Here is a 144,179-nt window from a genome sequence, read left to right on the forward strand (position 1 = left end):
ATAATTGTGATTTAGAAGATATAGAGGGCATTCCAGTGAAAAAGGAAGTTAAGTTCCTAGGGGTTATGAGTACCAAAAATGTTGTTAATAGAGAACATTCTAATTTTAACTCTAAAATAGATAATATGAAGAAATCCTTAAATCATTGGTTATCTCGAGACCTATCTTTATTGGGTAGAATCCTCTTGACTAAAATTGAGGGAATATCTAAACTTATCTATTTATCTCATGCTTTGTGCTGCCCCAAAAGTAGTTAGTGAATTCAGTGAACTCAATTTTATTTAAATTTATATGGAGAAATAACACATTATTTACGTAAATTCCACATTGTTAAACATGGAGGTTTGAGAGCCATTGATTTTGAATCTCTTCTTGGTACTTTCAGAATAAAATGGCTGAAAGAGTGTTAAGCAAAGTCACACTCAATATGGTACCATATTCCCAATCACATTTTCAATAATATTGGCGGCCTTGAATTTGTGTTGAGATGTGATCTTGATCTCTGTAAAATTCCTCTGAAGTTATCTAATTTTCATAAACAAGTAGGCCTATTGCTTTTTTGGAAAATGATATTTACCCATAGTTTCTCCCCTCACAACTCCACTCTATGGAACAATAGGGCTACAGTTATTGATAGAAAATCTCTGTTTAAAAGTGATTGGTAGGCTATAGTAAAGGCATTATTTTTATTCATGATTTATTAGATGATAATGGATATTATCTCATAATGATTTCATTAATATATAGAGAGTTAGAATTACAATTAAAGGTTATGATAAGGTATGCAATGCTATACCCACTGGATTGCTAAGAATAATCCAAAGTAGTTTTTCTGATCCTTTATCTAGACCTGTAGTTTCCCTTCCCTCTTTAAAAATATGTAGCCTAATGTAGACCTCTTAGACAGTAAGTGTAATAACAAACTTATTTACAAAGAACTCAAACGTATTATCACTGGTGATTATCAGTGCTATTTTTTGGGAGATGTTGATGGGAGATGTTGGTCAGAATTAAAATGCATGTAGGTAGGGTAGGCGTTATACTGAACTACCAAAAAAGGTCTAATGCAGAATATCCCTGAAACCACTAGATGACACTATTTCCTTAAAATATGAACAAGACCTATGACAACGCAATAACAGTCGAATGTAACTTTTAGAACAACGGCAACGCTCAGATCCACTTTACAGTCGATGTTGCGTTGTTCCCAATATTTTTAATGAAATTAATTTGAAATTTAATATATAGAGCGAGTTTATTCGCGTAAACAATTCCTCATCTTAATGTATTACCAGTTGTCGAAAGCCTTATTTTATGACCATTTTCAGCTCTGTGTGTTTAACACTGCGCGTGCCACACTATGAGCTCGAGGCACGGTGACGTCAGCGCCGAAACACTGAACTAAACAAGCCATTTTCAGCAGCGTGCGCCCCTGTCGGAGTCCTCGGTCTGCCCAAACCACTTCTGATAGTTACCCAGCGTCTGATCCGAGGAGTTGAACACTGTTGTTTTGTTTTGCTTCTCCTTCGTCTGTGTGAAAAGCATCGCACATAGACGAGCGCTCAAAAATGTCTGTGAAGCCGGAGGCAGGTTCGGAGGGAAGCTGGTACGGGGATGATTTTGAGGAGATTGATCGCTTTGGGAGTACCACTGCCGCCCGGTGTGATGACTTGGGAGAGGGGAGGCAGATGAAAGACTGGGAGGACGAGTCAAGTGAAGAGAAACAGTTTTCCAGCCATCCCGAAAGCGACCGGCAACCGCTCCCTGTTGTCATGGAGACTGCTTCCACAGGTAATGGGATTTTGATCTACACCGTCTTTTATGCAATGCTTTTTGGTTGTGCTTAACTTCTCTGTCGACCGGGGCCTTGCTTTCAGGTAACGTTAGCAGATACCTAGGCTTATGGCTCGCTTTGTATGGGGTGGAAGTATGTTTTGCTAAAATGAGGTTGGACATTAAGGAATTTAAGTGTTCTCTATTGTTTTAGCACTTTTGAAGAAGACATATCTGAGAAAATGCCCATTAACTTGGCATTTACAGTCTTCAACAGTAATTATGAGATCATCATTTCAAATTTAAGCAGATTAAATATTACAAATAGGCTAAATAGTAGCTACATTTATTTGTTTTAAAAGGTGTTAGACACAGACAATCTAACAATTGGTTCTTTTCTAATCATATAGCCTAGGCTATTATATAAAATTGCCTACCTAATAAACGAAATATCACGGACTATAATACAATAATGTGTAGGGTCATCATATCTTGTCCAATGGAACAACCAGTCAGTAATTGATTTAAATCTCATGAGCTTTAAATCTCTTGTTTATTTCGAGTGGGTCAAACATGACAAAAGTAATCATTTGCAGATCAGTTTTAGTTGACTGATTCAAGTGTTTTTGATTATAAAAAAACAGTGTTCTGACAATATGCTACCTATAACAACACTAGCCTATATTTTCATAGTGGTAGGTTTGGAGCTTAGTAAAGCCTAACACCATATCGCACTTAATGAACTAATGATGGTATTATTTCTCTGTGAAGATGTGCTACCTATAATTTTTTACACATTTTGTGTTGTTGTACTACATGTGACAGCTTATTTTGTGCCTCACGAAGCATACCACCCATGTTTTAACTTGGAAAAAAAAAAACGTTTTGCACAGGTGGCACTTACTGAGCAGGTAGCACATAGACATGATTTTATATTCTATCCCATAACCCTAATCTTACCCGTAAACTTAACCCTTGCAAAAAAAAAAAAAAAAAACATTCTGCAAAGTCATCATTTAGAATGACTTGTAAGCTGTTTTCCTCAAGGGGAATGGCATTTTGTCCCCATGGCCATGACATCAAACATTTATTCACAAGAACAAAATATACTAGGCCTATATTCATCCAATATCACAAAACCGAGGCTTCTGATTGTCTCCATAAATCTATACCTATAATTGTTTTTAAAATTAAGTCATGAATAATGAGACCTATTTACCTGTGCACCGTGTTTGTGAGGTGCTGTATAACTCTTTTTTCCCTTCAACTATTTTTGTCTGTTGTTATTATTCCATTGTGTCCCAGCTGCTTTCCAGATCAGACACTTTACAGTAACCTTTACAGGTCCTTACAGGACTGCATAGAGATCAATACTTGACATAATTTAAACATCTCACAGGCTTGGATCTGTGAAACTCGAAACTCTATGTTATGCCATTATGCTAGTAGAGAAATAAAGTGAAGACAGAGCAATTCAGATTGTTTTTATTTTACTGAGATAAAATAGATTGTAGCTCCATTTCAATAAAGCCACAGTCTTTAACCAGATGAAAATATAAGACATAAGTAAGGACTATATGAAGTAGGATGTTTCCTTTGCTCCCATTTTCTTAAACCAGATCTTTGTTATGAAACTAAAGATGTTTTTCTTGTGAGGTACTGTATTGGGTAACACACAAATAATCTAATTATGAGCTATAATACAGTCGGCTAATGGGGAAATGGTATTAGGTGGAAAGGGAAAAAATAAATCAAATCGTCAAATAAGCTCCTAATTTGTTTAACCACACGAAAGGACATTTTAAACATTTGTCACTTTGCAATGAATTCAGTGTTCAATAAGGTTTCTTGTGGCCACCATAGGAAATTCTCCCAACCTGTGCATGTAAACACTTATGGACTAAATCACTGATAAATTAACTTAAATTAGTATCTTAAACGTTGTGAGTTTATTTATAGATGCATCATGAGTGAGTCACACAACGTGTCTGAATCACCAGATTGACATTGGCAAGTGGATGAAAATCAGAGTCCTGTGGTAAAATCCTTCTCATCAGACTGAATCTCTCATTAGCTGAATGACAGCCTAACCCAGTGCTTATTGAACCACAATACTGACTCTTAGAGGATGTGATGCTTGCTCTTTTGATAACCATTTAGATCACATTTCGAGCACATTTTTAACCTGTTAAAATGTTGATTTTAACATGAAATGAACCTGACTGTTTGGGTGAGATCACTCCATTACACCTTTGACTTTTGATAAGACCATTTTAGGTTTAGTTTAGCCATGCATTTTTTTCACATTAATAATTTAGTGGACAGACGTGAAACATAAACTTTGACAGAATGCATTTAATGTGAATATATCCTATTCTTGAGTACAGCTAGGTCAGAGGGTTTTTTATACTGTTAATATCTCAAATAAGACTAATTAAAATAAAAAAGACTTGGTTCATACCTAAAAAAATTTCAGGTTTTTCCTCTAGCATTTGCCTGTTGAAACTTTGAAAGATTGAAACTAACTTGTTAAAGTTTGCTTCCTTGCAATGCAATTATTCTTTTGTTTTTCACCAAGAACATATAAAAACCTGATAGTTTGATTCTGTACTCAGTTTTCTCTACAAACAGTTCACCAGTACTGAACCATGGCTACAGTAAGAAGTGAGTGCCTTGCCATGGATGTTTCCTGGGATACTGGCAACACTGTTTGATTTAGGACATATAATTAGCAATTATATCGTGTATAGGTTATGTACTGGAGAGACCCCACTGTGCTTTCAGTGTTACCACAATTATTCTCACTTCAGTGAGTCGTGATTCATTAGGGAAACTTGAATGCAAGTTCACTTTCTACTTCACACTCATACTTCACACACATACAAAAAAGTGTTGTTGGTTGTGGTATATTGCATAAACATCAGAAAGTGCTAAGAACTATAACAAGATAAAAATAATCTAGGATATTTTCCTTTTGTGGTAACACATGTTAGCTCTGCGACTTAGCACTTGCTGTCATGATTTTAAAAGGATTGCATTCTATCATATGTTGATATTCTATCAACCCTCTACGCACACTTTGGCAATAGAATCGCCATTGGCTAGTACATTTTTTAGTTTACTCACCAGACTGATATATATATATATATATATATATATATATATATATATATATATATATATATATATATATATATATATATATATATATATTAGCTAATATATATATATGTATTATATATAGCTAATTTGGTGGAATCATATACAAATAGGCTATATGATTCCACCAAATCAGCTTAAATTTGTAAAATGGCACATATCTGAACATACACTCTTAACATCAGTCAGTCAAGCATTATATTATGATATTATGATAATCAAGCACTATTTAATGATAGAACTTTAGTAATTAGAACTAAAACTTGGTAATCATGTATGAATGCATATTTGTCATTTTAACTAAACTTAGGACTGGTGGTTGTGTTTAAGATAATGTTGGTCATTCAGTGTTTCTGTAAAAAAATAGATAATATTAATAGATAAAAGTAATTATTATTAAAAGATAATAATACTACTACTGATTCTACTACTAATAATAACAATATACATACAATGCACTAAGGATTGATGAGCTGCTGGGTTCATGAATATTAATCATGTTGTCAGCATTCGCTCAAACGGATTTGCTGAAATCAAAACAGAGATGTGCGCCAGCCAATGAGATTGCTCAGTCGCATTAGTTTCCGCCCACTACCGTAGAAACCGGCATATCTTCTGCTTGTTCTTAAAAGCTGAATAATTCTAAATTAACTCTATTATTTTAACAGGAAAATACAACAAAGAATATCGTTTACATGTAGGGCGTCGATTCTGCGTGGTATGTAGCCTAAGGCTCTCTCGTCTCAGAACAAGCTGTTTGCAGATTGTTGCTTTTGTGACATCACAAATGCTTAGGCCCCGCCCAGACTGCTGACAGACTCTGCCCTATTAGCATAGACTCCGCCCTGAGTGAGCTGTACACACTCCGCCATGTTTATCTCCTTGCCAGAGCATTTAACAGCAGCAAGTAAGAAATGTATTCTTATTAAAGCTGCTAAAGTCATTCAATCAAAAGCAGAAATTAGAGATTTTCTGTTTTTCTTTTGTTGTTTGATTCACAGCATATAGCAGTAGGTCCTAGGGGTGGAACTGTACATGTATTCGTATTGAACCAAAACGGTACGGGCGTCACGGTTCGGTGCATGAATATACACAGAGAATAAACAGTATAAAAATAAATAAAACTTGCGTGCAAATTAATTAATGTAAAACTCTGTGGCTATAATGAACCCCTTTACGGTCTGTGTAATGAACAAGCTGCGATGTCAAGATTGCAATGGTGCAATATGTATGTAATATCTGTCGGTGCCATCTTTTGGACATTCATAATATTGCATTGGTTTTCATTTCTTGTCCTCAAACAGAGCACTAATCTGTTTATTTTAAAGTTACACATTCTACATTGATTAAAAAAGGTAATGGTAGTATTATTTTACACAGAAATAAATTATTTATAATTCAGATGAGAATAAAGTTAAGTGTTCATTCAAATTTTAAGGAAAACAAATCTATATTGATCTGAAATATAGCAAATTAATTTTAAATTCATTCAGGTACAATTACCTAACATATCTCAAGGTCTTTTTGTCTTTTTATTAATTTAATTAATAAACTAATTATATAAAACTATTGTCAATGCACTACAAATAAACTGGTTCTATGCCTTTACTTTATTAATAAAACTTAAGACATTTATTTTCCTTTGGTGGTACAGCCTGAGACATGCACAATAAAAAAAAAATTGCCTAATACATTTTTGTTTTGCTTTTCCCTCCATTGTACCGAACTCGTACCGAACCGTGATGTCTGAACCGAGGTATGAACCGAACCGTGACTTCTGTGTACCGTTCCACCCCTAGGTACTGTATATTATGCTGCTTTCACTTTAATACACTGAGCTAATATACACATGCGATTTCTTTACTTGCTGTTTAGAATAGACATAACCGACTGTGTTTATGTGAACTCTGTGTTTTTGACCTTACCATGTGTGTATTTGACAGTTTAAGCGCAATGAGACTTGAAAGAGAACTTAGTTTAATACACACGGGACCCACCGTCTGACATCCAGCTTTCTGTGCACGTGCTTCGGATGAATGTGCTCAGAACCATATATCAAAAACAAAACAAAAACGATTCATCACTACATTTTTTTTAGCCCAGCCATATTGGTAACTGACCACAGTGATGCAGAGAAAAGTAATTGTTAGGCAATGCTTACAATTCTGTCAGAAAATGGTTTAGCTTACTTCTCAGTGGACTTGAGAAGCTGCTGATGTTTCAAACCACTGTTGATGGTCTGGATCACTTTATTTTGCATTACATTTTATGTAATTTACTACATTATTCCTTAAATATAAAGATAGTCCACAAACATTACTATGCTTTGTCCTAAAAAATGTAGGACATGTACATGTACAAAACTTTACTCTAATAATCCCATTATTCCTGCAGACATCAGCAGTTTATTTTCAGATACAAGAGAGGTACCTCCAAAAGATGCCATCATCACAACTATCCTCATCTCTATCTGTTCTGATGTAGAAGTAAATCCAGTCTGTTGATACACTTACACATAGAGTAATTATGTGAAAGTGCCCCTGGAGTGACTTGAAGTTGGCTCCAAATCCTTATCACGTGTCACAAACCTGTCAGTGGCATCCTGATGTAATTGTGGGCATAATAATTATGTTGCTTTGAAACATAACCCCTGTCACACTTTACCTCCCAGTCCCTTTTTGTCACTCTTGTTTATTAACAAAATATTTTGGTGTAGCTTCATCAGTGTCTTCCTGTGAAGATAGACCTAGGACTAAACAGAAATAACTCAGGCTGCAGGAAGGAAGTCCTCACAATGTACTAAGCTTACTTTCTAAGCTAAAACTGTCTGAGCTGCACAGCTCAGGGAAAGAGAAATGCACTTCTTGCCAAATGCCAGTCAGGACAATAGTTCCGCCCCCCACAAACACGTTTTGTTTAACCTGGTATTTAATATTATATATAATTCTAATAATATATATATTTAAAAACTGCTAACGGGTAATTAAATGTAACACATCATGTAAAAATGTATCTTTTATTGGAAAATTGAACAACATCTAATTATTGTATTCAAGGTGCTCTAAGCGATGTTATTCATTTTTTAGGCCAAAACATTTTTTGTCACATCCAGCAAACATCTCACTATCCGCTAGCTGCCTGTCCCCTGAACACACTGTAAAAAACGTGATCTCTGTAGACAGCCCAGGCTCCACAAACGGCAAGAAAAACAAACTGGCCCCACCTTGGCCAAGAAACATAACAAACAGTGTTCCAGCCAATAACCGACAAGAATGATTTGGGGCTGGGGGTTGGGGAGTTAGTGCGCGTGCACATGAAGCGGGGTGTGGGGAGTGGAGGAGAGAGAAGCATGAAGAGGGAAGTTAGCTAGAGGAGAGATGTCCTAACAACAACTAACGTTAAAATTGTATATTCTTGAGAATTTTGATACACGACCAAAGAGACGACGTTCCGATGAACAAATAACAAAGAATAGGGAAAAGGAGAAGGAACGCGAAGTCCCGAATTTACATTGGAAAAGCGTTCAAAAGGTGGCGAGAACTCCGCCGGCAGAAGGGCTTCCAATCCAACATTCAGGTGGCTCTGTTTTTGCTGGACAGGTGGGTAAATCCAGTGTTTTTTCTAAATGGTTCATGATCGTTTCAGGAAGCACGAGGGGGAGGGGACTGGATGAGGAGGACGGAGGGTCGAGCTAGCCTCCGTTTGGTACAATACTTCGAACGTCAACAAGAAGTGACGTCACCCAACATCGCCTAGAGCACCTTTAATCTTTTAAACAACTGAGATAGTGACCAAGCTATACATTTTATAAAAATCACCTGTCAAGATTATAATACATATTACATCAGCATATGAGAGCCAAATTAGATTACTACAGGGACTCATCTCAAGATCACTCATTAGAACAAAGTGAACAGAGAAAACTGCTCTTGACTAAAGATTTTTTGTAGCTTTAATAAGGATTAATCTAAATTTAATTTACAATTTATGCAGTGCAGACTGTTTGATAACTTTATTCAATGTCTGTATATGTCCTAACTGTTAGACAGGTAGGAATGGCACAGGTGAATATGACATTTATTATGGGTTTATGTGAGGATTGTTTTAAGTTCACTTCAATGAAAAGTTGTTTTTTTTGTAGCTTTCAATACACTGTAATGTTAAAAATGGGGGGGGGGTGTCTTACTGTTTGAGATCAACTGGGAAATGATTACATTATAAAATATATTAAACCCATGAAAATGCAGATCCTGTTGTAAATAATAGTGAAAAATAACTTTTTTGTTGTTCCATTATCACCCCTTAGCAGATTTTGACTGTGCACTTTTAGCAGCTAGGAGGAAAAATAAGTACACTTTAGCATACTTGTTAAAAGAGTTATTACTTATTTATTACTGAAATATTCTTCATAATAATAATATACTTTAGTGAGAACTGAATGTAATGTTTAAATGTATATTAAATTCAATTAGCTGAACTTTAAATATAGTCAATAGGACTACAAGTGTATTTACAAAAGTACTGACAAGAATTTATGCTAAACTATAATATATAATGTCATTTCTTTTGAAACTTGTATGTATTTGAACATTTATAGACTATTTCTATAGCTATTTCTGTATTGTATTTCAGTAGTATATTATCTGCAAGTATAGTTTTATAAAAATATACTTTTAAGATTTGAAAAACATTCAGTACAATTAAGTGCAAAGAGGCATAACGTAGTTAAGTAAATTAGCATTAGCTATTTTAAACAACTTGAAATACGTAGTTAAGTAAATTAGCATTAGCTATTTTAAACAACTTGAAATACATAGTTAAGTAAATTAGCATTAGCTATTTTAAACAACTTGAAATACATGCCCATATGATTTTTCCAAGAGTCCTTTACTACAACAAGATTATGTTGCGATCTTAGATATACATATGCCACCAAATGTCAGTAGCCCTGCTCTTAGCATTTATTGACCTGTCTAGCCTACTTTTTCCTTTTTGCTCTAAGTATCCATATATGCAACACTAGGCAGTGAAATGTTATTTGAGCAATGGTGAGTGACTGTTAAGTCCAAAGTTGTATAGTGTTGTATGTACTAGATCTATTCATTAACTGAGGCTGTGGATCCTGCTAATTCCCAAATAAGTTATTTAGGTTTAAACCGAGGACAGGAGTGATTAGCTTTCATGCATTATTGTTAGCGTCATGGCTAATGCCTGACTCTTACCTAACACCTCGTCATAACATGAGCTTTACTCCGAGCTCCAGCACCTGTTCCAGCAATACCACAATGGTCCTTATAAACACACAAATGCACGCACTCATTCACTCACACTTCTTTGAGCCAGGATGCGACCATTTAGGAATTTTGTAATGACCAAGAGAGAAACATATTGTCACATGCTGTGTAGATGATCGACACAAACAAGATGATGAAAAGGAAAGTGTCTTTAATTAATCCACAGTCACAAATCCAAAACAGAGCGAGAAAGCTACTCGCACACACGTAACGTAGATAATACCTGACAATGACCACTAACAGAACCTGAACTTAAGTAGGCCTACACGTGATAAAAAGGTAGATAGTGAGTGCACAGCTGAACATAACGAGTGAGCAAGACAACAAACGACTAACTCAGGCTGAAGGTGGTGAAACACAAAAAGTCCAAACTAACAGAACTGTGACATATTTTTATCTAAATTAATGTCTTGTTCTTGGCTTAGTAAAGACCCCATTAAAATGGCTTAAATGTGGCTTTCTTTTCTAGGTTGACATATTTCCTTCATTAAAGTCATTTATAATGTTCCAAATGTTCTTTTGAACTTTCTAATCATCAAAGAATCCTGAATTATATTACCATGGTTTCCACACAAATATTAATCAGCACAACTGTTTTCAACATTGATGATTATAAAAAATAATAATAACCTTGAGCAGCAAATCAGCATATTAGAATGATTTCTGAAGGATCATGTGACTCTGAAGACTGGAGTAATCATGCTGAAAATTCAGCTTTGACATCACAGGAATAAATAACATTTTAATATATTTAAAAAATAGAAATCAGTTGTATTGTAATATTTCTATATTATTGTTTTTACTGTATCTTTGATCAAATAAATGCAGCTTTTGCAAGCAGTAGACATGAAAAAAAAAAACATGAAAAATATGTTTCTGTCCTACACTTTTGAATGGTAGTGTATCATATAGATGGAGTTCAAGCTAACAGACATGGACAAATGCCACAAAAATCCAATTTTGATTTCATGGAGTGTTTAAAAGAATAATGTCCTCTCTCGTCAGAAGACCACACTAGTAAATGACTAGTTTAGAACAGAGAAACATCTGAATACTTGAGTTTCAGTGTATATATACAGGAGAGAACTGCCAGTGTAATGGGGTTTGTTAAGAGAAACTAATTTTTATGCTGTTTTTCAAAATCCAAGCATTGTCTTTGTGCAGGTGAAACACATTTTAGTAACAGAGACTCTAAATGAAAGATCAGCACTTAAGGCCACTGTGTGTTCTCGCTATCGGCGTGTTTTTGAGAGGATGAGTAATGGCTTGCACACTGTTAAATGTTGGAGGTGAGAGGTGTGGTGTGAACACCGATCGGCCCTCACATACAGAAACATTTCTGTGACATTCCTGTGACAGTTGCTGTGATGATCCTATTGTTATACAGTTGTGGTCAGAATTAATGGCACCCCTGGTAATAAATATGATCAAAAATGGCTGTAAAAATGGGGGGATTAAAATAATCACTCCAAAACACGTTGGCCATGAAAGATCAAAAGGATAAACAATGCAGATTTATTTTTTAAAGCCATTTTGATCATATTTACCAGGGGTGCCATTAATTCTAACCACAACTGTATAGTTTGCTTTGCAGGTTTTAAGGTTACACTGTCAGTTCAGTTGGTGTGTTGCTTAGCAATGTGATACAGAAGGGTGTAAGTTAATATGATTTTTGTTTTTGAAGAATCAGTGGCTCTCTCTGCAATTTTTTTTTAGAGATCTTCACACTTCTTAGCTACTGATGGTTAAAAATAGAGTCCCAATGGAGTCATTTTGCCCAGTGAATGTAGGGCAGTACAGAGACAGAGGCACAGAATCTTTGATGGAGTGGGGTCACGCTAGCATGGGGATTTACACAAGTCATTGAATTATCCTCAGTTACACATCTGTAGTGTGGAGGGAAACACACCTGGGGTGCGTTCTCCGATAACGTTGTCTCTTAGCGCGCTACGAAGACTCAAAAGGTACACCTTAACTACAGGTATACCTTTCCTACGTGTGTTCTCCGAACTATACCTTAGGATGTTGCTTAAGGTAAACCTTCTTAAGTTCGACCTTAGCAGGCGCTGTCCATGGTGGAGGTGTTGAATAGGTTGATATCGATGCCTCGATGATCGATTGTGCGCTCTTTCCTTCACAGCGGTATAGGTAAAGTATTGAGAAAACAATGTTATTTATAAAGAAGCGTTTTAGAAATAGTACAAACTGCATTTATCGGGGCTCATTGAAATATGTACATGCAGAAATAAATATGAGTATGTGTTTATAATTTAGCAAGTGTGTAATCCCAAACCCTCACGGCCATAAGTGTGTTAATGTTCTCCACAACGTATGCTGATTATCCACCAGCCATGTAGTTGACATACACTAACTGGCTCCGCGGACGGCGCCGTCTTTGATTTAAAACAAGTACTCGCTGTCTCTGCCATAGCTATAAAGTTTGTGCAACTAATCTTTCTTTATATAGACTCCTAAGCCTTTTCTGTCAAATGGTTCGCCAGCTGATGTGCCTTAGGATAGTAATTAAAAAAGCTAACAACCATTAGTGTATGGAAACTTTATTAATGAAAACACTTCCATACACTGGGTGTAGGCTATAACAACTTCAGTATTTTATGTGTAAAATTTTTAAGTAAAGTAAAAATGTAATTTTAATTCTAAATCAGATTTTATATTAAATGTTCATATAAAATTGTCTATGTGTAATTAAACTGCGATGTAAAAAAGCTTTTTGCGTAGTGGTGGCCACTAGCGGTATGAACCGTCAGCAGCGATAAGGTATAGCTAAGAGCGCTCCAGACCAACCTTACGAACGTATGACTTACAGAAGGTATACTTAACTAAGAAGGTTTCGGAAAACACGTATTAACGATAAGGTACTTCTTAAGGTACAACTTAAGAACGACGTAGCGTTAAGGTAGTTTCGGAGAACGCACCCCTGATCCTGAAATATTTGATCTAAAATAAAAATGGGTTTTTGAACAAAAAACTGAACTAAAACTAAATTTCAAAGGTAATTTAGGCTAGTTATTGTTATTTAGGTATGATGCTGTTATAATGTGTATTTTCATCACAAGCAGATGGTACAATTTGTGGTTCTGTTATAAGGGAAATTAAAATTACCTTAGTGAAATTTAAGTCATTTTCAAAACTAAAACCTGAATTGATCTGAAATCTAAAAAAAAACAAAAAAACAATTGAAATGTTCAAAATTCAAGCGTAGCGTCAGTTCTGGCATGTCACGTTAGTCAAGCTCGCATCAGCTGACTCTTAGCTGATCCACGTCTACCTATAGGAATATGACGCCTATCACCGTATACGTTCCTTCAGTATTATCAACAGCTATCACGTTTCTCAGGAGCCAATTCCCTCCTCCATCCTAAGCTCCTCCTCTCATCAGTCAGGATTTGGCATTCTGATTAACCCTGAATCAGACAAAAATGTTGTACTTTAAAATATTGAATTAAATATATTTGCATACATTAATGTTGGTTCTGTTCTGTTTATCCCAAAGGGGGGTCATTGCTGTTCTCCCTGCTCTTATCCATGCTAGGCTGCATGAATGCGCAGAGAGTTCTTGCCCAGAACAGAACCATACCGCCAATCCAAACTGAATGCTAATTGTCAATCGTATTTGATGATAGTGGTCCTGACAGAATTGTAATATTACTGACACATACGTACTCATCCATCCATCTTCTCAACTCTCTCCTCCGCTCCATCTGTTCATTCATCCATTCACTTAGCATGATCAGATTCAGGGATAGTGCTGATAATGCACATACTTTGAAAGACAGTAAGATAACTGAACAATATTTTTAACAATTTAATCATTAAAGGGATAGTTCACCCAAAGATGAAAGTTCTGTTATCGTTTACTCGTCCTCAAGTTGAACTAGGTGAACTATCACTTAAAGCTAACCTTCATCAAGTTAACCTTCAAAGTGATATCTATAAACTGTAAATATTAGTGTGTTTTAAATGTGGATTTATTTGGCACCACACCACATGGATTGAAAAAATAATGATTGAAATCAAACGGTTTGGAGCTCCTCTTACCCTATCATGTTAGATTATACAGTTCAGCAATGTATTGATTTTGATCCAATCACTGTTTCTGGTTTTGGAGTTGTTGGAATTGTTTTTAGGGATGATTTTATTAAAATTTTTTAACAAAAGACACTTCTTATTAGCTCAACATTCAACAACAATCATTGTGATCTGCTGAGTCACTAAACCCATAGGCAGCTACATCAGCTATTGTGAATGATAATATTATACATAAGATAAAAATGTTATATAACAGATAAAACATTACAGAGACAGTTCTGCTCACACATCTTAAATATCTGGAACATGTTCATCACTTTCAGTTGCAAAAGTTTTAGTTTTTGCCTCAAGCTTGGATCATTTCTGACCTTTGTCTCTGCACATTACACTGTGACAGGAAGGGTAATATGGTCTATTTTAACATTGAAAAAACAACACTCATCACCTTTAAAGGGAAGTAACTTATTGGAGATTCTCTTTTTTAATATATTAAAAATATTCCTTAATATATTAAAAAGTATATTCCTTCTTGTTTTAGACTGATCCCTAGTTGAAATCTCACAGTGTGTGTGTCCCCACAAAGATGGCAATATCTGAAATTCTTGTCCTTGTGGGGACATTTTTGTTCCTCATGAGGTAAACAGGGTTAGGGGACAGATTCAGAATTTTGTGTGTGTGTGTGTGTGTGTGTGTGTGTGCTTCTTCTGCCCTTATGTGATAGCACTGCAGTCGACCTTCAGATACACATTGAACTGGAAAACTGTCATCTGCCACAAATAGTCACAATAATAGAGAGAAGGACAGAAAGACAGGGAATGTGATGAGCAGGACTTAGAGACAAGGACAATTGGTGTGGAGGGGGGTTTGATGGTGCTGTCACGGACTGCTGATAAGACCTATCACTGCTACACCCCACTAAAGCCTTCTGGAGGACAACAAAATGACTACCTGAAACAGACACACATCCTCTTTCTAACATCGGAATTTCACAAACAACACATGCACACAGTCTAATTCACCCCGAGGTCACTTGATGTAAGAGCTTTGTGAGGCACAATATGCAATAGAGGTCAAACCGCCACTCTGTTGTGCAGTTCTCATCAAGGATTCTGCATTTATTTTACTATATAATAATCAAATTATGTAAACAACAGTACAATAAATTATAAATAAATGAATAATTTTGATAAAAAAATTTTTTTATAAATTCATAAAATGTGAAAATAATCTATTGTTTTTGAGACAATTAATATGCAATACATATGAGGAATTCAATAAAATCAAAAATTAGATAATGTAGGCTAGATAACAAAAATATGAGATGGGAGGAACAAAATACGAAAATACGTTGTAATGCTTTTGCATTCTTTCGCAAACTTTTACGTTCCCCAGAATATTTTTTACTAGATTTGACTGAATAATGACACTAATTTTATAGAATAATCATTGTTTAAACATGGTTTACTCTATGTTAAAATGCGTTATTTAAAAGTCTTGCTCATGCTCCTCTTTTCTCATGCAGATAAATCAGATTCAAACTTCCAGAAGAAATCCACTGATGACGGGGATGACCTGTACACCTTCCTCTTGTCCAATCAAAGCTATGGCTCACATGAAGACACCTCCTACCTTTCTGGCAGCATGGGCAGATCTGGTGACAAACATACATCCCGCACTGATGACTTCATTTCTGGATCCCATTCTCTCACGTTGACCTCGGACTCCGGCATCGAGATAAAATCCAGTGCAGACCCGACTGACAGCTCTCACAAGATACATGACTCTGAGAAAACTTTTGACTCTTCTTACAACTACATGGACATCAGCCGTAAAGAGGACTCCTGTAGCTCACAGCGCCCCCTGGAGGACTGGAGGATGAGCGGCCTCTCAGAGCCCACCCAGTACACTAAACTGGAGAAGAGCCCATCACCGGTAGAAGTGGATGTGGAGGACATTGGCTCTGCAGAAGTTCTGGACTCTCAGACCTTCCCATATGTGGAGGAACCATCTGATGAAGAACTGTCTGATTATCAGCCCTATAGGTCTCCAGGTACCGGCAGCAGTGCCAGTCCAGTAAAGATCACTCTGACAGAAATGCCACCTACATCTGAATCGACCACCACAGTCCAGCACAGCCCCACATTTACAGTGTCAGAGAAGGAGAGTATCCTGAGTCTTGGGCTGGAGGGAGTGCCCACCGTCACCCTCTCAGAGCCAGAGGATGAAAGCCCTGAGTCATCTACACCCCCTACAGGTAAGCATCATCATCCCACACAAGCACTTCACTGCAATGTATCCACCACACCATCGTTAATCCCCTCTGCTAGCTGACCTTATGGTCCTGTGTAGGTGTACTTGTCAATCTGGGAACTTTCATACATTTTATTCAGTTTTTTTTATTTAACTTCGCTTTTATCTAAAGTGATTGACAAATGAGCATCTTTACAACATAAAATCCAAAGGAAACTGTGGTGAGAAACATCAATAATGTTTTCAGAGTAGACTACTGTTCAAAAGACTGGAGAATTTTTATGTTTTTGAAAGTTTCTTATGCTCACCAAGGCTTCAGTTATACTATCCAAGTATAGTACATGTACATTACACATTTTTAACAATATATCACACATTTGCTAACACTGTTGGGTGCCTTGGCAGAGCATATGGCCACAAGACACCTTACCTTTTTAAAAAACACTCGCTCTCCTTTCTCTCTCCCTCTCTTTCTTTATAGAAGACTCTGACTCTCCATCAGAACCAAATATCCTGGCTGGTGAAACTAAAATAATGAGCTCCTTCCAAGACAAGACTCAAACGTCACCCACCTCACCCTCTCAACCTGCTTCCAAGCAAGACAGTTCCCCAATGGAAATGAAGACTTCTCCTCCAAAACCCACCTTGCCTCTTTCCTCCCAGGATGTCGAGGGTAGCAGCGCAGAATCTGGCGACTCTGAGATTGAGATGGTGTCTGAAGAGCCTAGTCCACAAGCTCCCAGCTCTGGCTACATGAGCTTCAGTAAGAGTCCCAGCACCTCTCCATCGACCACAGCTACAGCGCCTGTCCCGTCTTCTACTCCTGCGTTTACCCCAAACCCTACTATGCAGTACAGCATCTTGAGGGAAGAGCGTGAAGCAGAGCTGGACAGTGAACTGGCTCTGGAGTCCTGCGGAGAGGAAAGTCCCAAAAGATTGACCCACAACTCCACAAAGGGCTTCAAGGAGAGCCCACAGCTGGTCAAAAAACCCACAACCCTGACTTCTGCAACTAAAGAACCCATTATGACTCCCACTACACCTCCTCCGACCGTTCCAGCCCCAACCAGCGCTCCTAAAGAGAAAACATCCACCATGGAAGAGAAGCCTAAACCCAGCAGCACAACCCCCAGTCCCAGCCTGCCAGAGCTGAAGGTGGAGCATCCTGCTGGGGAGGTACACCAGAAAGAAAGAAGGCGCTCCAGTCAAGGCCGCAGGGGCTCTGCAAGAATGACCGTACCACCTGTCATCTTCCAGGGTCTATCCAGGGAGAAAGGTAAACACGTTCCCCAATCACTAATGGTCACACAACACACAAGTTCTGACAGTAACTATATTGCATTTAAGTGCACAGTTACTATTGAGCTACAGAGGGTTTTTGCGTAGTTGAACTTCTATCTTCTTCCATCTATCTGAGTATGCATGACACAATGCGTAATCGAATATTTAAAGGATTAAATGCACATCATCACCTCTGTCTTTCGGAGCAAGTGCACAATGTGAAGCCAATTGTAGTCGGATTAATGTGTAAACATGCTGGACGATGCCAACCTACAATTGCAATATCTAGGTCTGTTAGTTCAACTTTGCAAAAACAGACTGGAACAATTTCTGTCAGAATAAATGTATGGTCACATTTATTGTTGTTGTTGCTATTGTTGTTGCTTCGTACATCACTACACTTTTTGAAAATAGATAATGTAAACCTTTTTGTCCGCAAAATTTTGCTAATATGATCACCTTATTACCGCTTATATGACATTGTAAAAAGACTACAGTAAGGACAACTGAAATCTTTTAAAAATGCATCTAGACAAGAATTTGAGTGTTTTCATGGCCTCTTTTAATTTAAAACTGCACAAATTACTCTTTAAATTCAAATGATTTTCAAATTAAAGAAAATTCTGTTATGTATGACTTTTTCTCTTCTGTGGAGCTCAAAAGAAGATATTTTGGTAATCATAGTTGAATTCGTAACCACCTTTCACCCTACTAGCGACAGCCCTGTTTGTACCAAAAAATACTATTTCTCAAAATAGTATTCCACTGAAGAAAGAAAATCATACAGGTTTGGAATGACGTGAGGGTGAGTAAATGATGGCTGAATTTTCATTTTTTGGGTGAACTGTCACTTTAAGGCCAGAAGTCTGTGATACACTGAAATTAAAATAAAAAACTGACTCACACTTATTGGCCTCACCCTGCTAGGAGGAAACTCCCATTGGCTTTAGAAGCAGGAAAAAACACATTTCAATGCCTCAATCCTGGGCATGCACAGGCCAGCTGACAGTTTACAGCTAATATTTTCCTTACATTAAATTAATTGTAGTATTTAACATGCAGGTTCATCAGTTCATTCACATGCACTTTAAAAGTTTAATTTCAGTCAGTCAATAGAACAATAGTTTGTGTATTTAAAATGTCATATAAATGCTTTAGTCCAGCATAAATCGTACAAGTCTAACAGACTAACAGATGTAGATAATGTGATTGTAGCTCAGCGTCACTCAGTATCTGAAGAAGGGAGAGATGTTATTACTAAATTTAGGATAATGTTTTTGTGTGACCCAACAGTTCTGATGTGTCAGAACACTAAAAAAAATACACTGGACTCAGGTTTCATAGAGGCATTTCCTGCTCAACTGTTTACTTCACGTGTCAATTCTGCTTTTTCACCAAGATCCCTCGACATCCAACAGCATCGGTCCAGAGAAATACAACACAGTGTGATATAACATTTCTAATCATCTCCAGACCTCCAGAAGGTCATGCACATGAAATATTATATCAATTTTACAACACACATTTCTCACACAGTCCCCTGTGTCTTTAGTTAGGCGACTAATGTTTTAGATTTTATTTCACACCTGACTGCTCCCTGCATCTGCTGTTGTGTCATCAGGGATCGGCAGAACTCAGTGGAAATATCTTGTGTGAAACTGAAAAATTATTATAGAAGATCTGGCTGACCTACAACAGTCCTACAAACAGATTTATTGAAAACATTTTCATTCTTTTAGTGATTGGATCACATCCCAGTAGTTCACAAGAAATTTGTATTTTCACAAGAAACAAAAAACATTAGAAAATGAATTATTGTTTAAATAATTATTTTGATTTTATATATATATATATATATATATATATATACATTTTTATAAATGTTAAATGATTCATGTTAGTTTTGGCTTAAAATAAATAATTATTTACTTCAGTGTATTAGTGAATGAGTACGTCATTTGTTTTTATATGTTGAAGTCATTACGTCATCAATGCTTTGGGCTGGACTGTTGTTTGAAGAACAGCTTTGTTGTTTCAAAGCCTCCCCATGTGGTTCAGGTTAGTTTCTGTCTGCTACATTTGTGACCAATGAGTGCTGCCGTCTTGTGATTACATAGCCACACTGCAGTGGGATGAGAAGGCATTGCACAGATCTTACAGTGCGATAAAAAGACCTTGATATGCGTTTCATTTGAGGTTCAGACTATCACATGTATCACGGTGGATGACGGACAGCTCTAAATCCTTCTGTAATGCAGTACTAATGTAATTGGAAATTTTATGTTTGTCTTATAATCAATTCTTATCAATGTTTCATATGATGCTTTTCAGTCTATATTCCTCTTTACAACACCCTTAATCAAGGAGAACTGTTTGTAAAAGCAGACTGACTTCACTGTTGTTGCCTGCAGACCATTGTATGTGTGTCTGCAAATTAGTCTGCAAATTAGGTATGGTGCCACAGTCTGTGTCTGACCGCACCCCCTTTCCCCCCTCCTCTCTTGAGCTCAGTGTCTCACAGAAGCCTCTAGAAATGAGATGGCTCTTGTAACCGCATGTGCACAAACTGAGGATGGGTATCACTGCTAATTTCTTCCAGCAGAGGGCTCAGTTTACCATGTGCACAGTCATTGTCTCGCTGAGACTGGAGAGGGGTTGTGCATTTGATAATGCATTATCATAGTGTGTGCTTGTATAAAATATAGATTTTGATCTCTATAACACATCAGAAACCGATGTGTTTTCTGGCCTGTATGTGTTCCTGTGTGCCATTGTGCGTACATTAAGGTTCAAAAGTTTGGGGTCGGTAAGATTCTTTTTTATGCTGTTGAAAGAAGTGTTCACCAAGGCTGCATTTATTTGATCAAAGTACAGTGAAATAGTTATATTGTGAATGAAAGATGATTACAATTTAAAATGGCTGTTTTATATTTGAATATATTTAAAAATATAATTTATTCCTGTGATGGCAAAGCTTAATTTTTAGCAGCCATTACTTCAGTCTTCAGTGTCACATGATCCTTTTGAAATCATTCTGTCCAGTTGAAAACAGTACATCTTTCTTTAAGGTTTCTTTGATGTGTTGCATTCCCTGTTTTCATCTACTGATGCAGTATTTTAACCAGGTTTTGCATTCGTCACATTTTCCTCATGAGGTTATCATTAACAGCAGCTTTCCCCCTTAAATTCTGTAAAAAAAAATTTTAATTATTTGAGCTTTTTCAATGTGTTCAGAGGTTCTGTACCCACTCTAAACTGATCATTAATCATTACATTTAGAATGGCAAAAATAAGCAGTTATTTATATGTGCCTTTCTAGTTTATCTTATGCTTGATTCTGTCTCTATCAATTATTTAACTTTTAAAGGCCCCTGGCATTTAATGTGTGATGTGTTTACTGGAAGCTGAGGCGCAGACATTATACATATGCCAATTTCCTTTGTTTGGTCTTGCATTAAATGCTAAACCTTTGAGTTAAAGATGTCAAAGATAATGCATAATTCACAATGATGTGCTGTTCTTTTGTATGATAAATTAATTAGGTGCAGTTATTGTTATCTCTTACTATGCATGACATATGGGATCATGGTGGATGTTCTCTGTGCATTGAAGTGTCTCATTACAGTCTGCCACTATGACTAGAATCAGAGACCATGATTAAGTGATTTATAGATAAGACTTTATAGTCTGAGATTTAAAAAAAAAACATGGCTCATGGCTAATATTAAAAGGTTTATTCAATTCATGATGTGAAAAATAAGGAGAGGTTTTTGTTATTTATGACTTTCCCAGCCATTTGTCACAATGGTTGTTGCAGCAAGAGAGTAGTTTAGGCAGGATCTAACTATATAGAACAAATATTGTACATTTTCAGGATCATGTGACACTGAGGACTGGAGTAATGATGCTGCAAATTCTGCTTTGCCACCACGGGAATAAATTACATTCAAATAGAAAACAGTTATTTTAAATTGTAATATTTCACAATATTACTGTTTTTACTATATTTAGCGTTGATGCAAAATAGACTTCTTTCAAAAACAAACACAAAAAAAATGCCAAGTCAGTCTTGCCCATCTGAAAATGTCATATGGCAAGTCCATCTCTGACCACGTGAGCTCATCCTGTTTCCTTTAACCGAGAGTGCTGAGTCATTCTCCATATCTCATGAGGCTCCTTCCTCACACACACAAACACACACACACTCTCACTGTTATAGCAGTCTAGAGTGAAATTCATCAAATATGATGCGATGAGTACGGAATGAGCCTTTGCTCTGAACGAGAAAAATAGTTGTGCAGCAATGTTTACCACCAGATTTCACTCTTTTCAAGAGGATTAGTTGGGATTAGTCTCCCATCTAAAAGACTGAAGATGAGAAAGAGAGAGGAAAACAAATATTTCATCCATCTACTTTAGTGTCTGTCTGCAGTCTTAAATAGACAGTGACCCAAAAAAAATGTGCCATTTATTTACCCTCGTGTCATTCCAAACCAGTATGATTTCTTACGTAAAGCACAAAAACAGATGTTTAGCAATATGTTTACGCTGCTTTTTTACATACAATGAAAGCGAATGGTGGCCAGGGACTGTCAAGGTTCTTGATTTCCTTTAAAGGCACTATGAAATCAAAATTTACTATTCTTTTTTATAGATTATAGTTTTTTTTAATCCATGTGCACTCATAAACATAAATCAAAGTAACTTTTCCTCCCTTTTGTTACAAAATCTGTTCTCTTCTCTGATGATGCGTTTACTGGCATGAGGGAGGGAGAACCTGTCACTCACGTGAGATCACAACAGTAGCAAACCACAATGATTCAGTCAATTTCTGATGGACAAATCAAGTCCCATCCTACATTTTTTTTTTTTTTGTGAAGCCGTTTCACTCGGATATACATCAAAATAAGGAAGAAAAGATTGTCAGTAATGATTGTCAATCATGACGCTTTGCCCCTCCCTCAAATATCTGCCTTCAACTAAATCAGTTCCTCCACCAGTGGGCAGCACTATCACCATAAACTCATATTCCTCCCCTCCTCCATCCCTGCATCCCCTCCCCTCTCGGTCCCCTCCTCCTATGGGTCATTCATGCACTGATGTGAACCGCTGAGCGAGAGAGAAGCACAGAGAGAGATAACGACAGATACGGAGCGAGGAGCGGAGAGGCTGTAGCAGTAGCGTTAGCAGAAAGCGATTCGCAGTCCTTCCCCTCACCCAGCCTAGCATGCAGGCCAGCACCATGGCAGCCGCAGACTCGACCAAGACTGAAGGTTTCTGGAGCAACTGGAAGAGCAAGGGTACTGTGAGTGCGTGTGGAGGAAAGGGGGTCCGGGGTGAAGAAGATGCATGCGCATGTCTGGACAAAAAAGGGTTTGATTTATTAGGGCTGCTGGATTTTCTTAGGGGCAGGTGCATGTGGGATTCTGGAAGATGCTCAAGCACTCTTTCGCATTTTTTCCGCATCGAGGCCACCGCCATCATGGGCATACGAGCGGCAGACTGGGGGGGGTGGGAGCTTGAGACAGCTGGGCACACCCTTCTTCTACCCCCTTCTTATTGTACTTAGTGGATCCTTACTGAATTCATATACTCTGGGTGTGTTTGATTAGAATTAATTGCCAATGATGTGCATGACTGCCTCATTTTCAGGTCAGATGGGCATTTAGATGCGGATAGTTCCACAAAGAGCTGTATTTCTTTACATTTCTCTGATTGTTCCTGTGTTGATCATAAAGGCCTTCAGGCTGCATAGGGAGCAGAAAGCGAAATAAAGAAAAGAAGAAAGAGAGAGGTATAGGGTGTGGCTACCTGGATATAGCTCGTGGTGTTTGCCTAAATGTAAGCCCCTCTTTTTGCTTGTTCTGTGAAAGAATGGATTGGATAATGGATACATATGCATGTGTTTTATGTGTATAATAAAAGTGCGTTATTGCTGTCATTTATTTACTATCCACTTGAAGACAACTATGCATCCATCACTTTAATCAATCCAATGCCTAGACTATCACGTTAGAGAGACTCTATCATCAGGAAGAAAACTAGAACAATTTAAGAGGGAGGGTTTCTGGTTGTGGCTATTTATATATTGAGCATTTCGCATTGCTGGCAGTTCAAGGGCTTATAAACATAAATAGGTCTATTTTGATGAATATTTGACTTTTTATATTAGAGTTTCTAAATGTTAATGGCATTCAGTCTTTGTTCCTTTTATATTTCAGATTTTTGGAAACACTTTAACAATGAACACATTTTTACAGCATTTATTAATGTAGTTTAATTTTAATTTATAAAAGTATTTGTACATGTAGAAATGAACATTGACCTGGATTAATATACTCTATCTATCTATCTATCTATCTATCTATCTATCTATCTATCTATCTATCTATCTATCTATCTATCTATCTATCTATCTATCTATCTATCTATCTATCTTATATTTTATTTCCATTGTTCTATAATTTCTATCTTATCTGTCTGTCCTATCTAATTTATCATTATTGCCTGAATTAAGATAAATTGAGCTTTAGTGGGATTTAGTGCCTCTTTAGAGTTGAGAAAACACTGCTCTGTTGGCACTGCAACACGAAGCCATTGCCAAAATTAAAACAGATATGAAGATGTTAAAAACAAACATTTCTCACTATTTTAATGGTTTAAGTTTACTGTTTAATGAAGATGTGCCTGTGTCAGCACTGGGACTTGTGTTCTTTTGCCATCTCCTTCTATAGTCGTGCCTGTTGGCTCAGGATTGTCTGTGTCCTATAGGTATTGATTTAGCGCTATAAAGTCACACCGCAGCAAAGGTGCTGGCTTCTCTTAAGTCAGCAGTTTCTGTTTCTTCTCACAGTCTTCTCTCAAGTATGCAGTTTAGTCAAATCTGTGGCTTGAGGGGCCACATTGGCTGTTACTGTTCTGATGGTCATTTGGTACTAGTCCAAAATGATATCTTCCAGTTCTTCCATTAACTGCAAATCATAAAACAGATTTGATTACTTCACACTGGCAAATGTGTTAGTTCTAGCACTATTCTAATTGATAAAAACTTGGAACCAAAGATTGGACCAGATAATTCTGGATTGATCCAACATACATTCCCAAACTCAAACCTTCTAGTTTTTCATTTCAGATTCTCCCAATAATTGATTTCTGGTTAAGACTGCATAGTCCTACTCTGGAAATATCGAACGTAGAATTCAAGGTGTGGTAAACACTAGTGGTTATTCAATGGAGGATATAAGAGGCATTTGTCAGCCAGGCTTAAAACAGTGTCATATGATCTCACTGATCTTGGATCCATATCAACTTTAATATTGTGATCAGAACATGATGTTGGAGGACATAGCAGCCATTTGTGTTAGTGTTATGTTGGTCAAAGGTCTATTTTTCCATATTCATCCCCCCCAGTTTTTCTTGGTAAAATGACAAGACGAATCAATGTGTGGTACTTACATTTGTGAAAGATGGTTATTGTTGACTCTTCAGATGTTTGTAGTAGTCATTGCTGTGGGTCAGAATATCCCATAATAATATAGAAGCTCATTGTTCAAGATACATGTGTGGTGCTTTGTCTCTCAGCAACACTGCTTAAAGTGATCACTCAAAAATGAGAATTATGTCATCATTTACTCACATGCCATTTCTAAACCCCTGTATGACTATATTCGTATATATAGGACATTTTCAAAATATCTTATTTTATGTTCTGCAGAAGAAAGAAAGTCCTGGTTTGGAAATGACATAAGGGTGTATAAATGATAATCATTTAAATTTGTATTCCTTTGAATTAAAAAATTTGCTGCGAGAGGGAGGGAAAGTTATTTTGATTAAAGATTATGAGGGTACATGAATTTAAAAAAAAAATTATGATGTGCATGGATAAATCATTTATAATAACTATTCAATTCAATTCACATTTATTTGTATAGCGCTTTTCACAGTACATATCATTTCAAAGCAAATTTGACATTTTAGGTTTCAGAAGGAGCTCAAGAGCCTCAAATGTGCACTTTCTGAGGTAGGCTCTGCTACCAAATAACCTATACAGCATTAAATGAGTAAAGTGGATTTGGAGGAGGACCACAAGGACTTAGAGCTCTATTTGGGACAGGATCTTATACAGCAGTGTTTTATCATGCTAGCCAGCAGATGCTTAAGCAAGAATATATATATTACATCTCTAAGTTTGCCTAATATCTCAAGTCTAACCTGTATTACAATTGTAAGAGCATACATGTATGCCCAATAGACGTATGTCCCATATAGGGCAGTAAGATGAACCAGTCTAGAGGAGTGATTAAACAGAGCCATTAATTACTGCTGACTTTTGAGTTTCTTTCTGTCTCATTGTGGCATCGGTGATGTTTTCTTCACTGTATTACCAGGCCGAGTCGTTTTTACGTTTATCTGGAGGCTGTTTGGGATCACACCCAAAGAGCGTTCATTATTGATAGCAGAGAAATGTTGTTCGCTGGTGCCTTACTGCATCTCTCTGTCCCATGCCAAGATTGTTGTCATCCAGATTAGTGTCTAGTGTGTAATAATGTTAGGGCTGTCATGGGCTGTCTGAAGTGATCTCTTTGTTTTAAGAGTTTGATCCACTGATGTCAGAAGCAGGCTGTGTGTCTACAATGGAGCATGACCCTAAAATAACTATCCAATCTGAATTTAGGCTTGCGATATATAACCACAGAAGCCTAAAGCAACCACATAAATTGTTTGTGTTAAACAGCATTCTCTTGTGTGTAGTCCTATTTATGACGAGGATGGTTTGTTAGACCATGTGTTTTTATTTGGATCCCACCTTGGTTGGATTTAGATCACTGTTCTGCTACATCTCAAACTTAATTTTAGGGGATGAAGGTCACATTTTTCTTAAAAAGTTCCTGTAAGTGTTTTTTCAACCATATCCACACTGCACAAAATAAAATATCTGTCAATATCCTGTATTTAATATCTAAACATCCTTAAACAAGATTAATGTACTTAACCCTCTGGTACTGTTTGCGGTCAAAAATGACAGATTCTTTTTATTATTATTTCAATTAAATTATTGAACTATATTTTAGTTTTATTATATTTTTATATATCCATTTATTCACTTTTTGACCTGAAAATGAAATTTCCAACTTAAACTGTCATATATCTCGAATAGTTTGGAGCACAGACTTAAGTTTGTTTGGTCTCTTTTTAAAAACAACTCTTGGCAGATTATTGCTGAAGTGAAAAAAGTTTTTAAAAAAGTGAACTTATTGTTATGAAAAATGCACAAAAATAAAATGTTTAGATGACATAGGCTATATATTTTCAAAAAAAAAACCGTTTTACTCTAAAACTGAGAAAATCAAATCCATAAATCTAAGCAAGCTGTGTTCCAAATGTTAAGTTGATATCTCAAAAAATTTGCTTTCAGTAAGAATTTGTTTGTACGCAGTAAAAAAGTTTCCAATAGATGAAATTCCTCTCCCATTCATTTCCAATGTGGCCATTGTTGACCCCAAACAATATAAGTGTGACTATTTTTTCCAGGACCATTTAACCTTTTCGAATCATGTCCATTATTTTGTGTGTGTGTGTGTGTGTGTGTGTGTATTCACACAGAAAGTGCTAAAACCAGGTTAAGAAGCAAAATATAATATACTCAAAACATTTAGATTTCTTCTAATGTTTTTTTATATATTTGTTTTGATTTTATTTGTCTTTTCTCAGTAAAATACCAAAACATAAGACTTGAGAACTTGAGACTTGAGAACACTTGAGAAGCAAAATCGTGTAAGATATTAACTTAATGTAATTTAATTTATTTACCACATTGTAAATTAAAACAAGATAAATTTACTTGAAAAGCAAAACTAAGATATTAAGATTTAAGCTCAAACATGCTTAAAACAACAACAAAAAAGCCAATTTGCCAATACTGTATGCTGTATACTGGATATAGGCCTATTCTCTGAAAACAAGTCTTAGTACACACTTTTAGCTACTTCTCAAGTATAGACAGCAAGAATGAAAAAATGAAAATCATAAAAAAATAAAAGATTTTCATTGCAGTCACACAGCGATAGCTATATTTAGCCATTCTTGCCCTCAAGGAGCGGACTGTTGTTTGCTGTTGTCCTTTAGCTTGATATAAAGCAAAGGTCTTTCATGAACGAGGGGCATGTAACAGCAATAGGCTGTTTTAGCAAGAGGGTCTTTGCTTGTGTGTCTGTCATACCAGTGTTACCTCCTGTTCCCCTCCCCCATCATTTCATCAGTACCTTATTACTCTGTCTGGCAGGCAGCGCTCTGTGAGGAGGGGGGGGGGGCAGCTCCATCGCTATGGCAACTGCATCCCTGCTCACTCCACTGCACCCATCTCTCTAGTTTCCGTGGCGACCGCGCTCCCTTCATCTCAGAGCTCAACTGCCAACTTCACAGCCCACACATTTTATAAGAAGCTCACCGTAATGACCCCTTAAACAAGCATGTGTCGGTGCATGATGGGAAAGAGTGGGCATAAATGAGCAAGTGTCCTATTGTTTGTTGATTTCTACCTGAATATAAATAGAGTAAAAACACTGCCTTGGTTTAATGAAGACCTATGTTTCTTATTCGCTTCTGATAAATAGAATAGGACTGAATATTGATCATTGACTATAATGAGCTGTACAATTATATGCTTATGAATTATACATGATGCAGGAATCTTTGTATTTTGCAAAAAGGGGTGTCCACCACACCGTAGCGCTAGTTTAGGAGAAGCTCTTACTTAGCACAGCCCAAAATAATGTCACTGAGTATGACAGGCACACATTCAAGGAAATGATCGCAGGACTCTGTCTAGACCACGAAGCTCCATTTAGCTCAGACACATACCTGTGATTAGAGCGAACTTCTGCTATTAGGTTGTAATTTTAATCTAGATAAACTGCCTAATTTTTAATCTCTTGAGTTCAGTCTTGCATCATCTTTAATTGGGTGTAAAACAAAGGCCAGTGAGAAGAGCTTTGGAATGGGTGTGGTAAAACAGTGGATTGATGCTATGTAGAAAATGGGTTAATTACAGAATCCTTTTCCGCACTTGTTTATTGGCATGGCAATTACATATTGCAAATCAATGAAACCACATTTTTTAAATCAATGTATAAATACCAGTGTATATGTACCAATATATATACAGTATATATATATATATGTATATATGTATATATATATATATATATATATATATATATATATATATATATATATATATATATATATATAGTATGATTATATAGTTTTCTGTGATGGGTAGGTTTAAGTGTAGAGTTAGTGGGGGGATAGAATATACAGTTTTTACAGTATAAAACCATTACACCTATGGAGCATTCCCATAAACAGCATATGCCGTGTGTGTGTGTGCGCGCGCGTGTGTGTATGTGTGTGTTTAATGTATTTGTAAACATTTTAAGGAACACTGAATATGAATGCAATTAATGTCCAATAAAGTTTGGTTTAAAGCACTTAATTAATGACATTATCCTTCATTCTTTAACCTAATCTAAAGTGAGAACTATTTACTCCTAATAACCAATCAACAATTCCTTTTACTACGAGTTAATTAAACAATAATAGTTGTGTTCATTACAGTGACAATTAATGAAGAACTCACTATTTGTATATGGCCTAGTATTAATATATTTACAATGTAGAGATGACAATGAATGAACTGAAAACTAATGGTTTGTTAAAGGAATACTCCACCGTCTTTTCATATTAAACTATGTTATTCCCTTAACTAAGATGAGTTGATACATACCTCTCTCGTCTCAGTGCGTGCACTCAATCGCTCTGGCGCGCGGCGAAACTTTGTTCACTCAGTTCATTCAATACGGGCCAAGCAGAGAAGCTACCAAACACCTCCACGGTTTCCCTATTTAAACACAGTTACTCGCGTAGTGTAACTCGACCTAGGACGGTGACACAAAACAAAACGTTGCGCTTTTCTAAGCGTGTAAAATGGATAACTATATTGTATGGCGGAATACCATAGCAAGGGCTTGTAAGCACTTCGTCTTGGCGGAGTAATATCTTCACCAGAGGGAGCGGGGGCCGGTGAGAGGATTTTTCACGAGTGAAGATATTACTCCGCCAAGTCGAAGTGCTCATAAGCACTTGCTATGGTATTCCGCCATACAATATAGTTATCCATTTTACACGCTTAGAAAAGCGCAACGTTTTGTTTTGTGTCACCGTCCTAGGTCGAGTTACACTACGCGAGTAACTGTGTTTAAATAGGGAAACCGTGGAGGTGTTTGGTAGCTTCTCTGCTTGGCCCGTATTGAATGAACTGAGTGAACAAAGTTTCGCCGCGCGCCAGAGCGATTGAGTGCACGCACTGAGACGAGAGAGGTATGTATCAACTCGTCTTAGTTAAGGGAATAACATAGTTTAATATGAAAAGACGGTGGAGTATTCCTTTAAGGATTTGTAAGAACTTTATTATTGCATACTTATTATAAAGTGTTACCCAAAAGACTGATTATGCTCGTTTAAAAAATGACAATGCAAGAAAGTTTTTTGTTTGAGGTCTCAAGGCTTCAAAAACTGAAGAAGTTGACAGAATGCAGGTAAATGTGTTTACATGTAGAGCGAAATTCAAATCTAGCCTATTAGGTTTCAGAAATGTCATTTTTGGGTGAACTTTAATCTCCTCAGCTCCCGTGGCCTTATGGGATAGTGTTCACTTGTTTCACACTTCGGAATCTGAAGCAGATGCAGTATTGTTTGCCAATTAAAGGCTATTCAGACATCCTTCTCATTTGACATGCATCTTTTGGCATATTGTAAAGCAGGGACATACACGTATTCTGTCTCATTCTGCGGACTGAATCCAGGCTTTTTTTTTGTATGTACTCCTCTCTTTTTGTGTAATCATTTCTAATGGTGTTATCACTGACTCAGCGCTGGTGCAGAGTGATTCAATAGTGGTTACATCACCGTAGGTCTTAAATGCTGAATTGAGGATCCTTAAACAATCAATGACTATTAGATTTGTGGCATACTGTAAACCAACACCACCAATCCCAAATGTGCATGACTTTGACCCTACCTGATCTTCTCTCTCTCTCTCTCTCTCTCTCTCTCTCTCTCTCTCTCTCTCTCTCTCTAGCGATGGAGCTGCTGTACTGGAGGAACCTGAAGCAGAGTGGGCTATTGTTTGGCAGTTTGCTGCTGCTGCTCTTCTCCCTGACTCAGTTCAGCGTGGTCAGCGTTGTGGCCTATCTGGCCCTGGCTGCCCTCTCCGCCACCATCAGCTTCAGAGTCTACAAGTCCGTCCTGCAGGCTGTGCAGAAAACAGACGAGGGACATCCCTTCAAGTAAGACGGCTGTGTGTGTGTGTGTGTGTGTGTGTGTGCGTGCGTGCGCCAGACATTGAGTTACTAACAATGTTTTTATCACCTGGATGCAGAGCTTATCTGGATGTGGAGATGTCACTGTCCCATGATCAGATGCAGAAGTATGCAGAAAACATCCAGTATTATATCAACAGCACACTGAAAGAACTGCGCAGACTGTTCCTGGTGCAGGATCTGGTGGACTCACTAAAGGTGAACATCCGGTCAATTTAATATACACCAGGATTGTAAAGTTATCTTTCAAATGTCAGATTTTGATAGACTTTTGACTTTTTTCTTAAATTGATACTTGATAGGAAAGCATAGAAATTATGGGCGGTGATCAGGAAATTATGTGAACTTATAATTTTTAAGGAAATTATGTGAACTCCAGTTGTCAGTCCGTATGCTACCGTTCAAGATTCAGTCTCTTATCCCTTGTGTTATGTTGGAATTCTGTGCACTCCCCTTATGGTCCGGGTCAAATTGACCCGCATTGGATTCAATACAATTCCTCAAAAATCACACTATGAAAAACAACAAAGATTCAGGTACAAACTGTAAACTTTTAATATCAACATTTGTCAAATATTCCAAAAAATATATATCTGAAGATACATTTTTTAAAACTGTTTTGCTTTGACAAAATTTGAATATATATTATAGTTATATATATTTGAATATACATTTTTTTTTTTTACTTTTTTTTTTTTTTTTTTGCTTAGAACATCATAACTGAACAATTAATCAATTAATCTGAGCTAATTTTTCCTGCAGTCTATGTCGAAGTCTCAAGATATTTCAGATATCCTGAATATATAATGAGAGCTTATTTTACTATCTGTGTCTGCCAAAGATTTTCATTTGTAATTTGAAATTAACTCTGAACACCATGATTTAGCTTTTTTAAGTGTGTTTGGTTTGGGTTAGAGCACTTTTAGATACACTTACACTTTAGAACTGGAGTTGATGCCCAGTTGATACATAAAATAAATGTTTTTATGTTGTGTCTGTACAGTTGCTTTTGAATAGCCTATGGGGGTTAAATTGACCTTGCGAACATCACAAACGTAATAGTAATTTTTTTTGTATATGTCAAAAAAAAAACACCAGCATGTTGAAACTTTGCATGCATGTTCATGAAGATAAATGCAAAAAAAGTCACAAAATATCAAGAAAAAAAAAAGTTTTAATATTATTTCAGGTAGCTTGAAAAAATAAATGATAGGTAATTTTTACCATCTGTGGCTGACAAAATATTTTTCTGTATTGAAATAAGTGTGGAAAACCTAATTTTTTAGCTTCATAAGGTAGTAAAAAAATCAAATAACAAAGTATAACCAAGAAATGTTCTTATTTTGGGTCCGTACAGTTGTCTTAGAGCGTTAAAATATGTGGGTCAAATTGACCCGCGAACATCACGAAAGGAACAGTAATTTTGTTTGTATATGTCAAAAAACACCAGCATGTTGAAACTTTGCATGCATGTTCATGATGATAAATGAGGAAAAAGTCACAAAATATCAAGAAAAAAAACATAGGTTAACCAGTATTTCCAGCAACTATAAAATCTAAACGGGTCCAATTGACCCGCAATATAACACAAGGGTTAAGCTCACTGAGGCTGCATTTTTCATAATAATAAATACAGTAAAAACAGAAATATTGTGAAATATTTGTACAATTTAAAATGTAATTTATTCCCGTGATGGCGAAGCTGAATTTTCAGCATCATTACTCCAGTCTTCAGTGTCACATGATCCTTCGGAAAACCTTCTAATATGCTGAATTGCTGATCTATAAAACATTTATTTTCATTATCAATGTTGAAAACTACGGAGCCCCTAAAAGGACATGGTGATGAAAAAAATATATTATGGGGGGGGGGAGAAATACATTTTTTCATAATACAACTTTTTTGTTCCTCCAAGAAACGTTGCGGTCCCTTGCAAAACTTCCTTGCGAGAGAGCGCAGTTTCTCGTGGGAACGTAAAAGTTTTACGAGCTAACGCATAGTTTCTCAAGGAACGCAAACATGTTGTGAGCGAACGCAAAAGCATTGACATATAATTTTTCTTCTCTACTCATAATTCTTTTCATCACCATGTCCCTTTAGGGGCTCTATTGAAAACAGTTAATATTTTTGTGGAAACCCTGGTGTTTTTTAGGATTCTATGATGAATAGAAAGTTCTAAAGAACAGCATTTTTTTATGTAACTGTATAAATGACTTTACTGTCACTTTTGAACTATTTAATACATCCTTGCTGGATTTTTTTTTTAAACTTAATAATAAAAAAAAAGAGAATCGTACTGACCCCAAACTTTAAACCGGTAATGAATATGAAACAGAAATGTGCATTTCAGGAATATTCATTTTACAATTTAGAGTTAGCATCGATTTGTTAAAAGGAAATCAAGAGTTAGTATACAGAAAATTAGAGCAGTTTATCTACCACCTTATTGGTTTATTCTTGCTATATGAGTGTCAGTGCACTTCTATAATGGTTTAGTTACTGCCACAGAAATGCATCATAAACCATGTTATACCTAGTATGTGTTTGTGTGTTAACTGCTAGTTGTTTTTGCTTGCCTCAAGTTTGCAGTGCTGATGTGGTTGCTGACCTATGTGGGAGCCCTCTTCAATGGTCTCACTCTTCTTATTATGGGTGAGCAGTTTATTCAGTTCCATATGTATATGTAATTTGAAACAGTATTGTAACTTTGTTTTAAAAAGTGGGTGAAACAGGAGAGTGTGGGGGGAGTTATTACAATGCTATATCAGATATGTAAAAATTGTAGGAAAAAAAAACGTTACGATGTCTAAAAATTTAGTTTACTCTCGTATAGTTTTATTTTTCCTCATTAAAATCAAAGATGTTAATCAGGGATTATATATCTCCAGCGTGGACACGTTTGTGTGCATTTTGTTTTGTGATTTCACCGTAAAGAACAGAGAGTCTCCACAATGGCATTAAGCGATAGATTAAAGCGCTCGTCTGTGTGAAGACTGGGCACGAGCCAAGAGAGAACGTTCCGCCGCTGTTAACAGTGGCAAGAAAACACTCAGCATGATTTCAAAAACACATTCCAGCGTCAAATTGCCTCTTATTTAAGACAAATTATCCTCAACTTGACATGTTTAATTTGCATTAGGTATATCTGTGCAGTGAGATGTTTCGTCCCATCCACAAATTACACCTATGATTTAACATATAGATAAATGTATGCTTTTTAAATGACAGACTACTGCGTCTTTTAACATTTACCTTGCATCTTGCTTCAGTGGTGGTGTCCATGTTCTCGATGCCGGTGGTCTACGAGAAATACCAGGTCAGAGAGGCACCTTTGTCACCATGACTACAGCATCATGTTTAATTCATATGCACCATGACTACAATGACTCACTTTTTTAATCTTTCTCTCTCTAGGCACAGATTGATCAGTATCTGGACCTAATAAGGACCCAAGTCAACTCTGTGGTAGGAAAGTAAGTACTCCCTTTAAGCGTTATAATATAATATAGTAATTTAGTATATAAATATAGGGTTTTTTTCTATTTAAATATATTTTTAAGTCATTTATTCCTGTGATGGCGAAGCTGAATTTTCAGCATCATTACTCCAGAAATCATTCCAATATGTTGATTTGGTGCTCAAGAAACATTTCTGCTTATTATTGTAACGTGAGGGTTCGGTATGTGGTGGTAGATCACTCTTTATGATCATAAACAGCAGAATGGAGACAGAAGACTTTCTCAAGCGGCACTTTTACTGAACTCCGTCACAACCACAACACTTCCTTAAACAGCCTTTCCGTGACTTCACTAACCAATCAGAAGCAAGAACTTAGACTGAGATAAACGTGAATGAATCAGAGAGGTAGATTAAGCAGAATATCCTTACTGTATTAAATATGTAAACACATAAATATGTAAATAATTAACTGACTAAACATTGTAAATATACTTCTAGTAAATTAACTCAAATATAAATCATATTAGATTCTAAGCATTACAACTTTCCAATATGAAATATGAACTCCACTTCTAAACCTTACATTATTATTATAACAGTTGTGCGGCTTAATATTTCTGTGGAAACAGAGATACTTTTTTTTTCAATATTCTTTGATGAATAGAAAGTTCAAATAGAAATTTGAAATAGAAATGTTTTGTAACATTATACATGTCTTTACTGTCACTTTTGATCAATTTAATGCATCATTTAAATTATAATTGTCTTTAAAAATCACACTGAATATAATATACAGTAATATAATTGTGTTTTTGTTTGTACAGGATCCAGGAGAAGATTCCAGGGGCCAAACGAAAGGCTGAATAGGCCCTTTTGGAGGAGGTTCTGAGCCCCAGACTGACCCATTGCAGGGAGAACTGAATGATGATCAAGGGTTCCTCTTTGTACACACACACACACACACACACAACAGACACAAGTAAACATCACTGGAACATAGTTCTACTTTGTACACATTGTGAAGTCTAGAGCAATGGCAAAGCTGTGCAGGAGAAGTCCCATCCTCATCTTGTAACCATAGAAAAAAACGAATCAAAAAAAGTAAAGCGTGTTGTTTCTCAATTCAGGATCTAGTCAGAAGTACAACTACTTGATGAATTGTAGAAGTAACCATGAAACATATTATTCAAATCCGGTAAAAAGACTAGATGTGATTTTTTTTATTTTATGTGTTGCTCATAAAGTGCATGAAGTCAAGAGTCTTAAGTGCTGATGAATTCTCTTTTTATCTTTGAAGTTTATGTGCTTTCTCAGCTGTGCTGAAAATCTCTGTAGTATGTGAAGGATCTCCAGCTTTATTGCTCTCCAGTGACACTCTCTTCTTGAAAAAAAAACAAGCTTCTTTGTGTCTAGGGCCTTGGGTGGGGGCTTTTCCTCTTCCATCACTATATCTGTAAACATTATTAACACACAGTAATCGTCATTGTCAGCTAGACACGTGGATCTGCTGAGGTTCATGATATCTGGGCACAAACGCAACTATTTAGCAATGTTCTGATTAGATATGGTCAGCTCACTATAGCATTACAGTATGTTTCTTTTTCGTAGGACTCCACTACAGAGATTCATGTTTTTTTGTGCAGTCATTTATCTTTTCTTTTTTTTTTTTTGAAAATCATACAAAACAAAAGAGAGGGAGGAGAAGGAAGCTTCTGTGAGTGATTGCCAGCTAGAATCTGTCAATCTTTGTACTGTTAAGTGTTGTTCATCTTTTAGCCATTGACTCTTAACTATTTGCACTTAAGCTGTACTCAATACTGAATGTGAAAATAAATGTTCTTAAATGTACTTTTCATGTTTCATGGAGCATCTTTCACCTTACAATATTGTCTTAACCAATGATGCCAATGACATTAAATAGATTTTTTTCCATCCAATTTCTGAGAAAAAAAAGAGTGGTTATAGCCATTCAGTATATTTGAAAGCCAACATTTAGCGCTACACTGCAAACTATCAAACCTAAATTGAATCATGTATTAACAACAATTAGCCTAGACTTTAATAAACTTATTTTAACTAAAATTAAATAAACGTATAACAATCATCACATAAACCCATAAATGTCCCATTTAGCTTAGCTTTTATTTAGCCTAAAATAACAATAGATAATAATTCCTTTAAATTAAACTTTGTTGACTTGGTAAATAATAAATAAGTTAATATTGAAGTACTTAAATTGCTAAAATTAATGCAATATGAAATTTAATGGGGGGGGGGGTTGTGCACTGAAATAACGAAAAAATAAAAGCAAATTCAAATTATTAAATATAAAAATAAAAGCTCATTTGAAATATGAATAAATACTATAACAGTATGCCTATATAAATAATACTAAACCAAAAATGGTGAAAACTGTTTATTTTGTCTCTTTTCTATACTATTAAAAATATGGGTATTTTTATAATAGGCTATTCATATATATTGTATGTAGGCCTATATGCATTCACTTATATATTGCTATACAGTTTAGCTGTATGGACGTCCTAATTCGGGTCAGCCCGGGTAAGGTGCAACATTTAAGCCATGGAGACCGGGGATGGTTGTAACATGGGGAAAGTTGTAGCACCATCAATTCCACCAATTAGGGATAAGATACAGTATGAGTCTTGTGTTCACTTCAGTATTTTCCTACTTCCTCTCCGATCCAACATGGTGATTGTCAAGGCTGGAAACAGGCACATGCAGAATATATAGAGAGAAAAATTATTTTGAGGTCAAAAAGTAAAAAAATTGGCCAAGACTATATTTCGTTTAGTATCTGTACTATTGTAGATACAATTGTTTGACTTATATTAGATTAAATAGTAGTTTCTTAGGCAATATGTGATGCATTTTCCCCCTGCTAATTTCAAACCACTATGCTAATACAGCTAGCTAAACATTGGCTGACATGGGTAGGGTGGTTGTAACACTTATTTAAAAAGTGTTACAACCATCCACTTACTAAGAATATAAGTAAGAATTTGCTTGATTTGAATGTTTTTAAAGAATAACTAGGACATGGACAAAAGAAAGACTGACAGAGGTGTATCTGCCAGTGTTTTATATAAAGTGGTTTGCATGAAGCAATTTAACAACTCAAAGCCAAAGAAGGTTTGGGTGAAATGCGCCCTAGGCCCAAGAAAAGCCTGCACTCCAGGGTTACCAGCATCATTCATCTGTCAGAACTGTGACTCTGATTAAGAATATACACACATAGACACACACGTACATTGACAAGTCAAACAGACATAGTCTGTTATTGAGAGATTGAGACATTGTTCTTTTATTTCAATAAATCTGTTTTTGAACAATATCATATGGTATGGCATCCATTTTTACTTATTTTGTCTAATTGACTTACCCCAGCATGTGTTACAACCTACCCCAGTAGTGGGGTAGGTTGTAACAAAGGAACACCATGTATTTGACATCAACTCACGAGGTCTGTGACATTCTTGTAGGGTTGAATTGGTTCCATTTGTAGTAAACAATGTGGGTACTTTGTATAAACGTTTGAGAACTCAAGCTAAAAAATTCAGCGAGTTATAAGGTGCTGAAGCAAAAAGTGTTACAAAAAAGACAACGCTAACAGGAAGTGGAGAAAACATTTGCGTAGCCTCATGAAGTGTGAATATTTAAATATTTACCTGCCAGTGATGTTTGTTGTGTTACATATATGAATAATGAATGCAGACTGGAGATGACTCACTTGAATTAGGACGCTGCCCATCTGTCAGCTGGCACTGCTAGGTGTGCCCAGTGTACCTGTCTATTGTCCAAATGCTACAATTTCGCTCCAGGAACAGGTGGGAAGAACTTGGAAAACAGCGGGATCTGTATCCGCTCAAAATATGGAACACACTGACACACACACACAGTCACTAATGTAATGGATTTTTTAGACAAGAGACTTTCTCTTAAAATTAAAATTAAATCTTCAATGTTTGTCATTATGATGTTTATAATCATTTTCATCATCTGTCTTGAAAGGTTCATTCTGTGCAGACATGATCATCAGGCATCATCTATGCGCGAGCTCGCCTCGCCATCTGCTGGTGACACAGAGAACTGCAGTGTCGTTTCAGAGAAACGGGAGGGTGTGCTGGAAGAAGCATTGTGGAGGGACAGTAGAGAATTGGCTGACAGAGTGGGTGTGGTGGTCAGCATTCGAAGAGCTGGAAATAAAACAGGTTATTATTGCGTGCTTTGTCTGTAAATAGTGTTCAAATTTGATAAAACCTCGAGATTGACACAAGAACCATCAGATAACGATCAGTAAAGATGATTGGCTACTTACGTCTTATACGTTTATAGCCTACGTTATACGTTTATACATTTATACGTTGTCAATTTACTATAGCCTATTCAAACTCAGACCGAAATTTTTGTTATTTACTGAAAATATGCCATGGTCACCATTTAGATTCATTGTAGCCTATATTGTTGTCTTGTTTTCCAGTACAAATATCTAAAATTCTTAAATCGAGACATTTACTATACTTGAGAAACAAGATAATATAAGATATGAAGTTTTGTTTGCTGATAAATTTATTTAAAAAAAAAAAATTAAATGAGTCAATGCTTAAACCAAGAAAGAAAATCTGGCAATGGAGTAAGAAAATAAATCTGTTTTCCTTTTGAAATAGCTGTCGCGTCCCACATTAATACAGCACTCTTTGATGTGGAAACATGGTCAGTACTAGTAAAAGCATGTCAGGAGCCATTTATAAACACGACCTCCAACTCAGTGCTGCTCCAAATGGACCTATAGCTTCACTTTCAGAAGAAAATCTTCATTAATCAGACACGCTGAAGCAAAGAGATTAAAAAAGATCTTATAGATGATTTAGAAGTGAAATGGCTAATAATGAGAAATCTAAATATAGTCTGGCCTTAATTTCTTAAGCCACATTACGTTCAACAGCATGCTTTCAGAGAATTTACCAAATGTCAAGTTGGCAAATTAGAAATTCTGGAAATTCCATTTGGCCTTTGAAGCTAATGTATGTATAATAAGTAAACAAGTAAGTAAGTGTCAGGTCAGTAAACTAAAACAGCATGCACCTCAGCATTCAGATATGGCCGCCTCGGACTCCATATCCCAGAATACACACACACAGGCTGTGTTCAAAATCGCCCCCTGTACCCTCATTCACTATTCCCTACATTACTCCACTAATATAGTTCACTTGAAGGAGTGAATGAAAACGAGTGAGTGAATACAGACTGGAAGGACTGACGCTTTTTCAGTTTGTACTTGCTGTTTAATCATTTGAAACTTAGCAAATTGGCAGCTAGCTAGTAGTAATGAAAACTTGATAACGTCCACTGTGGTTTCGGACACCACTACAAATGGCTGTCCCCTCAAATAGTGCTCTATTTAAGGGTATAGGGGGCGATTTCGGACACAGCCGGTGTCTGGCTTCCGGTGTCATTTACTTCCTGTTATTTTTAGCTGTACAAAACAACTCGTTATGCTGCTTGATATTGCAAACTGGTATTTCTTACCATATTATTTTAATGTAGTGTTTTAATTAAACACGCTGGTTTGTAACTCAAACAGTTTTACAGTTTACTGCACTTTGATATATTCTTATTTTTATTTCCCTATAGCGGCTAATAAATCGGAAGTTTCGCACATTCACACAAAACACCTTACTTCCGTGTTTAAAAATAAGGTGGATGGAGCACTGTCTGTGTGTGTGTGTGTGTGTGTGTGTGTGTGTGTGTGTGTGTGTGTGTGTGTGTGTGTGTGTGTGTATTCTGGGATATGGAGTCTGAGGTGGCCATATTTGAATGCTGAGGTGCATGCTGTGAATTAGTTCACTGACCTGACAGTAAGCTAAATAAATAAATAAAGCATATTTATTTTGCTTTGGAAGCAGATATAGTCAAGCATATGAAACTGTCATCTACTCCTCTGGATCCTATTCCACCCCGGCTTTTTAAAGATGTGTTTGCAACCATAGGCCCTGGTATACCATCTATCGTGAAAGTCCGCGTGAACCGGAAGTTGCAAACGACTTTTCTCCAGTGTTGAGACGTATTTCCCAGTGAAACGGAATATTGAACAGAGGGCAGGGTTTTACTCTAGCGCTTCTCCTCTCCATCTCTGCTCATAGCAGACTGACGGTTTGAGGGGAGTGGTTAAGCGTTTCCCAAACCAAGCCGTCAAACCTACGTCATCAGCCATTCCAGACCGGAAGTAACTTTTCAGACTTTGATTAAAGATTACAACGGCAAACCATTTTTTTCTGTGTATTAACTCGCACGGATTAAATTTTCACCACAAGACTAGTAATATGCGCTAACAAAGCAAATAGGGTCAATTTTGATTTCAGTTGGACTTGAATAGTTCATTATCAAATGGTGTTGTTCCACCCTGTCTCAAACAAGCAGTGGTTACTCCCCAAATCAAAAAGCCAGGCCTTGATTATACTGATCTGAATAATTATCGCCCAATTTCAAAATTACCATTTATATCTAAAATATTAGAGAAGGTTGTTTTACTTCAGATTACTTCAGTTTTATGTGAGAAAGATATCCTGGATAATTTCCCATCTGGATTCAGAGCTGGGCACAGTACAGAGACTGCTCTGGTAAAAGTGCTGAATGACCTGCTAATAGCAACTGATTCTGGGCTGGCAGCTGTTTTAATTACATTGGATCTCAGTGCCGCATTTGACACTGTTGATCATTCGATTCTTTTAGACCAGTTGGAGTGTGAGGTTGGCATTCGTGGAAGAGTGTTAACATGGTTTCACTCATGACATTAAGATCAACGAACCAATTACAGCTGGCGGTCCCTTATTCTAAAAAGAAGTCAAGGGGTGACTGAGCTTTTTCAGTTGTGGAACAGTCTTCCCCCTCATATCCGGCTAGCTCAAACAATAGAAATCTTTAAGTCTCAATTAAAAACGTATCTTTTCAACTTAGCTTTTAGTTAAGGGTATTGTACATTGTAGATATAACATTTAGTTTTATTTCTCTACACTGATCTCATTATACTGTTATGTGAGGGTATGTCTGAGAGTGTACAGTAGTCATGCCTTCATCTGCTAGGCTTGATACATGTATGTTTTACTGTTTTTAGGTAACTGTGAAGCACTTTGGGCAACAACGTTGCTATTAAATGTGCTATAAGTTATTATATTTCAATGTCTCAACAATCTCTAGACCTTTCCTTCACCCTGCTCACACTCAGTGACAGTGGGATCGGATGGCCTTGAGGTGCCTGCCTGTATGTTGGGAACTCGCTGTACCTGAGCAAAGGTCAACTGCGCCCTCATAAACACAAACTGCTAAAGGCCAGACATGACTGACCAATGTCACTTTGTCAAATACACCTCATGTCAGGGGGAAAAAGCAAACAGTGCCCAAAACCATTTCAAAATCTAGCAAAGTCAGACAAATTCGTCTGTAAATGTCAAACAGCTCACAAATGACTGTGTACCACATGAGAGCAAACATTTCTGTTGGTTGATTAGTTTTGATTCAGAACTGCTTTTGACCATGAAGGGGCAAGAGAAAGGTGCTTGAGGTGACATGGAAAATGCAGAGGCAGGTTTTTGAAGAACGTTGGGAATAATGGTTAGTAATCATAAAAGAGCCAGCGGAGGAGATGTCAGAGATAAAACTCTTAATGCACACTCTTACCTCTCTGTTCACCTGAGGACATGCTGCTGTCAGTCAGTAAGACAGACAGGCCTAATGGGTTCGCTCTGTCTCATTCATGCACACACACCCACACTCTCCCTGGCTCTCTTTGTCTGAGCAGACCATTGCCCATTCCAGCTGCAATAAGAATAGATTTTATTTTTTTGTGTCTTTCACAAGCCAAAAGAACTCAAGGGGCATGCGAATAAAATAGAACTGAAGCACTTTAGAAGACCAGTAGAAATGAGTAGAGGTTATTAAGAATCAAGAAATTATAATTTACTATAAAATATACCTGGTGTTTCTTCATTGTTGTCCTTACTTATCCAAATGTTTCACTAATATCCCTTTAACTAACAAAAGCCAGGTCCTTCATGACATCATCCTCCTGGAAGTGACATCATTTTGGCACAGCACAAACATCAGTAAGTAAGCAAGCAATGGATTTGATTAAGTCTGTGATGTTTTGTGGTATTAATTGGTTTGTCTCACTATAAAACATTTCATTACATCACTGATGCTAGAGAGATGGAGGCAGGTTATAGAGGTGGAAAAAGGAAGTTTCGATGATACAGTTATAATTATTCAATCATTCAAATACAGTGTCTTGACTCTTAGAGTGATGGACTTGTGAACAGTGGATGACAGTTTAAACAGATGTCAATCAATGTCTCAACACAGATTAGATTGAGATGAAAGAAGAGACTCAACCTTTTTAGGCTATAAAAGAGCAAAGAAACCTCTTATGCTCATCAAGGCTGCATTTATTTGTTTAAATCAGTAAAATGAATAGTATTATTCACATTTAAAATAGCTGTTTTCTATTTGAATATATTTTAAAATGTAATTTATTCCTGTAATGCAAAGCTGAATTTTCAGCGTCATTCCTCCAGTCTTCAGTGTCACATGATCCTTATGAAATGTGCTGATTTGCTGCTCAAGAAACATTTCTTATTATTATCGATGTTGAAAACAGTTGTGCTGCTTAATATTTTTGTGGAAGCCGTGATTTTTTTGTAACTGTGTAAGTCTTTGCAGTCACATTTATCAATTTAAGTACATCATTACTGAATAAAAGTACATTTAAAGATATATATATATATATATATATATATATATATATATATATATATACTGTATATATATATGAATCAATTATTATTCAGGTTAATTTGTTAGAATGAATATTTTTAGATATAGTGTAAAATATAAAGCAATAAAGCCCATATGTAAGCATGCACACTGCCCTCTGGTGTATGTATGTGTGCACACCAGCCATGTCCCAAATCATCACTATCACAGGCTCCCTGCCAGTGGCAATGACATCACCCACCTCAGAACACAGACTGACACTCACAATTAGCCTCTTTCTGTGTGTGTGTGTGTGTGTGTGTGTGTGTGTGTGTGTGTGTGTGTGTGTGTGTGTGTGTGTGTGTGTGTGTGTGGGTATGTGTGGCAGGACTGCTACATTCACCCCGTCTGACGACTTGAGACTGACTGCAACTATGGCCTGAATCTCCTCTGGGTAGAGGGGTTTTTAGTGAGGGCAGTGAAAGGTCCTGTGTCATTTCCAGTGGATTTCTTTCTCCCTTCGTACAAAAGGTACACAGCTCACAATTAAAGATTAAACGGTGCTGAATAAATGTCTGGAATTATTATTGAGTTTTAAAGCTCATCTCAAAAAGCTATTCCAAAACTTTACCAGCTGAAATACAGTCCCAAGTGTTCAGTAGAGAGATGAAAAAAGTGCAAGACTATAGCAAGACTGTGAGTCCTTAAGCCCCCTGAAAATAATACAACATGACACGGTTGACAGAAATAATTGGACATCAGATGATGTCATGTCTCAAGGTCTGAGTCTGCAATACAGGAATAACTCGACAATGATCTGATATGAAGTGTTTTGCCGCCATGGTCTACCTTTTCATACTTAAGCTGTGAGGGAGAGCTACAAATTGCACTGCAGCTCACACTTGTACGCATCTTTTACATTTTGGGAGTGGGAATGGAAAAATAACACTGACAACACAATATGCAGCGATAGGATGACCTTGAGAATTTGATTTAGGGCCAGTTTTCTCTTCCATATTCCCATGCAAAAAAAATAAAAAAATAAATAATGTATAAATAGAAAATATTTTTCTTTTTTTATAATTATAGCTGACATACATATTATTATTATTATTATTATTATTATTATTATTATTTATGATAATGTTTAGTTATTTTGAAAACTGGAATAACTGCTTATATTGATTTTCAAAGCACTTTTAATATCCCATTTATACAAAATGAGTTCGAATGACTTCCTGCCAGCAAGGTCACCCTAATTTTGCCAAGAATGTTCCTGGATCAACATATTTTTTTGATCCTGGAACAAAATTTCTGTCAGAAAATTTTGTCCTATACCCATAAGTTATCCATAAAGAATGTTATCAGAGTAAAATGATAGGTGAATAACACTGATAGACGCACCTAACCCTGGTTGTTTGCAAGCCTAAAACTTCACATAAACTGTAAACTTGTCCCCCAGATCTTATTGGTTGATCGGAATGTTATTCCAGGTTCAACAAAGATGTTGATCCTTGGTCAAATCACGGTCACCCTGTCGGTCATGGTGCTTATGTTTCTGCAATTATAGTTGTCAATACATTGCACATGTAATCTAAATGCGATTATGGCATATGCACAGGGCAGGTGGTGTAGCCAGCAGTCTAGTGCTTTACCCTGACCTGACCCAGAACCAGAACCAGGCGCTGGGCTGTGATTATGAGTCTCAGAAGACCATCCAGCCTGCAGCCTTCCCAGAGGCCTCCATATGGACACCAACTGCAATCTGTGATGAACGCTTATGTGCACAAATGCTTTTCATCCACATATACCATGGTCATACCAAATGTAGTGAATGCAGTGTAGGTTACTATGCTTGATTTATTTGATATTACAGTATTTGTTTATTATCTTGATGTTGTGTTCCAGTCAAATGTGAAGTGTAAGACACAAAAGCAGTTTTTTTGTTGTTATAAAGGATCTCTAAGAAACTTGTGGGTTATTTTACAGTTAGCATCTCCAAATAAATTCATGTTCGTATTTATTTAATAAACTCATGATTAAACATGACAGAATTGTTATCTTCACCCAAAATTACAGGTTTGTTCATCTGTATGTCACATTGTTGAGCAGACCAGGAACTCTTGTTTTGTTCCCTTGTATACTGACATAATTCCCCTTGGCACTGGGTCACATTACATGCTGACACAGGGCACATTTCTTCCAGATAATTTTACTCAGACTGCCACATTGAATTAACTGTTTTACTGTTGAAAACAAGAAGCCTGGACTGATTTACCCTAGGCCAGTTTTGAGGCATGAAATTCAGGATGAATTTAATACCATGTGTAAGAGTATATTGAATGATGGGAAGCGGGATGCATACTTCAAACAATTTGCTGTTATATGAGCTTAAAATGCTGTGTGTGTGTGTGTGTGTGTGTGTGTGTGTGTGTGTGTGTGTGTGTGTGTGTGTGTGTGTGTGTGTGTGTGTGTGTGTGTGTGTGTGTGTGTGTGTGTGTGTGTGTGTGTGTGTGTGTGTGTCAGAGTGGGCTGGGTTATCAGAGCAGAGAGAGGCGGTGGGCAGGAGAGAGAGTCACTCTCTTCATCTCAACTTTGCCCGGCGCAGTCGTCCACACACTGCTGCATGTCACTGGCACACACTCTCTCTCTCTTCTTTCTGTCTTTGCTTTTCTCCTGATTTTGCTTGTCTGACATTCTTCTTGCACAAGCGCCTTATTTTAGTTTCTCTTACCCTCTTCTGCCAGAATAGTTATTTCTTCAGGTTGCTCTTTTCCTTATTATCTGTCCATCTTTCCCCACTTTTGTCAGTATCCTCTAATTTGATATCTGACAGTCTGGTTTAATTTACTATTCATATTTTATTTACATAACCTGGTGCAATTTGATGGTATCAGATGGAGTCAAGGCATCATGGACCTCAACCTCTAAGATCCACAAGGTAAAAATATCAGTTTAAATGTCATTTATTGTAATTTCCATTCTTTTCTTCGCCTTAACCCATATCCTCTGTGGTGAATCCTTTGGTGGTTATGATCCTTTCCTGTAAATTCAGTTCCATCCATCACCTCTCTGTCGGTCTCCTCCTGTTTCAGTTGTCAACTTTACAATTTTGCCCTGATTTTGCCCATTTGTACCTGTCCATTCGATTCATATCTATCTTCTCAACAGTTCATTGTCTTTTTTCAGAGCTCTGTTTGTATCTATCTATCTATGTTTATTCCAAGATTGTCTTTTCACATCATTTTTTTTGGTCACGCACCCTCTTGTTTTGGAACATTTTAGTTGGTTTAAGCTGGTTGTTAGCTGGTCCAAGCTGATTAACTGGTTCAAGTTGGTGATTAGCTGGTCATTCACTGGTTCAAGCTGGTAGACTTTGCACCAACAAACCAGCTACAGTTGGTTTTCCTTGCTTTTTTTACAAGGTGACTGCTAACCTTAATGAACAGCTTGGACCAGTTATAAACCAGCCATCTTCCAAAACACAGCAAGCAACGTATGACTGCTTAGTTTTTTTCAAATGGGCATATAGTTTGAAATTTACCTGGAAACATCAAGAGCATTGTTAGTACTACGCTAAATTGATGTGCATCTGTGAAGTGCATTTTATGCCTGATCGTCAATAGGCTAGCTTGTTTTTAGCATGGCTTTACAAACTGCCATTCCTTTCTCAACATGACTCAGTTGTTTATCACTGATTATGATGTGTAATTATGTGAATAAGCAATGTTATATATGTTGGTCGACAAAAAATAATAAGATAAACAAACATGACTGTTCTGCAGATGTTGTTAGCATTAGCTTGATGGAGTTAACTGAATGTTGCTGAATTAACTAAACTGCCAGTTGAAGATGTGGACTACAGAGCTTGATGTGATACGGTGTGAAAGACTGTCCACTGAAGACCAAGCTCTTTATGAACGGTCACATCTCATTGGCAGGGGATGATCATAGGAGAAAGTCACTTTGGTATACAGCATTTTATCAGCAACATGCTTTCTTATTGCTTCCACAGCCCAGCCATGCCTTTAGGTTGGCCCCACACAAATGGATGCGTGACACATGGAGGCCCAGGTCGGATGTTGCTGCGTGAGATGCTTTGGCAGCTGGAGCAAAGAGCTCTTCAGGTTCAAAACCAGTACTGCATCTCCCGTGGCATTCTGGGATACCGTCACGCCCCAGCATACCCAAGCCTGCTTGCCCTTATACCTGCTTCTGAACACCGCCAGCTAGAGCGCCTCTGTGGTCGCATCCCACCCACACACACTGCCATTGTACTTTCCAGGTAAAACATGTCCTCTTACTCGTGCCTTGCATGTTAGCTTCCATTTCTTTACATTTTTTCAGCCATTTTTCTAAAATGCTTCTTCAAATGCTCTAAGAAACTGTACAGAATTATTCTCAAGATTTTAAGTAAACAGCAGCTAGTTGCATTTGTCACTTCGCAAGTTTGTGTTTGTGCATTCCAGACAGATGTCTGTCTAAATATCAACACCGATGTGATTACAGTGCTTGTGTGATATTGCTTTAATATTTTAACTTAACGTTTTATTGTGGTCCATCAAGGCTCCATGATCTTTTGGCCAACAATAACATCCCTCCCTGGGAACTGGTGGGTGTCGTCAAGCAAGTTCTCAGGGACTTCCTGAGGAGACAGGAAGACGGCATGCAGAGACGTCCAGTCCCTTCAGCTCCACCGAATATTCTCTCTGCTCCCAGTCCACCTATAGAGAGTAATGATAGAAACCACATGGCTGGAAATGCATCTAATTCTTTGTCAGAGGAGTCAGGGAATCACAGGGAGGAAATTCCTACCATTTCTAGTTATGTGGATAAACATTTGCGTGCCGCTTGCCCCTACTCTATCCACAGAGATTGGAGTTTGCCCTTTTGCCATCCGTTCGCTTATGAGGCCTACAGCACCACATTGTGAGAGACCTAATGGTAGATCCATCCAACACGATCTCATGGCAATAGAGCGGTGCAGGGATGGCGTCAAAACCCAAAAAACTAATTTGCCACTGGTTCCCTCGAGATTTTCCTAAAGTGTTTTATAATGGGGGTTTTCAATTTATGAGTAAAATAAAGCCTGTGGTAAACACAACTTGGCAATACTTTGACGTTTTGTTCTACAACGTAAATCACACACACATACTGAAAAAGCGAATTTTGGAGCAGTTATGTTTATTTTTGAAAACGATTAGTAAGATAATACAGATTGGGGAGTGAGTGCGTGCAGTTTATGTTGTAGAACAAAACGTCAAAGTATCATCAAGTTATGATAATACAGTATTTATTTTACTCATAAATTGAAAACCCCCATTATAAAACCCCATAGGAAAATCTTGGGCTTTGACATCATCCCTGCACCACTCCATTCATAACAATTTTAAGTTTTGGCAAATTAGTGGCTGATTCGTAAGAATTTGTACATTCTCATTCATCCATTTTTGTACGATCTGTTAGGATTATTTTGTACGACTGTTAGGATTAGGGGTGGACCTTCAAGCTTACTTTTTTCATAAATATCATACGAATCACATTGTACGAATTCATGCGAAATCGCCAACTCATAAAATAATTTAGTTTTATCATGAGATTGGGTTTAAAAGTCTGTACGATCATTTTCCATGTCTTTCCTCTTTGCAAGTTCCTTAATTCTCAGACACAGATCTACACTTCCAACATAAAAAAATCGAATCCTGCGCAGCAGTTTAAGTAAATTAGACTGATTAAAAGTGATTAACATGAAAATGATGTGATGTGATGTTTAAACTTGGAAGATGAACCATAAACTTTTTGTAATTGATCAATAAGATGGAAAAAAAGTAGCTACTTTTCAATTTAAAACTTTTTAAAAACTTAAAAAAATCACCACCAACAACTATCATAATAATAATTCAAAATAAATAATTATAAAGAATGTATTATTCTTGTTTTTGTTGTTATTAATAATATAATGTATTTATATAGACTACTTTTTATATGCTTTTATGGTATTTTTAGGAACTTTTTAACAGCCCCTGGTCACTATGAACTTTTTTTTAAAATATATATACAGTATATACAAGAACTGCATAATAATTATTCAAAAAAACTTTATTTTTGTGTTTAATGGACAAAATACAAAATATCAGCATACAGTATGACATGAGAGTGAGTAAATAATGACAAATTTTCTTCCTGATCCTTTAATATTATTAGAACTATTCCTTTAATGCTATTGTCTCACTTTAGAATTGCTTTTGCATTTGTGTCCATTTGTTTTTCTAATTCAAATTACATTTTTTCTTTGTGCTTCAGCTTTCCAGGTTCCATTGCTATAATGACTGATCAAACTGAAAGTAGCACACACTATACACCCAGAGCAGTCAACCCAGATATCCAGTCTAATCTGTCATTTTTTCAGAGTTATATTTCTGGATTACAGAGCAGAGATTAGCCTGAGGGGAGAGGATTGCACCACTGCCTTTGCGCATCAGTGGTCCTGCTTCTTGCATGTACCCATGAACTACCTAGCACTCTCACCTCTCCCATGCATTTCACATCACAGATACAATCTAATATTCTCTGCTTGTTGATTTTTTGTGTAGTGACAGAACTGTGTTTTTCATGTAGCATGGACTGAATGTGGCAAAGAATAGGTTTGGTAATTGTCTACAGTGAGAGGGCTGATCATAAAGCTTATTTACTCTGAACTGCTGAATAACTGTTGGGCCAGACAAAGTTCTCTTAATGGAGTCTGTGATCATCAACACAATAGCCTGCAGATGCAATATTGTCTTTAATCACATTTTTCTCTGCTAATGATTTTGCTGTTGTTGTGATTTTGTGTGAATTGTCTTCAAAATGCAATATGCTTGTTCCGTTTTATTTATTTCCTTCTGAACCCTGCAAGCTTTATTGTTCTCTTCAGTCTGTCCATTGCTGTTAATATGTCTACAATTAAAGTTTACCAAATCTATCTATCTAGAAATTATTTCTGATCTGTTCTACAATTCTGTCAGGACCACTATCGTCAGATACGATTGACAATTAGCATGCAGTCAGGATTGGCTCCCTGTGCATTCATGCAGCCTAGCATGGATAAGAGCAGGGAGAACAGCAAAAATCCCCCTTTGGGTAAACAGAACCGAACCAACATGAATGTATTGCAGATATCATTAATTAATTTTAATGCACAACATAATTAGAGAATTTTAGTCTGATTCAGGGGTAATCAGAATGCCAAATCCTGACTGATGAGAGGAGGAGCTGGGGATGGAGGAGGGTAATTAGCTCCTGAGAAACACGATAACTGTTGATAATACTGAAGGAGCTTATATATGAATACAGTGATAGGCGTCATATTCCTATAGGTAGACGTGGATCAGCTGAGAGTCAGTTGACTTGACTAACGTGACCCGTCAGAACTGACGCTGTGCTTAAAGGGATAGTTCACAAAAAAATGAAAATTCTGTCAGTAATTACTCACCCTCATGTTGATCTAACTCCGTAAGTCCTTCGTTCATCTTCGGAACACAAATTAAGATATTTTTTATTAAATCTGAGCGCTGTCTCACTCCTCCATAGGCTTCTAAGGGACTGAAACTTGCTGGCCCAGAAAAGTTATTAAAGAGATCGTTAATATAGTCCAAGTGACTCTAGTGGCTTAATCTTAAGTTTATCAAGCGACGAGAATACATTTTTGTGCGCTAAAACAAACAAAAATAACGACTTTATTCCACTTTTCATTTCCTTCTCTCTGGGCGTCGAGTCTTTTCGCGTAGTGTAGCGTAGCGCGTCTGTGTTGCACGTCACCACGTGGGCTCACTATTGGCTGACGCTGCTCATGTGTGTGATACGTGGTGACGTGCAACAGATGCGCTACGCTTAAACACTACGCGAAAAGACTCGAGGCCCAGAGAGAAGGAAATAAAAAGTGGAATAAAGTCGTTATTTTTGTTTGTTTTAGCGCACAAAAAGTATTCTCATCGCTTGATAAACTTAAGATTAAGCCACTAGAGTCATTTGGACTATATTAACGATCTCTTTAATAACTTTTCTGGGCCAGCAAGTTTCAGTCCCTTAGAAGCCTATGGAGGAGTGAGACAGCGCTCAGATTTAATAAAAAATATCTTAATTTGTGTTCCGAAGATGAACGAAGGACTTACGGAGTTACAGTAGATCAACATGAGGGTGAGTAATTACTTACAGAATTTTCATTTTTGGGTGAACTATCCCTTTAATATATACAAAGGCTTTTATGCTGTTCTTTTTTTATCAGATAATTACTTTAATCATTTAGATAGGCTACACTATTTAATTTTCTGATTTATTTGTGGACTTTTAAAACAAAGTAAGAGATCATGTGGCCTAATAATATTTTCTAACATCTAACATTTTATTACATCTAATTAAAAATCCAACGTTTTATCTAAAAAAAAGTTTATCTTTAAGAGACTATAAGGAGAACGAGAAATAAATTTAAGTGTTACAAAAATACATTCGTCACATACGGACTTTTATTTTGATTCCGGGGCTTTTAATTACAAAGCGGAAACCTACAGCGATCTTCCGCCACTACATCTCTGTTGAGCTATCGCTGCTGAACAGTGACCTTCTCCGTGTGGTCCAGTGCACTTATATATTAGAGGTGAGTACATTTGCTGATAATAAATGCTATATGATTTCAGTGTGCATAGTTTAAATAATCACTGACCATTTCAAGCAGATTCACTATCGTTTAAGCCATACTTTTTTCGTTTGTTGGACCGTATATGACCAGGCCTTTCTAAGCGCCTTTAATGAATCAACATTGAAAATCAAGACTCTCCGCAAGCTTGACATCTGAATGGCACACTTGAATCGAGGCAAATGTTTTATAGTCTCCAATTTGTCCCAGTATTGGACTGTGAATAGTCCAGTTCTTTTCGCGATTCAAGTTAACTTCATACTGACTTGAAACTCGCCTTATTCTGATAGTGATAAACTGAGAATGTTTTTGCTCTTTTTGTCATGGTCTTTTTGTACTTCAAATTCTCCATATTTTTTATTTAATTTTTTATATTTTTTTTGGCCCTTGAATGTATGTCCTTGAGTGAAAGTACTGCTTGTGTCAGGTTACTCTAATGGTTATTTTTTTATAACACGTATTCGTAATTTGAATGGCACATATAAATAAACATATATGCACATTCAAACATATGTTTGGTAATAGTGCATATTTTTGAAGCCTCCTAGACAAATGTTCATGCATCTTTATGTTTTGATCACTAGATGGCAGGTGGTGCATTTGCTGGCTGGTGGTCTAAGGTGGCCCCCTACTACACCAAGGCATACCAGGAGATGTGGGTTGGTGTAGGAATCATGACTTTCATGTACTACAAACTTTCATATGGAGGTGAGAGGTCAAGTTTATTGAAGAACTCTTTAGTAGTGTATGCACACATCTATGGTTCCATGAAGAACTTTTACCCCTATAATAGAACCTTTCCATTCAACAAAAAATCTTTATAGTGGAAAAATGTTATTTAGATATTATTATTTTTTTACATTTTTTTTTTATATGTTATTCACACTACTTTTTTGGTTATTTTAAGGGACAAACAATACGGGTAACAAAAATGCTTCTTCTATGGCATCACTCTGAAAACACCTTTATTTTTAAGACTGTATACTGTCAACATGGCGTGAACCTGTATTTATTTTGGTACACAATATAATTATGTACTATGTAAACGTTATTTATGCCACAATGTATAATTATATTATGTCTCATGTAACCATCATATGCATAATCGGTTATGATGAACTGGGCCCATGTTGATAGACAATTTGTTACACAATATATTCAGAAATATATTGTGTACAAGGCAAAACATTTTATTTTAAGTGCTTGCAAAAGTTCTTGTTAAAGTATTAATTATAGCATTGCTGTTTTGCAGGAAAGAAGAAAGCAGTGCAGTCAAGTAAGTATTAACTTTTTAATTTACGTTTTCAGTATCATGATTTTTACTCAAACTTTGGTAAAACATGAAAAAGTTTAAACGTTCCTCAAATATTGTAATAGTTTTAACTTAAAAAAAAAAAAAAAAAAAAAAATGGAAAGGGCCTTATTTATGGGGCATATGTAGAAACTTTGGGGATCTAGCATGACTTTCCTTTTCTCACAGAGCCCTCCCACTGATTGGACCACCGGAGTGTCATTCCCCATGTCTTCTCTGTAAATCGTCCCCCGAAGAGCTTCACCTGGATATCTGTATTTTGTTTTTTGGAAACAATAAAATGATTGATTTGGATCACAATATAGAAAACTCACTGCCTTGTTGTCTTTCACTCTGTCTTGCAGGAAATTCATATCGCCAAACATGAAACTGTTTGATTTGTTAACTTATGAAATTAAACTATTAAAAAAAGTCCTGCCAAAAGTTTTTTTGTCAGTCCTTGAAAAACATTTTTGTTGGGCAGACACAAATCAAGTCTCTTCTTTAAGCTGATGTTAAATTCCACCAGAAAATGCCTATTGACAATATTTTGCATGTGAAGGTTTATTGTTTTTGTTAGCAGTTTAGAGTCATATTTTGTCATGTTTTGTAGTTAATATGTAGTTCATGTTATTGATCAGTAGTGGGTGTTAGAGGACTTCTGCATCTTCTGCATACAAATGTGAATTTCTTAACCCTTTCTCAATTATGCATAAAACTCTAAACATACCATTTAAAATTATACACTGCAATATTTGTACTGGAAAAGTAAATGGGTGAAAGTATTGAACGTTTCCAATGAGTATGCCATGTTGCTTTGAATTTAGGCTAGCATTGAATACCTGCAAGTAATGCCACTTTTAAAATAAGCAACTTCTTACCAATTAATGACTCATTGAGAAACTACGGGCGTAGTATACCCTCTTTTTTTAAAGTTTCATCACTTAAAGAGATTTTAATGACTACACATCCAAACATCCATAAGTCACTATGCTCCACATTCCTGTCATTCCAGCTCTGTGCGTGCCATCATTGATTTAACACAACAGCGCGAGCAGCTTATATTCGCCTCAGCCAGTCCGGGCAGTATTGTATTCCTTTTGTTTTCGTTCTTTAAAAGGTATTATGGCAATATCTGACTTCATTTAGATGAATAAGCGTGTTCTGATTTCGTTTCCATTCGCTTCACGTACTGGAGTGTTTTACCTGGCTTCGGCTAGCAGGCTAACTAGTTTAGCTATCTCGCGAGTTAATCGATACCCAGCTGCTCAAGAATACGAGGAACACCTCATGTGTCGTTTCTAAAAGGTTATGGCATATGTGTACTCGTGACACGTGAGTATAATGCAGTTTTAACCACCGCCGATGTGTTTTCTTAATGTTTGTTAACATTTAACGTTACTATACAGCGAGATGTTTTGTGTCAGTGCTAACTGGCTAGCAGATGTGAGGACTGGTAGAATGAACAGGGCGGATAGAGGAAAACTCCTTAAAATAAACGTCTATAAATGTGATAAACATTGATTGAGTTGATTTAAACCATTTGTTTTGAGTTTTAACACACCAATGTATAAATTATTCAGAGTGAGGAGAGAATGAGTTACGGGCTCTCAGTGGGTGTATTAAACACCCAACATCTGCCATTTCTACACACACAACCAGCTGATATTCCAGTTTAGCGAGTTTCTTTTAAAGCTCCTCTTTAATTTTTCTTGCTCAGCTAACGGAGATTAATGTGATTACCTTTGCGTATAACGTCAACGTTTAATCAAAGTAAAATAACACGATGTGCTGAGCCGTGGCCTGTTTGGCCTGTATTTGTTGGTGTTGTGGACATTCATGTGTCAGTGACAGTGCAAGTGAAGTTGTTCTCCTGCTGTACAAAGGGGCTGTGATCTCGGGTTGGACCTTGTGGATGTTGTGAAAGGCAAAGTGAAGCTGAAGACCAGATGTTCCTCTGACACTAGCAAAGATGATGCCTGTAAGTATCCCTTCTCTTATTTGGTCAGAAATGAGTTAAACGAACGCAGTTTGTTTACATAATACAATATGGTTCACGTGGCGAGGCATAAGTGTGATTCTTATAGCAGTGTAGTTAAAAATGTTAGCCCACATCACTACATTTTCTTTGTTTACTGCATAGTATAGTATAATGGAAAGTGCGTACAGTATCTTGGGTCAAAACACTGGCAGTAGTTTGAAGTTTGATTTGTTGAGAAAGGTGTGGGTTTCCTAAAGCCATGCCAGGGGATTCATAATTGGCTACTTTTGAAAAAACTGTTAATGCTAATAGGGTTTAAGATGGGAATATCCTAAGTGCAAGAACATGTGCCTCATGCTGTGCTGTTTTAACTCCACTGATCATTTAGCTTTTCAAAATACAAAACCTCTGTTTGAGATTGAAAACAATGAGTCAAAACAGATCGGTTTGAAATTTATTTTTGTGACAAGGCTTTTGTTCATCCTTTGTGGAGGAACTCCCTTTTCTCTTTTCTTTCCATGTACTAATTGTGGCTATTAGTTTAATGATGTTGATGCGCAGTTGCTCGTTAAGAGAACGTTTTTTTTTCTTTCAGCCTAATGCATCAGTAGTTTCCAGTAATGCAAAGTCATTATTGACGGAGTAGATGGATATAGGCTAGTATAGATATACTGCAATTGATGTTTATTTATTCATGATTTTATTGCTCCTTTTTATTTCCACTTTGAACACAATTCCAATGAAGTATGAAAATCCGTATTATCTTTTAAATATATCCACTTTAAAATGTGAGAATTTGTTTTTAGGCAACATCAGTGTTTCCCTACCATTATATAAGCCCACCCCCCAAAGGTTGGATGTGAGCGCACACTCACATTCAACCTCCCCCCAAAGCTGTAAACCAAGGGGAAACACTGCACATGATTGTTTACAAAGACTTTTAGTATCAGATCATTTTTATTTGTTTCTCGCTTTACATCATCTCATTTGTTTCAAAACTGCTTCACAGAAAATCATTGGGTTGTCACAACCTCTTAGACCTAGCAAGTGAATTACTCTGAGATCACATATTAACTCTAAATGAAGCATTGTATTGTTAAACATTAACTTTGTTGAGCACATTTAACCCACAATGTTTTACGTTTATCAACAAAATAGTATTTTGTGACCTTGATTTTGCCTTTTGCTGCCTCTACAGATGTTGATCATCTGAGTAATTATTAGTTTATCACAGCGCAAGTAATCACTACCAACCACAGGTCCCACCTGTTTGTGTGTTTCTTATTCCACTGACAAATCAAAATGCAATAATTACATGTACCTACTCCTAGTAACCCAAGCATGTGCAGATTATGCACGTTTACGTCTTTCCCCCTGATGTGGCCAGTTCTCAAGCAGAATGTTTTAGCAGAAAGCACAGATTGTTATGATTGCTGTCCTTTGACATCTGGATAAGATCATGTTTTGCTGTAGCATAGAAGGAATTTGATATGTTGCAAGTTGCAATTAAACAAAACAACAGTAAAATGTGATTGTACTGATTATAGAGCGAAAAGATGTGTACCGGCCTGCCTTGTAGATATAAGTAGCCTAGGTATTGATGGTGGGTGGGGAGCCTAATCTCAGTATCCTTGTGCCTGCCTATAAAGTGAAAAAAGCACACATTTGTATTTGAAGGACCTGGCTTTTTCAACAGTACGCAGCAGATAGGAGGACTCTCAAGGCTCAGGTTTACTTTTTTTCATGTTATCACACAGTTGAGCGCACAAGCCTTTCAAAGTGTACTCCGTAATTGACCTTTCTTTTCAAGCGCATCACTTGCACATGCGTTGTTGTCCATGCACAAGTCCACATGGACACGAAAATCAAGCTGCATGTAGTCCACATTAGTGGACTGTAATAGAGCTGCACGATTCTGAATAAATTGTCAATACATTTTGAATAGACAACTAAACAAAATAACATTTAATTTTTTTAGAGGTTCTGACAAAATGTTAATTATTGCAGTCTGTTTAAATGATTTGAAAGAATTATTTAAAAAAAAATGGTTTGAATGAATGATTCAATGACTCGCTCATAAAGACGTCACTTGTTTCATGACTGGATGAATCAGCATTTTTGAATGACTCTCTTGAATGAATGATTCAATGACAAAAACATTTTTATTTATTTCTCAATCTATTTATTTCTGCCAATAGGGGGTCATTTCTCACCGCCTATACTGGTGTAATTGATACAATCTTTATTTGAGGCGTCAAGTTACTTTCAAAAGGTAATTTGGTCTATTATGATCAATTCTGTAGACATCAGCGTTTATATCTGAACTATAAACTTTTATCCCAGTACTTCTGTGATAATTTGAATTATTGTAACAGAAATAATGATACTGTGTGGTTGAAAAGACTGTTTGAAGCTGTTTCATACACGACAACTGCTCTCTCTCTGGGTCTGTGGCAGTTTAAAGGGCACCTATTATGACTCTTTTCACAAGATGTAAAATAAGTCTCTGATGTCCCCAGAGTATGTATGTGAAATTTTAGCTCAAAAAACCCAACAGATCATTATTTACAGCATGTTTAAATTTTAATTTTTTGGGGCTCAGAAAAACGTGCTGTTTTAGTGTGTGCCCTTTAAATGCAAATTAACTGCTGCTGCACGGCACAGGGGGCGGAGCCTCACGAGCTTGCGCTTCAGTCAGGACAATCTCATCTGATAATATCAGAACAGAAACTCTCAGTTGCGGTGTTCATTTCGACTCGGAGTCGGACAATAATGCCCACAGAGCCAGAGAATATATGCTGTATGGACATAGAACAGGTATAGTTTAGTTTAATTATGGTTATAACTTATTTGTCATCTGCTTTTATCCACTAATACAAGCCTGCTGTAGCAAAACCCGTCCGAATGATGACCAAAATATACTGACGAGTTCAGTGAAGTTTATTGTACATCACACAAAAGATGAGCGTTAGTTTTACTCCAGAGAATCTCTGTAAGAGCTGAATAAACATAGTATAAGAAGTGCGCATTAAAGTCTTATCCATAAACTCTCTCTCTCTCTCTCTCCCTTTCATTATCAACAACATACACAGCGAAGTACACAAAACACTCGTTACAACTAACAGTAAACAAATATACACACCTTTTCAGTGGGAGCTAAATAAACTGGTAAACCTTATATCCGTAAAATGACTCGAAGAGCTGTCATAAAGAGCGCGCTCGCACTTTCATTTCTTCCGTGTCCAGTCACGTTAGGCCTGTTGCTCCGGAGAGTGTAAGCTTGATCACAAACAGTACAGATCCATCCTCGAGTAACAACGAGAGTAAATGAAGACTGCTATGTTCATTCTTACAATCCATCAACATCACACCTCAATCGCTTAGGAGACATTCTTGTCTACAGCTGCTCAAGCGTCGAACAATGGCGGACTCTGTGTCCAGCTCACTCAGGGCGGGTCTGGGCTCAAACTGAAGTGTCACCCAACAGTCGTGGGAGGGGCCTGCTCAATTCTACGTCACATTGCGCCGAATCTGAGAACAGCTCATTCTGAGACAGTGCTTATGATTTATTGAGATTGTAAAAAAACCACTGGGTGGATTTATCATTCTAGGGTTTGCTCACACACTGCCAACACACATTTATGTTCAAACACCATGTAAAAGTGAATTTTGCATAATAGGTGCCCTTTAAAAGCAGATTTGAATGGTCCGCTGTGATCTTCAATGTCAAAGGTTGTGTAGACTTTGTTGGTGTTTGTATCGAGATCAATCATGCAACTCTAGACTAATGATAAATTCTGTAGAGACTGTGTGCGAGCTGGAGCAGAACACGAACAAGAGAAGTATACTTTGGGCTCAACTGTGCTTTTGTGAGTGGTACATGATTGTAAGGTTTTTTTAAACAGAAGTTTCATCAACTGTTATGAAAAATACGTCCTGAAGTAAGTTTAGCCGACCCAGAGTGTTCATGGTTTAACACACAAGACATTCTTAACAGAGCGACGAATCGACGAGCCACCATGGAAACAGACGCTAAGAAGAAGTGCGCCATACTACTTACTTTTGTTTAATTGCTATTTACATACTTGGTGCATATCACCACCTGTTTGGTGGTTGTGCAATCATTTTTCAATCTTTTCGTTTAATATTCTTTAATCACTGTTAATCAGAACTATATTGTTTGTTGGATGGTAATTATATTATAAAAAGAAAGACTAATTCAACTAAATAACACTCTGCGCTTGCAAAGATAACATGGCCATAAAAGTTTTTTTTATGTTTTGTCATTTTGCCTCCACATTGCTTAAAAGGTAAGATATATCGGTAACACTTTACAATAATGTTCATTTGTTAAAATTAGTTAACTACCTTGGTCAACATGAACTAATAATGCACAATTTTTCTTCAGCATTTATTAGTCTTAGTTAATATTAATTTCGACATTTACTGATATGTTATTAAAATCAAAGGTTGTATTTGTTAACATTAGTTAAAGGGTAACTAAACCCTAAAACAACTTTTTTTAGTTAATGATCTGTAAGACTGGGGCTTTATTAATGCTGTTCATTGATTCAAGTAATTTTTTTTACTTTTGGGTATAAAGTGTTTTAATTCTACAAATATACATATGGTGTAAAAACGTCTGAGTGCTGCCCTCCTCAAGTTGAATGGTGGCTACTGCAGTTGAATTTTCCTATTGGAAGTTGTGGTGCCCTGTGACGTAAGAGGGCACCAGCTAACCACGCCCTTGCCTACAGAGAGATGCGACTCAGGTGCACGCCCCCCCTCCGCTGGGCTCTGCCCACTTTTCCAGCATTTTTTAAAATTTGCCAGTGGGTGGAGTCAGGCTCTGACCAAGGTTTGAGTTACCCTTTAATGCTTTTTGAAGTGTGAACCAACATGAACAAACAATGAACAGCTGTTTTGTACTTTACAACATTAAGATTAATAAAAACTGTAGCAAATGCATTGCTCATTGTTAGTTAATACATTAACTCTTAATTAATTAACCTTATTGTAAAGTGTTACCGATATATCATATCTTGTGTGTGTGTGTATATATACATATCACACAGAAGTTATTTTCAAAATATTTTCTTTTCTTTCTGTTGGTCAATGCAGCAAATTCATGAAAAATATATATGTTGGGAACATGTTCACCCTCACTTGAAACATCCAATCGCAAGGATTATTGAAATGGCTGAATTTTGAATGCAAATTCTTGTTATGTTTTGTTAAAGTAATGTGGAGTGTCTGCTTTACCTAATTTGACTTTTTACAGGCTATTTGTTAGAATATTTGATTGGTTTGCTTTTAGCTTAATTGCAAAATCGGCTTTTAGGTACCACACCATTCATTTTCTACTTATTGATTTAAACTCTAGCCTCAATTGTTTACTGTTGAAAGCATGATTAGATCCGCAGCTGCTTTCAAACAAAGGATGTTAGGTTCGGTTTCCTGTATGCTGAAGCCCCTACACCTTCTCCCTATGCTGATGTTGGCATTGTTAATGTTAGCTACAGCCGCTAAGCTGCCTGTGCTGCAATTGGCTGACAGCCATGGAAACAGCCAAATGAGGAGTAAACGGCAAACTCACAGCAGGGTGTGGTTGAGTTCAGCATAAGTTTAGAGCTGTACATTAGATTATGGTCCTATATCTTTATGCCTGCTTGACTGTTTGTATGTAAAACCAGGGGCTAAACTGGTGTGAAGAAACCTGCTACACAGAGTGAGTGATGAATAATAGTGTTGTCAAGATACCAAAATGATGTCTTCGATACGATACCTGTCTAAAATATCTTGATGATAATACTGAAATGATACCACGGCAAAAACCTAAAACAACAGGAAAAGTAATTGAAAAATAGTTGACAGAACATGGAACTTAAAATTCTTTGTTTTATTTATTAATTTAAACAAGATAAGAGAGGTGTTCGCAACATTGATACAAGGATCAAGCCAAATTAAAGTTATTAGTGCCCTCAACTGCCTCAAACTCTGATGGTGAAAAAAGTTTACTTGACACAAATCACACTCGTTTGACATCTATTTGACGGCTTGAAAATCATGAAGGATAATTATGTTAACAATCACAATCATTCTGTCGTTGATTTTGTTTACGTTCACTTAAGACACGGAATACTTGCTAATACGGGAATTTTGACATTATCCTGTTGTGTATTTGACCAGTTAAGTGCAATAGAGAACTGAATTCTGGACAGCATGCTATTGTGGCTTTCTGCTGCTTCGAGTGCACTTTGCACGCATCAGGTGTGTTAGACAGCGCTAGCATCGCTTTGAGTTTTTGTCCCGTTTTCTCATTCATCCATTTTTCGATATTGTTCTAAAGTGACAATAACTTGAAGCGGTGCAGTGCCTCATGGATATATTTACATACCAGCTATCTAATATGAGAGGACTAAATGTTTGGCACACCCAGTGTGCCTGGAGGGAGTGGAAGAAGATCACTTATTCTTTGTCTTCTCTAGAATAATATACATCTCCAGTCTACTTAAATTAACTGTGAGAAAGCTGTTTTCCCATAGTCAGCCTCTTAGAAACCGTACAGGACTCTCAAATTAAGACTGTGATGAAGAGCCTACATGCCATTTGGATCGCAAGAGAACATCCTCCATGACCTAGATTGCACTATCATACTGGGAATGCAGATGCATGATGGGAAATGCCTACATATGTACTGCCTAGTGGCTATTTGTATCAAGAGAACTAGAGCAATGTCTAAGCCAATGATCAGAGTAGATGAGATCTAAGAGCATACTTCATCAAACCTCAGTAGAGGTCAAAGATGCACAGACTCATGAGACACGTTCCCAAACGCTACTGTTGTGTATACAATAACCAAGGGTGCAGGGATTTGTATTATTTTGAAGTACCCCCGGACGCCGCCATTGGCTAACGGAACCCCACCTGCAGTTAGCATCCCATTGACTCCCATTCATTTTGGCGTCACTTTGACAGCGAATAACTTCACATCTGAGGCGTTTAAAGACTCCACGTCACATCTACGTCGTCGAGCTCAGTTTGAGTTTGCGCAGTACGCTGGACCCCCAGGAAGTAAGATTTTCTAATTGGCTTCACTTTGTCTCCGTTGAATCCAATGGGGTCGCTGTGTCCATTTCTTTTACTGTCTATGACAATAACGCACTTTAATTGTCTACTGTTTACTGAAGAGCGCCCTATGCTAGCAGTGTGCTGGAAACAGGGTCACTGATGCATTTCAGAACCTGCGCCGGGGTCTCTATGGATTGTCTTAGTGAGCAGGCAGAGTGCTGGTTGTGAAAAGTGATGAGTTTGTTTACTCCCTTTGCCTGCCACACCATTTAATAGCTCCTGTGGGTAAATTTAGCAGCTCTGATACATCGGTGCAATGCTAGATATTAATAAAGCAAAATAGCAAACACACAGCAGCTCTGATGTTTTATTTTGATAGCGAGTTTTAAAGGGAGAGATTACAGATCGGTGGCACCATTTTGCACACTTAATAGTGCCCTTTTTTTATCTTGTCAATTAGGGGTGTGCTAATATATATATCAGGCATTACATTATGACCACCTTCCTAATATTGTGTTGGTCCCCCTTTTGCTGCCAAAACAGCCCTGACCCGTTGTGGCATGGACATCCCACAGATGCTCGATTGGATTGAGATCTGGGGAATTTGGAGGCCAAGTCAACACCTCAAACCCGTTGTTGTGCTCCTCAAACCATTCCTGAACCATTTTTACAAACTGTGATGCTCTGTGTATTCTGACACCTTTCTATCAGAACCAGCATTAACTTCTTGAGCAATTTGAGCTACAGTAGCTCGTTTGTTGGATCGGACCACACAGGTCAGCCTTCGTTCCCCATGTGCATCAATGAGGCTTGGCTTGTCCCTGTCGCCGGGTCACCACTGTTGCTTTCTTGGACCACTTTTGATAGATACTGACCACTGCAGACCGGGAACACCCCACAAGAGCTGCATCACAATTTGGCCCTTGTCAAACTCGCTCAAATCCTTATACTTGCCCATTTTTCCTGCTTCTAACACATCAGCTATAAGGACAAAATGTTAAATTGCTACCTAATACTGTATATATCCCATCCACTAAAAGGTGTCGTGATGAAGAGTCACAATGTTATGCCTGATCGGTGTATACAAACTCTAGAATGTACAAGCTGTCATTGAATGTCACTCATTGCCTGTGAAAATAGTTTCAAACAAAGCAGAGCAGAACCATTGTGCGTCTCAGAGCAACACACAACAGTGTTTCGTTACTTGAATCAGTGTTTTTAAACCGTTTGAGTGAGTTATTCAATGACCCATTCATAAAGACAGGCACTTGTGCTGCGTCTTAGTAAATAGTATTCGAAATGAGAATTATTTTTCCCTAAATCGTAGTATGTTGAAATGAGTATTCCAATCCCGCATGATCTACTTTTTCCAGTAAGAATCCAAAGTATTGTAATCTGCACAGAATATGAAGAATATAAAAAGGATTCAGGTGTGTCATCTGCCCACGACAGGCCTAAATCAGCCACACTCAGCAAAATATCATAAATTTGTTTGTCAATATCATAACACCCCTATTGTCAGTAGCATGTTTGGGTATGGTTGAACTAAGGGAGAGTTTAATTATGTAATGGGTGTGTCTGATAGGAAATGAATCAGTCTGTTATTGAAGCAGAAAGGTGTTTGTCAAGGCTTGCTTTACTTTGGTTAACTACTTTTGTAGTGCTGAGCTTCCCACCAGCATGAGGAATTAACTAACATACAGCAGACTGAGCAGTGTGGATGTCGGCTCCTTATTGCTCAGCCTTTTTTTTTTTTTAAAGGGGGGGTGAATTGCTGTTTCATGCATACTGAGTTTTTTACACTGTTAAAGAGTTGGATTCCCATGCTAAACATGGACAAAGTTTCAAAAGTTAAGTTGTACGTTTGAAGGAGTATTTTTGTTCCAAAAATACTCCTTCCGGTTTGTCACAAGTTTCGGAAAGTTTTTTTCGAGTATGGCTCTGTCTTACGTAAGATAGGACGGAATTTCCTTATATGGGTCCTAAGGGCACTTTTCCGCGGGCGCGCGCGCACTCGTAGACCAGAGAGAGAAGAGAGCGAAAGCAGTACGTTACATCAAAGCGCTATGCTCGGCTTTTAGGGAAGTCAATGTCACCAAAGAAGTGGGTTTTTGGTTGCCAGGGCAAGACAACCCTGCCCAGATTCCCAAAGAACCCAGCGTTAAGGGAACAGTGGATGGAGTTTGTTTTTTCGAAGCATCAACAGAGGTTGTGCAAGACTCTTTGTTCCCTGCATTTCGACGATGATTGTTTTATAAACAAAGCCCAGATCGACGGATTTGCAGATCGTCTAATGCTTAAGGATCGAGCAGTCACAATGATAAAGGTTCGCTGTCGCATGCGGTGAGTAAACTGCTTCCAATGTCTCTCTGTGTTGTTTTTAGCTCGGTTAGCACAGCTATTGCACACCGCCCACACGGCCCGCCCCCAGCCGCTCGTTTTTTTTCCGGAAAGACTCGGTACAGCCTATCTTTCTTTTATAAATATAATAAAACTAAAGACGTTTTGGAGATATGAAGGATGCAATACTACTCTATAGGTACTCAAGATTAACAGGAGATTGAGTGAAAATGAGCATTTCACCCCCCCTTTAATGAGGTTTTTCTAGGGCTGGGCGATATGGCTGAAAACTGTATCACGATATAAGTGTTAAATAAAATATGACTGACTAATGAGTTTATGGTCTGGTATGGAGGAGTTTATGGCCTCTGACTAATGAGTTTATGGTCACTGGATATGTTTTTTCTAAGGTAAATGTGACATTACATGACATTGTTTACAAGCTGTTTTTCACTTTCAGATGCTCATTCATGTTTATTTTGCGCTGTAACTGGTATTATTAAGGCAGAGAGAAGATCATGTGCGCTCAGCGCTGCTGCTTCTCTTGAGCTGAGCTGCGCCAGAGCGATCTCACGCCACAGCGCCAAAACGGTATTTATGTTTTTGAATTTCGCAAGAAAATGCATGTAATTTGAAATCTGAGACTTTGTTTCATATCAGTAGTGACAAAGCACACAAAGGCTAATCGATTCTTGGGATTTAAGAATCGATATTGGTTCGTAAAAATGCGAATCGATTAAAATTGAGAAATCTATATTTTTTTTACCCAGCCCTATTATATAATAATGGGTTATGTAAATATATCTGTTAATGTTATGCAACAGAACACGGGCATCTCAAGACATGTTTTTTAAGTTAAAACTTTTGCTGTCTGAAAACGGTAAGCTCATGAAGCAAGCTTTCATCATGCTAGAGTTTTTATTTTATTTTTTCATTTGAATTGACAGCCTTGTTGTCCACAGACAAACCTCAGCTGAACCCGCTGTGTCTGTTCTGCTAGATAGCATGTCTGTTTGGAGAGAGATTTATAATGTGTCATCTCAGTACTCTGCGCATTATGAGTTCACAGCATTGGACCGATCCACAGTGCCTTGAATCTGCCATTCTGCCTTGTGACTCTCTGCACATGCGTGTATGCACATCCTGGATTCGTGTTTACTGGGAGTAAAAAATGTAAAAAAAAAAGTTTTACTTGGGGCTCATTTGGTGGTTCATCAAGTATGAACGTTGCCACCCAAAACTGTTTTGAAAGCTAGACTAACTTGCGCACATCTGGTTCAACCGGCCCCTGGTATCTTGCAGTTTCCTTGAACAATAATTCATTCTGATGCTATTTGGTATATATTGAAGCTATTTGGACATGAAGACACATTCATGTTTTTATTTCTGGACTCTTCCTTGAGCTGGGCTAACGAGTGCTGATCTTACTGAGGAACTGTTCTCAACAAATAAGCTTTCATGTTATGGTACATGAACGTGTTGTCAGAATTGTGAGGTTACCCTGCATGGCGGGTTGCCCCGCAGCTCTGTAAATGGCATCAGTGTCACAGCCTCAGTCAGCGAGAGAGTGTGCCCTTCTCGTCAAGTCTCATCCTTTCTGTGCGTGTGACTCAGGCAGCCAATGAAGGCCGGTGCAGTGAGCTGCTAGAGCACTGTTGTTGGGGCACTTTGAAGCAGACACAACCTCATCTTCCTCTTCCTCTCTCTCTCTCCCTCTCGTGGCTGTAGCTTTTCAAAGCCAAGTTTGGGCAAGAACATCATTGAATCATGATGTGCTGTATGTTGTTGAAACACAGATATAAATGCTAGAAACTGTGCACTACATTAATGTTATGAATTATGAAATGTCAAATGAGCCTTTCTTTTAAGTTGACTGTGAAAAGCATTTCCGTAATGCTGATTCAGTTTATGCAGTTTTTAATCATGTTATGGAGTAACATCATTTCTTTAAAGAAAAACAGCAGACAAAAATGCTTTTCAATTTCATTCTTTGTAAGATTAATATCCATTTAATTTTTAATTAATTTCTTGAATTGAATTTAAGACATTGTTCTTGGCCTACACCCAATGTCCTCTAATTTATTTATTTTTTCTTATTTTCTTATTTAATCTAATTCAGTCTCTGGTTTCCAGCTCCAGAAATGTCTGTTGTTTCCTCTCATTGGTGGACTGATCCTTCACCTGTTATTACATATTACGTATATATTCTTATTTAGTAATAATTTTTCTGTGTTCTTTTAAGTATTGTTTAATATTATAGTATTTATTATTATTTTAAATTTGCCTTTAGTTTACATTTTAGTCCTTTTATATGCTTTTTTCAATTAAGTTAATTAGTAAAAAAAAAAAAATTGAAACTGAAATAAAAATAAAGTTAAATAGAATATTTTTCTATTTAACTTTATTTTTATTTCAGTTTTAATTTTAGTATTTTCTTGTACCTTTAGTATTTTACACACCGAAATTAACATTCTGAGCCGAAACTGAAAATTCTGGATGCACTTGGCAGAAAACTGAATTATTTTTTATTAGGCTTTAAAAAAAATAAAAAAATTTTTTTAATTAATATTAGACTTTTTAATTCAATTCAATAAATTTATAGAATCTGAATTTACAAAAAAAAATACAAGCCAATAAAATAACCACACATTTATTGAAAAGTAACACTAAATTGGACAGAAAATATATTAGTATCAAGTATATTTCAAGTATATTATAAAAGTCCAATTTTTTTCTGTGATTTGCAGCAATCCATTAGCTTCTCTTTTGTCTATCTTTCGGCAGTCTGTAAAAATATACCTTTTCTTGTCAAATCTATTTATACAGTCAATTGCAAAGCTGTTTCCCGTTTTAGATGTGTTTTGCGTTTTTTTTTTTCTCCGGCATTCATGCTGAAAACCAATGATGCCGCTCAGTCTTTTTGCCACTCAGTGGACGTGACCGCAGTCTCTCTGGCCGACGCTGACTTCACGCGCATACCCTCTATTGTTGCGGTTTCATGTCTTCCCTGTATTTTTTCTCTCTCCCTCTCTACTCCCTCATTTGAGCTCGTTACAAATTCATTCTCTTTGCTTAATGTTACCTACTTAACTGTCATAATTAGAATTTGATGAAGCTTCTCAAATATGAATGGTGACTGTCACAAGAGGTTCGAATCTGGGAGGACTGAGGAGTCTGGGTACTGAATGAGAGATACAGTCCTCTTAAAACCTTTGGAAGAAAAACCTCTGCCACTTATGTGCTTTTAAAAAGTGCTTTTAAAACCGCCTATGATTTATCAAGCACTTTCTCAAGTGAGGCAGACTATTTTTTAAAGCATCCATGAAAGCCATTTCCTCTTTTATTTTTTTATGTTAAGATGTGCACCAGACAATACACTTGCATATATTACATATTTTAAAATAAACTTGAATTATTTAAATAACACTAGACCTACAGCCATGATCTAAGTTATGGTAAGTTATGGAGTTGTGGAAGCCCTTGGTCTTTCACCATTGTGACAGTGGTTTGAAGCATCGTGCTATGTCTTTCAGGAACCTCAGTTGCAGTGAACCATGTCTGGTATATATTTACTGCCACTGGAATCTAAATATTTTTTAATCAGTTTTGGTCCAGTTCAGTCCAATAGTGTTATATCATAAATGTCATAAACTATTAGTCACCTAGATTTTATTCAAGACATGCACTTCACAGCACAACCCTCTCCATAAAGTGTATTATAGCACTCCATTTAGGTCTCGTGTTGAACCGTTTTTTTGTCGTACTTTTATTCAGCAAACATTGTAACTTTGATTGTTATAGCGGGGCATCCCCACACAAAATAAGTATTTTAATGTAAGTTCTACTCATCTAAATGTATTATAACAACTGCAATATAGAGAAGTAATACAGGAAAATAATCAACATTTAGGATTTTACGGCATAACTGTATACCCGTATACCCTGTTCATGGCACCAGGGTTAATGAATGTATGATATGTCATCATACATTATGCAAGTCCACTTTTTTCTTTTGAGGGGGCATTCAGATTACTGAACATTGTAAAGGTCATATTATACATACACGTGCAGACAAATACATTTTTGAATAACCCTCAGAAGTACACTATGTAACTTTCAGCCCTTTTTCGGTAAAAAAAGCTGCATGCATTTTTATGGAAGAATTGTTATGGGTGTTTCGGCTCTGTGTGACTGCGAATGAATATGGTTATCCTACTGCTCATAAACCATTTCATTACTAGGCTTAAGAGAATAACCAGTTTAGATGGAAACAATCTTAAACTGACTAGCTGAAGATGTTAATATTGCTAAACCCATTAATATACAATGTACTTCTTTGAAAATAAATTCCAGCACAGCTCTACAACAACCATAATGAAATGACCCCTCGCAGTAGATCATGATTTACAATGAACTCTGTTAGAGAGCTATGGCAATTTATCTGTTCAATAAAATACCCTACTCATCTGAGTAATAATAACTGCATCTCTGCATCGCTTTTACAACATTTCAAAGCCCTCAGTTCTCGCCATCTCCGAAAAGCCAAGCCAATCTGGATTCCCTTTTTATTACAGAAGCTCCTCTGGACTGCTTTATTTTTCTTTTCTTTCTTTATTGCTCGTTGTAACAACTAACCTATTACACTCCCACACCACACATCAAAGTAGCAACCAGGCATGGACGAGTGACGCAAGTCACTATGCAAAAAAAAAAAAAAAAACTATCCCTTTAAAACAGAATAAAGTTTAATTTATTTTGATGTATGCTTTTCACCAAGTTATCTGCCAGTACTAAATAAAAATAATAAAGCCAATCATTTAGCCTAGCTTTAAGGCTTGTACCAGTGTCTGTCTCTTGAAGGCTTCATATGTCTCAAAAGAGGATAATTCCCGGTTCTAAAATCTACTTTAGCATGTATTATTAAAACTCGACTCTAATTTGATTTCCATTATTTTTAACTCTTTCAACTCTTAGTCTTTTCATGGCCTTTTAACATGGAAGCATCAATAATACAAAACCTTCTACTCTCAAATCTGAAAAAAGATGAATTGGTTTCAGTGTAGCACAGACTAATGGTCCAACTTTACTAAGACTTGAAGTGTGTTGAGGTTTAAACTTGAAGTTGTTGTTAGTATGTGTATATACTTGTAAATTAGTATTTATTGTACTGTGTAATTTAGTCCTTCCAAAACTTTTTTAATTTGGTTAAACTAACTCAAATTCAACTCAAAGTGTGCAATTCTGTAATCTCACAAATACTCCCTGATATGTTTGATAGTAAACCAGTTTAGTCTTGGAATAATTGTGTTCTGAGCTATTTTGTTGGTTTGCAACGTCTCACACTTACAGTTCTTACAGGTCACATTAATACCCTTCAACACTCATCTGATCTTTGTCCCAGCTTTTGCGGCATGCACCCATCAGCCACCTCCGATCTGGGGTGCAGTCTTCTGCTTTCTCGAGGGAGCCTTATTCTGGAGGGGACCTGGTGACGCACCCTTCACAATTCTGATGAGAGAAGCACCCTCCCTCCGTCGTCTTCCTCTGATTTTCATTTTCTCTCACTCACACGCTCGCTTGCTCTCAGCAGTCACACAGCTAGCGTGACTACTGAAGGCTTTCCGCTGCAGGGAACCCTTGCCTGCTACTTTTGCTGAGGGGGTTTGAACAAGACACATTCAAAGGATGTGTTTGATGTAGAGCTACAAGCGATTCATGCGTCATGAAGAAGTTTGTGACTATTGTTCTACGAGGCCTGGTCAGCTTGTCTATCAAACCCGGAGATAAAACCTGGAGCAAGGAGCATGCCCGGCAGCTCAAGAGAGAGGCCAGGAGAAGACGGACTGCATCTAAGTTGGGAAAGGTGATGCAAATAGATGTCCTGCTCGGAGATGAGAGGGGGAGCTTGTTAATACCAACCACTGCCTTTCAAGTACGGTTGGACCGCAAAGTCATTTTGGTGTTTTCATGAAATCTTTGTTGCAAGTAGTTCAGGTAGTAGTAAGTAATGTCAGTGCAAGCAACATTTGACGTTGCATCTATATGTTAATGTAGTGACAATTTTATGGTAATTCAAAAACATATGGGTTACTTTCTATATTAAACCAAAATTGTTGCTGACAGCATTGTATAGAACATATAGTTCTATAAATCTAATTATAGAAATGTAGTCTAGTTTTACTGCCAAAAAGTAACAATCTCTTGCATGGTTTCATACACTGTGCCAAGACAGTCATTGGTTTTGGTTCTCCATCTCTGTCTGCTAGGCTTTGTCATATTGCTAAATGGATCTGATTGGCTATATTAGGATAGTGGCAGGGGAGGGGGTGTTGTGGGGCCTGAAAAGATTTTGGGATCACGTTTGCTGTCAGAAGCAGTCATCATTCATTTTCATTGTTCAGATTAATCAAGTAAGAGTTGACTGTCTGGACATTGAATTATATATGGCTTCTTCCACTCTGCTGAAAGGAAGAATTCAGTTTTTCAAGGTAACATTTATTAACTTTTCAAGAGAACGAGATTATGAACTGTGACGTGCTGGATTGCTGCAATGTTGTGATCTTTTTGACCTGCTTGAGTATTTCAGGTCAAATCAGCTTTGGTATTCAACATTTGAAGACATTTTAAATGGGATTTGAAACCAGTAGGCTGGATGCTTACTTGAGCAGATCTATCCTTTACACACATGCTAAAAGAAGGCTGCTGATGATAATGTTGCAGGACTAGAGCTTAAAAGTTGATGTACTATGCATAACTTTAAAAGAATATGTTGATAATTATTGGTTATCGTTGTCCAGATTGACATTACCAGATGAGTAAAGTTCATTTGAACTATTTGATTTACACAACAAAAGCGGAGAGTGTTCTTTAGATGTTGTCATTTGGCTTCTGCTGGTGAGGAGGCTTTTCTCATGGCAGCCAGACAGACAAAGCAGAGGTTTTAGGGGTGGCGGTGATGGAAGTAAAGCACTGGGAGCTGTTCAGTAAAAGTTACCTTCTAGGACACTATTTATTTTCAGTGAGGGGCGGATGGGTGCATAATTTAGAGTGAATGTAATCCTGTAAAAAAATTACGAGGTCGAGAAGTTGACTTCTTTTTTTCACCTAAGATGAAAAGCAGCAACCTGAGCTGATCTGAGGACAAAATGCTAGAACTCTCTTTTATGTCATACTGTCAACAGCCAAGAACTGATGGTCTTCACACTGACTGAAACGGGGATTTCTGCACGTCTGTTGATCTTACTTGGATAACAGATCCTATCACTTAGCTTGAAAGATTTTGAACTCTGACTCAACTCACATGATTGTTGTTTTCACTGTACAAAACCATGAGACTCCATTTTTCTAATCATGATTTCAGCCCTTCAAGGAATTTTCATGTCGTATTTGTTTTTCAGCTAAATCTAACAGTATTCAGGTAAAGACATTGAATAATCAAATGTAAAATAACACTGCATAGTCTTCACTGTATAAATTAAATATAATTAATTAATTCAATTTATCTTTATTAAAACTACAAAAGTGATTTTCTCATTCTCTTTTGTTGTTTGTTTAACATTGTTGACAAACAGCTGTGGGTATATTAGGCTGCTGTCACTTTAAGACAAAATGCACGGATCCAATATAACGATACGCATCCATTTTCTAAACGCAGGATATTTGCAGAGACAGGCATTTTGACATCATTTTGTCCATTTAAGCTCAAAGGAAGAGAAATATAACTGAATTCGGCTCTGGTGCGTGCACAGAAAACAGCGCGCGAATTCCAGTCTTGTTGCGCTTAATGTTTAAACTGACAGTACTTAAAACGCATTCAAATGATAAACTTTAATTCTGTGATGGTTAAACTTTGCAATCAATCCGCGAATCACATGTGTTTCGAACCGGAACCGATCAACTACGATACCTATACTTAAAAAAACATATAAATGCTTTTATTGTGTTTTTCTCTGTTCACAGAAGTGCTGCAGGTGCATGCCATGACGATGTGTGAATCCTCATGCCCTGTTGTTGCTGCTATTTGCGGATGTAAAACTAAACAAATTTTGGTATTTTTAAATGGTCACTGATTCATTCTAATTTAACTTTATTCTAATGTAACATAATATTATAGGTTAACGGTTAATGATCGGTTAACGAGTTCAAAAAATGAAATGAACATCCCTAGAGGGAAATATTGTGGAATTTTAAATGTGTTTCACTGAGCTGTGCATGAGTACTGCACTATTATCTGTATTTTACCAAATATATAAAAAAAAAAATAAGCAGAACATTAGAAATGTAGAACACTGGAAATCATTTTTAATTCTGCATGCTCATATTGTTTACTAAAATCCCTTTCATTCCTCATTGAGACTATCTAGCGCCCTGTGTGCGTAACTTCAGCAGAAGTTGGCTGCGGTTGGTGCCGGTGCTCAGATAAACATGTCATTCTGTTTGATGCAGTGACAGTGCGTACTGTGAATGCAAAAGTGCGGTCATGCGTTGTTTGTCTCTAGTGCTTCTCTGCACTGCTTGAGGCCTTGACATAATGACAAACCTTACGTTATCTGTCAGGCATGGTGAATTTTTAAATGAGCTGAACAAAAGTGTGTTTCTCTCTCTCACACACACACACACACACACACACACACACACACACACACTGTTTGAAAAATCTTTTGTAATGCCATGTCATTGCTGATTGGTGTTTTTTACAGAATTGTTTTTTTGCAGCACCTCTCTTCTTTTGGTCCTAACTAAATACTCCATTTATTTGTTCATACCTTCCTTCGTTCGTTCGTTCATTTTCTTTTTTTTTTTTGACTGGCATCTAATACAACAGTTTAATTGCGACTCAAATATTAATTAATTGCCATTTGTTTGTGAATCAAACTAGACTGGTATGTTAGTTTTTACATGCAGGGAGGACAGTGCAATAGTCATGTATTGTAATGGTACTGATTTTGTACCATTTTTGTGACTTATTTCACATTGAGAATAGAGTTGAAACACTTTGAAATAGAGCCCGACCGATAAAAGATTTTTAAGGCCGATACCGAAACAAATATTTGGTGATTTAAAAATCCGATATTCCGATATATCGGCCGATATATATTTAAAAAAAAAAACGCGTAACAAAACATGAACAGATTTCCCTAACATTAGTTATTTGTCTTTATTTAAGAGTCCTCAGCCTTACTAAAATAATATGATAATGCAGTTTAAAAATAAACTTGTTTGTTTTATTGTCACAACAGAACAGAATATATTACATTTCTGATAAATATAATGTATAAAAATACAAACTTATGTTATGAAACTTAAAGTCCTTTTAACAAAAAAAGTCAACTACTATTATTAATATTGACAGTAATAATTCAATTATGTAATAGTGTGTGTGTGTGTGTGTGTGTGTGTGTGTGTGTGTGTGTGTGTGTGTGTGTGTGTGTGTGTGTGTGTGTGTGTGTGTGTGTGTGTGTGTGTGAAGAATTGATAAGGTTGTAAACGTGTACCTTGAAATGCAATGTAAGTCGCCTTTGATAAAAGCGTCTGCCAAATGTCAATGTTATAAGCTACCTTATAATTACGTCAACTTTCTTATCCCTTTACCTGCACTCTTTTAATTCTATCCATCTATTCCATCAAGCTACAACAAACCATTTTCAATCTTCATTTGCTGCCTGCCTTCTAAAATCTACTACTTAGTGATGCACTAAATACATTATGTGACTCGTTAATGCTGCGGCTAAACGAAGTCAGCAACGCACACTTGGATTTCACACACGTGTAAAAGAAAAGCTAACTTTTATGCACAGGCTATGTTTGATACTTTTTCTCTATGACTAAATGTTCACTCCTCGCGTGCCTAACTTACATTTTACAATGCAGAGACTGGAACTACAGATATGCTAGTTATAAATACAGTAATCATTACTTTATTTAGGCAGAATAATTTCATTGTGATTTCCAAGCTCATTGATGTTAGCGATCTTCCTTGTATAGTGCCCTCTGGTGGACACACTATGCAGCGCCAACACTCATAACATGGTTGAAGGGTGTTTCGTCCGCTTTTATTTTATTTTTTAAATATTCATTTATCGGCCATTATAAATGCCGATACCGATAGTTTGGAAAATGCCTAACATCGGCCGATAATATTGGGCCGCCGATATATCGGTTGGGCTCTACTTTGAAATAAATTTTCTTTTATGCTGTAGATTCTGCAGCGACACAGCATTTATACTGAGTAATGGTGCAAGGAATCATTGTTTATATTAAGTTAATAGACATTTTCTTTTGTACATTTTTTTATTTAAATTAATTTTTTTATTTGTGTTTAAACTCAGTGGCAGTCCTGACTTTGTTTCTTGTAAACCAAATATAATTTTTCAGTGTTTGTTTTTGCAGTTTTTTTTTTTTACATCTTCTTTGAGGGACTTTCCTCCAGGGGTGTAGGAAATATTGATATTGCTATATGTTCGGTGATACTGTATAAATTCTCAAACACTCAGATCCTCAGATTATCCAGTTACTTGGACCCATTTGCACTTGTTTTATTCTCCCTGCAGTTTTAGTTTGCACCTTTTTTATCCTTCTCACACACATTCTTTGTGCACGGCCTACATATTTCCATTCTAGTGTTGCGCCACACAGAATCCATTGTTGAGTAAATACACAAAAGAGTCATTTTGATATTTCAAAAAAACTTGTGTGTGGCCCAAATATTTCTTTCCTAGTGATGTACCAGACAGAGTCCATTGAAACTGACCAAATCCAATTGTTCCTTTCAACTTCATGCACAAAAGAATGTGAGTGGTGTTTCTGCATCTGACAGGTTTTCTTCAGTGCAAGAGCTCTTTCCTCTCCCACATACCTGTGTTTTGAACTGCCCTAAAAGTAATGTAGGGCTTGCCTGCCTGGATGCTTTAGGAAGAGTGGATTTACATGGGTTATCCTCTTTTTAAAATTTTCACCCTGTTGACTTAAATGGGGCAATTTTTAAAATCTGCTTTTAGCCTCTTAACATCCTTGATGTGTCATTACAAGTGCACAGCTAATGTGAGTGATTCCTTCAGAGTGATCACGGGTGAATCTGACTGCAGTAGATGTGAAATATATTAATAAAAATGATGTTATTTCAGCCAGCGCACATACCTGTGTTTACATCCTGTTTTCGGTCGAAGTCCATATTAATCGATTGTCAAGTTCTCACGCATAGGTTTAGTTACCTATGATCACGCGCATGAACTCGATAATCGATTACTATGGACTTCGACCGAAAACAGGAAGAAAATACAGGTATGTGCGCTGGCTGGAATAACATCATTTGTATTAATATCTTTCACATCTACTGCAGTCAGATTCACTCATGATCACTCCGAAGGAATCACTCACATGACCTGTGCACTTGTAATGACACATCAAGGATGTTAAGAGTAGAGGTGGGCGATATATCGTTTAGACGATAATATCCACATTGTTGTCTGGACGATATGCAAAATTGAGATATCGAATATTTCATAATTTGTACAATCCGACCCCCCAAACATGAAAAGAGCTGAAAGAAGTTAAAGAGAAAACAAATAGCGCACACAATAACCTTCTAAACAATTATATGTAGCGATTTTTAATACTGTAGGGCAGTACTATTCGCGGAAGCAACCTCCAAGTGGCCCAGCCCATGGTCCCGCGTCGTCAAAAACGCATAAGTAAATTCGAAATAGTGCGCGCAGAAGCACATGCACAAAACCGTTTTTAAAATGATATATGAATTATTTTTATTTTATCATATGTCATTTTACAAAAGGACATTTTACAAACCGTTTGCGCATGTGCTCCTGCACGCACTTTTTCGGTCAGAACACAGCAATCAGAGGAGGACGCACTGAAAACTGTAATGCTGTTCTCTTCCTTCATAACTCGTATTGAGAAGATTTGAGTTGCAGAGGAATTTGTGACTGTTTCACCTGTTCAACCACATCAAAGTTTCGTAATTAGTAAGTCCGTGCTTTTTCTCTTATTTTTTTCTTATGTGCTGAAGGGACGCTGTGCCTTGGTGAAACGTTACGTGAAGAGCTATTTTCCAAAACGCCATAAACCTAAAAAGCTGCCTCAAAGATCCACCAAAAGTAACGATTATGAATATGTAAAATATTGCAATAAGACATTTTAAATTGTTTATTAATTTCTGTGTCGGCTGCAAAGATGAAGTTGACGATAGGCTATGACTCGCGATCTTCGCAGTAGGCTAGTGAACGCACCGGAGAAATGCACATTTATTAGGCTACATATTTTTATTTAGTTTTGGATGGTTTTGTTTAGAACCAGCTTTCTGTAAAAATATTTCACGTTTTAGCCTGTGAGGCGAGTAGGCTACGGTCCGGTTCATGATGATATAATCTCCAGTTCAAGCACCGGCGCCTTTAATTAATAATTTATATTTAATTTTAATGTATTAAATCCAGGAAATTGGTCAATGAAAAAATTATTAAAATTAAGATACAATTAATACAAAACGAAATTCGTTTTAAAGAAAGGCTTTGTGTTTTTTGTTTTGAGGTCTCTGTGAAAGTTTGAAAGTCTTTAGTCTTTTTGCCGCTTTCAGAGCACTCGCGTCCATAATGGAGAACTGACACGTAATATTGTTTTTTCCTCATAAATGCAAACACGAAAAATAAAAGACAAAAGACTTTTTTTAAAAGACAAACCGTCAATTTTTTTTGGGGGGGGGGGGGGTGTGTGGATTTATAGCGTTTTGGGGAAAAAATGGATAGATTTATAGCGTTTTGAAAATATTTAATAAAATATATTTGAATCCATCATCAACAATATTGTTGTTTGATTTAATAATCACTGTTGCAAAAGGTGCCTAGTTCCGTTTTTTTTTTTTTTTTTGTAAGTGGAAAAAGATAGGGGCTTCCTCAGATTCTGTTTAGTTAGCTCCTTTATTGTTTCTTTTATAGCCTATAGGTAAAATGCAGCAAGTCAAAAGACTAACTGGACCTTCTTTGCCAGTTTGCACACATTTCTTTGAAGGATGGCAAAAATATCGTCTGAATATCGATATCGAGATATTGGAAAAAAATATCGAGATATTCATTTTTGTCAATATCTCCCACCCCTAGTTAAGAGGCTAAAAGCTGGTTTAAAACTAGCCCCATTGAAGTCAACAGGGTGCAAATTTTAAAAAGAGGATAACACGGTGTAGGCAACACCGATTTTTGTCGTTGTTCTCTGTACTGACAGCACTTCTAAATTGACAAAAAAAATAGCTCAATGTTAAAATTGACCGGAGTTCTCCTTTAACAATTTTGGTAGTATATGTAAATGAACAATGTTCTCATATGCTCTCAATTAGAGCTGCACAATTGTGGATAAATTGATTTTTTTGTTTCAAATAGAGATCAAGGTTCTCCCACGGTTCTGAACAGACAAATAAATAAAATGTACTAGGTTGTGACAATGTTAATTGCTGCCATCTATTTAAAAACGTTTAATTTGAATAATTTATTCAAACCGATTAAAAATAATAATAATAATTCAATGACTCACTCATAAATGTTTTACTAATTTCATTACTGGATGAATTAGTGTTTTTGAAAGAATGTCTATAACTAGTGATTAAATGACATGTTTTTAAGTCATCGATTTTAATCGATAAGACTGTTATTTGAAGCAAGTCAAGTTACTTTTCAATAGGTGATTTGCTCTGTTTTGATCGTAGGAATAAGATTGCATGGGTTTTTAAATCGAGATAGCAATCTTTTAAGAGAACGGTTATTTTAAGGGTAAGTTTATCACTGAAAACGTACAATCTTATGGAAAAAATGGAATGCTATGGTAACCGCTTTCTTGCCTGTACATCATGGCTTTTTGTTTCAGCGTTTTGCTTCCAATTTTTCCCCTATGTTTGGCCTAAAACACTGCATTCATGGTCATCCAGTTTGAAATGTTAACTTCAAACAGATTGTCCAGAAACAGAATGAAAACATTTCAGATTGTCCACCTCTGTATTTATGATTCTTTGCAGTCTTTTGCCACTGCCTACAACGCGCTGAATTCTTCACTGGAAACTGAAAGGAACTCACTCCTGCTAAACATTTACTCTTTGAATTCTTGAACCCGGGAACAATACAGGTTGACACCATTATGACTAAAAGTTCACTAGAGTATTTCCTACTAAAGCAAGGTGCTATTTGACTAAGCGTATCCATAGCAGACTGGTGGGAGTGGCCTTGGATGACAACATGCCTTGCCCAGTGCATTATGGGTGCATTACGTTTTCTTACCCATTTGGCAAAAGGGAAAAGACAACATCTTTGTTTCTCTGTTTTCTCTAGTCAGGTAGCACGATTTCAAATTTTTCAAAAATGTTTTGCCTTTCTACTGGGTAGGCAATATATTGAATGCCCATTTTGATACAATTTATTGTTTGTGAAAGTGAACAAAATATTTGTCATTTCCAATCAAACTGTAATTGTCAAATTATGCTAAATATAAAAATAATAGTTAATTGTGTATATGATACATCAAATAGCTATGAAATTAGCCATAAGACGGGTGACAGTTCAGTCCCCAGAATAAGTATAATCTCATTTTTATTTCAGAGTGTTGAGCACAAAACATAATTTGAGAAATGATGGAAATGGTAACCAACTTGACAGAATTATGCTCTGACGTATGTGCTTGTACATACACTTTTGGACCTTGGACGGTGGCAAATGCTATAAAGTAAACTCCTGAAACACTATTTACACTCTCACTGCTTTAAGTCCTCTGGGCCAAAAGTGCCCATAGTTGAAGAAACACCCATTTATCTTGGACATACTCAATCCTCTCTTATGACTCTGCACCACATAAAGGTCAGACTTACTTCTCATTTGGAGTTATGTCAGGTATTGCGATACTTTAGTCTTATATAACCGATATATAAATGTTTCCCCAGCCATGTAAACCTCATACCCTTTTGTCTATCTTGGGAAATGTCATGCGTGTGAGATACTGGCCATATCGCAGACCTCTGTTGTGACCATTCGGGATGTTTGCTTGATGGATGATGTAATGAATCTGTCACCTTCTCTCTGCCAAGCTGCACAGTGTCACGTTTGAAGTATAAAATGGCAGTGCAGTACTATATTGCAGACAGTAGAGTAGTAGATGATCATGACCTCATCTCCACAATTGGGAGGTAATGATGTCTTATATCATCCACTTTCTTGATCTTCCTTTCTGCCTTTCTTGCTTGCTCTCTCTCAATTTTTCAATTTCAAATAAGCTTTATTAGCATGACTGTGTATCATCAAGTCAAATCATTAATATAATATATATAAATGATAATAAAAAAAACATATACAGATCATGTCATGTGTAGCATAGTAAATAAATAAATAAAATCCATCTAAATAAATGAATCTAACGGGTCTCTCTAGACTAGAGTCTCTCTTATTGCACCAAACCATCCACCTGTCACACTTCACTTACAGCAGCACTAATCAGCCCACCACACCTGTCAGTCACTGTCAAGCTAACTGGCCCAGGCGTTTCCCTCTATCAGAGTGAGTTATATAGCTGAGGGGAGGTGCTAGAAATCTCCTTTAACAGACTCTGGACTCAATGTGCTGTATTTTTGTGGTATATCTTCCCATATGCAACTCCTCAAGAGGTAAAGTTCTTAATGACTAATGTTATTTAAGTTGTTTGAGCAATGGCACTGCCCCCTAGTGGTCTTATGGCTCAGTGGGAATCCCTGCCTTTCTCTCTTTGTTATGAAATATTCAAAATATTCTCTTTCTCTTTTTCTCTTCTAGATGATTTTAACGGTGTATTTGAGTGATGGGGAGCAGGCCCTGACGGAGGTGCCCATCACTCCGGAGACAACTTGTCGTGATGTGGTGGAGTTCTGTAAGGAACCGGGAGAAAGCGGCTGCCACCTGGCTGAAGTTTGGCGTGGAAATGGTGAGATTCTTTGAGTCCCTCCCTCTTGTTCTTAGCCGTTTGTAGCAAGTAAATGCAGGGTATTTGTAAGCAATGACTGTTGCAGGATATAAGTTTCTTTCATTGACGTTTCTTAAATTAAATGGTGAAAAATATTGACAATGCGAAGCACTCAGCTTTACTTTAAATCATTTCTACAGACTCCAATAGCCTCTCGTTTTCTCACCTTCCCACCCTAACCATTTCTTTCAGCAAAAAAAGATTTATCCTTTTACTCTCACAAAGACGCACATGCTCAGTATTTTAAAGAATCTGGCAGCAAAGGAAAAACACTTACTTAGTCTTTCAGACATAACTGCTACTTCTGTTCTGACAGCTGTGTGCATGTTTTTTTTCCCTTCATTTTTCCATTTTCTCTTGATGATAGTGATTTGTATAACCAGCTGTTTGGCAGAAATGTTGTCTGTGCTCAGGGAGCCTCCTTTCAAAAGCCCTTCCATCAGCACTGTGTCCTTTCATCTTGAAGTGCATCTGTCATTGAAATCGTGATGAGCCCAGTTATTTTACAGCAGGTGATGGATCGTATATGATGCATCATTACTGTCTGGATACTAAGTGGATATTTTGTAATCTTGTGTTTTTTTGTGTGGATATTAGCAGTCCAGGATTTTCTATAAGGTTTTTATATCTCAAAATAATTATTTTGCAGTATCAGCAGTTATTGATAAGTTGTATTTATTGGAATAATTCATTGATAATTAAAACGATTAAAGGTTTTTTCATGTAAAAAAAAAAATTCTGGGTAACACCTTAGTTTAGGGTCCAATTCTTACTATTAACTAGTTGCTTATTTATTATTATGCATATTACTAGGATATTCTGCATGACCATATTCTACATCCCTAATCCAACCCAATACCTAAACTTAACAACTACCTTACTAACTATTAATAAGCAGCAGTAATTAGGAGTTTGAGTCAAAAGTCGTAGTTAATATTGAGAATTATACCTTTATCTAAAGTGTGACCAAATTCTGTTATGAATTACTCACCCTCATGTCATTCCAAATCCATAAGACTTTTGTTTATCTGAAAGTCCACACAACCAAAACTTTAATGCTTCAAAAAGTTAATAAAGAGACATTGTAAAAGTAATCCATATGATTGAGTGATTTAATTTGTCCTCTGAAGAGAAGATGAACAGATTTAATTTAGGATTTTATTCACATACAACCATTGATTTATGCACTTACATGCAGCTCATCAAATATAACAAACGAAAGATCAACCACATTGTTTTTCACACATTTGTATGGTTGAGCTTCTATATTTGATGTGCTCTATATGATGAACATATTTAATTTAGTCTTTTATTCACATACAAAGTGTCTCTTCAGAAGACTTAAATGAAACCACTTGATTCAAATGGATTGTTTACAATGTCTTTATGAAATATTTTGCATCAGTTTTGGTTACGTGGACATTTGATGGAGGGACAGAAATCTCTCAGGTTTCATTTAAAAAATATGTTGATTTGTGTTTAGAAGTTGAACGAAATTCATTCAGATTTGGAACGACTTCAGGGTGAGTTAACTGACAATTTTCTTTCTTTTTTTCTTAATTTTTTTTTTTTTTTTTGCTGATCTAACCATTTAAATTAATTTTTAAAGTCTGACAATAAACTAAATATTCTTGTTTTATAAGTAGTATTATGATTAAAGAACCCAACCCAAATCCAGGGGCAAAAATATAATGTAGACTTATATGTGACTGGTCTCTTTTGACCTGGACTTTCAAGCAGCCGCCTAGCAACAACCCTAGCAACCACCTAGACCACTGAGTAAGAATAAGCAACTGTTTTGGAAAAACCATGACGCCCACCCGCAGTATCCTAGATGTGACTTTTACATGGGTCAGGACCTTTTTCTTAAAAAAATCTAGTTGTTAAACAGTTCTTGTCCTAAAAAGCTGGTAGTCAAAATGAATAGGCATAATACTTTGCCTGAATGAGGAGTTGTAATGTTCTTGTGATGTTTTTGGTATTTGGTATTTATTTGGTAGGGAAATTGGCCTGCTCTCACTTTTTTTGTGAACGTCCTTGTGTGCTTTTCTTATATTCTCCACTTTCATACTTTCTTCTATTATTGTGTGTAGTTTTATCCCATCCCCCTCTGGGTGGCTGCCAGGCTTCCAGATGTCCCTCCACCTGTTAGCAATGTCCAAAAATGTTGTTTTTCCTCATTTATGTCTCTGTTGCCCACCCAGCCCCGCCACATTCCTCTGGCTGGATGCCACGTTTGATTCAATTTCCTAGTTCTCTTGATCCCACTATGTCTGTTCCTCTGTTCTCCTCTAAGGTGTGGCTTGAAGTGAGTAACACTGGAATAACACTCTCCTCAGCATGAGAGTGTCTCGTTCCTGCTCTCATGTGAACACACTACTCCTTCGTCTTTTTACCAGCTTTTTTCCCCTGAGGAACAAAACATGATATTTCTGACCTTTCTAATAACAGAGTGCATGGTTTGTTGTTTTAATGCGCTGTGTCTTATGTTTTCCCCTCTCCAGAGCGACCCATCCCCTTTGACCACATGATGTATGAGCACTTGCAGAAATGGGGCCCCAGAAAGCAGGAGGTGAAGTTCTACCTGCGCCACGAAGACTCGCCCACAGAAAGCAGCGATCAGGGTGAGAACACTCCCTCTTGACTGGTTATAGGCCACGTCCTGCCCACCACCGCTTTCTTCTCATTGGCTGACAGTGGCAGAATGTTTTTCATTCCCTTTTCAGTGGCCTCTAACATGTGAAAGAAAGAGACAAGCACATCCTGGTCGAACAATGTAGGGATCTGTTTGTGATTCAATTCTGTTGTGCTGTTCACAAAATGAATCAAAGTAGCTTTGAAAGTGTCAGTGCCTTCAAACAACACTGAACAAGGCAAAGTGACTTGGGAAGTCTACCACAATAAAATAATATCAAAGAAATATTGATGAAATGAACTCAAAGCATATCCCAAACTGAGTACGCCACAAAAATACTCAACCTAGGCAGCATAACTGTGTGGTTAAGTAATATATTACTGGTTATATAATCAAGCATCTTGCCTTTACTGGACAGGCGCAAACACACATTCACTGTGTTCAAGCACAGCTTGTTATGGGTGAAATAGAGAAAACTTTGCAAAATGGGCATTTAGAGAATGCTTATTGTGCAATATTTTAAGGACTCAGTTTTAGTACTTGATTCATCTGTAAATTTAGTTCTTTGATTTAGATAAATTACCAAAATAGATGTACGAATGTATACCATGCTGTTTTACATTAAATTATAAATACATTTATACTTTCAAAGTATAGTAATATTTTATTAAAAGAAAATGTCCACAATTTTAAAGCAGAAAGACACATTAAATCACTAAATTATAAATTATAGTAAAAAAAGAGAGAGTTAGAAAGTGCTGGATGAACACAGACATTTAACATAGTAACCTGAATAATTTATTTTCTTGTAAATGTAAGGGACATTTTGTTACATGTTATAATTGCACTGGAGTTACAATTCTTATGAAAATTGCTTGCTGTCAGAGCAAGCATTTTTAACAATGGAAATTATTGTGTGAATTTCGAACGTGCTAATATATATTGCATAGATACACTACCGTTCAAAAGGTTTGGTAAGATGTTTTGTTTTTGAAAGAAGTCTCTTATGCTCGCCAAGGTTGCATTTATTTGATCAGTAATACAGTAAAAGAGTAATATTATGAAATATTATTACAAATAAAAGAAATCCATTAAACTAAAATCATTTTCCATTTGAATATATTTTAAAGTGTTTTATTCCTGTGAAGGCAAAGCTGAATTTTCAGCAGCCATGCATTTCTCCAGTCTTCAGTGTCACATGATCCTTTAGAAATCCTTCCGATACGCTGATTTGGTGCTCAATAAACTTTTTTTTTTTTTTTAGCAATGTTGAAAACAGTTGTTCTGCTTTAATATTTTTCTGGAAACCTATTTTTATAGATTTTTCAGGATTATTTGATGGAAGTAGTTCAAAACAACAGCATTTATTTGAAATATAGATCTTTTGTAACATTTTACATGTAAATACTGTCACTTTTAATCAGTTTAATCCTTGCAGAATAAAAATATTAATTTCTGCATTATTTTCTCACACATTTGAACAGTTGTGTATATTCAGATGTTACATAATCTAAGTGGGAAAAACCTCTGAAGTGATTTTATGAAAAGCTATTTTCACAGATTAGACAGATAAAACTGACTTGTCATCACTTTATAGTACAGTTTTGTATATCAGGATGACCAATGAGATCTCACCATGGACAGACTGGTTGCTCGCATTATCCCTGAACATAGTGTAATGCTTCCACATGTACGTGATCAGTGTTAACAGTGCTAAAGTCTTTCTTTGTCTCTTTCTTTATCCTATCATTTGTTTGTTTTTACTCTTTTTGTTCACATCCCAGTGAGGTTTTTCCTATCACCATAGGCAGGATTAGCTTGTAGTGAGCGTCCACATGGATTACGGCATAAACCTGAAACCCCTGTGTGTGGGAGGGAAAGAGAGGCAGTAATCCACTGAAAGCACAAGCTCTGTTCCCAGTGTCACATGGCAATAACAAACAGGCATTTAAACTTTTCCTCCACAGTCACAGTCTTATTCAGCCAACCATGTTTTGCTTGTTAAAATTCCACAATGTATATTTAGATGCTTTTTTTGTGTTCATTCATGATTGTGTTTCACAATTGAATGTGCTTTTTTTTTTTTTTTTTTTGATGGACTCACTGTATTATATTTCTCCACTCTTAGGGAGCCAGCAGTCTCAGGAGCAGCCCAGCAGGAGAGGAGGAAACAGCTCAGACATGCACAACGAGAATGGGGTTAGTTCATATCACATCCTCATCAAAATGTGTGCCTTTTTTTTCTAATCTTAGCATTGTGGTTATTCCAAATGCATCCTGGGGGGTTGAATTCCACACACTTATAAAATCTTATGCTTTTCTGCTTACTATAATGCAAAGTAGCAGCTGCAAAGTTCTGGCTGAAGTTGACACTCTTCAGTACTGAAGCGTTTCAATCACGTCACGTTATTCAGTCTTTCTCTCTTAACCCGAGCCAAACGCAGCCAGACCTGTCACGTCCCAGATTCACTCAACATTTTCTTTCATATTAGCATTTGTCACATCACTCATTCTTTTTGTGTGCTTCCTGCAAAGAGTGGTCCACTGCGCTCGTCTCCTCCAACCATCTGGCCCAGATTCCAACAGGGGAAAAGCCAGGCTCCAGGAAGTGGAACTAATTCCACCTTTAGGGAGAAAGATAACTGTAGACCACCAGTGTATGGAATGAGAAAACGCAAGCATTTATGGGGGCATGCTTTTTTCCATACAGTCGTCTCGATCTTCAGAGATGGAACGATGGCACAGGTAGTTGGTCGGTGAGGGAGCTGATTAGTGATGCTGTTGCCAACCAGGCATGAAGTCTCACCACTTTGGTGCTTAGCACACACTTTTTTCTGACAGGTGCTGCCTTCCTGTAGGGACTGTTACACAACACCCCTGTCTGCCTGTCTTGTCAGGTACCCATATGACTCTCATTTTCACTCTCTGTTTGTGTTTGAGTGGATTCAAGAGGATTAACTTATATGGAATTTGGCTATCTTGGCCCATGATCCTGCAAGTTCTCTGTATAATTTGATTGAATGGTTTAATTTGCCATCTGTTCAGAAGAAACAGAGGGTGAGGACATAATGAGAATTGCTCTGCCATTATAGTAGTTGACCTGGAAGAGATACATCTCGCACAAGTTTTTGTCAAGTGTGATCTCATTAAACAGTTGGTCGGAAGCAATGGAGTATTTAAATTAGTGTTTTTCTTAATAATTTCACTTCTGAAGACATTGATTCATCAACTTTGGTCGTATGAATTAGTCGTGTTTGCTTTGTGTGGTTTTTGAAGCGTCAACTTTATTGGCACCCTGCATTTACATTGCAAGGACTCACAGAACAGAATTATTTTTTCTAAACATTTTCATTTGTGTTCATCTGAAGAAAAAATCATATACATCTGGGATGGCATGAGTGTGAGTAAATGATTAAATTACCATTTCTTGGCGAAATTTCTGTCATTTCAAAATCGTGTTCATTTTGTCAGCGATGAAAAAGGGGTGTGTTTGTTCGGGTTGATTTCAAATATCAACACTGGCCAACAGATTATTTCAAAAACGACTTACCCCACCTTTAACAGAAAAGCTCTGATTGGGGGATTTTACCTCTTGACATCTGGCAACCTGTTAAGCAGTCTAATGTTTTGTCTAATCGCCCCAAAAATAAAGATTTTGGTAAAGATTTATTTTTGAACTACATTTTAGGCTCGTCTTTTTTCGTCAGCGTGTTGTTATAGTCACAGTTATCGTTTAGTGACCTTGGTGTCGTCTTGTCATAGTCTCATCTTAGTCATGGGAAAAAAAGCTCATTGGCGAACATTTTTCGTCATAGTTTTTAACAACGAAATTAACACTATTACAAAGGCAATCGGCACGGTGAAGAATTTCACCTGATGGACTTCCAGTATTTACTTCCTGTAAATATCCCTATTCGAATTTTGGGTGAAGTTCAAGTTTGGTGAAACATATTGCTTTGGTAGTGACCTCTTTGAGAGCAGAGATTCAAAACTTGGCCATTTTTCATAGTGCATAGTACCTATGATGCACAGCTAACCTCAGATAATTCTCATTGATATCCTGTTGTCCACCCTAGGTCAGAACAGGCACTTGGACTGAGTCTGAGTACAGCTAAGACAAAACTCCTGGCATATTTCACAACAGCTGTTTTTTTTTGAGGGGGGGTCGTTTAATCGGATTTCTCTCCTCGGCCTCATCTTACTTCTAAACATGAACAATCCTAAAGCAGCCCATCCCTGTACTTAAAGTAATATCTCTCCCTGTCCAGGATTCAAGGCAAGTCATCTCTGGTACACAGACACTGTGCTGACTCAGCAGCATGACATTTGTGTGTTATATATAATATAATATAATATAATATAATATAATATAATATAATATAATATAATAATAATAATAATATAATATAATGTATAATACAGCACGTGTGTGTATGTGAGAGTGAAATTCTTTGAAACCTCATAACACGTTCAGCCGTATTGTTATTCTCCAGTTACGTTTTTATTATTTTGTGGATTACACTCGTTTCATGACATAACCGCTTTTAAGAGGATCATCCCCCTGGTTTTACAGCAGGGCTGTTTTCTCTGCTTTGACTTCTGTTTCTCTGAAGATTCTCTGACTTCTGTCTCTCTCTCTCTCTCTCTCTCTCTCTCTCTCTCTCTCTCTCTCTCTCTCTCTCTCTCCTCTCTCCTCTCCCTCTCTCCTCTCTCTCTCTCTCTCTCCTCTCTCCTCTCCCTCTCTCCTCTCTCTCTCTCTCTCTCTCTCTCTCTCTCTCTCTCTCTCTCTCTCTCTCTCTCTCTCTCTCTCTCTCTCTCTCTCTCTCTCTCTCTCTCTCTCTCTCTCTCGTACAACACCACGCCCAGTGTTCACAGTATGGTAAATCCCTGAATGTTTGGCCACATTTTTCCCCTTATGAAATAGTGGGTGGCCCACTCTCTCTCATTTCCTATCGCTGTCACTCCATCTGTTGTCTTTTGCTCTTCCTGAGAGTTTCCTTTCTAACCGTGTGGCGTTTCAGAGGGTCACCGTGGCCCTGTCTACAGTGGAGGGTGTCAGTGCATGCTGGGACTTTCAGTCCTTTTTGTTATTCCTCTCTACTTGTTTAATTGTTTCTTTCATCCCATCACTCCATCCCTGCACACTTCGTTCATCTACACAGCTCGTGACTGACTTTGTGTCCCACGGGGGAGAGTCTAAAAGGTAAGGCTGCCTCTGCTCTCCATGCAGAAAAGACCATCCTACGCACAGTCTCTTTTCAATAATACATTTTTGAACATTCATAGACTTGAAAGGCATAGACTTAATGCCTTTCAATGGTTAAATCAGCTGTTGTCAGTCTGTGTGTGGTCCATTGAACTTGTAAAGTAATAAGAGCTGTCTGTCTTTTTATTGTGTTCTTTGTGATAGATTAAATGGGTAATAGACTGTTCTATGCTATCTAATAGCACTAGAGCCACTGCTTATACAGGAACACCATGCCTGTCCATCACACAAGCAGAGTTATGAGCTCCAGAACGCTGAACTGTGTGGGTAGATCATGTTTTATAAAGTTGAAGCTGTTCTTGCGTGTGTGGGCAGATACTCTCTCCAGGGCTTCACGTGTTCCAGGTTTTGCTGTTTCTTCACTCATTTCCCTCAACACTTCGCTTTTTGTCATGAATATAATTATTTTGAAAATGTCTCTTGATCTTTTATTCTTAGTTTCTACCTTATTCTTCTTCCACTGAAACAGTTATGTGAACTTGCATGCAACTTCATGATTTCAAGTTTATTATGAATAGCTTGTTAGTTGTCTGCTTATTTTCATAAGTGTATGCATATGTTTGTTAGTTTGTGTCAGAATTAACATTTATTTATGTAGCAGATTTTGTATCCAAAGTGGTTATGTTGATTATTTTATATTAAATAGCAGTTTAACTACAAAGTTTGGATACTGTAGCTTTTTTACTAATATTTTTAGAGGGTTCCCAAAATGACATTATAGCTGAAATATACCCTAATATATTAGAATAAAATCGATCTGATTAATAAGGTCAAAGACCTGGTGTTCTAATGTACAGCTTATCATAACATTGCTTGAACATCTTTTACATCCTCTCTAAGATCTGCACAGCTTTCAGGCCAGTGCCAATAAATGAGCGCCGGTCTAAATCTTAGTGTGGAAAGCGGATTATATGTGTGCGTCCTCCATGCCAGGAGTCACAGCTGAACATGCTGTCCGTGTGGGTGCATTCTGTGGAGTGATGAAGGATGGATACGTGTATTGCTCAACTTGTTATAAAACTCCTTGGATGTGCAGCACATCATCAAAATAATATTTCTGTTGGAAGGCGAGCTTAGCTTTTATTTCACCAATGTGCATCCAAAGGTGCTTTGATTGGGAAATGCTGCCCTGCAGAGATGGAGTATTTAATGCCAGAGTTTGTCCTGCAATTTAAGTTTCGGGCATAGGGAGAATATATATTTTTTATATATATCTCAGCAGCAACGCTTGCCAATTAATTTGCACTTTCTGGTTTGCTGACATGTTTTTAAGAAGGTGGATTTTGGACAGATGTGTAGGCTTGCTTTGTTACCGGTTTTACACAGTGTTTGTCTGTACACCATTTACATTAATTGCCCACCATGGCACCGGCCCCTCTGTCATTTTGTATTTTTATTGAAACGAAAGCCATTTAGTTCAGTTGGACAACAGATACTACAGTTATAACTGCTCCATACAGCACGAGCTGCAGTCGTAGCACAGTGCAGCCGTAGTCAGATTATATGTGACGAGAGTAAGGAGAGATGACTGATAAAATGATGGCAGAGCATTTAGTGCGCAACAGATCCTGAGCGTCATTGACAAACATCTTATCTTGTAAAATGTGCGGCCCTGCTCCCATGCACAGAGTATGCATGATTGCGAAAGTGAAAAGCGATTTCAATAACCTGTATATCGATAGCGGCTCAAACCACCGCATTGTGGTTGAAGTTAGCAAAATGTCTGAAATGGCTTTTTACGAAATAGGACTGTCCCATGTATCCATTGTTGCAGAATGTGAAGTCTCTGGAGAAGCATGCTGTAGTTGTTCTGTAGCACATGATCTATAGCACGATGCCCTGGAGTCCAAGTTATTACCCACTGACCTCCTTCCTTTGTCTTGTATTGAATAAATTGCATAACAGAAATTGTTGTTACTTCAAACCTACGAGGCAAGAAAGCAGTGAGCAAGATCTTAGCAGTGAAGTCTTCAGCTTGGCCACAGGAATGATGTAGTCTGCTCTTTAAATAGCTATCGTTTCTTACTTTACCTTAGGCATGATTATTGTTTTAACAAGCGTCGAGTTTCACCCCACAGGTGAATGATCTCTTAGATTTCCCTAGAGATCCACGGCCATGTTTGTACAACTGCATCTGGCAAAAAGGATCATGCCTTGCAGTCTGACTGGAGGGCGGTCGAGAGCTCCCTCCGCAGAAGAGACTGGGGAGTTTTTTCTCTCCAGAACCACTTCAGAAACGGATAATCAAATCAGTCTGTTGTATATCGCTCCTTGCGCCACATTGAAATAGGCTCTTTACAACCAATGTGATGTGGTCATACAGAGTCGCCAGTGTGGGTAAACAGAGCATGACACAATTGGCCCTTAAGCCGTGTATCACTCTCTTGCAAACTGAATTGAATTATTTCAGTTTTAATGAAATAGGGCCATGCAGTTTGTGTTTATGGGAACTGCATGAAAAGCTGCGTCATTTATTGCTCAAATTGTGTTGAGCTATATGTTATGCTTTCTTCTTATGAGGCAAAGTTGCTTCGAAAGTTGATCATTTGAAGTATTGAAATGTTGTTTTTGTGCTGGTGTCTTCAGATACATTTGAACAATAGGCATAACCGGTCTACATAAGTGTATCTGACAAATTGCTTGTTTTATTCTCAAGCAAAGCGGTAGCAGTGGGGGAAAAAGTTCAATCTCTCACTTTGATTTAAAATGACAGTTGATTTGATCCAGACCCGATTGGCCCCTCTGCTCCAAGCCACTTTTTTTTTTTCTTCTTAGAGATCACAAATCATTAGTTGAATGGAAAGGACAGTTTTGTTTTGACACAGAGCATGAGCACAATCTTTCTAAATTTGTAATCAAAGGACGCTTCCAGTGACACAGTAACCTGTTCAAGCTATTTGATAATTGTTTGCTTTTTACTTTGTGAATGAAATGAATAATATTGTGAAGTAGTTTTACAGTTATATAAATTATATTTTAATATTAAAATATTTATAAATGAAATTATATTTTCAGCATCATTACTCCAGTCTTCAATCACTTGTCACATGATCCTTCAGAAATCAGTCTAAAATGTTTATTTGCTGCTCAAGAGACATTTCGTCTTATTATTAATTTTGAAAATAGTTCTTTAAATGGCAAGTTCGAAAAAACATTTATCATCTTTAAAAAGAAAAATCTTACTGACCCAAAACTTAGAACAGTAGTGTACTTTTTAAAGTCATTAAATAATATTTGCATTACTGAACCTTACATGTACATTTGATGTCTATTCATATTTATAATTATTGTTGTTGTCATCCATGTTGTGAAATATTTATTTGTATGTGGTGTCATGTCTATTTTGTTGTAACATGGTTCTTTTGGTTCTAGCCCCTTTGTATGTTGTCAATTGTTACTGTGTTTAAACAGTCTTTTTCCTGGATTTTTTTGCTAACCTCTTATAGCTAAAACCACTTATCTTAATCCATTTTATAATTATATGTTGCTGTAACAATACTGGTGATTTAACCGGCGGTTTTAACACATAGTGATTTAAAGTGACGAAATAAACAAAAACAAGATATTGTGAGACATGAGTATTCAACCATCACATCATAGTGGAAAAAATACTACCCATGAATTATAGTTATAGATCATGGTATTAACTTGGCTAAGAATAGAAGTAGCCATGGGCTATAGGTGACCTGGCAAAACCAAGCCACAAACATCACCATAGTATCTTTCTCATGCTGTGCATATTTGTGCGCTCAGGCAGGTTAATGTTAGTTAAAAGTTTTATAAGTCAAATAAATTAACTTTCTTTTAAAATTCCTATTTATAAGAGTCCGGGGAAAACATTATCACATTTTCCACCAAAGTATTTTGCTGCACAACTGTAAACATTGATAATAATAATAAATGTTTCTTGAGCACCAAATCAGCATTTAGAATGATTTCTGAAGGATCATGTGACTGAAGACTGGAGAAATGATGCTGAAAATTCAGCTTTGACAACACAGGAATAATGTATTTAGATAGAAAAGTTATTTTAAATTCTAATAATATTTCACAATTTTACAATTTTACTGTATTTGTAATTAGATAAATGTAGCCTGGGATAAGAGAAAAAAAAAAAATATATATATAATATTATTATTATTATTATTATTATTATTATTATTTTTTATTATTACAAAAGGTTGCCAAAGAGAAACATTTTCTCTAGTGATCTCAGACTTTTGAACCCCACCATATTGTGGATTGTATTTTTGGCATGATGCAATTAACATATTGGCAAAGTTTATAAACTAATTTGACTCCAACTGATATGCCTGATTGGTCCTAGTCCTTACATAACCTTAATGACCGGCCCAGCTTCAACCTAAAACACTGAGTGCACTTGTATAGCTTTTGCTTAGAACAGCCCAGAGACAAAACAGACTGTTGACTTTTTAGGAAATGGAAGCATTGCTATATTGACACAGACAATAAAAGATGTGAATCTTGAGGGGAATCTTTTGCACAGCCTGAACCAGACTGTTAATGGTGTTCTGCTCTAGGTTTATTTAAGTCGTCCTACACTACACCATGTTCGCATCATGTGCCTTGAATCATATTCAGTTTTGCTTGATTGCTGTAAATGGCAGTCTATCATGGCAATTGCCATCTGTGTATTTTGGTGCCTTTAATCTTTGCTACACAGCGGTTCTGCTCTGCTGCCATGGCGACACCCTGGCGACAGCCACGATGACGGACAATTGCTCTTATCTTCCAGAATGCAGTGACAGAGAGTGGGATTCTGGGATGCATCTCTGGCACAGGCCTGTTTTAGACCCTTTCGGCTAAAAGCGTCGCCATCCCTCTTCACGATGAGCATAGCAGGCCTACGCTAACATAGCGCTCATGCTATAATTAAGCTCATAGTGTTTACTTGGCCACAGGTCATTTCACACCCAAGTTTCACTACAGTGAGCCCTGGTTGTGTCCGTTTCTCACAGTCTTCTCTGTCATTAATGCCTGTAGAATTAAACCAGTCATCTTTGTATTCTTGTTTCTGTGCATATATTTTTTCGCCTGATTGTCCCTCCTTTTTGATTGTCCTCTACCTTAATCACGCTCTCTCTTTTTCTTTCCATCTCTCTCTCTCGCTCTCTCTCTCTCTCTCCCTCCCTCTCTCCCTCTCCCTCTCTCTCTCTGTGTGTAGGTGGGAAACCCTCGTGTGGAGCTCACTCTCTCAGAGCTGCAGGAGATGGCCACTCGTCAGCAGCAGCAAATTGAGGCCCAGCAACAGATGCTTGTCGCTAAGGTAATACGCTCAGATGTGTCTTTTGATGTGCATCTTTTTATAGATCTTTGTTTTCATCTGTGTGGGGACTACACACAAATATTTCCTCCAGTTAGCTTTTTCAAGTAAATCAAACATTGGCATAAATTAATTCACTGACATTAAAATGGCATTTATGACATTAAAATGGGTTCCTATTTTGATTTTATTGATATTGTGAGCATCATTTTCTTTAGACCTGACCATTTATGTTGACTGTTTGATGGCACTGTGTGTGGTGTATTATCATATGCTTTGGCTTTATTTTTCAGGTAGAATTTAGAATTTCCTAGTTTTTAAATGTCTAGGTTGTTCATCAAATGTCAGCAAATTTGTAACTATTATTAATCTTATTATTATAAAGGGTTGCAAAATAGAAGCATTTTCTCTAGTGGTTTCGACTTTTGGACCCCACTCTATTGTGAATTGTATTTTTGGCACGATGTAACTAACATATTGGCAGATTGATTAACTTATTTGACTCCAATTGTAGATGCAAATATTTTATCCATTTAGCATTTGCTATTGAAACAAACATTGCAATTAAGTAAGTCACTGTTTCTATTTTGATTTTATTGATATTGTGGACGTTAAACATCAATTTATCTAGCCCTTAATCAGATTTACCATATATTTTGACTGTTTAGTGGAATTTACCAGAAATTGGCAAATAAATGTAGCCTTTTCTTTATTTATCAATCTATATTTGTCCTAGAACCAAACTTGCAGTTGTGCGATGTCTGAATAGCTAGCAGCTGAATAGTAGCAACATATCTTTTGGAAAGGTGCTTGAGTATCGTGTGTAATCCAATGCTTTGTCTTGATTTGTCAGATAAAATGTAAAATTACCAAGAGTTATTTTTTGCCAAAAATCTTTACACTCAAAAATTAAAGTTGTCATCATTTACTCATCCTCAAGTTATTCCAAACCTGAATGAATTAGTAGGAATAGTAAGAGAAAAATACAATTGAAGTCATTGGGGTCCGTCAACTTTTTACAGACATTCTTTAAATTATCTTCTTTTGAGTTCAGCAGAAGAAAGAAATTCATACAGGTTTGGGAACAACTTGAGGGTGAGTAAATGATGACAATTTTTTCATTTTTGGGTGAATTGTCCCTTTAAGTCAACAACCATTTAAGCCTTTTTTATTTTATTTTTTTAAATTAATTTAAGCCACTGAAGTTAAAGTTCCCACTATTCATTCTGAGAAAAAATAGGAAGAGCTGTTGATTAATGTCTTTTAGTGGTGATTTAATTTACACTGCCGTTTCTGCTTGTTTACTCATATTTGCACTATACATTTTTACGTAGGGTTCTAATATGAATGTGAAAGATTTTTTTCCCACTCTCCATAAACAATCTTTATGTGAAAAAAAAATCTTTAAAGTTTCAAGCGAACTGCCATGTATATTTACGTTATGCTATGCAAATAACTGTAATTAAGACATTAAGTAATTATTCAAAACACAGGTGCTTGTTGGGTAAACCTCTAACTTTTCACAATGATAATAAAGAGCTTAAGCTGCTTCATAAACAGTGTTGTTGTTAGATATTTTAAGTTACTGAGCTCATCTTTGTTTTCCTCAGTGCCATTTATAGGTCATTACAACAGGCTTTTCTGACCATTATAGGGGTGTTAGTCATGGGAACCTCAGGCTGAGGCGGGAAACTGGACGATACCGAAAATGCCAATTATATAGTAAACAACTCTGACATGCTCTGTATGCGGTGGCAGGCATTTCTCATCCACACGAGCGCTAAATAGCTTAGTTTCTACATTCAACAAAGAATGATGTGTGGAATCTAGGACTGGTCACACTTACAGACTGTTCCACGATCAGACCCAACGAGAACACTGATCTCTGAGATTTTTGGATTATTATTGCTGTGAGTCGATGTGCTGTGATGACTATGAGCCTCCAGTCATTGACAGTCCACCATGTGCTATTTTTAGTTTTCTCACTCACTCAGAGACACTGTTTCCATTTTACTGCATCTGTTTGTGTTCCCTGCAGATAGGCAAAGAAAACAACAAAAAAAGAGCCTAGTTGCTTTTATTTTCTGTTAGTTACTCAATAAGTCAGGTTAGTAATCAGCATCTTTTCCCACAGGTACTACTATTGCTCTTAATAGCAAACGTCTTCATGCTTGACGCTGACAGTAAATCACTAGGTTGTCTGTCTGGTTTAAGTGATGTATTGTGATCTAATGACAAGATCGTATGGTGTTGTCCTGAATGCACTTTACTCTGTTAGGGCACTGCAGATGCCCCAGGCTCAAACATTACTTTTCTTTTTCTTTTTGAAAACATAGAGATATTTTCCTTTAGGACGATCATTCAAAATTTGCAAGTGTAGTTGTTCTTGTAGTCTACTACAATAGAGTCTGATTCAGCTCTTGAATTTATCAAGATTACTGGTTGGTTTCGGGAATAGAACAAACTAAACTCCATTCACTAGCGTCTCTGGATACCTAGTATACAAATGACATTTACCATAACAACACCTTGGTAATGTTGGTATTATGCCAAATAATGTTGGTAATATGCCAAAAAATAGGTTTGTATGTCACAACAGTTACGAAAGTTTGACGGACAAATGGCGAATAACAGTTCAGCTTATTAGCGCAAAAAGACAATCAGATCATTGCGCTAATAAGCTTTACTGTCATAAGGTCAATTAAAGCCTATCTATAATGGTTGTAGAGTGGTTCAGTACTTACTTTGATTGCTCTTGACAATTTGTTACTGTTTCATGTATGTTTTCCCTACCTTTTTTCTTTTTTTTGCATGCTCATGTATGTATTGTGTCTGCAGGAGCAGCGGTTGCGCTATCTGAAGCAGCAGGAGCGACGGCAGCAGCAGGCTGTGTCTGAGACCGAAAAACTACAGAGGCTGAAGGAGAGGGTAGAGAGTCAGGAAGCCAAACTCAAGAAGATCCGTGCCATGAGGGGCCAAGTGGACTACAGTAAAGTCATCAATGGCAACCTGTGTATGTACTTGCTTGATCACTGACTTAAGCATTTATCCGAGTGGATAGGTTACTGGAAACTGCTGATTATGTTGTGGTTTTAACCTTTTGTGTGTCTGTGTTAAAGGGTTAGTTCACCCCAAAAAATTCTGTCAGTAATTACTCACCCTCATGTTGTTCCAACCCCATAAGACTTTCGTTCATCTTCGGAACACAAATTAAGATATTTTTGATTAAATCTGAGAGCTGTCTCACTCCTCCATAGGCTTCTATGTTATTGAAACTTGCCGGCCCAGAAAGTTAGTAAAGACAATGTTTAAAATTGTCCAAGTGACTACAGTGGCTCAGCCATAAGTTTATCAAGCAACGAGAATTCATTTTCTTCTGTGTGGGCCTCTGACGTGAGTTCACGTAGTGTAACAGCGCAGCGCTTCTGGGTTGTACGTCAGAACATAGGCTCACTATTGGCCAGCATCACACACATGACCAGCGTCGGGCAATAGTGAGCCTACGTTCTGACGTTGCGCTGCGCTGTTATACTACGTGAACTCACGTCAGAGGCCCACACAGAAGAAAATTAATAGTTGAATAAAGTGGTTATTTTTGGGGGGGTTTTGCGCACAAAAAGTATTCTCGAGCACATAAATACACTTGCTGTGAGGTTAGGATTAGGACTGCGATAGCCTGTGAATTGTAATGAACTCGGATAATGCTAACTCTCCCACACACGCAACTCCAGATGGGATTGTCCACTCTGCTGGAGATAAAATTAGATTTTTGTGGATTATCATCAGTATATCATGGCAGGTTCATGGTGAAGATTTTCTATTTATGAAACTTAGTTTTATCCCTCATTTGAGTGTTTTGTTCATGTTGTGCTAGCATTTACGCTGTTCTAAGTTGTGAAAAAAATAAGTCACTTTTGCTTTATATAATATATCTGTTCAGCCTGCTAGTTTTGCATTTTACATGAGCTCCTGTACAACATGTGCAGCCATACATGATATTTTCATTGAACATTAAATAATAATCCTACAGTAATAGAGAAAGTATGTCGGCTCATGCATGTCTGTGTGTTTGCACGCAAGTTGCCGTGTGTATAACTCTGCTGTGTTCTGTTAGCCGCAGAGATCGAGCACATCAGTGGGCTGTTCCAGGAGAAGCAGGCGGAGCTGCAGTCGGCCGTCTCGAGGGTGGATCAGCTCAGCCAGCAGCTGGAGGACCTGAGGAGAGGCAAACTGAACGGCCTGCAGACCCTCGGCGGTCAGGTCACCGGCAACGCTGCCCTGGAGCTCCGCAAACTCTACCAGGAGCTGCAGGTATGGGCACAGTTTAGCCATTATTGTAATTAAGAGATTTTCCATTTTGGAATATAAGATTTTTGCATTAAAATATCCAAAAACCACTGGAACAGTGTTATATATTTTGTTGACTTGTGTGCTTGCATTATCCCAAATGTTTCCATCTATGTTTAAATCCAGAGAAATCTGCATTTCCTGCATGGCCAGTGAAAGCGCTTAAGTTGATCAGGTTCATTGGTTGTTTGTCAATTTTCTATTGATTGTGTATGAGGTTTGCAACCCTGTTAAAAGAGTTTGGAAATAATGTCTAAATGCAGTTTAAAATTATGTGAGTGTTAATTTCTAGCAATAATCATTCAAATTACATACACAAAATGTATCAAATTAAAAACAAAAAATAGTACAATGTTTTGAATTATCAATTCAGAATTGTTGAATTTGACATTTTCTGTTATAGAAACATGGGCCATAGCCTTAGCTTGATGATTAGTCTGTGTATGTCTATGTTACTAGCATGTGTGCTATTTTCATTTCTGCCAGTGATGATATTGATCTTTTTTTTTTTTTATCCAAACCCCCCAATTCCCCCCATTAGATCCGCAATAAGCTGAATCAGGAACAGAACAGTAAACTTCAGCAGCAGAAAGAGCTGTTGAATAAGAGAAACATGGAGGTGACTCTGATGGACAAGCGTATCAATGAGCTCAGAGATCGACTGTACAAGAGAAAAGCAGAGGCACGTCAAAAAGAAAATCTTCCTGTAAGGCCACGAGAGTGCATCACTCACTCATGCTTCTTAGTTTCATTTGTTTAGCTGGCTTGTTCAGAAACCATTCAGACATCTAGAGAGTTTATCTGGCACTAGAGGAATGTTTGTGAATTTCAACTTGGCTCATTACCTTTTTTGCCCCATTTTTCCTTTTTCCCCTTTCCTCTTCCTGCAGCTGAATAGAGTAAATGGTCCTCCCTCTCCACAGCCTGCTCATGGAAACACCGGCCGTGTGGCTGCCGTGGGACCCTACATCCAGGTCCCAGTGCCAGGCAGGCAGGAGGGTTATGTAGTGCCTCCTGAACCCCTCAAACCTCAGTCGCTGGGCGTCAACACCCCAGCCAACCATGCCCGCTCCAAATCAGGTCAGTCCTTAAACACTGACTTATGCATGATAACGGCAAACATTTATTTGGAATTAAATGGTGCCAAATAAATGGTACCCTTTATGTCTGTTTATCTTTATCCTACATTGTGAATCAGCTTTATAATTTTGTAATACATAAACTCTTTAGTCTCATTGGGTTGAATATGAAACTGCTTTGATCACTTTTGTTCGATGGTAGTCTGCATTTAGGTCTACATTTAGTCTTGCAGATCCAGACTTCTGATTAGCAGCATAAAGTCTAGTCAGCTTATTCCCGCTAAGAGAAGTGCTCACATCACGTTTAAGTTTTGGTAATTGACCAGCAAGCAATGAAGTTAATTCAAATAATGATGCAGCAATCTCTGTGAATGTTGAACAGATAACACCAGAATTTTTTTATTTTTTTTGCACATTTGTCAGACACAATTATTTTAACAGACACAGTTCAGAAAACCAGTTCTCCTCATTAAGGATACTTCACTTCCTACTAAGTGCCTCAAGCAAAACACTTTTTGAAAGATTTGATGCCCCTTTTTCAAACTTTGGCAAATCCACCAACTAGTTCTTCCTAAATTTTATCCACTTGATACCTTGTAAATATGACTTGTTTTGTGACAGACTATGTAACAGCCAGCCAGTCGGTTTTAAAGAGTCGTTTGTGTCTAAAGCCTAAAATTTGGCTGAACGCCTGCCAAATGCATACCCTTTCAAAGTATGCTCCATTTCACCGCTTAAACGCACACACTACTGTAAAACGCTGACCTGGGCTAGTGTTGCCACCTTGTGGACCATCTAATGTGTGGTTAGAAAAATCAATATGCACATACTATGCTGATGATGAAATTTATGTCATGCGCACAGCCGCACACCCTAGCGTACATGCCAAAATATACTATGGGCTTAATAAGATTGGTGTTTGGTCAAGTGCTACAGTATTCCTGTAGCTCACACAGTTGAGTGAAGGTGTTAACAATCCCAAGCTCATGGATCTGATTCCCAGAGACTGCATGAGCTAATGTATACCTTGAATGCAGTGTAATTTGCAATCTGCAAATACGTAAATGTTAATAAAGTGGTTTGGTTCTTCTCTTAAAGATCACGGCATGTATCCCATTGCTTCCTGCTGTGGGTTCGCTTTCTTCAATTACTGTTTTATTATGAAGTTGATTTCTCATTTTCTTCACTTCTAACCTCTTGTGTCCTTTCTGCTCTGTGCTGTGCATATGTGTATGTGTGTCTCTTTTTTTTCTCTTTGCTGTCCCTGTACTTTGATGTTGTGGGATTTGTGCGGGGGGGTTAGATGGAGTGAGAAAGCCTCCCGGCCCCTGGAAGGTCTCTGATTTAGACATCATAGTGGACCCGATTGCTCCGCCCCCTCCAGAGCCCCGCCCAGGCCCGGGGGCTCCACCCCCAGTCACCTGCTCTGCGGCAGGGTCGAACAGCGCTTCTCGTGAGTGGGAAGGTGTCTGATGGAAGGCAGGGGGAACGGCCTATGAACCTTATTCAGTGTAGTGAGCAGGATCAAAGCAGTTGACTAAGTCTCTGTGACTTGTTACATTACCCTATATGGCTCATGAGTCTCAATGCAGAATCAAATACAGATTGTATAAGTAAATTAGTGTCATTGATCATGTGACTCATTTGTACATACGGTATGATTTTTTTGCTTCCATTGAGGCTTAAGATGGTCCTTGGATGGTCCCTGATCATCAAGTTTGACACAGCTCAAGTGCTGCTGTCATTAAAGCAAAAGAGACTAATCAAATACGAAGTCATTCTGAAAATCATGTTCATTTTCAATTTAAAAGATTTACTCTATTGCTGATAATATACACTAGTTTGGGCTGGTTGGATTTTTTTTAATGCTCACCAAGGCTGATATATTTGATTAAAAATACAGTAAAAACAGTTACACTATATTTTGGGAAATATTATTACAATGTAAAATGACTTTTCCATTTTAATATATTTTAAAATGGGATTTATTCATATGAGGGGAGAGCTGAATTTTCAGCATCATTACTCCAGTCTTCAGTGTAACATGATCCTTCAGAAATCACTCTAATTTGCTGATTTGCCGCTCAAGATACATTTCTTATTATCTGTTGAAAAAGATTTTATTTTTATATATTTATGGAAAGTCCTTCAGGATTCTTTAATGAATAGAAAGTTCAATAGAACAGCATTTTTTTAAATAAAAATCTTGTGTAACTTTTTTTTACAAAAGCCACTTTTGATCAAATATGCTCTTGCTAAATTAATCTATTTCTTTCAACAACAACAAACAAATCTTACTGATCCCATAGTTTTAAACAGTAGTGTAATTTGTAATGTCAAAAAATGATTAAATAAAAAATGACAAAATAATAGCATTTTTCTAGTGATCTCAGACTTTTGGACTCCACTATCTTATAAAGATTATTTAACTTTTTTCTACGTAGAAGTAGGTTCTGTTAAAGTTCATATCCACTTAAATCGCAGAGAGACAATTTTCCAAACAGAACGTGGCTTAAGAGAAAAGTCAAAATTATAGGTTTTTCATGAGAAGTTGTACCTTAATGATACACTAGATCCTGCTGCCTGGTTAATTAAATTCACTCTTCTCTTTACTGCAATTCAATATGAGTCAAAAGCTGCTGATCCTGTCTTTTGGGAGTATGTGTGCATATGATTGTGTGTGCAAGAATGTAATTGGATTGTGTGAGGGTGAATGTATGTGTTGGCATGAGAAGCTCTACCCTGATTAGGTTCACTGGGCTTTCTACTTCTTCCTCAGTACATTTAAACTCACTAAATTACTGGTTCCATTTCATCATTCTCTAACATTCAGCTAACTTGTTGACTTCACACAAAATGTACACGCCACACATCAAGCTCTTTCAAGTTCCAAAATCGTCAAGATATCTTGCAGTCAACAATATTCATGCAGGCTTTGCAGATTACCATTATCTTACGATTTATGGTCATCTGAACTGTTCTTGTAGATTTAAGGAAGTAAACTTAATTTCCACATGCAAGATTGTTACACTTCATATCTCCTAACTCAAGAACATGCCTAGACAACTTTAGAAGTCATGTCTAATATATTAGCAGTGCAGTTCGTCATACTGCTGTTATCATAAATGTGCTTGTGAGGGGTTTTGTCATTTCTGATCTTGTTCTAATGCTCCCTTTTTTTCCCCTTTCTAGCTAATGATGCCGGTTGGCCCACCCTCAACAAGAGCAACACATCAGTCAAGCCACCTGACTGGAAGGAGTCTGGAACAGACACGACCAGTAAAACGTCATCACCTGCAGGCACTCCTGCAGATAAGGTACGTCTAACTAACTAACACCAGCATACACAATTGCCCTCTTATTATTTTACCATCATAAAATGTTTTCCTGGTTTATTTTCCCCCTTTAGGTTCAGGATTCCAGTAAAATGGGCTCAGGTCCTCCTCTCAACAAGCCCCAGCCTCCCCCATATGGAGCCCATACCAGCAACCACCCCATCTCATCTGCCAATTCGGGTTCCACCAGCTCCTTGGATCGCCGCAAGGACGTTCCACTCCGGCCAGTGCCCAGCCTACCCAACAACCCCCCGCCGCTGCCGGCCTGGCCCCGTGTCCCCCCTACACCCTCTGGCTCGTCATCTCAGCAGATCCAGCAGCGCATTTCTGTTCCCCCCAGTCCCACCTTCCAGCCCAGTCCACCCTTTTTCCCCCCCGGGGAGAGACCAGACCCTCCTCTAGCTGTTGCGGTAAGGCCGTTCATCCCAGATAAGGGCTCCAGACCGCAGTCACCCAGAAAGGGCCCAGCCACCATGAACTCAAGCTCCATCTACCACATGTACCTACAACAAGCAGCCCCAAAGAACTACCCTCTGAACATCAAGCCTGCAGTCAAAGCAGGTAAACATCAGCAGCTGATTTGATATTCAAGTTCAACAGTTTAATACTTATACTGGTAATTTGTTCTCACCATTAATGCAGTCTTATATAAATATATATAAAAAAAAAAAAATATATATATATATATATATATATATATATATATATATATATATATATATATATTTATATAAGACTGCATTAATGGTGAGAACAAATTACCAGTATAAGTATTAAACTGTTGAACTTTATATATATATATATATATATATATATATATATATATATATATATATATATATATATATATATATATATATATATATATATATATATATATATATATATAGATTATAACTTAATAAAAAATATATAATTCTGTATTAACAAAATATTAATAACTGTGCAGTTCAACTGATAAAATATTACAACCAAAAACCGCTCTACAGATATTAACTGAAGTCAACTGTAAGTTGCATTTTGTGTGTAAACCTATTATATCAATATCTAAAATTATGAAATTTCATGAGCTCTTCATAATAATAAAAACCCATGAAAAAGTATAGTAGAAGTGTCTGAATACCGCTATAATAAAATGTGCATCTATAAATCAATATGCTTAGAATAAAAGATTGCTCTTGGGATTCTATGAATCAGTATAATTAATATGAAAAAATAAAAAATCTGTATTTTTACACAGTCCATGTTCACACAGGATGCGTCTTAGTGTTTTTAAAAACAGATAGATGCGGTGCAACAGAATGCAGGTGTCTTTTTAACTTTACACAAGTGTCCTCAAAAATTCCCCACTGAAAAAAAAGAAGCTAAAAACATCACAGGTGTCAAAGATGTAATTTTAGCACTTCACATAAAAAAAAAAGAAAAAAAAAGTGCAGACTGATTCAAGTGTCCTCTGTGAATTATGTGGTTTATTTCTTTATTATGTGTTTGTGTTTTATTCCTGTACAGTATAATTGAGAGTATTTTGTTCTTTTTGCCTGCAGTATATGGTAAGCCAGTCCTGCCTCCCAGCTCTACACCCCCCTCCCCCTTACTTTTCGGAGGCTCTGGGGCCTTTCCTGCCCTGCAGGGTCCCGGAGGAGACATGTTGGATCTTGAGCTGGACTTCGATGGTCAAATCATAGGTGTTCCTGAGCCGCCCCAACCCAGCGTGGACCACATCCCACGACCTCTCAGCCCCACTAAACTCACACCCATGGTGCACTCCCCGATGCGCTACCAGAGCGATGCTGAACTGGAGGTCTTGCGCAAGAAACTGGCCAATGCTCCACGTCCGCTTAAGAAGCGCAGCTCGATTACAGAGCCAGAGGGCCCCAATGGGCCCAACATCCAGAAACTTCTCTATCAGCGGTTCAACACCCTAGCTGGAGGGATGGAGGGAGGAATGGGAGGTGTGAGTGGAAGTGGAGGAGTGAATCCATTCTACCAGCCCTCCACTGCCACAGGTGAAATGCTGTTTGATGCAGACAATGGGAATCCACCTTCAGAGACGCCTACCACGCCCTCTGAGGGTGCTGTTGTTGAGGACGCTGTCCTGCAAGGTGACGCCAATGATAATGAGCCCCTAGAGCAAGCGGTTGAGCCGCTGACCCCTCCGGCACCAGAACCATCAGAAGACAATAACAACAATCCTGCGGAACCTGTAGCGGTTTTGCCGAGTCCTGTAGTTGAGGCCAGCACCCCCGAAGAAGCAGACGCCTCACCATCATCCCAACCCACGGTTGGTTTACTGATACATATGTTATATATTACTAATAATAACAATAGTCATAATCAATTATTGTATATAAATATTATTTAGATTATAATTATTGTACAGGGTGGGCCATTTATATGGATACACCGTAATAACATGGGAATGGTTGGTGATATTAAAGTCCTGTTTGTGGCACATTAGTATATGTGAGGTGGCAAACTCCTCAAGATGGGTGGTGACCGTGGTGGCCATTTAGAAGTCGGCCATCTTGGATACAACTTTTGTTTTTTCAATAGGAAGAGGGCCATGTGACACATCAAACTTATTGGTAATCTCACAAGAAAAACAATGGTGTGCTTGGTTTCAACGTAACTTTATTCGTTCATGAGTTATTTACAAGTTTCTGACCACTTATAAAATGTGTTCAATGTGCTGCCCATTGTGTTGGATTGTCAATGCAACCCTGTTCTCCCACTCTTCACACACTGAATGGCCCCCAAGGTCTCCCGATCTGACCCCCTTAGACTTTTATCTTTGGGGTCATCTGAAGGCAATTGTCTATGGTGTGAAGATATGAGATGTGCAGCACCTGAAACTACGGATACTGGATGCCTGTGCTGGCATTTCTCCTGCGGTGTTGCTATCAGTGTGTGAAGAGTGGGAGAACAGGGTTGCATTGACAATCCAACACAATGGGCAGCACATTGAACACATTTTATAAGTGGTCAGAAACTTGTAAATAACTCATGAACGAATAAAGTTACGTTGAAACCAAGCACACCATTGTTTTTCTTGTGACATTACCAATAAGTTTGATGTCACATGGCCCTCTTCCTATTGAAAAAACAAAAGTTGTATCCAAGATGGCCGACTTCTAAATGGCCACCATGGTCACCACCCATCTTGAGGAGTTTGCCCCCTCACATATACTAATGTGCCACAAACAGGACTTTAATATCACCAACCATTCCCATGTTATTACGGTGTATCCATATAAATGGCCCACCCTGTATATTACAATACAGTCTAAAAACTTAATATTACCTATTATACAATAATATATTTTTTTGTATTGTATTATAATATGCTATCTAAATAATACATTTGCAATACATTTGCTATAATTATAATAATTAGAACATTATTATTATTATTATTATTATTATTTATTACAACATAAAATGTGCCATTTTTAAAAATAGTCACGTTTTATATCTCCAGTCTGCAGGTAGAACTACATGAAATCCAGCATTTACTATTCCACTTCAAATGAAAAAATCTGAATAAAGTATATGATTAAATTTGCATATTTTAAAATGCATTTTTCAGTCATACTGAATAGTTTTTTTGTTTTTGTCTTTTGGGCATTTTGGCATACACCGTTCAACAGTTTGGGGTCAGTAAACATTTTTTTAAAGAAAATAATTCCTTTATTCAGCAAGGATGCATTAAATGAATCAAAAGTTTATAATATAACAAAAGATTTATATTTTAAATAAATGCAGTTCTTTTAAACTTTATATTCATCAAAGAATCCTGAAAAAAAGTATTAGAGTTTACAACAAAATATTAAATAGCACAACGGTTTTCAACATTGATAGAAATAAGCACCAAATCAGCATATTAGAATGATAGAAAAATCTGTGCAACAACGCTATATGAAACATTATGTCCAAATACACTCAATTAACAGCCATATGAATGTATGAAATCTTATGTTCTCATGTTCCTTGTGAGGTTAGGTGTCATGTCAGACACGAGCAGATGCAAATTTCCTGTTTCCATCCGCTCTTCTCACACTGACAGCTACTCTCAATCGCTGTATATTGGAAAATCTCATCGTGATGACCTTGTTAATGTTTTCACCACTACTATAGCAGCTAAAATAGATGCGCCAGATATTGACTTGGCTGATTTGTACAAACCCATCAGATTAAATCGCTTGCAACAGTACAGACAGTCAGTTCTAAAGATCAGATTTGAAAAACAAATGAGTTTGAGTGCTGTAGAACAAAGCCTAACGGTCCATGTCCTCAACAGGGCAAACGCACTAACCTAAAAAAGCCAGACTCAGAGCGGACGGGTCACGGCCTTAGAGTGAAGTTCAACCCACTCGCCCTGCTGCTGGATGCCTCACTGGAGGGCGAGTTTGACCTCGTACAAAGGATAATCTATGAGGTATGTGTATGCCATGTGGCGTAGTGAACGGATCTTGCTGACACAGATTGATATATTTTTTTTTTATTAACCAATTCCTATTTAATTCTTCACATTTCTTAGGTTGTCAATCCCAGCACCCCTAATGATGAGGGTATCACACCCCTTCACAACTCTGTGTGCGCTGGACACCACCACATCGTCAAGTTCCTGCTGGACTTTGGTGTTAATGTGAATGCAGCAGACAGTGATGGCTGGTGAGGACACATTGTTGGGTCTGTCAGTGTGAAAGAGATTGATAAGTCAATAAAAGCTCTGATGTGCGCGTGTGTGTGTGTGTGTAGGACGCCCTTGCATTGTGCCGCCTCCTGTAACAGCGTGCACCTGTGTAAGCTGCTGGTGGAGTCTGGTGCTGCCATCTTTGCCACCACCATCAGTGATGTGGAGACGGCAGCAGACAAATGTGAGGAGATGGAGGAGGGTTTCATACAGTGCTCACAGTTTCTCTATGGTAAGAGCATCTTTCTTTTCCTCTCCAGAGAATTCCTGTATTTGGCCTTCTCTCACACCATCCGATTTGAGAACTCTTAATTAATTGTATGGGAAAGTAAAGGCAGTTAAGAAAATATATTGTTTTTAATTAACCAAACAACCCATTTGTGCATCTCAGATTGTACAAATTCATCAACAAAATGTTTGGACACTCAAGTCTCACTTAATATATGAAAGTCACTGCATTAGATGACAAAATATTTAAAAAAGTGACTTTTAATTTAAGGCGAGACATTAAAACATCGTTTTTTTTTTTACTGGTCAATTTTGAGATTTTCGGATATTTGTCTTCAATAACTTGTCTTCTTTCAGACTTGTGGTGAAAAAAAGTCAGAAATACACATTAAGGTCTTTATTTTACTACACTGTGTCTGTTTGCGTCTGTAGATTTCTCATAAATTCAACAAAAGTTGTCGTTGTAAATCATCCCGCCGCTCACTGTACAATGCTGTCGGATCCAAATATGGTCATTTCCTTTTTATCAGCAACCAATCGTGAAAGTAAAAGGGCTGAATGTGTAATCTCATTGGCTGATGAAAAATCTTTAAAGCCCGTTTTCTCAAAATGACTTTTCTCTCATACTCCAAGTCCGAAATCTCCACTTCAGTAGCACCTATATACACCAAACTTTCCAGTCTTGTACCTAGTTATATTATGAAGACATTTACCAAGGGATTTGTAAATATATTAGTCCTAGCCTGATTTATATAACATTTTATTCCAAAAAACATGGCGAAAATAATTTTTAAGGCTATTGACAGTATATTCTGATTTACAGGATAACAAAAGTAGATATCCATAAATCCCTCTGTAATTCTTTTCCCATCTAATATGTGAACACAATGAAAAAATAATTTTTAACCTGGCTTTATCCAATACTCAGATTTAGTTTTTTAAAATATATGCAAATTAGCACATATTTAATTAGATATTACCTAATTTGCATATTTAAACATTAAATTACAGAAAACTTGTAATACATTTTTTTCTCATCTTAATGTAGGTAATCAACTGGGAAAGTTTCATGGTTGATATCTGCTAGTAAAAAATGTTACCCTATTCACCTGTACTGTCTCGCCTTAAAGAAATTATCTCATTTTTATTAATCATTTCTCTTTAATATTTAGATTTGTTTTGTTGAACATATTTTTGCTGTATTCTCATTGCATTTACAAGCCTTTAACCAGCAGATGTCCTCAGCTTACAGAGTTTAGAGCGCTTTGAATGAAGTGAACCAATCACTGTACAAAATTATTCACTGTGTTGAAGTTGCCCGTTGTCGGGTTGTTTGGCATGATTGATGTGAGATTGTTCATGTGAACTCACTTATTGTGTGGAGCTGCCACAAAACATACAATTGCAGTAATATTTCGAGACTTTTTTTCAAAAACATCTTACTGACAAACGTTTAAATCAATATTATTACTCAATCCTCACCAATATAGTTAGGTGTAACCTATTTTTTTTTGTGTGGTGCTCAAGTTAATGCTATAATATTGTACTGCATGTGACACTTGCATACCGTATTAAGAGCTTTCTCTCTCTGTGTGTTTACAGGCGTGCAGGAGAAGTTGGGCGTGATGAATAAAGGAGTTGTGTATGCTCTGTGGGACTATGAGGCTCAGAGCGCAGATGAGCTTTCCTTTCAGGAGGGTGATGCCATTACTGTCCTAAGCAGGAAGGACGATACGGAGACAGACTGGTGGTGGAGTAAACTCAACGACAAAGAGGGCTATGTGCCACGTAACCTATTGGGGGTAGGTGCACACTATAATTGTGCTTTACTTTAGTGTGTATTGAGTGTGGCACACCACATTTTAAAGTAATTGCTGAATAAATGTATTAATTTCTTTCCAAACCCCCATTTTTAACAGTAGTGTACAGTATATTATGAAATGACTGGTTATGTGTTTCTTTGTTTCTATAGCTGTACCCCAGAATAAAGCCACGTCAGAGGTCTCTGGCGTAACCCTCTTCTGGGTGACTAACTGGACTGATGTCTCGAGGTGTTGAGCCTCCATCTTTCACCTCTGTGCCACTTGGACAACAGAAGGGGTGAAGCTGCTAAGCCCTGAACCGGGAGACACAATCAACCCCACTACCCACAAACACACTCTCCAGCCAACACCAGGCCAAACAAGCAGCCTCAGGTTTCTCGGTCTGCCCCCGTCAGCTCTGCTTCCAGGCCTCCGTATCTCCCCCTCCACTCCTCTCACGGTTTCTTGTATCCATGTAAAATAGCTGTACATCACACCTTGGGGATCAAGCACTAATCTCTCTGACAAGAGCTTTCCTTTATGTGTAGTTGCTTTCCCATGATGCTTTGCTGAAAGGATCAGGGCAGGAAGTGCTCTTTGTCAAAGTGAGATTTTTGAGTACTTTTAATTGAACTGGATGAATGAGAGCTGATATGTTATATATGTTTAAAACAAAGGACTTGCGCGTGAATTTTATAGCTCATCTACAAAACAAGTGTATAGACCAGAAGAGAGCAGAGAACAAAATATACTTAGTTTGCATAGAACGATTATTCTGATATGACTGAAAAACCCCATATACTGATAGGCATGTGTATGATTCATAAAGGTGCATATGAGTGAGGGTGTATGGGATTTATGTATGCTGTAAGTGAGATTTTTCTTTTTTCACTGCAGTGAGCATCCTACAGAAGTGTGAAGTTCAGAGAAGAGTTTTCCACAGCATTTTGAAGCGTGTGTGAAGTGTGCAGAGAGATTGAGATGAACCATCATTATCAATCAGTATTTAGCCTACAGGTACTGACACTATACGTTCTTGTCAGGATTTGCTGGAGTGCGACAGCTTGCTTGAATTCAGCTGAAAATGTTCTGCGCATTTACATTGATTTCACACATTGATTTTTTTTTAAATGTTGCTTTATATTATACCAGCCCATTCCATTCCACTCCACTCCTGTTTTTAGTCATGTGATTTTTATATTCTGCCGTTGAGGCAGTGAAGAGCTTTATTGTGGAGTTTAACCTTGTAAATACTGTGAGGATGGGAGAGGAGACATGCTTGACTCAATGCTGTTAGACTAAACTGCCCGTGTGGGCTTCTGTGAAATACAGTGACTCGCACCTTGTGTTCTATACATGTGCACAAATAAAAAGAAATGAGTCGTAGCAAGAAATCATGTCACCTTGTGTTATTATGCCCAGTCTCTGTTTTTTAACATCTAGTTTAATGCTTTTTTTAGTGGCCTAAAAAGGCCTATTTTTAGTCATGCCTGGTTGCTAGAAGCAATGTGACACCTGATGGAATGAATATTGCCTTAAGATGAGAGAGTGCTTTGCTTTTAGCTAAAGAACTTCTATCTTTGGGGCACATCAAATGAAGCCCAGCACTCAGCACACTCCATATCTCATAGTATGGGAGTATTAACATGCAGTGGGTTCCTGTACCTTTCATAAAGGTTCACGAGTCAAATACAGAAAATCCTAGAGAAAGTATTTTTAACAATATCAGATATACATTTAGAGCAAAGATTAATTTACTTGCATGACAACCCAAGGGTAGAAATTTTTGTTGTTTTTTCAATAGTACAGATTTGAAACCACGTCACTTAATTCACCTTATCTTGTAGAATTTGATGAACATTTTTAATTCAGCGGGACGGGACTTTGTCTTTAATTAGTCAGGAACATGGGTCGAAATAATTATGCTATTAAAATTCTTCACTGTGTATTTTAAATCGAATAGTTATTCAGATAGTTGTCGTATACGTGACCCTAAATGGGTCATCGTGCGTGTTACTTTTCTCTGCGATGGGGTTGACAAAGATTTTATATTTTATAGCAATTGTTGGGTGGGTTTTTCATGCTTTAAGTGTTAACTACCAAAATGTATCATAATAATGAGATAACTCTGTACAATGAAGGTGTATCTAATACAAAAAAATACATTGTTGGCTAAACACCTGTAGTATTAAGGGAATATATGGTTAACCTAATTAAGATTCAGCACCCAAGGACGACTTCCTGGAAAACAGCCAGGAAAACCAGGACAACATATCACAGCCTCCGATAACACCAGACGCATTATCCCTCTCTCCAGCATCTCCACTTCTGTGCTTCTCAGAGAAAATGGAAGAACTGGTGTATGCTGGAACCAAACCATCCCACTCTTTTGCTGCAATATGGCAAAAGAAATCAAAACTCGTGGACACACTCTCGATTTACTTATCAGTAAGGGTCTAAACATTTCATCGATTGTTATTAAGGATGTAGGATGTATTGATCTCTACTGCCATTGAAGCTAGATCTGTGACTGTCGAGAAGAGATGCTTAAATGAGAACACTAGTGTACTATTCATGAAGGCTATATCTTTAACACCAAGCATATCTGCTGACTCTGTTGATTTTCTCCTTGATTCTTTAAACTCTTAAGTTAAAAGTGTAATTGATGATATTCCTCCTGTTAAAGTCAGGAAGAAGAGTGGCAGACTAAAAGCACCTTGGAGAAACTCAACAGCAGTGCAAAATATGAAAAGACAATGCAGAAAAGCAGAGCGCATGTGGCGGAAGACTAAACTTAAGTTGTAGTCCATTATAACATCTACAAAGACAGCATCCATGCTTTCAATATGGAACTAGGCAAAGCTAGACAAGACTTTCTTCTCGAATATTGGAAACACCAACTTTAACAACACACACACTCTTTTTGCTACCGTAGAGAGACTGACGAACCCCCCAAGCCAGATTCCAAATGAATTGCTCTCAGACAGCAAATGCAGTGAGTTTGCTTCCTTCTTCTCTGAGAAAATCAAAAATATCAGAAAGGTGATCAGCACATCCTTGAGTTGCGCTGGGGTCAGACTGATCAGACCACAACCTAAGAAAGTAGTTAGTTACTATGTCTGATTTCGAAGAAATTGATGGCAAATTTTGGAAGAAATCGTACAGCACCTTAAAAGATCAACCTGCGCCCTTGATGCACTTCCCACATCTTTTTTCAAAAGTGTGTTAAAGGTCCCGTTCTTCGTGATCCCATGTTTCAAACTTTAGTTAGTGTGTAATGTTGCTGCTAGAGTTTAAATAATACCTGTAAAATTATAAAGCTCAAAGTTCAATGCCAAGCGAGATATTTTATTTAACAGAAGTTGACTACATCGAACGGCCCGTTTGGACTACATCCCTCTACTTCCTTCTTTAATGACGTCACTAGAACCGTTTCTTGACTAACCTCCGCCCACAGGAATGCTCCCTCAACTCTACCGAAATTCGTATATGTAGCCTACTTGCGCACTTCTTATAACTTACTGTGTTACTCAGCTCTTACGGTGATTTTCTGAAGTAAAACTGACGCTTCATCTTTTGTGTACAATAAACTTTATTAAACTCATCAGTATGTTTGATCATCATTCAGACAGCAGACTTGTAGGCTATTAATGAATAATGGATACATACAAGCAGATGAAAAATACGTTATAATAACCGTAATTAAACTATACCTGTTTCATCTCTATACAGCACTCTGACTCTGCAGGCATTATTGTCCGACTCGAAATGAACACCGTTACTGAGAGTTTCTTATGGAAGTAAAATAATGTCAAATGTTTTTGAAATAAAAAGCCTGTTGAATTGCACTACTTGAAAAAAAATAGGCATGCATTGCTCTGTCTTCGTCAACAACAAGCGCTTTTGCACCACCTGCTGGTGAGGTCGACTAACAGCAGATGGAGAGTATCTCGGTAGTCTATTGCTTTTCCTGCAGTTCCGTTGAATTTACTGTCGAATTTGAACCACTGAATTTGTGGAAGCGAATTTTGCAAAGCGAAATAAAATGGACCGAAAATTGCCTGTTGAATATTATAGGTTGTATTTTTAAACAGTTTGAATATTTTGGAAGTGAAATATGAAAGGTGAATATGGATTATTGAATTTTTAATAATGAAAATGTGTTTGAAATGTTTTTAATTGAAATATTCACAGCTTAAATATTCAACCATGCTGAATTTCAGCCCATAAAAATGCAAGCCCTAAAAATACAATGCATTAAAATGCAAGCATGATTAATGCAATGCCTATTTTTTTTTTCAAGTAGTGCAATTCAACAGGCTTTTTGTTTCAAAAACATTTGACATTATTTTACTTCCATAGTTTCTGATATTATCATCATTCCGTGAGATGAAATTGTCCTGACTCCTGAGAGAGACTGAGCGCGAGCTCGTGAGGCTCCGCCCCCTGGGTCGTCCAGCAGCAGCAGCTTATTTGCATTTAAAGGGCACACACTAAAACAGCGTGTTTTTCTGAGCCCCAAAAAATGACAATTTAAAAATGCTGTAAAAAATTATCTGTTGGGTATTTTGAGCTGAAACTTCACATACACACTCTGGGAACATCAGAGACTCATTTTACATCTTGTGAAAAGGGGCATAATACAGGACCTTTAAACTGTTTAGAAGCAAATCTCCTAGAAGTGGTAAACTCCTCACTTCTAATAATTGTGGTTCCTGTATTAGGGCAAATCAAAAATGATCTTGTGACATATTTTGTCCCCTTATTGAATGGCCTTCATGCACAGGGATTAAACATTGTGTCCTATATATAGACTGCACACCATGACATCTTTAAAAACTGTAAATACATAAGCATCTTTTAACAGCTAGAAAACCATGTTCAACAGGAAAGTGACCTGATGGTTCCATGAAATTACAGCAAACAAATAATTTAAGCAAGCAATAACATGCACACAAGAAACTCCATGGGCCAAAGAGACTTTATTTCTGGTGTTAAACTCCATCTTCAACATTGCAGGACGTTTGAGATACAAAATCCTTCACACTGATGGAAGACTCGTCTAACTTTAGTGCCACTACCGTTTGGGTGGAGTTTGTGGTTAAGATTATTGGTACTGGAGGAAGGGAGGACTGGTGGAGGCAGGGAAGGAGTTAAGTTAGGAGTCACGAAGTGTTCACTTCTGCTCAGGCATGAGGTCATCGATCGACTGGCCTGCCTCCAGGCGTTTCTCCATCTCTACAAGCAGCTTAACTCCATCCACCACCATCTGAACCAGCTCTACCTCAGAGAAGCCCAAACGGTCAGCGTTGGAGATGTCAAAGACACCACCTACTGCAGCTGTGTCCACACCACCTGTTGAAGAGAGCAGGGTTAGTATTGGAGATGACATTCTGTTTATGTAATACAGGATTGTATGGCTCAGGTGAATATATACCTGTTCCACGCTTTTGGAGCCTCAGTCGCTTGAGGATCTCACCGAATTTTTCATGCTTACTGACGTTGGGAAGTTTGACATGAACGCCACCACGCAACCCTGTGCCCAGGTTGGAGGGGCAGGTTAGGACGTAGCCCAAGTGCTCGTTCCACATGAACTCATGGCCCTTCTCTTTGAACAATTCCTCGATCTGCAAGGCAAGCGGATTAAGATTTAAAAATCTGTCAACATTGGAGCTGCAGAAAGTGTTACTAGAGTGACCAAAACAAAAACAAAAACACACCTTTGTGAGGCCAGTGCAGAAGCGATTGAAGACTTCCTTCATGTTGCCTCCTTTCTGCATGGAGATGACACGAAGATGGTCTTCCTCATTCACCCAGACAAGGAATGTCTTATTGTCATTGTGCCTAAAAGCATTGAGAAAATTAATTATATATAATAAAAATTATACATCACATATTACCCCCCACCCCCCTTTTATTATTTTTTAGATTATTATTATTATGATGATGATCGCACCTACATAGATCCATTTAGTAAGTTGGGACAAAGTCCAAATTGAACCCAAAATTGAGAAGACAATGAACCCAAAAGCCTGTTCACTCACCAGATCCCTCTGCCATCGGGCCAGTCACGGGCCATCCCAGAGGCCAGCAGCAGTGGGGACACAGGCTTATCAAACAGGAAGTGGTCATCGATCAGCTGCTGCTGCTCCTCGTCCGTCATGTCCTTGAGGGCATAATACTTTCCCTTAAGATCGCCATCAAGGACTCCCAAAGCTGTTAAAAAACAAAAAAAAAAAAAAAAAAAAAAACACATCACAACAGGCCTTCGGCATTACAGAGTGGATGCTTGAATCACTTATGTTTCCGCCCACTCCTCTTGAGCGACCAATCGTGAATCAAGTACATCCTATGCAAGCAGACGGCTAGGCGAGCTCACCCTCGACGGACAGACTCTCGATGCCGCGTCTCTCCCCGCGGCTGCAGTGAGGAGGGAGGCAGAAACCACGGATGCTCCTGCCGGTTCGCACTCTGGAGCTCAGAACGTAGTTGAGGTCAAGGTCGTCTCCACCCTATTAAAAACACGACTAAAATTAGCAGCAGACGATTTTGAAGCGTTAAACCCAATTAGATGCGCCAGACGGAGAGACGCAGTGTACCTGGAGGTTGTCTGGGTTCAGGTCAGTCTTGTGTTTGTCTGTGGGTTTATATCCACCATGACGGTCCTCAATGATGGGATCCAGGAGATCTTTGAACACCTCATATGTTTCCTCGTCTCCAGCAACACAGCCCACAGTCATGATGAAAGGATGCCCTGGAACACAACAGATCAGCAGTCAGACAAATCCTGGACTTTAGTCATATGTTGTAGTGACAAAAGAATTGACGGCAAACAGATTGGGCAACAGCTTAATATAGCCACACATCGTGTTTGTTACCGCACGGTTGGCCTTGCAGCAATCATGAGATTAAACAACCCTTTCTTTGTTGGACTTCACATATAACCTTATGTTATCAATTAAGAGTCAAATACATGAAAACACTTATACTGAAGTGCATAACATGCACTAGCCACCAGGATTACAACAGCAAGCAGCACTATGCAAAGGATGCAAATTATGTTTGTACATTACAGATTCCCTGTTCGTTTTGGGCATATCAGGCCCAAGAATGCTTTGAATGGGTCTATCAGGGTCAGTGCACCACCACAACGAAAGGCCAATGTATGCTTTGTAAAAGCAAGGCAGCCCAAGGAGGCTTCCCCAGAGTCCTGGTTACTCAAAGTACAGATATTCAGAAATAATATTCAAGGTCGTTTTTGTACCAATTTGACACAAATGATCAGACTACAACAATAAAAATTAAGTTACTTTTGTCATGTGCTAAATTTTTTGTGATCTTAATGGTCTAAGATCATCTGTGAGGTCTTAATAAGCTAGATAATTATCACCTGAGGATGACTGCTATTTCTATTCATTTATATATAGCAAATAGTGTTTAGGGATCCAACAAATTATTATTATTATTATTATTATTATATCTGCTTTATCTTGCTCAATACCCAAACAATTTCATCCTCAAAAAAAAAAAAACACAACCTCAAGAGCTTAAGATGGTAAGCCTGTGTTGCAGCCATTGAAATGCATTTTGTTTATGTATGAAAAGTTTGTCAAGATATATTTTATTGGTACAATTTTCACTCCTAGTTACGTACTATTGAGTCCATACATTTGCATTTGTTCTTTATTAATATAGATTTATTTATTTATTTATTATTTTGTGATTATATGGCAATTAAAAACAAAACTTGCTAACGTTAGGCTAATTGGCTTCGGGCAGTATTGGGGAAGGACATGCCTCTACTAGAGAACACTTGATTGGATAAAAATAGTGTAGTGCAGGATGAGTCATCAAAATCTTTAGTCACTTCTTCCAGTAACAGGTACAGATAAAAATGTAAGCGCATTTTGCTAAAAGTAACTTACAACTTGACATTCAATTAATAATGTCATTATTCTTGACATTCAGCTCAGCGTATAGACAATTAAAGGAAAACACGGACTAAAAGCCGGGGGATCGCATAAATACTTGAACATGAACACCACCATACACCGGAGCGCCGGTAGAAATACGGGCACTTTTCCATTTTGAAGATAGGCCATTTACCTGGGTTGTCAACTCCGGTTTGAATGACATCATCCAGGGTAAATCCGCTGGGGGTTTGTTTGTCCCGAAGATTTGCGTACATTTCGGGCGTCAGCACCTTCGCCATGTGGTTGTTGTGTTTGCTTTTGTCGGGATACTCCTGCTCGGCGGAGTAGTTCATCTTCAGCTGATTGTGAGTGTTACCGAAAGCCATGGTTGCGTCTACCTGGTGCAAATATTTGGAAACAAGGATGTTAAAGAAGAATTAAAATCGGATTAAAAAACGAGAACAAAGCCAGTCCCTCAGTTGCATTAATAATGACGTAACAGCATTAAATCGCATTTTCTAAAACAGGAGAATTTGTTTATATTCGCTTAAACCGTTACAGCAACAAACGGTCGTGGTATGACGATAATTGTGTTCGGTGATGTGTGTCATGTCACGCGGGCAGTAAATATGATGGAATGTCGAGTATGCGTCCAATAATTGACGCCTCATTATAAAATGAATCTCTCATTCTCTCTGGGAGTTTTCCAAACTCCCTGAAAACTGCAGTTGTCAAGCTCCTCCTGAAAAAGAGCAATCTGGATAAGACCATATTAAGCAACTATAGACCAATCTCAAATCTTCCTTTCATAGGCAAGATCATTGAAAAAGTTGTCTTCAATCAGCTGAACAAATTCTTAAGCTTGAATGGATATTTTGACAATTTTTAATCTGGTTTCCGACCGCATCACAGCACAGAGACAGCGCTCATAAAGATAATAAATTACATTCACTTAAATACTGATTGAGGCAAATTATCAGTGCTGGTACTACTCGACCTCGGTGCTGCATTTGACACTGTCGATCACAACACTTGGCTGGAAAACTGGGTCGGGCTTTCTGGGATAGTCCTAAAATGGTTCAGGTAATTCTTAGAAGGGAGAGGTTATTGTGTGAGTATAGGAGACCATAAGTCTGAGTGGACATTCATGACATGCGGAGTCCCTCAAGGCTCAATTATTGCGCCACTCCTGTTCAACCTGTATGCTCCCAGTGAGCCAAATAATGAGAAAGAACCAAATTGCCTACCACAGCTATGCAGACAACACACAGATCTACTCAGCCCTATCGCCTAACGATTACAGCCCCATTGACTCCCTGTACCAATGCATTGATGAAGTCAACAGTTGGATGTGCCAAAACTTTCTTTAGCTAAACAAAGACAAAACTGAAGTCATTGCGTTTGGAAACAAAGATGGAGTTCTCAAGTTGAACGCATACCTTGACGCTAGGGGTCTAACAACTAAAAATCAAGTCAGGAATCTCAGTGTGATTCTGGAGTCAGACCTTAGCTTCAGTAGTCATGTCAAAGCAATAATAAAATCAGCATACTATCATCTCAAAAATATTGCAATTAGATGCTTGGTTTCCAGACAAGACTTAGAGAATCTTGTTCATGCTTTTATCACCAGCAGGGCGGATTATTGTAATGGACTCTTCACTGGCCTTCCCAAAAAGACCACAAGACAGTTGCAGCTCATACAGAACTCTGCCGCCAGGATTCTGAGCAGAACCAGAAAATATGAACACATCACACCAGTCCTCAGGTCTTTACACTGGCTCCCAGTTACATTTAGGATTGATTTTAAAGTTTTATTACTGGTATATAAATCCATCAATGGCCTTGGACCTCAATACATTGCAGATATAAACCCAACGGATAATTAGGATCACATCACCAAAAATTACCAAGGGTTCACTCTAAGCATGGTGAGTCCGCTTTTAGCTACTATGCCAGCCGCAGCTGGAACCAGCTTCCAGAAGAGATCAGATGTGCTCCTACAGTAGTCACATTCAAATTCAAAGCACATCTGTTTAGCTGTGGATTTAAATGAATGAGCACTGTGCCACTGTGTGTCCGACTGATTACACTGTATTTTATCTCTCATTCTCCTTTTGATTCTAAACTACTGTATTTTTCCTTTTGATTCTAAACTACTGTATTTTTCCTTTTGATTCTAAACTGAACTCAAATGGCACTGATTGATAACCGTTGTTTAGTGAAAGGGTATTGTAGTAGTGGGGGAAACCCCGATGGTCTTGATGACCAAATTTGTGAGCAAGTGCTCAGCTTTCTGTGGTAGAGTTTGAGAGGGAATGACTCATGACGGTCAAGGGAACACTGTGGTGACTAGTACAGATTACTGGTCTGGATTGTACAGATTACTAATCTTATACTGACCGTCATGGGGAAATCTCAGAGTCAAAATAAGATACACCGGTGTTTTGCCAGATGAGAAGTTTATTCTATGTATCATCTTTTTACTATTTTAATTCATTTGACTGTAATTCATTTTATAACTGTATCATTTATCTATTTTAATTCCTTTTATAACGGTTTTAATTTCTCCTGCTTTTATTGTGACAATTTTCTATGCAAAGCTCTATGAATTGCTATAGTGTGATCATTATAATTCCTTTCTATGCAAATCTTTTTGATTATTTTGAGATTATTTTTATTCCTCTCTATGTAAAGCACTTTGAATTGCTATAGTGTATAAAATGTGCTATATAAAAAAAACTTGCCTTGCCTAAATGTCTGTATGGTAAATTACATTCATGGTTTCCAAACAAAAAAAAAAAGTTGTATTAGAACTTGGAATAAAGCACGGATTAAAAGGAGATCAAAACAAAGTGCAACAAAATATTGAAGTTATTTTAGGTGTATGTCCGTATATGGCCACTAGGAGCCAGTATACGACTGGTTTGACAGAAGTATTCATAAACAACCTCTTAAATTGGAATTAAAAAATGCAATAAGAACCAGTCTACTCTTCAAACCACAAATGCTCTTGAGATTGTGGTTCCTGTATTAGGGCAAATCAAAAATTATCTTGTGACATATTCTGTCCCCTTATTTAATGGCCTTCAAGCACAGGGATTCAACATTGTATCCTATATATAGACTGCACACCATGACGGTTTAAAAACTGCAAATACATAAGCATCATTTAACAGCTAGAAAATCCATGTTCAATCCATGTTCAACTGGACAAATGCAAAACAGGAAAGTGAACTGATGGTTCCATGAAATTACAGCAAACATAGTTTAAGCAAGCAATAACATGCACACAAGAAACTCCATGGGCCAAAGAGACTTTATTTCTGGTGTTAAACTCCATCTTCAACATTGCAGGACGTTTGAGATACAAAATCCTTCACACTGATGGAAGACTCGTCTAACTTTAGTGCCACTACCGTTTGGGTGGAGTGTATGTTCCTTGATGTGGTTAAGATTATTGGTACTGGAGGAAGGGAGGACTGGTGGAGGCAGGGAAGGAGTTAAGTTAGGAGTCACGAAGTGTTCACTTCTGCTCAGGCATGAGGTCATCGATCGACTGGCCTGCCTCCAGGCGTTTCTCCATCTCTACAAGCAGCTTAACTCCATCCACCACCATCTGAACCAGCTCTACCTCAGAGAAGCCCAAACGGTCAGCGTTGGAGATGTCAAAGACACCACCTACTGCAGCTGTGTCCACACCACCTGTTGAAGAGAGCAAGGTTAGTATTGGAGATGACATTCTGTACAGGTAATACAGGATTGTATGGCTCAGGTGAATATATACCTGTTCCACGCTTTTGGAGCCTCAGTCGCTTGAGGATCTCACCGAATTTCTCATGCTTACTGACGTTGGGAAGTTTGACATGAACGCCACCACGCAACCCTGTGCCCAGGTTGGAGGGGCAGGTTAGGACGTAGCCCAAGTGCTCGTTCCACATGAACTCATGGCCCTTCTCTTTGAACAATTCCTCGATCTGCAAGGCAAGCGGATTAAGATTTAAAAATCTGCCAACATTGGAGCTGCAGAAAGTGTTACTAGAGTGACCATAACAAAAACAAAAACACACCTTTGTGAGGCCAGTGCAGAAGCGATTGAAGACTTCCTTCATGTTGCCTCCTTTCTGCATGGAGATGACACGAAGATGGTCTTCCTCATTCACCCAGACAAGGAATGTCTTATTGTCATTGTGCCTAAAAGCATTGAGAAAATTAAATTATATATATATATAATAAAAATTATACATCACATATTACCCCCTTTATTATTTTTTAGATTATTATTATTATTATGATGATGATGATGATCGCACCTACATAGATCCATTTAGTAAGTTGGGACAAAGTCCAAATTGAACCCAAAATTGAGAAGACAATGAACCCAAAAGCCTGTTCACTCACCAGATCCCTCTGCCATCGGGCCAGTCACGGGCCATCCCAGAGGCCAGCAGCAGTGGGGACACAGGCTTATCAAACAGGAAGTGGTCATCGATCAGCTGCTGCTGCTCCTCGTCCGTCATGTCCTTGAGGGCATAATACTTTCCCTTAAGATCGCCATCAAGGACTCCCAAAGCTGTGAAAAAAAAACAAAAAACAAAACACATCACAACAGGCCTTCGGCATTACAGAGTGGATGCTAGAATCACTTATGTTTCCGCCCACTCCTCTTGAGCGACCAATCGTGAATCAAGTACATCCTATGCAAGCAGACGGCTAGGCGAGCTCACCCTCGACGGACAGACTCTCGATGCCGCGTCTCTCCCCGCGGCTGCAGTGAGGAGGGAGGCAGAAACCACGGATGCTCCTGCCGGTTCGCACTCTGGAGCTCAGAACGTAGTTGGGGTCAAGGTCGTCTCCACCCTATTAAAAACACGACTAAAATTAGCAGCAGACGATTTTGAAGCGTTAAACCCAATTAGATGCGCCAGACGGGGAGACGCAGTGTACCTGGAGGTTGTCTGGGTTCAGGTCAGTCTTGTGTTTGTCTGTGGGTTTATATCCACCATGACGGTCCTCAATGATGGGATCCAGGAGATCTTTGAACACCTCATATGTTTCCTCGTCTCCAGCAACACAGCCCACAGTCATGATGAAAGGATGCCCTGGAACACAACAGATCAGCAGTCAGACAAATCCTGGACTTTAGTCATATGTTGTAGTGACAAAAGAATTGACGGCAAACATATTGGGCGACAGCTTAATATAGCCACACATCGTGTTTGTTACCGCACGGTTGGCCTTGCAGCAATCATGAGATTAAACAACCCTTTCTTTGTTGGACTTCACATATAACCTTATGTTATCAATTAAGAGTCAAATACATGAAAACACTTATACTGAAGTGCATAACATGCACTAGCCACCAGGATTACAACAGCAAGCAGCACTATGCAAAGGATGCAAATTATGTTTGTACATTACAGATTCCCTGTTCGTTTTGGGCATATCAGGCCCAAGAATGCTTTGAATGGGTCTATCAGGGTCAGTGCACCACCACAACGAAAGGCCGATGTATGCTTTGTAAAAGCGAGACAGCCCAAGGAGGCTTCCCCAGAGTCCTGGTTACTCAAAGTACAGATATTCAGAAATAATATTCAAGGTCGTTTTTGTACCAATTTGACACAAATGATCAGACTACAACAATAAAAATTAATTACTATTGTCATTTGTGCTAAATGTTTTGTGATCTTAATGGTCTAAGATCATCGGTGAGGTCTTAATAAGCTAGATAATTATCACCTGAGGATGACTGCTATTTCTATTCATGTATTCATTCATTCATATTCATTATTATATCTGCTTTATCTTGCTCAATACTCAAACAATTTCATCCTCAAAAAAAACAAAACACAACCTCAAGAACTTAAGATGGTAAGCTTGTGATGCTGCCATTGAAATGCATTTTGTTTATGTATGAAAAGTTTGTCAAGATATATTTTATTGGTACAATTTTCACTCCTACTTGCGTACTATTGAGTCCATACATTTGCATTTGTTCTTTATTCATATAGATTTTTTTGTAATTAAAACCAAAACTTGATAATTGGCTTCGGGCAGCATTGGGGAAGGACATGCCTCTACTACAGAACACTTGATTGGTTAAAAATAGTGTAGTGCAGGATGAGTCATCAAAATCTTTAGTCTCTTCTTCCAGTAACAGGGACAGATAAAAATGTAAGCGCATTTTGCTAAAAGTAACTTACAACTTGACATTCAATTAATAATGTCATTATTCTTGACATTCAGCTCAGCATTGCTAGACAATTAAAGGAAAACACGGACTAAAAGCCGGGGAATCGCATAAATACTTGAACATGAACACCACCATACACCGGAGCGCCGGTAGAAATACGGGCACTTTTCCATTTTGAAGATAGGCCATTTACCTGGGTTGTCAACTCCGGTTTGAATGACGTCATCCAAGGTAAATCCGCTGGGGGTTTGTTTGTCCCGAAGATTTGCGTACATTTCGGGCGTCAGCACCTTCGCCATGTGGTTGTTGTGCTTGCTGAGGTCGGGATACTCCTGCTCGGCGGAGTAGTTCATCTTCAGCTGATTGTGAGTGTTACCGAAAGGCATGGTTGCGTCTACCTGGTGCAAATATTTGGAAACAAGGATGTTAAAGGCGAATTAAAATCGGATTAAAAACGAGAACAAAGCCAGCCCCTCAGCTGCATTAATAATGACGTAACAGCATTAAATCGCATTTTCTAAAACAGGAGAATTTGTTTATTCGCTTAAACCGTTACAGCAACAAACGGTTGTGGTATGACGATAATTGTGTTCGGTGATGTGTGTCATGTCACGCGGGCAGTAAATATGATGGAATGTCGAGTGCGCGTCCAATAATTGACGCCTCATTATAAAATGCATTCAAATGCATGCAATTTTTGAATGTTATGTAATGCCTACTGTGCATTACGAAAGTCTTGAATGGGAAACATGTATTATTATTTAAAGCATACGAATGCGTAATGCGCAACGTCTCCAAAGACCTTGCAGAAAAAGGAGGCTGACTGCAAGGTCGTTGCTGATGTTCGAGACAAAAGCAGCATATCATACGCATATCCGTGTTCTCTTGACCTGACATATAATTTAAAGCGTTTAAAAGCCTTTGTATTGATATTACTGGGCTTCCTACACATTTAAATCCTTTAGGTAGATATAAACGGCGCATTGCAAATTTACAACAGAGCTTGAATGCACGTTTTATGTCTGGATACTGATGCATTCCTGATCATACTTAAATTATTAATATAGCTCACAAATAGATGTTTTTGTAAATTGACTTGGCAGCGGTATCACATCACAACTTCTAATTATTAGAACAATAAAGGCTTGTTTTAATGATTTTAAACGAAAACCATACCTTATACTGATTTTCTTTGGGAAAGCGGAATTAATCCTTCCTAAAGTCCACCAGAACCCACACAAAGACTGATAATGGTGTCCAGAAATAATCGGCTTTGTGGGGTTTTTATATCGAGCTCAAGCTCTCCTCTGATTGGACGCTATTTGAGTCCATTCATTCTATTGGACAGGGCGTCGCATCACCTCCACAACATCCACTATTTGCTTACATTGATCACATGATGTTTTTCCTTGACGGTTCTCCTTGTCATGATTGACAACAAAATTCAACAATGTGGAATTCGTTCACATGCATTCGTCAAGACTCTCATATGTGTTGTTTTGTGCTGGATGGGTAATTTATTCCACACTGCTTTAAAGAAAGAAATCTGTCTGTTCATGTTTGCTTAGCTCTCTAAATATCACGCTAATGCAACATCACCTTGATGTGGATGTGGTTTCTTTATTTTAACTTTGTTAAGCAATTATTACTGGTTTTAATGTTCTCATCCTGTATATTGCAATGTGAAGCATTTCTTATGCAAGTGCTTATTTTTTTCTGTCTCCATTAAACCCTTGCTTTTAAATTAGGTGTTACATGATACATTTATATCATTATCTGTATAAATATGAAAAAACAAAATGCTTTAGTCTCTAAACAAAGTCATCAATCTACTGTGCTTCAGATTTCAGTGAAACTAAACCCTCAATCAAATTTTTTATTAACACAATACAACTTTTTTTTAAATTCACTATGGCCTTTTGTTCCCAGGCATTTAATAGTAATAAAACCTTAAATGTTGAGACTTAATTTATGTACATTCTGGTGTCCAAAAATATGGCAGTTGTATCTCTGCCATCACTTGCCAAGTGAGTGCATTCATTAGTATTTTACGAAAGGCCATTTATGGTGCAAACAAGCCTGTTTTCTTTTGGTAACATATGCATTTAGTGCATTTTTTAGCATTGACATGATAATAATAATAAGAAATGTTTCTTATGCACCAAATCAGCATGATTTCTGTTGGAGCATGTGACACTGACGACTGGAGTAATGATGCTGAAACTTCAGCTTTGCCATCACAGGAATAAATTACATTTTTAAATATATTACAATTGTTATTTTAAATTATAATATTTTACAATATTAATGTTTGATATAATAATTTAGCCTTGATGAGCAAAAGAGACCTTTTTCAAAAACATTAAAAAATCGTACCCAGCCCAAACTTTTGAACGGTATGTTATACAGTCTACCCTATAGCTGTCATATTGTGGAAGGATTTTATATTAATATACTACCAATATTTGGACAGACTTGTTTTAGACAGACCTTACTTCAGTCTTGTCTATATATTACTAATGAGAGCCTTCAGGGTTTCCCTGATTTTAAGGGGCCACCTGGTATAAAGGAAATTATATACTGGTCCTGTAACTGTGAGCTTGTTCCCTTTGTGAGTTATGTTTTGCTAGAGTTAACTATAGTCTCATGTGTACAGTAAGCTCACCTAGGAGCTTAACTGTGGGCTCATGCAGAGACATTCATGCTGAGAAGATAATGACATCTCCTCAGTTCATGACTTCTACTGTAGTTCAGTGCTGTTTGTGCTGTCTCTACCTCTCGCTTTGTCAGAAATCACATACTGCCATTTCTGTCACGCTGACCAGTGACCGCACCCCTTTTTTGTGACTGACTGCCTCACTGAAGGTGCATTTACACATTTAATGATTTGAACTAGCTTTAGCATTAGCATAGCAACTGGTATGCTGGCAAGAAAAGGCAGTTTTCTATATAGCCTATTTAAACTCTTTTACAAAATAAAAATGTTTGATTCGAGAAAGAAAAACGGTCTCAGAATGAAGCCCAAGGCAGCATCTGATGAGTATTCATGGTGGCAGTGTTTTCCCCCTCAACCCTGTGGACTGTTGTTTTTCCTCCCCGGTTCAGGGACTGCAAAGTTGTGTGCAGCAATCACTCTTTGACAGGGTGAGACAAATGCTGAGAGTGTTGAAGTCATAGAGAGTCTACGTCAGAATATGTTGCCTTTAGCTTCCTTGTTTATAAGGTACAATGCCTTTGGCAGAATGTTGGATGAAAACAACACGTTGTGTATACTAAAGCAGGACAAAGGAGCAGCTATTGCAGCACGTCATACATATTGTCACTGAAAGCAGCTCACAAAGCACAAGTAGAATAATGAAGTCCTTTCTCATATTATTTTATCCTACACAGAAAGCTAACAGCCTACAGAGTCTCCCCCTTCACAGCCATGTTGTCTGTCAAGCCCTCCTGACAGGGAGCTGTCAAAATCACCCCTTCCCTCTAATCAAATGTCTAATTTGCATAGCTCTTGAAAGCATTTAATCCTTTCTTTCTCCCCTTCTCCTCAGTCACCTCTCTGAAGCACTGTGGAGAGGCCAGATCAGCACTATTTAGTGATCGCAGACATGAAGCCACAAATTATTCAAATGTATTCAAATCTATTTTATATTCAAAACTCTTCTGGAAGGTGATTTTTAATATAACCGCACATTTCTGCTTAGCTTATATGTACTACCATTCAAAAGTGTGGGGTTGGTAAGAGTTTTTAAAAAGAAATTTATAATTTTAATCAACAAGGACAAATTAAAGACATTTACACTATTACAAAAGATTTCTTTTTCACATAAATGCTGTTATGAATATTCTACTCATCAAAGAATCCTGCAAAAAAGTATCACATTTTCTACTAAAAATTTAAGCAGCACAACTGTTTTCAACATTGATGATAATAAGAAATGAACATAAGATACTTATTTCATAAACATTCAAAAATCTTTTGAACAGTATAGTGTAGGTATGATTGGACTTTGTCATGCAATGTGGAGGTTTTTTATGTTGTATAAAAATGAAATTATTTGGTAAGCTTAATTTAATTTTAAGAGTAACTTAATAAGCATTTCTGGAATGTTGAAGGTGAGGTTTCGTCAAAAACTGTTTTGCATAATGTTTTGCATTTAGGCTACCAGTAAATTCACAGAACTCCCTACAAGTCAACACTGCATATCACCTTCAGTGTTCAGGTTTATTTTTTGTTTTGCCTGTTTCTCCAGAAAGCCCACGAGTGCAGTGACATTGTGCTGAAGGTCAATAGGATTCCTCAGCTTGGCTGTTTTCCTTGATTGTGCCAGACACATCCCAGCCAGGTAGATTAAATATATCTATTGCACCCCATCTGCCTTTAAACACCCCTGACTGACACTTACATTGACCAATCAGCAGCCATCTGTTCTCTACTATCCAATCCAACAGCACTACTCAGATCGTTTTTAAACCAATGAGCATTGTGTCTTGTAAAGTGGTTGACTTAGAGCCATACATTTGGAAGAGTTGCACTAGAAGGCTCATTCATATCACATTTTTAGTCGCATCAATTAGAGTAAAGCACTTTTATAGACTTCTGTCAAGCTGAAATACTTTGAACAATTAAAATACACGTTAAATGGATATGGGGAAAAAAAATGAAGATACAACTAGTGCATGATGTAATGAAAACAAATGTACAACTGGCAGAATGGCCAAATCTTTCAAGCAAAATGGCAGGCGCTATTGTACGCAAACAGCTTGACGCAACCAATTTTCCAGCTCGTCCATTCAATGGACAGTAAAGATTGCCTGCTTTGCCTTTGCTCCTATTGTGGTCACAGGGGCTGGCAATGGTAGAGGCCATTTAAATTTTAACCAGTCAAATGAATTTAGGTCGGCATCGGCTTTCATACGAGCTCAATTATCTTGAATAATAAATCTAGACTGCTGTCCCTCCTGCAGTGGAGAGCCTGCCCTTCAGTCTCTATGCCAAACAACAGTGTATTCAGCTGAGAGACTGAAGCTGTAGAGTTCAGCACTTAACTGTTAATGGGGTTACTGTGAACTGCATCATGGGGTTTGTTTCAAAACTGGAGGTATAGGGTATGGCTATTTAAAGGCTTTGCACGACGGCTAACACATATTTGGTGTGATCTTGAAGGCATATTTATACTAAATACATGATTATATTAAATACAAAATAAGCTATATGGACAGTATTTAAAAGTTAGGAATAGGAGTCTAAACAATTGAAGTTTTTGTGTGTTTTTGTGGAAGCTAATTTCTGCCACATAAGAAAGAAAAATAATGCTTTGGTAAATCATAATTATGACAAAGTTGAAATGTTTTGTCATGACTCTTGTCTCACAATTTCGACATGTCATAAGTATCTCATAATTTTGACTTTTTATCTCAATTATGTTGACTTTTTTATGATTTACCAAAGCATGGGCTTCCAGTGGGCTTCCACAGTTTTTACAAATTGAGGTACAAACTTATTTGGTAATCGACAGTAGATGCGTCACAAAAAAAAGGTAAATGTAATTTTTTTTATGTCTCAATCTGGCAGCCCCCATGTAAAAACCTGTTCCTTGTAAAATAAAACAGCTTTAATTAGCATACTGATATGATTGGAGTCTTCATCTCATATTAGGAATGCACAATATATATCGGTTCCATACCGTTTATCACCCAATATTAGCGATCTTTTAATTTATTGATATAATTGATATTGGATATTTTAATTGTGCACTGTCATTCCCTACATTTTTACATGTAAATTGCCTTTGGCTCCATCTAACACTCACTTCAAGTTAATCTTTAAAAACTCTGATAATGTAATAATAATGTTAAATAATCTTTAGCAAATCTCAAAAAGAATAGAACATTTTCGTACTGTACATTATAATGTTGTGATCCCTTTAGCTTTTAAACGATTGATTTTAGATTTAATGTTTTTTTCCATTATTTATTTCTATAGACAAAATAGTATAGAATTTTAGTCTTGGTCATTTGATAGTTATCGGCCCTAGCATGAAAGTACTTATTGGCTTATCGTATCGCCAGCACTTTAATGTTGGTGCATATTTTAAAAAATACTATTCATTTCTTTAGAGATAAAACTTGTTAATAATAAAAGCTGATGGGACTGATTAAAGCACTATGCCACAACATGCTTTACTGGGTGTTGGTCTCTCGCATGTGAAACCATTAAGCACTCGAAAGAGCCTCTTATAATGGATCTCAAGAGAATCTAGGATGTTCAGACATTTTGTATCATGCTTGAGAGGGATTAAGCTTAGTGCTTGTGAAGAGCTCTGCAGTAATGGATCCCATTCCCGAGTCCATACCATGTACGCTGTTTAGTGCTAAAGAAAGTCATGTTTTGCTTGATGTAGTGAGCAGCACTTCGCTGACTCGCTGAAAAACAGCTCTCGGCTGCAGATGGGATGGAGCAAGCAACAAACGCTCTGCATTACAAAACACTCACATATTGTCTAATTTACTGACATAACACACACACACACTCTTTCTCACTGAGTCACACAGCATGCAACGTCACAGTGATGTGCTGGTGCTATGCAGCAGGAGTGTGTATCAGATTTATACACTGATGAAAGGGAACATCCGCTCTCCCCCAAATCCATATCAATCACACTGATCGTGTTTTGCTGCGAGATGTGAAATATTATCGATGGAGTGGAGTGGGTGTGGTCTGCTGTCTCACTCTCCCTCCCTCTCTCTTCTGCTGGTCATGTGTGAAGGCATTCTTGTGATGCTGCATGACAGCTCAGCTGACTTGCTGCTCGATTGCGTGTAGTTTGTTCTGGCATTACATGCAGCAAAACTCATCTCAAGTCATAATAAGTGGACGTTTTGGAACTATCTACATAAGTAGTAACTGTTTATCACGAAAAATGTGCAGGAGACTCAACACAAGTCATTTCAATAGAGTTTTGGCTATGCTAATGTAACCGGTCCTACTCAACCCGCTCCGAGCAGGATTCAAACCGGCGTCTCCGGAATGGAAGGCGCGCACTAACATTAGTTAATTAACATTAACAAAGATTAATAGGAAATGCTTTAGAAGTATAGGCTATTTTTCGTTGTGAGTTCATGTTAACAAATGGAACCTTATTGTAAAGTGCAACTAATAAATCTTAAAATAAAGACATTACTAATTTAATAACGTAATAAATGTATTTAGCAGATGAATATATTTCATACTGTACATTTTAATGTTGTGATGCCTAAATAGTTTTTTTTTTTAATGATCGATTTTAGTTTTAATTTAATTTTAGTTTTTATTTCATTCGTGCAAAATAGTATGGAATTGTAATATCTGCCATTTATTAGTTATTAGCCATAACATGAAAATAATGATGGATTTATCTGTATTGCTGGCTAATTCTGTTCTGTTCTGTTTCGTTATATTCTTTAATGGCTGTAATGTTTGCATTCTGGCATTTTTCAGTCCCCAGCATGGGGTTTGTGGAGGAGGAAACATGTCTGCCAGTCACCCCTCCTCTATATTTCTCTATCCTTCTCTCTCTCGTCTCTCTCTTTCCCCCTCCTCCAGCTACTGAGGCTTTGTCTGATCTGGAGTGGGTGAAAGGGAAAGGCTCATTTCTCCTTTAATGCATCTTTAAACACTCTCTCTACAGTAGTGTTTATGCATTCAACTCCTGTTCCTCAAAACCACCTATTAGAGAGAACAATGGAGAGGGAAAAACCCAGTCACCTTCATCTGTCTGCGCCTCGTTCAGTCTGCCCTGCGGCTGTGTGGCCTCGTCAAGACTGCAGAGTTATTTTTCCCTCTGTGCTCTGCGCTGAAATTGATTTTTGTGCTGAGAGACCAAATTGGACCTTGTGCCTGTGTCCTACATGTCCTTGTGGTTCTCGAGCTATCATTAGACGAGTGCAGAATAGCGCTCCCTCCCATTTCCACCTGCTGGACGTTCATTCACAGACGCTCATTTGCATATGAACGCCATGGCTACTGTATTAATGAAACATTGCCTCCATTGTTGCCATGAGAACAAAAGTGGCGATTATGTCATGCCGCTCTTTTCACCTCTCAGATTAGCTGAGAGGACGCAGCAGGCTGTGTGGAGTTGGTAATTATGAGTGAAGGCATCGTTCCCAGCCTTTGCACTGACTGGATGCCCACGCAGTCTCCCAGCCAACCGTACAGCATAATGGTGGAAAATGCCACATTTAACCGATTCATTCATGCATGTCATATAGAATCTTTTTGCCTTGGTTGTGTTGATTTGCCCTTCTCGGATGGATTCACTTCTGTTTTGGATGAGTTTCCTTACAGTTGTAAAAGACTGAAATGTTGTTGGTCGTTGCAACTTAATGCAAATGAGAGGCAAGGAGGGATGCACAATACCATGTCGGTGACTGGCTGATATTAGAGATTTATTATTATATATTGGTTATTGGATCAGATATTTATTTGTTCATGGTCATTTCCCTTTTTTTAACTCTGTTAAATATAATCTTTAGGAAATCTCTACCTGTGCTGTGTGTGTCTCTTTAAATGCAAATTAGCTGCTGCCCCCTGCCCCCCTTTCCAGAAGAGGGCTGTGCCTTTACAGCTCATGACTCGGACACTCCAGCTGCAACTAAACAGGAGAAACAGGATTCAACAGAACGCTTTTTTTTTTCATTCCACTGCTCTGCTTTTCCATTATTTTCTATGAAACACGCTAGACGGACATTGAGTTTTTTTCCTCCCATTCAGGGCTATTCAACGCGCACCTTTGTGCATCTTTGTGTCTAAAAAATGCGAGACGGGTAAAGTGGAAAACACAAGGTGTCAAGGCACGTTTTTAAAAGTTAAACTTCTTTTAAAGGAAAACTCTGACTTTTTGGGACTTTAGCTTATTCACAGTATCCCCCAGAGTTAGATAAGTCCATACATACCTTTTTCATTTCTGTGCGTTCTGTAAGTGTTATTTGACGCACCCACCACTAGCCTAGCTTAGCACAAAGACTGGATGTAAATGGATAATGGTCTAATCACTCCGCCCACGTAGCCACTCCGCCCAAGTAGCTGTGCTGCTACGCCTAGTGAGAATATAGTTCCCAGTATTTATACGATTAAAAATGGTCTCTGTCTCATATAGCCTTGTTATTTGTACACGCTGTGACTATACAGATCACAACATGTAAATAGGAAAATGTTTGCATTATTTTGTCACTTATTGGGATTAGTATGCTACCATTATCCATTTACATCCAGTCTTTGTGCTAATCTAGGCTAGCGGTGGGTGCGTCAAATAACACTTACAGAACGCACAGAAATGAAAAGGGTATGTATGGACTTCCAAAAAGTCGGAGTGTTCCTTTAACTTGAGCGCTGTGTTTTTAGAACGCCGTTTTCTGCGTGAGACGCTGTAAAAGATGCGAGACATGAGCGCAACAGTCAAGCGCGTCCGTCTAGCGCATTTACATAGAAAAGCAATGGAAATGTAGCGCAGTGGAAAGGAATTTTTTAGTATTCAGTTGGTATGTTTACATGCACTAATTTGATCCGATTCTGATATTTCTGTTTATAGGAACCTTGCAATCTGATTCACAGTTTTGTTTCCATGTGCATTAATGGATTCAGAACAAAACTTCAGCGCATTCGCAGTGCCTCAGTCAAGGCGTTCAGAACTGGAGAAAGCCACTGCTATAATGTTACTGGAGCTACCGCGAGTATTATTGCCCTTTTTGCCATGATGATTGATGACATACCTAAAAGGAAAGCTGACAAAGCTTTTTTAGCAAATATTTTTTATAGATATATAGATAGTAAAGTAATATATGGACTTTCTTAAGAAGTAAAACGTTTTAGAAGTAACAATTTGGTTAATGTAAAAGTAGCTTTATTTTTAATTTATTTAGACAATAGTAAATGGAATTTTAATATCAGCCAATTATCCGTTACTGACCATAAAATGAATATAATTATAGCTAGAATTTTGATATTGGTGCATTTCTAAAGGCAGAATAATGCAAGACAACAGACCATCCTGAAGACAACCTCACTGGTGGCACATCTCTGGGGTTTTGGGAGGTATCTAGCGGGTTTCTTCACACATCAGTGGACATGCAGTGTAAAGCTTGCCTTTATCTCTTACTCTGTCTTTGTCCCCATTTCTCTCTCTCATCCCATCATGCAGTGAATTTCACATCCATAAGCGTTTTATATAATCATGTTTATTGCCAGTGTCCTTCATCTCTCTACTGAAAGAGCTCAGAGCTCTTTGCCAAACAATCAATCCAGGGAATGCTAAAATGCTAACAGCAAAAAATCTGTTTCAGCATGCAAAAAGCCCCAAAATGTTTATTTTAATCTGTATTTTATGATACACTGTTGAAATGGTCATTTATATGATCATTTATTATGCCATAAGGTGTTTCCCTATCTTTTGGAAGGCAGGACTCACCATCACATCCACCTCCCTTTAATTTAATTACCTTCATGTCTTCAATCTATATCTTCTTGTCTATCAGATTATAGGGCATTTATTACCCAGAAGCACCTTCCTCTTAAAAATCCTCCTATTAAAATACAAGACTTGATTGGCTGTCCTGTGCACCTTCATTTATTTTCACAGCCTGTGTGAATGACATATCCTGTCTCGATTCAAAAAATCTAATTAAAACCTTCACTTTACTTACACTTCGGTTCAAAAGTTTGGGGTTGGTAAGATTTTTTTAATGGTTTTTAAAGAAGTCAGTAAAAAAATGTATTATTTAGAATAACTTTAAAATATATATGTATATTTTAAATGAAACAGAAGTTGCTGTAGTCTCTTTTTCCTTATTGTGATGTATATCCGAGTGAAATGGGTTTCATGGTCACACATGGAACACTTTCATGCCCATATCAACAGGCCGTGTAACAATGCCGTCCTGTGTTCTTCTCGAAGCAAGATGCTCATCAAAGCTCTCTCATCTGACACCTGTGTCTGCCACATAGCCATGGGAAACGCAGAGGATTTCAAAGCGCCATTGAAAAGATCCATTGAAAAAGGCTTGCTAAAGTGTTTCTGTGCTCTCAGGGACATGGGGATCAATTGTCTGCTGACTGTAATTATGATCTTTTATAAGAGTTTGGTCCTGCCTGGTCTCAGCTCTAGATTAAAGGCCATGAGGAGGCAGGGAAGGAACTGGGACAGAGGAGGGGAGGTGACCTGAATGTTTGAATGTTTCAATCTTTCCCACCTACAAGCACTCTCACATCTTAAACTGTGAGCTTTGCTGCATTACATATGCTGTGTACGGACATCATAACACATTTTAATTAGATTGAACTGTTTTTATTCATACTTTTCAGTACTGAAGTACATTTCTTATGTCTCTGTCCGCCGTTTTTTTCCACTGAGCTTGTCACAGTGCTGTCTTAAAATGCTCACTAGGTTTTGGAACGGAGCTAAAGGCTCTCTTTTTCCATTCTGTTTTATGTCTGATAGCTCTATTTGCTGAATGGCTTGATACACTGCAGGACAGGCTTTTTTCTTCAGAGCAAAGATAGAAACAGCAATTAAGCGCAGCCTGCCTTGAGTTATGAATGATTTAACATCTCATCTACTAGTCTGCATATGGGATTTGTACATTAAGAGTGTGTCGCTGTCCACTCATGCCTGTTCCACGTGCCTTTAAAACTCCTCCTTCTGTGATGTTTCCCTGTCCTTGTAAATGCGAGAGGCTGATGCGTTTGTGCGAATCTGTGTGTGTGTGTGTGTGCGTAAGACCCTAGGAGGAGGAGCTACTGCAGTTACCACTGCAGTGCTGCAGTCTCCCATGATGCACCTGGGCATCTCACACTCCTATTATGACTTTTATTCACCTGTCCTCTATCCTCTTCTCCTTTCTTTGAACACTTGTCCTGTCACTCCACACACTGTTCCACTGCAGATGAAGGAAGATGTTGGTTGCTGTAAGGTGTCCTTATTCAACCTTGCCACAGAGCTGGTTAATTTGACATGCTTTGGAAAAATCTTAGAAAATATATGTTCTAATATTTCTCCACAATTCTCAATAGAGAGGAAAGATATAGACAGTGAAAGCCATTTCTAGTCTGAATAGCTCAAGGTCAAAACAACCGTGTAACATTCAAATGAGGCACTGGACGCAAGTCAGCATTAAAGAGGAACAGAGAGGGTGAAAGAGGAGACATGGGGTCAATTTTCATCTGCTCTTCCTTTTCCTGTATTACATCATTTTATCTATCCCATCTCTGATGCGTGTCTGGCACTAAGGCCTTTCACTGCCAGCCATGCCACTCTGATTACATTAAAGTTTAACAGCAATGTGACAAGCAAGAGAAGTACTGCATCCACTATCCCGTTACACTCTACATTTCGCCCCTCCCCCTGTATGCCCTTCTGCTCACGTGATGCAATGCTCTCCATCACCACACATCTGCTCTACGTCTTTTACATTCTCTCCCTATAGCGCACTCAAAAATGAAAGTTCCTCGCATCATTTACTCACCCTCATGTCAGTCTAAACCTGAATGACTTTCTTTCTTCTGTACATCATAAAATATATTTTGAAGAAATATTTTTATTAATATTAAGAATTCTTTTTTGTCAATACAATGGAAGCCAATGGGAACCTAAACTGTTTACGTACCAATATTCTTCAAAATATTTTCCTTTATGCTCCACAGAAGAAAGAAAGTCGTTCAGGTTTGAGGCCAACATGAGGGCGAGTAAATGATGAAAGAATCTTTATTTTTTTAGGTGAACTATCACTTTAAGTGCAGTGCAGATGTGGCATTTTAATTAACTACTCTGTTCGACGATAAAGGTTAGATGCAATTCTATAACAATTCAGCCAGTTCTTAAGGTGATGTTGGAGGGGAGTCAAGTTAGTTAATTGAAATGTATGACCGAATTTATAGGATAACTGAATTGCTGTCAGGCTGCGGCAGGACACTTGAGAGTCATTGCAGCACATTGTGGCCTCACTGCTGAACTGCAAGGCTCATTAATTCACGAGGAACAGGCTCAGCAGCAAAATGGAGGCATGTGGATGGATGGGGAGGGGTGGAGAGAGCTTATGCCTCTGGGGTCACCCGCAGCTCGGAATTATTATCTTGTATAAAAAACTGAACCACAGGAAGGGATTGTACCTGCCCTTGTAAAAACATTGAGGATATTTTGATGTTCTGCTAGTACAGTATTAGAATGCATATATATATATATATATATATATATACTTGTATGTTAAATGCTTTTGCTTTGTTCTCTCCTGCTGACATGTCAGTGTGTGAAGAGAATGCAGGGTCTTGCCAGGTCTCTCGCTACTTCAGGGCCCGTTGCAAAGCAATGTGCAGCCCTTGGCCATGCCTGCTGTCAGTCCCCTTTTCAAAAGCTGCCCTGTTACCTCGGCAATAGGCTCAGTGTCTCAGTCATTGCATCAGGATTTCACAGTCTCTGAAAACTGCGGAAGCAGGTCCCACACCAGCATCATCTCTCATCTTCCAGCCTTTAACACCAGACAGGTTGTGTTGTGTTGAGAGGACTCACAGGCCAATGTTTGTGTGGGTCGTACCGCAGTTAAAGCTGTTTCGTTTCCTCTGCTGTAAGTCTGTTTTGTCCATTTTGTCTTTTCTGCAATTAACTTCCTGTTTTTAAAGCAAAGATATCTGCATATACTTTGCAGTGACTTAGGTATGAAATATGCAATATTTATAACTGTAATAATAATTTGTAAATTTACATAATTTATAAATCCTGTTATCACATAAGACACTGGATTGAGTGTACCTTCTTTCCATCTCTCTTTTTTTTTTTTTTTTTTTTTTTTACGTAAAAGAAGCTGAGTATAACCTCTGTAACACCAAAGTGTGTCCGAATTTGCGTTGTTTTCAAGCAAGTTTCCCAAACACTCCCCCAGCCTGCCATTGGTCAAATAAACAGATAGATAAACGCCTCAAACTCATGCAATTGGTTGACCCCCTGTTGCTATATGTTGGAGTGGTTGGAATTCTTAAACAGAGCAATGTTTTAAAAACAACAGTGCTTACACTTTTTTCATTGAATTATTAGAAAATATTCCACACACAAGGTGGTAATGCGGCTGTAAGGCCCGCTATATTGGTCCAATTGCCGGTTCGCCAATACACGGGGAAGGTATCACGTGTTCTGTCTGGCTGGTTAAATTTGCAATACATTAATCATATGTATTTACTCGTTACTTCATCTGACTCCATAAATGAAAGGTTTTAATAACATCTGTGCCTCACTAAAAGTGAGCGAATGTATGACTATTCCTTTTAACCATTAAATGAACAATGTCAAGAATAATCACGTAACAATTTAATATTTCAGATATCAGAGATCAATTCCACAATCAATTCAAATATCTAGAACATGGTTATACATTGGTTATACCAAATAATCTTACCCAGCTTGTAGCCTACCTGAGATCGAGAGAGACCACCTATTCCATTCCTGTCCAGCAAAGAAGAGCCCAGTGAGCGGGAGCACACCTTCCTTTATTCTCTCTTGATCAGGTGACATGGGGGATGGGGGAGACCACCCTCAAAAGGCAACGGAAATTCAACGAAAGGGGGGTTGCCTTATCTGGCCTTATCTCTAAACCAGTTTTCTCTAAACTTCTCTAAACCTTATTTCCTTTTATTTTATCTATCTGGATATGAGATATCTGTACCACTCACTTTAAGACATTTCAAATAACACCAAAAACATAACAGTCAATGTTAAATATTCACATTAAACCATGTTCTTGTGTGAGTTCCTAGTTGTTTTCCGAGAGGAAGTGAGGCCGCATGGGGGAGGTCCATAGATCGGGCCTCGACCAGTATTTTCAGTCTTACACGGCCAAGACGCGAAATGGATTTATTATTATTATTTGAATCATTATTTTCTAACAATTCAATTCAATTCAAGTCAATTATTCCGTTTATACGGTTACCACACCTCAAGATATTGTTCAAATGTTATATTTCAAGCCATTTGTCAGGCTTTTGTCCTTAAAACGTTCTTATTTACAGTTAGGTATTTTAATGAAAAAGTGCAGGAAAATTTAGAAAACACAATATGTCAGAAAGCCAAGGGACAGATTAAGTGAACACCCTGTCAGTGCTGTACAGCTTGACAGTGTCACAGTCCTCTGGCTGCCCTCCACCTGCCCTCCTTGTCTATAAACCCATCTCACCACGAACAATTTCATAAACATAAAACATAATTAAAAGGCACAAGACACTATTCTGAAATATTCCATATTAATGATCTAATGAAAGGAAATCTGCTTGTAACAGGTTAGGCATATAATCTGCTGTAAAAATATAGCCAAACAGAAAAGGAATAAGTAATTATGCTCTTATGTCATTACTGTAAACACCAGTATGTTCACATCCTCTCATTAAGGCTCCTGCAGTTTTATTTCCAACCTACTCATTTCCTTTAGTCTTTCAAAGTGCTTTGTGAAAGACTTTGATTACTGACTGTTGTGTGTGTGTGTGTGTGTGTGTGTGTGTGTGTGTGTTTTCAACTTAACGTACATTCAGTCATAATAATGATAATCAGTGGCATTGTGACTTTGTCCAAGTTCTAACAGTCATCATGCAACAACATTTCTCATAGAAAAGGACAGACAGCTGATATGATTATATATAGTTGAATGAAATCATAATCATAATATAATAGTGCTCATATCTCTCATATGTATTAACAGTATTTATTAGGCATCATGAGTGTTCATGAGCAGAGTCATCCTCCATACCAGTGGAACAGAAAACCGATCTCATGTTACAGTAATGGGATTAAAGGTTTGGGAATGAATGAGTTACATCTGTTGAGTTCTAGTCTCACTCACCACGTACCTTTTTCACTTCCCTGTCTGCTTGAGAGGCACTTCCTGTCTAAATGACAATGACAAAAATAGATCAGCATCTTAAAGCTGTTTTTCAGAGGTGTGGATTCAGCACCATGCAAAAGCAAAAGTCATATTCTAAATTCTAATGCCATTGCGGAAATGCGCTGATACATGATACAATGATGATACATTTATTGGGATAAATTGAGTAGTTCTTTTTTTAATTAGTATTAATTATTTTATTACATTTATTTTGGTTAACGATAACACTGCCCCCACGAGGAGACGTGATCCATTAAAAATTAAACCCTTTTTATTAAGCTAATGACTGGATTCATCTCATGAGTGTACATTATTTTTAACCATTTAGGAAAAATATTTGTGCTGATTGTACGGATTTGTATTCTGTTTAAAATTGTGATGAGGTAGCAACAGATCTTTTCCTCTGTGTTGTGACACATATCGAAAAAGAAAAAATGTTAGCACTCCTTTCTCTGCATTGGTTATCGATTGGATTTTGAGATGTGGGCATTGCGCTCAATAGCTGAGGCAGATGAACGCGAGCTTGCAGGAATGAGATTTACGTGGACTAAACGACTGGAGACATAACGACATAAAAAACCTCTCAGTCCCACAGCGTGGCTTGCCCACGGATGGCGTGTGGCAAGTTCGGCACACCTGATCTTAGTCACTTTGACATGTGACACGTTAGTGTTCAGGTGAGAGTAAAGTAGATTGGGATGTCTGCTGTGCAGCCAGGAGACAAAACACCGATCCGTCAGCCGCTCACCTTGCCTTATCTTCTTACGTAAAGCCTTGTTCCATCAGTGGACACACAATAAAACAACACAACATACTGTATATAAAAATTGCATATGTTTGAGATGCATGCTGAGTGATTAAATGACCGCTGTCATTATATTCTTGACCTACAATGTGTTTTTGTTTAAGACTGTGTTTTGTCACACATGGTTTGCAAGTGCTTTCGCTGTAATCCATAAGCTGCTTTTGAGGGGGGAGGGGGAGGTACAGGACTAGATTGTTGGCACAAATGTTGCTTGCCATCGGGCACGCGATGAAAGGTGACTCTGCACTCTGCTCGGGTTAATGTATGATCTGAATTATGTAATGACTGGAAACATCATCTTTAATTATGCATTGGTTTTATTCATTTCCCCCCTCCCCCTCCACCTCTCTCCCTCTCTCTGTCTAGCTTTTGTTCTTTCTGCTTAAATACCCTGTGAAATCACTTGATGAGAGCAGTTTTCTCTTGTGATGACATGTTTGGTGCGACATTCCTTATTCAGAGTGTCTATTTACACTAAATGCAAATAGCCCACCTTGTCGGCAGAGGCTATTTACACTAAATCCACCCACCGACGTCTAGTTGAGCCAAACAAAATTATGAAAGACGCTGGATTGTCAACAGTAGCAATAGTGTCAAACTCATTCTACTTCTTTTTCCCATCACATATCAGATTGGAAAGGCATTTATTTTTGATAAAAATGAAGAAACGAAAAGTGAAAATAGTGTTTAATAATAAAGTGTTTATCGGTTAGGGTCAGATGTAGGAAGGGCTTTATTGTCCCGATAAGTGGCATCCATTTAATAATTTTAATAAATATAATCATTTACATTCCATTTAATGTACAACAACACTGATATGCAAATAGTATCTGCCATTTATACGTATAGAAAATACTGCAATTGTTTTATATGGTGTAAATGTTCAAGCTATATTAATATCAAGCTATAAAGGTTATTTGATAGAATAGAATAGAAGTGACACATGTCCTTTCTCCCTTTAAAGACTAAGATTCAGAAAGCTTCCTAGAAAGGGCTTAGTGACAGGACATATTAAAGAGTCATCAGCAATGCACGTTAGCAAGGCAAGCCAGAAATAACTCCCTGGATGAAGCACTGTGAAGCTCGCCTTAGTTTCCAGCCAGCTGAAACAGCACATTCATCCACAGGGAGAGACTCTTCTTTAATGGTACAGATGGATACTACACAAGCTTCTACACAAGTCTGCAAGGGCTTATGCAACATTATAGCTCTCTTCCACATATGAAATGGATATATGTTTAGTTCATCACATGTCTTAGAGTTGGGGAAACAGATTGAAAATGGGCTGTTGCCTTTATGATGGACAGATGGTCGTGTATGTCTAAAGATCGCATTAATACTGCTTTAACACTATGTGGATGTGTGTCAATGATTGCGTGTGCAGATGGACTGGCAGTGGGGGGTGTTATCTATTTGGCATGGCATTTTTCATAAATCATCACACCAGGATGCACTAATGCAGGCATTACCGTGTTCCTCAAAGAGCCATTATTATTTTAGCTTCAGCTAGTCAGTAACCTTTAAAAATGTATATGAACAGAATTTTATTTACCATATTTTTTATGTTTTGCTGTAACATTTAATTTTGTGAAATTTTATCCAAACTCACATGAATTGTGTATAAAATAGCATTTCTTGGAAGTAGCATTGATAAGAAAATAAATGTAAATGAAATGTTCAACTGCGCACTAGCTTTGTATGGTCTGATGGCTGTGTACACATTTAGCACTCATCACATATACTTATCACACAAAGAGAGCATTTTATCACCCTTCTAAAGAGCTCTTATCACTTCTCGTCTATCACTAATACTGTTAGTTGCTGCTTTCACTCCCCATGCTCCTCTAAGATCTTCAGTAGTGAGGTTCTTTTGAGAAAGGAATATACAGTATATATTTTAATTTTATGTTTTGTTTTTTTCTTGCTTCGGAGGACGATAGGGGAGAGGGGTTATTGAGGACACTGGAGAGTTATCTGACTGAGGGTGTGAGGGCCAGTCCTGCTGGGCTCCCTCTGTCCCCATCTGGACTGTGTTTATCAGTCTTAGGGGTCAGTACACAGAGTCACAGTTCTCCTCCAAACACCTTTCCACACTCACAGACTGAGGTGAGACTCAACCACCATCTGAGGCAGAGCCCATAGTCCATTTAGATATCAGAAATATACTGTGTTCTGTACTGAACTTTTTTTTTTCTATACTCAATGTATTAATAACGAGCGAGCGGTCCAGATAGTGAGTTAGGAATTCCAGATCTGAAAACTCCCTTGTATGGTCCTCCAGTGAACAGTCCTTCTGCTCCAGGTCCAAGGCACGCCTTCCAGTGAACGGTCCCAGAGAGGATTTCGAGAGAATTGGCTCCTCCCTCCCTCAGCTCCACCTGTGACCATCGTCCTTACGGCTCCACCGGGCTCCCTGTCCCTCCAGATTCGCCTTGGTCAGATGTCATCCTTCCTACGCTACAGACTTATGGGCCTTCAGCTACACTTCGCCCCTTCATCCCTTCGGCTCCACCATCTCTCTGGCTCCACTTGGTCCTCAGTCCCACCGGCTCCGCCTCAGTCCTCTGGCACCCTGGCTCCACCTCGGATGCTCGTCACTGCGGCATCGCCTTGGTCTCCTAAGCCGTCTGTGTCTTTTGTCTCATCTGCTCGTTGTCTGTGCCCTGGGCTCCACTTCCATTGGCCTCGTTTCCGTCAGTCATCCCCCTGGTGTTGTCACTATGAATTATTAATGCTAAATTTATAATCAGCAAAGTATAGCAGTGCAATAATAATAATAATTATAATAATACTGTATAGATTTACTTACCAATTTAATAATTATTTATACCGCTCAAAGATGTTTTTCAGTGGTTACATAGTATACTGTATCTGAGAATATACGTTTGCATTATGCTAAGGATCTTATTGCAGTGCTTTCCTGAAGTGTCAAACACGCGAACCCTTGAGGCAAGACAGTGAGTCAGACCCAGTTGCATAATATCAGAGGTCAAATATCCCCATATCAGTGCTTCACTCAAACATGTTTACACAAACTCACTCATGATAAAAATACTCATACCTTAACATCCGCTTTGTTCCTTCAGTTCCCTTCCCTTTTTACTCTCCTCGTCTATCTTGCCTAAATGTCTCTGACATTTCTTAATCCCAGTGCAGTGTGGTAAAAAATAAACTACTTATTGTATTAACGCTTTAATGCAATTCTAGGAAACTGTAGTGTAAGACTCTATCTTTGCCTTAAAACTATTAACTTTCTCAATAAATTGTGTTCTTGTGGGTCAGTCTAATGATTTTAGATCAGTGAAGTGGAATAAATGCCTTTCTCTTTTTAAGCTATATTGTAGTAGATGATTAGTTTGTAGAGTGCATTGCTGCAAAACCAGTGCATGTGGTATAAAACTGTACAGAAAGGTGCAGACCATTCTATCCATGAGAATATGTTCCTGATTTGATATCCAGACTGTCTGCTTCACTCCCTCCTGTGGCTCTCACTCCAGACACAAAGGATTTCTCTCACTTTTTCGAACAGCTTTTTGATACCCCCTGCACACGCATGAATAAACTGATGTGAGCTGAAGAACAGATTCTGAGCCTGCAAGTGTGTGAAAACTGTAAATGACTTTATAAGATAAATTGCTTTAAAAGATTTAATTGCTTAAAATACTCCTAGTGAATATTGATCAATAAGTAGATGTTTTTTTTTTTAATTCAGCAATCAAATTTGTCTTCATTTCAACACTGCTAAAACCTACACACTCTTCAAACACCCTCATTCGGCCCCTGCTAAATGGGCCGTGACAATGACTGGTACTCTATCATCACTACCCGGATAGGTATTGATTAGACCCAGGATGACTGACTAGTGACTGGTTACTTTGTCTGGTTCATCTGTCTGGCCTAATTAACACAATAAAATGGAAAAATACATATTTTAGGGGGCTTTTAGCACAGAACCTATACC

At 37.7% G+C, this 144,179-nt stretch overlaps 5 protein-coding genes across 12 annotated transcripts; 3 read left to right on the forward strand and 2 right to left on the reverse strand.

The window, feature by feature from the left end:
* The first annotated feature begins 1,132 nt into the window (after window positions 1-1,132).
* Window positions 1,133-36,493, forward strand: rtn1b (reticulon 1b). 4 transcript variants are annotated; one of them, XM_081378429.1, is made up of 9 exons: window positions 1,133-1,791; window positions 15,799-16,530; window positions 17,008-17,802; window positions 30,946-31,153; window positions 31,246-31,384; window positions 33,770-33,839; window positions 34,457-34,503; window positions 34,602-34,660; window positions 35,471-36,493. In XM_081378429.1, the coding sequence occupies exons 1-9, from the start codon at window positions 1,569-1,571 to the stop codon at window positions 35,511-35,513; spliced, it is 2,316 nt and encodes a 771-aa protein (XP_081234555.1). In that variant the 5' UTR covers window positions 1,133-1,568; the 3' UTR covers window positions 35,514-36,493. The 4 variants fall into 4 exon arrangements, with proteins under 4 accessions (XP_081234555.1, XP_081234556.1, XP_081234557.1 ...); XM_081378430.1 differs by lacking the exons at window positions 1,133-1,791; window positions 15,799-16,530; window positions 17,008-17,802 and adding an exon at window positions 22,919-23,116; XM_081378431.1 differs by lacking the exons at window positions 1,133-1,791; window positions 15,799-16,530; window positions 17,008-17,802 and adding an exon at window positions 22,919-23,107.
* A 9,819-nt stretch (window positions 36,494-46,312) lies between these two features.
* rd3l (RD3 like) lies at window positions 46,313-48,447 on the forward strand (the record flags this gene model as incomplete). Its single annotated transcript, XM_081378449.1, has 3 exons — window positions 46,313-46,356; window positions 47,431-47,700; window positions 47,982-48,447. 3 exons carry the CDS (start codon window positions 46,313-46,315, stop codon window positions 48,346-48,348), a joined length of 681 nt encoding a protein of 226 aa, XP_081234575.1. The 3' UTR covers window positions 48,349-48,447.
* Window positions 48,448-54,354: 5,907 nt separating this feature from the next.
* ppp1r13bb (protein phosphatase 1, regulatory subunit 13Bb) lies at window positions 54,355-110,804 on the forward strand. 2 transcript variants are annotated; one of them, XM_081378833.1, is made up of 19 exons: window positions 54,580-54,715; window positions 55,267-55,361; window positions 80,561-80,708; window positions 83,252-83,371; window positions 85,511-85,581; window positions 93,834-93,935; window positions 96,771-96,945; window positions 98,047-98,243; window positions 98,821-98,985; window positions 99,170-99,359; window positions 100,662-100,811; window positions 102,551-102,675; window positions 102,768-103,254; window positions 104,238-104,974; window positions 106,991-107,128; window positions 107,231-107,364; window positions 107,452-107,618; window positions 109,217-109,416; window positions 109,587-110,804. In XM_081378833.1, the coding sequence occupies exons 2-19, from the start codon at window positions 55,353-55,355 to the stop codon at window positions 109,626-109,628; spliced, it is 3,357 nt and encodes a 1,118-aa protein (XP_081234959.1). In that variant the 5' UTR covers window positions 54,580-54,715; window positions 55,267-55,352; the 3' UTR covers window positions 109,629-110,804. The 2 variants fall into 2 exon arrangements, with proteins under 2 accessions (XP_081234960.1, XP_081234959.1); XM_081378834.1 differs by lacking the exon at window positions 100,662-100,811 and having other exon boundaries at window positions 54,355-54,715.
* A 3,379-nt stretch (window positions 110,805-114,183) lies between these two features.
* LOC308698601 (creatine kinase, testis isozyme) lies at window positions 114,184-118,524 on the reverse strand. Of its 4 annotated transcripts, XM_081378777.1 has the most exons (8): window positions 118,327-118,524; window positions 117,523-117,727; window positions 116,016-116,170; window positions 115,796-115,928; window positions 115,461-115,632; window positions 115,137-115,260; window positions 114,854-115,043; window positions 114,381-114,771 (listed from the first exon to the last, which is right to left on the reverse strand). In XM_081378777.1, exons 2-8 carry the CDS (start codon window positions 117,713-117,715, stop codon window positions 114,593-114,595), a joined length of 1,146 nt encoding a protein of 381 aa, XP_081234903.1. In that variant the 5' UTR covers window positions 117,716-117,727; window positions 118,327-118,524; the 3' UTR covers window positions 114,381-114,592. The 4 variants fall into 4 exon arrangements, with proteins under 4 accessions (XP_081234902.1, XP_081234903.1, XP_081234905.1 ...); XM_081378776.1 differs by lacking the exon at window positions 118,327-118,524 and having other exon boundaries at window positions 114,184-114,771; window positions 117,523-118,025; XM_081378779.1 differs by lacking the exons at window positions 117,523-117,727; window positions 118,327-118,524 and adding an exon at window positions 116,727-116,808.
* Window positions 118,525-120,631: 2,107 nt separating this feature from the next.
* Window positions 120,632-124,870, reverse strand: LOC308698603 (creatine kinase B-type-like). The gene is made up of 8 exons (XM_081378786.1): window positions 124,696-124,870; window positions 123,713-123,917; window positions 122,274-122,428; window positions 122,054-122,186; window positions 121,728-121,899; window positions 121,397-121,520; window positions 121,114-121,303; window positions 120,632-121,031 (listed from the first exon to the last, which is right to left on the reverse strand). Exons 2-8 carry the CDS (start codon window positions 123,903-123,905, stop codon window positions 120,853-120,855), a joined length of 1,146 nt encoding a protein of 381 aa, XP_081234912.1. The 5' UTR covers window positions 123,906-123,917; window positions 124,696-124,870; the 3' UTR covers window positions 120,632-120,852.
* Window positions 124,871-144,179: the final 19,309 nt, after the last annotated feature.

Source organism: Scardinius erythrophthalmus (genome assembly GCF_964197995.2).
Source record: "Scardinius erythrophthalmus genome assembly, chromosome: 11".
Classification (NCBI taxonomy): Eukaryota; Metazoa; Chordata; class Actinopteri; order Cypriniformes; family Leuciscidae; genus Scardinius; species Scardinius erythrophthalmus.

Excerpts from the sequence above, each read along its gene's own strand:
- rtn1b (XM_081378429.1), top strand. The coding sequence starts at position 1,569 with ATGTCTGTGAAGCCGGAGGCAGGTTCGGAGGGAAGCTGGTACGGGGAT. Across the intron at positions 34,504-34,601 it reads TGGTCTACGAGAAATACCAG|GCACAGATTGATCAGTATCT; the intron begins GTCAGAGAGGCA and ends TTCTCTCTCTAG. Across the intron at positions 34,661-35,470 it reads GTCAACTCTGTGGTAGGAAA|GATCCAGGAGAAGATTCCAG; the intron begins GTAAGTACTCCC and ends TTGTTTGTACAG.
- ppp1r13bb (XM_081378833.1), top strand. Across the intron at positions 103,255-104,237 it reads CAAGCCTGCAGTCAAAGCAG|TATATGGTAAGCCAGTCCTG; the intron begins GTAAACATCAGC and ends TTTTGCCTGCAG. Across the intron at positions 107,129-107,230 it reads TACAAAGGATAATCTATGAG|GTTGTCAATCCCAGCACCCC; the intron begins GTATGTGTATGC and ends CACATTTCTTAG.
- LOC308698601 (XM_081378776.1), bottom strand. The coding sequence starts at position 117,715 with ATGGCTTTCGGTAACACTCACAATCAGCTGAAGATGAACTACTCCGCC. Across the intron at positions 115,929-116,015 it reads TGAACCCAGACAACCTCCAG|GGTGGAGACGACCTTGACCT; the intron begins GTACACTGCGTC and ends TGTTTTTAATAG. Across the intron at positions 115,261-115,460 it reads CCCGATGGCAGAGGGATCTG|GCACAATGACAATAAGACAT; the intron begins GTGAGTGAACAG and ends CAATGCTTTTAG.
- LOC308698603 (XM_081378786.1), bottom strand. The coding sequence starts at position 123,905 with ATGCCTTTCGGTAACACTCACAATCAGCTGAAGATGAACTACTCCGCC. Across the intron at positions 122,429-123,712 it reads AACCGGAGTTGACAACCCAG|GGCATCCTTTCATCATGACT; the intron begins GTAAATGGCCTA and ends GTTGTGTTCCAG. Across the intron at positions 121,304-121,396 it reads TCTGCACTGGCCTCACAAAG|ATCGAGGAATTGTTCAAAGA; the intron begins GTGTGTTTTTGT and ends CTTGCCTTGCAG.